Here is a 144179-nt window from a genome sequence, read left to right as displayed (position 1 = left end):
CGTGTTCAGGCAGTTGCCCTGAGTCAACATTGATTTGAAGGAAAAACACCACCATCACCACCAACAACAAACTGCTCAAGATGGGCTGCACCAAATACATACATATTGTACAGTAACATTTCCTGCAGAAATCTTGGGATACTTCAATCTGTAACTTCCTTTCTGGGACCTTTGCTTTAAATAAAGACTGGAATTCTTTGATCTCCCTTCCCCTTAAAGTACTTCTTATCAAAAGAAACAAATGTTGATCTTTTGGTTGGTGAGCTTCAATGAGGGAGATGCTCCAGCAAGAGAGAAAACATTTCTATGTTGGTCTGTTCCAAAGCGTGGTAATCTCCAGACTGGTGGACTCCCAAATCCAGCTTTCACAGGCAATGCAGCCACTGAAGATTTTGGCTGGGGATGTTTGGAATTGCAATCCAACACATTTGGAGAATGTTAGATTGATAAAGTCTGTTCTGTAGGTATTGTATGTTCGTGCTTCCCATTATACATTGACATTATACAGGCAGAAGATAACAATGTTTACTAGAATAAAGGGTTGTGAAATCAGATTCAGATATTTGCCACCTAAACGCAATTGCTAAAGGAAGCACAAACTCTTTGCTAAAGGTTGTCATCCTTTTACTGGATATCCTTTGGGGTATCTTGAGAGTGTTCTGTTATTATTCTGTTGTTATTATTTTCCCAGAGAATGTACAACAATTGGCTCCAGATTTTCAAACCCTTGACATACTGAACCAAATAAGTAGTCCTTGGTTAATAACCCACTAGTTCCATGATTGTTCAAAGTTACAGAAGTGACCCATGAATGATATGTATAATTGGTCCTCAAAGTTCTGGCCAGCCCAGCAATCCCCCCAAGTCATGTGATCATGATCTGGGAGCTTGGCAACTGGCTTATACTTAGGATAGATTCAATGTCACATGATCACCATCTGACCTTCTCTGTAGGCTTACCACAAGTCTGTGTGTCCTCCCATCCTCCATCTTTGACATTCTTGCACCAGGCTGCAGCACCCTCTGCCCTCTGAAGCACCCACCTCATGCTCAGCAGTGCGTGTGTTACATCGCAGCAGCCACTTGCTTACTCATCTGCTTGTAAGGGATTTGGGACTTTCTGATGGCTTCCCCATTAACTTCTTTAGTTGTGGAGCTGGCAGGAAGTCAGCAGCAGGTTCTTGCTTAATGACTCTCAATACTTAATGACAACAAAGGGGATTGCTGGAATTTCTGCCACTAAGTGATACATTCATGTGATGTTGTACTTTACAACCACATAACTTAGCAACAGAAATTCAAATTACTGTTGTTAACCAAGAACTATCCATATAGAGTATGTCACATGTATCTTTATTTTCTACTTTCTATCATTGAATGGTTATTTGCCCAAGACAGTGGTAAAGGTTCACTGCAAGATCATCTTGTGTCTCCCAATTTGCCTTGCGTATTGATTACCATATTTTTTGGAGTGTAAGATGCACCTTTTTCCCCTCAAAAAAGAGGTTGAAAATCTGGGTGCATCTTATACACTGAATACAGCATTTTTTGCCTCCTGAAACCCTGCCCCCTTCACCAAAATGGCCATGCATAGCCTTTACAAGCCTTGCACAGTGCTCCTGGGGGCTGGGGAGGGCAGAAATGAGCAAAAGATGGGGCATTTTTTTTTGCTCAATTTTGCCCCCCCGCCCCCAGGAGCACTCTGCAAGGCTCCTAAAGGCTATGCATGCCCTTTTTTGACACAAAAATGGGCCTGTTTTCGTGAAAAACGGGCCATTTTTTGCTCGTTTTGGGGGGGCCCTGTTAGTACCTCAGTCCGTCCCTGGAGGAAACGGCTTCTCCAGGGCGGCACCTGGGCACAACAATCAAGGGGGGTCACCCACGAAGCCAATCCTAGAAAGAACTTGAGGACACGAGATCTCTCTGGGTGAAATGACAACTTTATTATGTAGCAAAGCTGAATATATAAACTTTCATACGCAAATGAGGTTTGCAAACATTACAAATGTCATTGGTTACAAATTATGCATCTAGACCAATAACAGAATTAATAACTGTGTGCTTCCTAAGTTTCACGTGTGTGCCCTACTTAGCGTTTTCAAGCAAGTACAAAACAAGCAAATTCTACAGGTGTCAAGAACAGTTTGTGGTCGGCTATATCCGTCCTGTGTGACTAGATGTGCAGACTTTGCAAGTCCTATCTAGCTACCTGTACAGTGGAGGCATGCAAGGAAAGGCATTCTCAGAGAAATAGGATAGCGACATCTCCTCCTTTCTTTTTTATTATCTTTTTGTCAAAGAGACTCTTCCTCTTCATCTACCAGGGCTAATCACAGCATTCTACACATAAACCAATAAAAAATCACATCATGGCAAAGGGGGAATAGACAGTTACAGCACAGCATAGGGGGGAGAAAGGGCATGTGTGGGAGTTGCTGGCTCACATAGTTCATGTTACATGAGGCTGCATAATGAGTCCTGGCCGTTTAGGCCAGAAGGATGTTTCTGGTGCGATGTTTTTGCATCCCTGTGTATGTGTGTTTCAGACAGCAGAAACTGCCCTGCACACACACACCCGGAATGAATTCCAACACTGTTTTTGTTAAAAGGCAGCGTCTCCCTCTTCATCGCTGGGCATGCGGAAGGGATCTTTCCCCATGAAGGGGTTGACTGTTCATGTAACTCCATGTGGTTGACAATGTGAATATTCTTCTGTGGAACCAAGCTAGAGTATATTCTTACACATAGTGAATAAAGAGGGTACACATTGAATACAGCAACACAACAGTATCAGCAAAGCAACAAGGGTTATAACGGTCTTGGAAACATTTCCCAACCAGTTAAAATTTGGTAACCAAGAGGTCATCCAATCCCACCAGGAGTCCAAGGCTTTGTATGTTTGTCCAACTGTTTGAACGGTATCATGTAATTTGTCCACACTGGTTTCAATTTGTCCGGACTGGTTCAAATAATGACAACAGGTAGCATTCAACCAAACACATAGTAGGGGGATCTGCGGCGAAAGACAGGGCAGCCGGTCGGGGGAGTAGAGGGTGGAGGGTGCTCTGCTCTGTGTTCCAGGTCAGAGACAGAGACAGCCTCAAGCTGTGGTTCCTGTTGGTTTGTCATGGTCAGGCTGCTTCTGTGTTTGTGTAGGTGGTTGTATAGGTGGTTTTGGCAAATATGGTCTTACGTGCCGTCCTGGGATCCAAAGAACTTTGTCTTTTAATTGGATTGCAGCGTAGTTCCTTTCCCAGGTCAGCAGGTCCTCGCCACGTCAAGTCAGGCAAGCAGCGATAGTAGACAGGTGGACGGGAGGTGTCTGCAGTAAGTGGAGCTGCAAAATGACGAGTCGCTGCCGAGGATGGTGGGCTGCCGGTGTGTTGCACTGCTGGGAGGCCAGGGGGCATTTTCCCTATTGCCAATATATCTGTCCAGGGCATGTTTTAATGTCTGGTTGGCGCGCTCAGCCAACGCCTGACCCTGGCTGTTATAAGGAATGCCAAATTTCTCTTTTGGGCGTCCCAGCGATGCAAAGGTCCGAATCGAATGATTAATAACATGTTTGGTGGCTTCACCCCTTTGTGGGGATGCCATAATGTAGCCTGAACATGTATAACATGCATTTGCCAAATTTGGCAACACTCTGTCCCTCAGGGATTAACTCCCATAGGGAGAGGGTTTGCCTGCTGGCTACAGGTGGGGCATAGTTGAATAATTGCTGATGCCTCATTTGCAGTAATGCCAAATGGTTTTATGAGCGCTTTTTTATTCTGGTGAAAGTAAGAGTGGCTATCCCAAGGTGTGATAGCAGAACAAACATTGACATGGGGTGGGGGGGGGGCTGATGCCGCAGCGTCAGCAACATCATTGCCCTCCTGGAGAGGCCCAGGGAAAGGCTAATGACTTCAGATATGGGAGACATGGAAAAAATAACAGCGAGAGGAGACAAGACCTTGTAAAGTGAGAAACAGAGACAAAAGTTGTGAATCAACAGAAGAAGAGAGATAAGACTCACACAAAGAAGTTATAATCTGAGTCACATAAAGACTAGCAAGAATTAAGTTAAACGGTTGTTTGTCAAATAACTGAAAGGCCAAGAAGGAAGTGGCCAATTCATCTCTTTGAGCAGATTTTTGTGGCTCTGTGAGCTGGGTGTGCCATGTACCATCCTCCTGCCAGGCACATGCTCCCATCGGCAAAGACAGTTATAGCGTCTTTGATAGAAAAAAGCTGTTGAAGGAGGCTTCCACTGGAGTGGAAGGGCTTTTGTAATTAGGGCTGCAAAAAGGGTGGGTATCTGAGAAATAGTGGACAAGTGTCTGAGATTTTTCAGCACTCTAAAAGGGAGGGCTTCATAGACGGGAGCAGCGCCCGTTATGTCAACGGGAAAAGCAGAAAGAAGTTCCAGATCATCTGGGGTAAGAGAAGGATCGGCTCGGGCAGAAGCCAAACCACGGGCCACAGCACTGCCAGCCATAGTAGGGAGAGCGAGAGAGGATGCAAAATAAACGCCGGCAGGATCAGAAGAAGGAGGGGGAGATGATGTGAGCGAAATGTCGGAAACAGAAGGAGAGGGAGGGGGGGAAGCAGAGGGAGAGGAGACAGACGGGGCAAAATTTGAAGGGCGATCTAAATAAGGAGGCGGGGGAGCAAGATCAGGGGGTTCTATGGGAAAAACAGGAGAAGGATCAGAATAATGGAGTCTAAGAGCAGCAAGTATGACCTTCCAAGTCAGGAGCATCGGAGTAGGAGCACGAGGTTCCTGATGGAGATATGTGCCTATTTTCACCCATGGTCCAGGTTTAAGGGAGCCATGGTGAGGATAGGAGGGGCAGTTTTGCCAAATGTGTATTAACAGTTGGCGTAATTCAGATTTGGTAGGAAAGACAAATTTCTTTGTTAATTGACTTTTAGAAGCTCTGAGAATCTGGCCAAGTTCTTTTACATGAGCAATCTGCTCCTTAGACAGACCCGCCCCCATACTTACGAAAGATCAGTCGTTTCCACGAACGACGACGAGTGCGCGGGTAAGCGATGGGGTCTCAGGCACGCGGCGGCGAGGCTGCGTCGGTCCGGCGGAAAAAATCACGTCGGGGTCACCACTTGTTAGTGCCTCAGTCCGTTAGTGCCTTTTGACACAAAAATGGGCCTGTTTTCGTGAAAAACGGGCCATTTTTTGCTCGTTTTGGGGGGGCCCTGTTAGTGCCTCAGTCCGTCCCTGGAGGAAACGGCTTCTCCAGGGCGGCACCTGGGCACAACAATCAAGGGGGGTCACCCACGAAGCCAATCCTAGAAAGAACTTGAGGACACAAGATCTCTCTGGGTGAAATGACAACTTTATTATGTAGCAAAGCTGAATATATAAACTTTCATACGCAAATGAGGTTTGCAAACATTACAAATGTCATTGGTTACAAATTATGCATCTAGACCAATAACAGAATTAATAACTGCGTGCTTCCTAAGTTTCACGTGTGTGCCCTACTTAGCGTTTTCAAGCAAGTACAAAACAAGCAAATTCTACAGGTGTCAAGAACAGTTTGTGGTCGGCTATATCCGTCCTGTGTGACTAGATGTGCAGACTTTGCAAGTCCTATCTAGCTACCTGTACAGTGGAGGCATGCAAGGAAAGGCATTCTCAGAGAAATAGGATAGCGACAGGGCCCACTCCCCAGGAGCACTCTACAAGCCTCCTAAAGGCAGTTCAAGAAAAATGGACCCATTTTTAAGAAAAACGGGCTGTTTTTGGGAGGTCTGCAGAGTGCAAAAACTTTTTTTTAAAAAAATTGCCTCTTCAAAACCTTGGTGTGTCTTATACTCCGGTGCTTCTTATACTCCGAAAAATACGGTAGCTATCTCTATGTAGCTGAAAAACATAGAAACCAATTTGTCATTACAATCACAACCTACAGTTCTGACTATTGTTATTGCTATGAATTTCTTTCAAAACAGTCCCCGTCTTATTTTCTTTTGTTATTTCCTATCACCCAGGAGGGATCTAATGGGAAGAATCTGGACAGCATAATCATGCAAAGAAGGCAGGGATGCAGCAGTAGTTTAAGTACCGAGAGGTTGCACACTGCCTTTCTTCCATACAATTTAAGTGATGTGGAGAATAACATCTCAATCATTATGTGACTAAAACTGCTGCTTTTACCTAGCAAACTAACCAGAGCACCAAGTTATTGCCCTGGGCTCAGTCAAATGTAGCTGCTGCATTGAGGGAAATCAGTTTGGATCAGCAAAAAGTTATAATTTAGGATCAAACTTGCAGATCATATAAAGGCTGTATAGGCAGTGCTTGTTTTTCAAGCATCTGTTTACTATTATGATGGCGATGAAAAAATAACTTTATAATCAATCCTTGCATGAATGATCTTTGTGGATCTTTAAAGCAAAGGAAGGCTGAAGTAAGATCATAAACACAGTCATGGTTTCATTTACCAATTGGTTTGCTTAACTACCAGTCCCAATTGTGGTTACTAAATGAGGATTTTTGTCTTGTCTATTTCCAAACAGAAATCACAGTTGCAATCATGAGATTTTTTACTCAGTGACTGCTTCACTTAGTGGTGGACCAGTCCAATTAGGATTGTTAAGTGAGGACTGTGTATACTATAGTTTCATGATAACATTGGACTTCTTTACATACAATAGTGATTCTAACAGTCAATTATAATTTTATATTTACTTAGCAAAGATGATCAAATCTGATGAATTTGGTACTATGTTTACTTATCCTGGCCAAAAAAATGTATGAACATGAGCTTTAAGACTGAATGCTTGCATTTGGCAAATGAAAACAATGTTGATTATTTGCACAAGTTTAATGATTTTGTAATATGGTACAAAACACTCACTGCATACAGAAGAAAAATCGGAACATAAAAATGGCTTAGAAATGGCAGAAACACTTTGTAAGTGTTCATCAATTGGGACTCTGTTGATAATAATGATGGCATCCTGCCCATTTAATGGGGAGGGGGAGGTAAGGGCATGTTTTCAGTGTATATCATCACTACAGATACAAACAATATACAAAATGGTGCCACCACTCTTCAATTATACAACCACAGAGTTCAAAGTAATCACCAATGATACTTCAGGTACCTAATGTCTTCTAGAAATTTTCTTACACTCCTTGCAACCTAAGTCTAAATGGAAGAAACACAACACCCACAAAGACCACGTCAGAACATCTGCCACACATGGCCATTCTGGAAATGTGATAAATTTTAACTAAGGACTGAAACTGGCAAAAAGATAACTAGCAATTCTGAATGTTGACAGTGCTGTCACTTTTAATTTGTTAGTTCAGCTATATGTTTGTTCCTAAATTTTCATAGCCATTGGCTGGGAAGACAGAATTGATAAACGATATAATTATAAATATATATAGACTTTCTCTACTTGCACCTAACCACAACACATAGTGTTGGGCCTGGTAATATCTTCTCTTCTGTCTTCCTAAATGAAATCCAGTTTAAAGACCACATGCACCCCAAGTAAATGAACAGACAGACCTATGATGTTTGGCAAGTGGGGTGGGGGATGGGGATATTTTTCCATGACAGCCAGTGGTGAAATTCATTTTTTTTTTACTGCTGGTTCTGTGGGTGTGGCTTGGTGGGTGTGGCAGGGGAAGGATACTACAAAATCTCCATTCTCACTCCACTCTGGGGTTATCCAGAAGTGGCATTTGACAGTTCTCTGAATTACTCAAAATTTCCACTACCTGTTTTCCAGAACCTGTCAGAACCTGCTGAATTTCACCCCTGATTACAGCTGATTTCTTGTCCAAAGAAGCAGCTTCTGGAAACTCTTGGCCACAGCAAAGGAGGACCCTTGGAAGATTTTGTAGGGTTTTGCAAGGGGTATTGATAGGCACCAGTCAACAGGGGCAATGAAAGGATCTTTGCTGCAACTTGTGAGATATATATGCAGACCTCATTTTGCCTCAAGAGGCCTGAATTATAAGTACTATAGGTGGAATGTTGGTCCCAACCTCCTGATGTTCTAAAAGAGCCTCAAGACCTGGTTCTGCCAGATGGCTTGGGGACCCAATGGGAGAGCTTCATACTGGAGATGGTTGAGTAGTGAAAATTCAAAGCCACCTCCCGCCCTCCCCCATGCGTCTGCCTCCCCTTCCTTGCCATCTTGTCTCCTTGCTTTTATGTTAATCTTTTATAATGGATGATTTTAATTTTTTTTTTAAATGTTGTAAGCTGCCCAGAGTCATTGGATATGAAAAGGGTGGCAAATAATAAAATAAAAGAATGAATGAATGAATGGTTTGAGGAGAGAATTTCTACACAGTGACACAACTAGGAAGATGAGAATTTCCAGGACAGGACAGGTGAACTTCTTCAGAGTCAGAAAGAACACAATTATACAGGAAAACTCCCCGTTGGCAGAGTCAAAGACTGAAATCATTGGACTCAAAGAAGCAAAGGATTAAGAGGGTTTAAGCAGCAATCTCTCTCCAGAGGATGATCACAGCTGAGTACACTTTGTCCTGGAACATTATAGAATCATTTTAGTCCCATGGATGAAAAAACCCAAGAGCCACCATGAGAAAGAACAGTATGTGATGATGGCTGAGATGAGCCATGGCTGATCTGTGCAGATGTGTTGAATGAAAACTTACATATGAGCATTATGTATCATGCGTCAGGTGCAAAGAATCAGGAATAATTAAAATTACAACCATATAAAACACACAACCTGGAGATGAGATCTTCTTACACTATCAACCATTTCCAGCAGTGCGGACTCCCCTTGAGGTAAGTCAACAAGCAAAATCAGATCTTGATACCCTTCCAGAAGGAAGGAAGCCATTTTTACTTCCAATATCCCATAGGGCCAAGGCCTCAGTGGAAAAGACTCTTCTCCTTGACTCTGCCAGCTGGAATCCTTGGCCAATAGGGTTTACTTCAAGGTCCCTTCTGCTGGAGTGGAGTGGGTGGTAGTCTTATAGCGGTGAGATCAGGGGTGAAATGCTACCAGACCGGTTCGCCTGAACTGGTAGTAAAAAAAATCCTACCGGTTCAGGCGAACCAGTTTTTCCGTCAATCAGCTGTGCTGCACAATTTATATTAGCTAGAAAGCAGGATTTCCTAAATTGCGTGGCACAGCAGATTGCCCCTCCCCCCACTATTCGCTTACCTTTGCAGGGGCGGTCGGTAGCAGGCTCTGTCCACCCACTCGGACGTCATTTTGATGCTCTACACATACGCTAGCAATGTGTCTAGAGGTGATGCGTGTGACCGAAGCGAGGACGCTCACATTGCTATCGAACTAGTAGCAAAGGTAAGTGGATATCACCCCTGGGTGAGATGGTTCCTCAGGTGAAGGAATTCAGAACACAATAGTTGTTTACATCAGTCTTTCCAAAAGTTACACTGCAAGAAGTGAAAAATAATCCTGAAGGTAACACCAAGTTACATATATGGTTTCAGAAAGGATAATTTAGATTTTTGGAACGAAGAAATCACAACAGATTCCTGTGGTGTGCCAAGTCCTTGGAAAGCAAAGCATCCTCACTTCATCTTGTCCTTGGACCATGAATTAGACAGGCTTAATGTTCTTATGTGCTCTGATATCAAACTAGTGTTTCCCTTTATTCCAATATTATTCAAGGACAAACCTCAGGATTTAAAACTTCTGATAGGCATTATTACTATTGTCCTGTAGGGATTGCAGGTGACTGGGAAAGATGCAATCAAAGCGGGATAGGAATCGGCAATTGGGACAGCAAATGATATGCTATTATAGTGTTTTTACTAACTTCAAGGATGGGCCTACAGAAAAGTCTCTTGTCATCCATAGTTGAGTTTGTCCTTTATCTTGTTGGAAACCCAATTATAAGCTGAGGGGGAGAAGGCAGAACCACTGTGATTTTTAAATTTTACATCATTTTTTTCCTAAAGGCTCATGGAACCTTTGAGATGGAAGGACATTTCCTTCAGATAGTAAGCTCATGTACTATAGTTATGGATTAGGAAGAGAAAGTTTGATATTGGTTTTGGTTACTTTTTTGCTGACTGCTATAGTTCCAGATGGACTGTGCAATATTAACTTTCTAAAGAAAAAAACATTGCTGACAAACACTGTTATTCAGTCATTTAATCATGCCTAACTCTTTGTGATGCAATGGCAAGATTGCTTGCCCATAACTACTTGAGTTCTTGTAAGTTCAGTCTTGTGTCAGTGATAGTATCTATCCACCTTATCTTCATTGTCCTCCTTTTTTTACGCCTTTGATTTTTCCAAGTATCATGTTCTTCTCCAGTGACTCTTGCTTTTGCATTAGGTGTTCATGACATTTAATTTCATTTTCATCATTACTGTTATAGAAATATTTCTTCTTCTCCAGCATGACAAACCCAAGGCATCAATTTTTCTCTAGTCAGCCTTTCTGAAGTTCCAGCTTTTACAAACATGTTACAATTAAGGAAAACTATGGCTTTTATGAAAAATGCCCCTATTGTCAATGCGATGTCTTTCTGTTGACAAGCTTCAGCCAGAAAAAAAGAGATTCTTCACCTGGCACTCCTAGGAATTTCCTAAAATCATTCCACTAGATCAGGGATCGCTAACCTTTTTCTAAAGGTGTGCCAAAATTGTATGTGCATGTGCTATCATGTGTGCAAGCATTCCCCTGCACATGCATGCATAACCCTCACTACACATCCGTGCACAACTCCCCACGTGGGGGAGGGGAGTTTTTCCCCACCCCAGGACTCAGAGGCTTTCCTGAACCCTGGGCAGGGTGAAAATGACCTCCCCAGGGAGGGCCTGGGGAGACTGTTTTTGTCCTCCCCAGGCTTCAGGAAAGTCTCCGGAGCCTGGAGAAGACAAAAAACAGGCCAAACTAGTCAACTGGATGTTTGTTCCTGAATTTCCAGTTGACCCGTTGGGCCTGTTTTTCATCCTCCCCAGGCTCTGGAGGCTTTCCTGAAGCCTGGGGAGGGTGAAAAATGACCCAACAGCTCAACTGGAAGTTTGTTCCCGTACTTCTGGTTTGCCTGTTGGGCTGGTATTTGCCCTCCCCAGGCTTCAGGAAAGCCCCAGGGGCGTGAGGAGGGCGAAAAACAGGCCCAACGGGCCAACTGGAAGTTCAAACTTCCGATTGGCTCACTGGCCCATTTTTCGCCCTCCCCAAGTTCCAGACTGTTGTAGCCAGCAGGCAAACCCTCTCCCTATGGGGGTAAACCTGTTTCCATTGATACGTATTCAGGCTACATTATGGCATCCCCACAAAGGGGTGAAGCCACCAAACATGTTATTAATCATTGTATTCGGACCTTTGCATCGCTGGGACGCCCAAAAGAATTAAAAACAGACAATGGCCCCGCTTACACAGGTGCGGCCTTTGCTGACTTTTGTAACCAATGGGGCATTGTGCATAAATTTGGCATTCCTTATAACAGCCAGGGTCAGGCGTTGGCTGAGCGCGCCAACCAGACATTAAAACATGCCCTGGACAGATATATTGGCAATAGGGGAAAATGCCCCCTGGCCTCCCAGCAGTGCAACACACCGGCAGCCCACCATCCTCGGCAGCGACTCATCATTTTGCAGCTCCATCTACTGCAGATACCTCCCGTCCACCTGTCTACTAACGCTGCTTGCCTGACTTGACGTGGCGAGGACCTGCTGACCCGATTACCTGCGGAAGGGGCTACGCTGCAATCCAACTAAAAGACAAAGTTCTTTGGATCCCAGGATGGCACGTAAGACCATATTTGCCAAAACCACCTATACAACCACCTACACAAACACAGAAGCAGCCTGACCATGACCAACCAGCAGGAACCACAGCTTGAGGCTGTCTCTGTCTCTGACCTGGAGAACAGGGCAGAGCACCCTTCACCCTACACTCCCCCAACCGGCTGCCCCGTCTTTCGCCGCAGGTCCCCCTACTATGTGTTTGGTTGAATGCTACCTGTTGTCATTATTTGAACCAGTCTGGAGAAATTGAAACCAGTGTGGACAAATTACATGATACCGTTCAAACAGTTGGACAAACATACAAGGCCTTGGACTCCTGGTGGGATTGGATGACCTCTTGGTTACCAAATTTTAGCTGGTTGGGAAATACTGCCAAGACCATTATAACCCTTGTTGCTTTGCTGATACTGTTGTGCTGCTGTATTCAATGTGCACCCTCTTTATTAACTATGTAAGAATATACTCTCTAGCTTGGCTCCACAGAAGAATATTCACATTGTCAACCACATGGAGTTACATGAACAGTCAACCCCTTCATGGGGAAAGATCCCTTCCGCATGCCCAGCGATGAAGAGGGAGACGCTGCCTTTTAAAACAAAAACAGTGTTGGAAAACATTCCGGGTGTGTGTGTGCAGGGCAGTTTCTGCTGTCTGAAACACACATACACAGGGATGGAGACACATCGTACCAGAAACATTTTTCCGGCCTAAACGGTCAGGACTCATTATGCAGCCTCATGTAACATGAACTATGTGAGCCAGCTACTCCCACACATGCCCTTTCCCCTCCCAATGCCATGCAGCTTATAACTTTCTATTCCCCCTTTGCCCACCCTTTGCCATGATGTGATTTTTTTATTGGTTTATGTGTAGAATGCTGTGATCAGCCCTGGTAGATGAAGAGGGAAAGTCTTTTTGACAAAAAGAAAATAAAAAAGTAGGAGATGTTGTAATATAGTTCCTTGTGTAGGCGTGTGTCCTCCATGGCCTAATTCATACTAGGGCCTGCAGAGCCACGCTGAATCACACAGGAGAAAACAAACTCCTAGAACTCCATAACATCCTGATATCCTGATAGTGCAGAACATAACATCCTGATAGTCCATAACAAAACATCCTGACCAGGATCCTGACCAGGATATGACCATATATAGACAGAACTTCCCTGAGCAGTAGATTAGAAATTGTACTTTTACAGGCTGTTTTTAATCACATGCTATTGCTCCTCCTGCCTTTGTTCTATCCCAATAAAAGGGGCTCTCAGACTCTCATCTGGGTCGCTCCATCTCGAGAAAGTTCGTGTCCTGTCTTTTCTCAACATTGGCCTCATGGACGACCCACGGGAACATCACATTTGGTAGCAGAGGATGGTTACTTCACACCAGACGCTTTCCTGAAGCTGGGGAGGGTAAAAATGGCCTCCTCCAATCCTCCAGAAGTCAGAAAACCAGCTGGCCAGTGTGCGCATGTGCGCCAGAGCTGAGGGTTGCTATGCCAGGAAATATGGCTCCTTGTGCCACCTGTTGCACATGTGCCACAGTTTCACCATCATGGCACTAGAACATATTAGCAGTGGATATTAAATAGTATTCTAAAGTGGTCTTGTTAATTTGTTTTAGAATTAGTGCTAAGAAAGAGCTCCATTTACAGTTGTAAAATATAAAGCTGGAAGTATCATGGAATAGTAAAATTATACTAATAGGCACTTTGCAGATGTCTGCATCATACTTGGTAGGAAATCTACTAATGGAATAAAAATCCGGTCTGGTTTCAAGCCAGGAGAAAGAGGCTGGAAATAAAATGGAGGATGGCGAAGGAAAAGTCTATTTATTTGGATGCCAGAAACTTCAGTGACAACAGCATGTGTTTCTGGGGTGACTGACAAAACAGGGTTCAGACATGTGGGCCTTTATACATTCTTTGGGACTTTGTTATTGAGAGGTCTCTCCCTGTGTAAGAATGTGTCCTTTAATATTTTAACAGCTGTTGGCAGATTCCTATGGAGTCATGGCTGGCTCTACAGGCAAAAGGGGAAATGCAAAACCTAGGTCGTGATGGTGAATCTATGGCACGTGTGCCCAAAGTGGCACATGAATTCATGTTGCCCAGCAGGTGTGGCCTTACCTATTTGTCTTCCAGATTTCTGGCATGCATGTGCATGCGTGCAGCAGTGCCAAAAATGTGTGTGCATGTGCGCTGGCCAGCTAATTGTCAGGTGCACATGCATGCCAAAACCCGGAACTTCAGCTTTTCCAGAGCATGGTCCCTTTGCATGCGCGGTCGTGCCGAAAACCGGTCTGAGCATGTGCACCAGCCAGCTGGTTGATGGGCGCGCATGCGCACTAAAACACAGAAGTTAAGCTTTTCTGGAGCATGCATTTTGGTGCAACTATCACTGCCCTAGGTGTTTGTCTCAGCTAATCTTGTGAGTTTGTCTTGCCTAATTGTGTTAATTTGGAGTCTCTTTGCTTATGAATAGATTGGCCCAGTCTTTCTGAAGGGATACAAAATCTCTATTCCAAAAGACCAGCCTCTTCAAGCTTCTGCTTGAGGCTGTTTTCCTATGGCAAGAAGACTGCTTTCTGCCTTGATTTTTCTCCATTTCTTCTTTGGGAAAAAATATATTCTATCCTGCCTCTTTTTATTATTAAGAATAAAAAATATTTTAATCTGGGGAGAGCGGGGCTATTACATCTAATGCTGAGTTCACTAAACCATAATGTGGTTTTGATTTATTGTGTTAAGTGAACACTCATCTTGATTTGTAAATCAACCGACTATGCTTAAAAACATGCTTAGTCAAACCAAGGTTCAGCATACAAGGACCCAACTGTTGTGCTGGCAAGTTACACTAACGAACAGAACAGAATTTAAAAGGACTAGACTGCCAATGTGTGACTGTTCTTCCAAGGGGCTACCTTAATGAAGGCTATTTGTCTCACAAGATTTTGCACTTATCAAACTGCTGGAAGAAAAATTCGGTCCAGTTCTGAGCCGGGAGAAAGGCACTGGAAATAAAATGGAGGCCGACTGGCTGCAAGGAAAAGTTTACTTGGATTCCAGAAACTTCATTGACAGAAGCGTGTTTCTGGGGTGATTGATCTCTTGGTCAACCAAAGCATGGAACGGATGGTTTTATAGGTTTCTGAGATGCTGCAGGGGGTTGTGCAATGTAGTGAGCCTTGTGTCTTTTGCTGGTTTAATGATGATGAGTTAATCCTATTATGTCCTAGAGGTCATGTCCTGATCTTAAAATTTGGGGAGGGGGATATAAATTTTAATTCCATCAGCTGGAGCTGAAGGTGATTTGCTTGTGAATAGATTGGGCCAGATTTCTTAATGGGTACAAAAAAAAATCCATTTCTTAAAAGACTTCAGGCATCTGCTAAAGGCTGTTTTACTATGCAGGAAGACTGGGGCTGCTTTCTGCCTTTAAGAACACGTTTCTCCATTTCTCCTTTGGGAAAATATAATATTCTCCCTCTTTTCTTAATTTTCCCCAAAATATTTTGTTTTCTAGGATGGGGGGGCAGGAAGGGGGGGGCTTCCTACAAGTGACATGGAGCGTGTGAAAACCTTGAAAAATACATCGATATTTCTTTCCTATATGGCAACCTTCCCTCCCTCCCAAAAAAACTACAACTTCCTAGTTTATTCCGTTCCCTCGTACACCATCCGCGAAACGCGCGGATCCCTCAGGTTTCGCAAGAACAGCGAAGCCGGCTTGACCGCAGCTTCTTCCATCGCCGAGGGAGTTCCCCCTTTTTTCAGACGCGTGGTTAAAATGGCGCACACGACCGAAGGCATTCCGGTTTCTATCGCTTCAGTCCAATTCCAGGCGTGTTTACTCCGCAGGCAAATCCCACGGAGGTACCAGGAGCTGACTTCAAAGGAAGCGTGCAGAGGATTGCAGTCCCCGCTAGGCTTGGCGGAGGGGAGGGAAGGGTGGTGGCGGTGGAAGAAAAGAAAGGAAAAAACAGCAAACGTAGTTTGCGTAGTTAACCTCCTTCCCTCCCCCCGCCTCCCGCTCCGTCCCCGGCGAATAAAGATCGTGCGTTTGTTTTGTGTTTAAATATAGCCCCAACCCTTCCCTCAGCGCCTAACTCCAGAGAAGGACAGAAGAGGGCGGCCGCTGGCCCCGCCTTCAGCAGCCCCTCCTGCGGCTGCTTGGGAAGCGTGGGCGAGCGGCGCCTGGGTCTGCCGTCACCCCGTGTCCCAAGAAAGGGTGAGCGGCGGGTGGAGGCGCTCAGGCGAAAAAAAAAGGGAGGCGAAGGCAAAAAAAAAAAAGAGAGAGGGTACGGACATTAGGGATGCTGCAGGCGCGCTTAAATGTACCCCTATTTTTCAGGCTTTTCCCCCTTTTGCGGCGCCCCCAATTCATCCTTTCCCCGTTTTTTTTTCTCCACGCCAAGCTGCAGCTCTCTCGCAATGCCTCTGGCTCGCTGCTTCTCCGACGGCCGCCGCCTTGGAATTGTGTAGTAGCCCTGAATTAGCATGTCACGTGTACGGCATGTGGAAATGAATCACGGGCATGTGAGGAGCTGGGGCTGCGGGAGGGGGGGGAAGCGATGAGGAGGACGCCTGTGTTTGCATCCAAGGATCTCCTCTTCGCTCGCTGGTTGCGTAGGTGTCTCGCTCCCCCCCCCCCCCGCGGCTGCCTCCAGCGCGGCCCCTCCCCCTCCCGGCCTCCCATCTGGCCGCCTCCCCCCTCTGCTCGGTGCCAGCTCGAGCCAGCCTGCAGCGCGGGGCCCGGCAGAATTCCTCGCCCGCCCGCCCGCCGGCCGCGGCGGCAACAGCAGAAGCAGCAGAGAGGTGGGTCCTCCGCCGACTTCTCCGCTTCACTGCGGCGTTCCAGAAACCCGTCGCCTGAACCAACCCCCCCCCCCCAAAAAAAAACCTCCCACCCGCCCTGTTGAATAGGAAAGCCGGGTGTCTATGCAAAACGGTGCCCTTTGAGGTTTTCTTATTGGTGGGGAAAGGAGAAAATCCCAAATTTAGAAGCTTTTGGGAGGGGGGTTCTGATCCGTTGTGAATTGCGGAAACAAAAGAAACCCTGTTGGTTTAAAAGCCATCCTTTCAAAGCGAAAATAATACAATATTAGTTTTGTTTCTGAACCTTTTATCTCACCATAACCGGGTGCTAAATAAAGAAGAAGCTGAAAAATGCTGGGGAGTCTTGTGTGTAATTCCTGAAGGATTTTTCAGCTCTTCTATGTTATATATATTTATATGAAGGAATTACACACAGACACCCCAGTATTTTTCCGCCCTTCTCCATATGTATGTATGTATGTATGTATGTATGTATGTATACATACATACATACATACATACATACATACACACACAGATACATATACACATATAGATCCCCCCAAGAGAGAAGTGTCAAAACCAACAAACAAAATTCATACATTAACACTGGAGAAATTGGGGGGCTTGCTCAGACTATATTGTTCAGCCTTAAGCAAGATAGAGCTTTTAAGGGTCACCCAACCATCTAAAGTAAAAGTAGTGAGGAGAGGCTTTTGGGTCACTTCAGTGATGGCTGAGTGATGCTGTAAAATCACTGTGAGCAAATGGCCATAGCAGTAATGGTATTCTCTTCACTACCGGTTTGGTAGCGGGGGCATGCACATCTGAGCATGCACAGAAGCTGCGCATGGCAGAAGGTCCTTGATGACATCAGGATGGGAGGGTGGAGCCTCGCACTGCCGCCACTATCCATTCGCTCGAACCGGTGCGGACTGGCAGCATATTGCCTATGGGCCATAGGTTGTCTCTCCATAGAGCACCCAGAGGTTCAAATTCTGCATTCATTGAATGAGGAAGGGCGGGAAATAGGCAATGTAATGGTCTGCTGGCTGAGGAATTCTGCAATCAAAAGTTGTCAAGGTTTACAATACTGATTTCGGACAATAAATGAATGGGGCCACTGTTAAAACAAGAAGGATATAGCAGCATCCTGAGGAATGTCTGCAAAAAATGACAACCAAAAGGAAAAGAAATAGAGATGGGATTAGAATCACCTTCTAATATGGATGTAATGATTTAAAGCGTTTAAACTTTAAGTCTGCCCTCAGCCATGGAAGCTGACTTCGGGCCAGTCACTCTCTTTCAGGCCAATTTAACTCACTGGGTTATAGTGGAGACAATCAAAGGTTGTGCTACACTTATTTTGTCTGGCAGAGTGCTTCAGGAGGTGTCTGTCCAGTCTCTCCCCCTCCCCACCCACAGAGGAGAACTACCCTTGAAGAAATCCAGTTTGACACCCCTGACCTAGACATATCTAGAAAGGTCTTTTTGCTGCCATCTACTGGTAGTCTGGATTTTCAGGTACCACAGTTAATAGTACGCATTCATTTTGCCATCTTCTGTAGGAGGCTCATTAAGAAGGGTCTGCCCCATTGATGCTGTCTTACTAGTAACTTTTGCCTCCATATTGGATGTGGCCTTGATTTTGATGGATCACTGAAACCAGAGAGTGAAAGGATCTTCCATCTGATAATCTTCTTTTGGAAGCCTATGAAGATCATTACAGATTTTAAAACCTAGCAAATCAAAACAGTGCAAAGCCAGTATGGCTCTGTTCATTGTAAAGAACATCAATTTCCTATCCTTTTCTCTCCATATGAAAGATAGGGAGGCCTGGTTCTTCCAATAGAGACTTTTGGCAGTAGATGCTGATAGTAGGAACAAGCAATGGCAGCTTGTTGGTAACGGGGTAGTGCCAGCTGGAGTAATGGCAGCAGTTTTCTACATGGGCTGCATTTCTAAGGTTGCTCACAGATGCAATACAGGTTGCTCTCCAATGTCAGATCTGAAGTACATTTGGTTGCCAATTCAGTTGATCTTTATAGGGGGAATGAGCATTTGTGCATCATCTAGTCCGTGGTTCAGGCAGGAAAATACCTTGGGCTGTCCATGTATCCATGCTCTCTGGGTAACCTGTGCTGAGGACAAATCCCAGGCGCTGGGGGATCAGTCAACCAATATAGCTAACTAGTCTCATCTGGCAAGCAAACCGGTTCCACCACAAAACCGCGTTCGACTAAAGCACACTCGACGAAACCGCGTAGCTGACGTCATCACAGCGCGACGAAAAAAGCACGCTGCGAACGCTAAAGCTAAAATTAACCCCTAAACCTAACCCCCCTAAACCTAATCCTAAACCTAACGCTTAATCTAACCCTAAACCTAACCCTAACCCTAACGCTTAACCTAACCCTAACCCTTAACCTAACCCTAAACCTAACCCTTATCTTAACGTGAATCGGCTTGCTTTCAAAGTGCTATTTAAAGCACCCTTTTTTCTCCGCGGTCGCTGTTGTCGCCCTGCTGATGATGTCAGCGACGCAGTTTAATCGGGCGCGCTTTAGTGGAGCGCGGTTTTGTCGTGCCACGAGCAAACCAGCTAAGCAAAACACTGACTAAAAGCATAATGAAATAGCTGGTGAATGGAATAAACAGCACTGTTATTTGATATCCTGCAGTTAAATGTACCTACATCATTAGTCTTGGCTACAGGGCATCCATGGGTTTTATTTGGAAGTGGCAAGTTGCTGTGACCATCATGATCAATTGTTTAACTTGTAAATGGATTGATTTTTTTGATTAAGGACAGTCCTATATGGCTTGGTCTTGTCTTTGTTCCATGAATTCAGTCAGTCAGTCAGACACACACACATACACACACACACACACACACACACACATGTAGTTTATTCAACAAATAAAATTTAGGAAACAATGGCTTAGCGCAAAGTGTAAATCCAATATGTATGTAGTTATGGTGTTATTAAATGGAAAACTGGCATGAAATTGTAACAATAAACCATTCTTTCCCGATTTCTTCACTCTGATTTTGTAGCAGGTAGTTTTGTAAGTTTATTTTTAAAAAATTATTTTGCTATGTACTTGGTGACTTTTATGAATGAGTGGGTATTTAAGAAGTAAAGCAGTAGAAGGAGTTCCAAGGTTTGTCGCAAGCTGTTATGTCTGAAAGCTGGCATTTAAAGAAAGTCATTTTTAGCAGAAAGTCTAAGAAAGGCCTCAAACCCATAAGACCAGCTGCCAGTCAATGATAAGAAGTTGTGAACTAGAAGACTAATGACATTCTTGTCAGACACAAGAAATCAGGGCGCAAGGCGATTCAATGATTACAGGTTTATTGAATGCTAACAAGAATCTGAACTATTAAGGGCCAAAGCAAATTGGTGGTAGATAAGAGCCAATGGAATTCAAGGTGGGCTGGACTTAGATCTCTTGTGAGTATGAAAGAACTCCAAACTGATGACATGCTTGCCCCCTCCATTGAGCTCAGCCTGATTATCTCTTACAGTTCTTATATATTCATACATATACTACTGTCCATATGAGAAAACTATGTGGACTTCAGAGACCCATTTTCTATGCTCACTATGTTTATCCATATGTGCTCAATGAATTTTCATGGCTTTTATTACACAGGACAGAATTGAAATTTGTGCTGCAAAAAACTGGACCACTACTTGATGGTGGCAGATGGTCTATTTGGTAGCTGGGACACAAAATAGATGGGGCATATGCAGGTTGTATTTTTGTGTTTATCACCTTGATCTTTGCAGAGTGCAGTAAAGATTTTCTCTGACAAATGTACAGAGACATTTGTCCTTTGTTTATTAAAAAAAACCACAAAACTTGAATGACTCTGAAATAATGGTACTAACCTAAGCGTATATCTGGAAGGGATCTGCCTTTCCATTATATGTACCATGTATATAATGAGACCATAGGCAATTTGTAATTACTATTACAAACTGGGAAGAAGGCCCTTATTAAAGGGAGAATAAACCAGAACCTGATCTAGATATCCTAATGGACCACCATTTAAATATAAGCCATATGTTCGCTGCAACTGCCAGAAAAGCAGGTTAGTATCAGACAGATAGTATTGAGGTCACGTGAAGAGTTAGTACTCTATCTCTAGTTTATACTATATTGAAGAGACCATACTTGGAATACTGTGTCCAATTTTGGTTGCCACGATACAAAAAAGATGCTGAGACCCTAGAAAGAGTGCACAGAAGAGCAACAAAGATGATTCGGGGAGTGGAGGCTAAACCATATGAAGAACAGTTAAAGGAACTATTCTAATGAAGAGAAGGACCAGGGGTTTTCCAGTACTTGAAGGGCTGACCCAAAGAAGGGGCTGACTTAGTCTCCAAAGCACCTGAAGGCAAAAAATAATGGATGGAAGATCATTAAAACAAGATCTAACCTAGAACTAAGTAGAAATTTTCTGACAGTGCGAACAGTCAATTAATGGAATGACTTCCCTCCAGAGGTTGTGAGTGCTCCATCACTGGATGTTTTCAAGCAGAGTTTGGACAACAATTTGTATAGAATGGTATTATAGGGTCTTTTGCTCCCGCAGAAGGTTGGACTACAAGATCTCCAAATATTCTTCCAATCCTGTTATTCTATGTTATATGATCTCTCTTCAGAATATACAGTATCTTGTTCTGGGAGACTCATATAAATCATCATATTCCTAGGATGCAATGGAGATGGGGAAATAATGTGTTGAAGAATGTATAAATGAATTTTGGATCACTTTGTCCAATCAATCAACTCAAGATTTGGTTTAGCCCAAAATAGATCTAGTCTTGCAGAAGGTTAAATTATACCCAGCCACTGGTTTCATGCCAGTACTAAAAGCCGCTCAGTTTTCTTACTTAATCTAGGGGGGGGAAATCTGGAGAGGAAGAATGGATGAAAAAGTAAGCCTCTGCATTCCACAATCCATTGCCAAGCCCTGGCTGCACAGTACATAACATCCCAAACACTAACTGCTGTCTCCTTGAATAATTGTGAAAGGTCTGGTGATACATGCATTGTTTCCAAAGGCAAACGGTACTCTGGAGTATGCGGAGAGATTCATCACCATCTACTTGCAGTTTCTTAAACCAAAGGCACCTTTTCCAAAGATGATACAAAAGTGAGCCATGCAACTCCCAGGAAGGGATGCTGCTGCTTCAAAGAATTGTAGACAGACTTCATGCGTACAACTCTACATGCTCCAACACATTTTTGTTTTTTGTCTTTGAATCCACACCTAGGCATCCACAGGGAAGAGAAGAAAGAAGGGAAAGGATGACACATGCAATGATGGACAAATGTTATGACTTAGCTACTTACATTGCATCCTGATGTGGTGGCACATGTGCCATTATGTCTGCATTTGTTTTCTTACTCCTGTTAAAAGTCCTATCATTACATGGGCTTATAGAATACTTGGCTGTTCCTGGAGAAAATGGGTGGGGACTTTGTGTTCCAAAAGGATGACTTAGTGTGATTGTGCTTTGCCAATATCACTGCAGCATCACTAGTAGAGTAGGATTCTTGCTGATTGGGTGTTATGGGATCAGGGTCATAGAAAGGCATACTGATGAATGAAGAAGTGGATAAATAGCAGAGAAACACTTACTGAATACAATGTTTGAATAAACTTGGAATTATCCCTTGCTTTCACATTTTCTCTTTAATACCAGGTCATTGTGTTTCCTTCTGTTTCTTGCCCAGATTTTCTCTCTTCCCTGATTCTTTATCATTTCTCTTGCCAATGGCAAGAGACCTGCTGCTCCATTCTGTCTGTTTTCTTTTATCAGGCGTGGTTGATCCTCAACCCTCTTTTCTCTTCCCATATTGCACATTGGCAAACTGTGTCCCAAAAAGACTCCTCCACCCCTGGGCTCCCAATGCCATTTTCCTGCAGTGTTGATGAAAAGGTGCAGCTCCTTGCAGAGAGACAGAAAAGGAAGGAAGGGGGAAGTTAAAAATAGCTCAGCAAATGCTTTCTCATTGACACGGCTTGGCTAGAGCATGGGAAAACAAACAGAGGAAACTCCATCTAACAGGTTCACATCTAAATAACAGTTTGCACATTCCTCCTGTGAAATAATAACAGATTTTCCATGAAGGTTTAGATAATGCCTCGGAAGAGAGCGGGAACGAAAACAAATTATGTACACCTAGTGGATGTCAATATTTTGGTCCCTCTCAGTTCTCACATTGTAGTCATTAGGCACACACAGATTGCCTATATTTAGAAGAAGGTGTAACAGTGCTTCCTTCCATTAATAACAGCAGAGCACATTCAGTGAGGCAGTCCTCGCTGGAGCTATGGATGTTGCTGTAGTGACGTGTAGAAGCCTGAGAGATAAAAGACAAGGCTGGAGAGAGAACAAATATTTTGAAATCTGGATAGTAATTACCTTCAACTTTACAGTTTTGTACATTTAATTTATAGAGACTCGGGCTGCATTTGGAAAGGAACATCTTAATTTATTTGGAAGCAAGACCAGTTTGTTTCAAGGGAATTTATGGAAGCTTTTAAAATACATATCCTTAAGTATGCTTTGAGAAATAGGTGTGTAGCTATAGGTACTCGCACACCATGCTATTTTGATATATGCAACACTCCAGGTTGCTTTGATTTTTCATAAATATATTCAATTTGAGGGTGAGGGCAAGGGGAATTATGCCTAAAATGAAACACGGCACCCATAGGATGCACTTCTGAGGATGTCTGGTTTGTGAATTAAAATCTGTAGCAGCTACTTCATTGCAAATAAATCTTTCCTCTAGATGCCTTTGCATGCTGTAGTTTTTCTGCTGCAGGAATTCAAGATCAAGCTTCAGTATATTATTTGGGAGAATTAAGTTCTCTCTCCATGTGCATCCATTGCTTTACTTGGTGACATAGAGTACGTACGTGGGTGTATAAGTGTCACGAACTACCAGCTAGTGCCATTGATGCATTTGGTGATCAGAAACGTACAACTTTCTGTGTTGCCCATTTTGTGATTTTAGAGATATTTAGAAAGATATTAGAAATAGGTTCAGGGATGCTGAGGCTTTGAGAAACAATGTGGCAAACATGATTAAAGTTACTATGGCAGAATGCCTATCAATTTCGTGAACTCTGAAAATATGGGTATTTCTTTCCTCATCAACCCAACCATCATCCACTGTGTCATTGATATCAGGTTTAGGATAAGGTAAGTGTAACATGAAGGGAAATCTTGCATGTTGTAGCATAAATATAGGCATGCATAGGTATGCTGGAATACTATGCGAATCAGCAGTAATCATTTACCATAAGGTCAGTAATACAAACTGCTGACTCTGAAGCATTAAGTAGGGCAGAAGTCACAAACTGTTAACTCTCAGCACTAAGTAGGGCAGAGGTCACAACTTGTTAACTCTCAGCACTAAGTAGGGCAGAGGTTACCACCTGCTGACTCTGTAGTATTAAGTAGGGGTCAAAAGTTTGCATGCTAGTAAAAGATTTATTTGCTGACTATGGGCATTCTCTAGGTTCAGAGGTCTACATGCCAGTAAATGAGTTACCATATACCATGGACTTGTACAACCATGATTGGTCCACATAGACCTTGCAACTCCACCCTTTCTTCGTGTATGCTCAATAAAAGAGGCCTCCGGACTCTGTTCCGGGTCGTCTCATCCCAAAGGGAACTCGTGTCCGTGTCTTCCTTCATCATTGGCCTCATGGGCAACCTGCGGAGAAATCACACTTGCACTTTTTATTATTCACGAAAACACCTGTGGAAAAGACATATAATAGACTTATGAGTTCATTTTTGATCTTCACTTCAACTTAACCACACATTCTTATATTTAAAACAATCATGAAAAGCAGAAAAAAAGTGCATTTTCAAAGCATGCTGGTCTCCATAGTCATTTTGGCCATCAGGACTGAGCTTGGAAATATGAGTGCTATCTAATAGCCACTAGCAGCTAAGTTACTTTGTGTCATACTACAAGCTATGTCTTCTGTTCCTTTAAAACTAACCTATAGAGGTCCACTCATGTACAATGAGTGAGACATTTTTCTGAGTAATGTATGGATTTTAGATGTTTTGTCTTGTGCTTCTCTTAAACTGTTTTGTTACAAAATCCTTGATCTCAACTAAGTTAAATTAAAGCATTAAAAATGCCAAATTTGAAATACTGTATCCAGTTCTGGTTGCCATAGTACAAATGATAAAATACAATACAAATACATTGATACCCTGGAAAGAATGCAGAGAAGAGCAATAAAGATGGTAAGGGGTCCAGAGGCTAAATGATATGATGAACGGTTCCACCACAAATCCGCGAAGCCCTTATCCGCGGAGACATAAGCGCGAAGACTAATTCGCGCCGTTCTAAGCGCTAAGGAAAAACGCGACCCTACCGCGATGACATAATTGCGGAGGGCAAATCCGCGCATTCCCAAGCACTCAGTACCCTAAACCTAACCCTAACCCTAACCCTAAACCTCATGTTAAACCTAACCCTAAACCTAACCCTAAACCTAACCCTAAACCTAACCCTAAACCTAACCCTAAACCTAACCCTAACCCTAAAACAAAACCCTAAGCCTAATCCTAACCCTTACCTTAATTGAAATCGGCTTTCTGCCGTGGTGCCGTTTTAAAGCGCCCTTCTGTTGCCGCGCTGTTGTGGCGGTGATGACGCGCGGTGATGATGTCGCGGCTTTAGCGCCGCGATTTTATCACGCGATTTTGACGAGCGCGGTTTTGTCGTGCCACGATGATGAACAATTAAGGGAACTATTATGCCTACCCTGAGGAAGAGAAGGATTAGGGGTGACGGGATAGCTATTTTCTGGTACTTAAAGGTCTGTCATAGGGAGCAGGGGGTCCAGAGCATTAAGGGCAGGACAAGAAGCAATGCGTAGAAGCTTGTTAAAGGGAGATCCAATCTGGAACTAAGGAGAAATTTCCTGACAGAGAACAATTAATCAATGGAACAGCTTCCCTCCTGGAGTTGTGAGTGAACCATTACTGGTGGGCTTCAAGAAGTGTAGAGAGCCATTTGTTCAAGATGCACTAAAATCTCCTGCCTTGGGCAGGGTGGGACTAGAAGATTTTCAAGATCCCTTCTAGCCATATGATTCTATGATTCTAAAATGAGATCACATTTTTATGTAAAGATTGTATTGGGAAAAGTTGAATGTGATTTTAAAATTGGAGAAAGAACCCTCAATAACCAGTACTAGTTGATAACCCTCCTCTGAAATAGGACTGGAGAGCCAAGGAAACCAATGATTCATCAAAGAAATCAACCCAGAGCTATCACTTGAAGCACAAACGATAGGTTCAAATGATCATACTTTGGACACATTATCATTTTGTGAAATGACATTACGGCAATAACAATAAAAATGGATAATTGAAATCTAATAATGCAGTTGGATTTCCAAACAAAGTTTTTTTCCCCCATGTAAATGCCATTAGGAATGGCATTTACACCTCCAAGTCACAACCCAAATCCATTTAATGCCAGTGTAGTGGATAAAGAAGTTTGCATGCTGGTTGATGACTAGGATGCTATAGCTCTTAGAAAAAATCTTTTTCCAATGAAAGGACTCTTTTCTCTGTCAGTTGATTTCAATTTCTAAGAATAACAAAGATTTCCTAACTGATGGGGAGCACTGGAACTGATAGGGAAACATTGGCAGAATACTACCGGCAGATGTCTCGGGAACATGTTATTTCTTTTCAGTGTTGCTTTGCTCAGTCGAGTAGTTTTACCTTTGTTTACATTTTCTGTTCCTCTATTTCTTAGTTTGTGTGCTGTTAATGATACATAGCTCTTATATGTAGATCTATGCCTCTATATCTTGGCATACTATGTATGTATGTATGTATGTATGTATGTATGTATGTATGTATTACTTTCAAGTACTCACTTTATTTTGTTTCTTAAAATAAACATCCTTTACTTGTGATTAGTCCAGTGTCATATTTGTAATGGTGCCAATATTCCAACATCTCTTTAGAGTGACTCAAACTGGAGGTCCGTGGGCTGGATGCATCATATACAGGCCACGCCCATCCCAGCTCTGCAAAGGGGATGTAACGGCAACATGACACCACAAATTTGACACCTGTGCTTTAGGCTGACCGTCTTGGTTAACACAGAGAACACTGAAATCATGTATTTAAAAATGCAGTAATAAAAGTATCTTTTATTTTGTTCCATCGGATATCGGATAAATCATCTTCACACTCGTGAACAGGTGGTAGCAGCCAGACACAGGTGTCTTGTGGGAGTGTCTGTCCAAAAAGTCGAGATTACAATTGGAACCATGTAGTCAAAGCCTGTAATTTTTTTTTCATATATTGCATTCACATAAAAAGGAGGCTTTGATTGTGTGGTCACAGTAGCTATCTTGATTTGTTTTGTTGTTGTTTATCTAGTAGATTCCCTGGCTGCAGCTTATTTACTATCCTATATAAATTCCTTTCATTCTGGTAAATTATTACATTAGGATATCCCAGAATTCGAAAAGGAATCTGGCCGTTTTGTAGGAAGGATACCAAAAAAGGAGTAAACACTGACTTTTCTTGATGTGGAATTTCAAAGGCCTGGAACAGCTGCTGTCAGCAATGTTTCCTGCAAATATGATGAGCATCCTTTCTGTCTCATTTGAGATATTTATCAACATTTTGAATATTATTAAGCCCAGCACAGAACTCTCAATACCCCACAACAAATCTCCCCCTTCTCAATAGATTGATTAAAGACCAGGCGATGGTTATTGTTCTTAAACAAGAATCAACATCCATTTAATAGTGGGACCATCATTCCCACATTGTTCCTTTCCGCTAAGAAGGGGTGAATTCCGACAGTCACTACTGCCGGTTCGCTCGTGGGCACTTTGTGGGCATGCACAGTACAAAAAAAATTGTTATATGCATGTGCAGAAGCAAAAAACAAAATGAGGTACCTATGGAGTTACCTGGAGAACTAATTCAGGGGCGTGGCAGGCCTGGGGTGCTGCTGGTTTCAGCGACCCAGGCCGCCAAACCACTACCAGTTTGGCTGAACCAGTCTGAACCAGTAGGAACCCACCACTAGCTATGGTCAACTTTATAAAATTACTGAGTGTAACTCCACTTCACTCATAGTATTCCTTTGAACTAGTAAATTAGTCACTCTAAAAAAAAAAAAGCAGTAAAATAAGTTGGGCACAACCATTTTTAACAAATCCTAATTTGTTCCTTTCTAAATCCACCACAAATTGCAATATATTATTCTGTTTGTGTTTTATTTTTATTTTTTCTCTTGATGTTTTTAATGTTTTTATTTGTAATGCTGATCTATATCTGTAATTAACAATTCCTTTCTAATGCTTGCAGTCCCAATGCTTGATTACCTTTTCTGGAATTTTCCAGGTACCAATGTCAAGCCAATAAGTCTCTTTTATCTTGTTTATTCCTAGGTCATCCTGGGTTTCCCAACTTTCTCCCAGCTTTTAAAAATATTGAAACAACATTAGTTGTTCACCAATCTTTCCCTGTATTTCAAATATCGCATCCACGACTATTTTTAATAGCCTGGGATGGAATCTACCTTGCCCTGGAAATTTTAATTAATTCAAAACAGCTAGATGTTATGTCCCCTCTTTTCTACCTATTATGACCCGGATTTCTCTTCTGTTCCCCATGATGAGTCTTCCGACAAGTTGGGCTTTTTGTGAAAAGACAGGCAGAAAGTAAGAATTTGAAGCATTCAGCCTTGTCTCTGTTTCCTATCACTATCTTGCTACCTTCTACAACTAGCAGATTGAGCACTTCCTTGAATTTCTTTTTCTTCTACAAATATCCAAATAACCTTTTTGTTCCTGTTACATTTTGATATTCACTGCAAGCCTCTTTTCATTCTTAACTTTAGCCATCTTGACTCCCATCATGACAGATTTGGGCTAGTCCTTAATAGTCTGTTTTTGTTATATACTGTATCCTTCTTCCATTTTTTAAACGTCATTTTGTTTCCCAATTTATCAGAGAGTACTTTTTACAGGTAGCCTTTGAGTTATGGATCTGCGGTGATGTGACCAAAATTTGGGCAGTCTGGATGCACTTGCAATCAGTGATGATTCTACTCCCTCCATCTACCCATACCGTGTATCTCCCCATACCTCTGCGCATTAGCGCTCTTTGGTGGCAGTGGTGATGCAGAGGCTGAAGTAAAAACCTTGGGTCTTCAGCAGTCTCAACCAGTTGCTATCATCTTTGGGATTCTATTTCAGGCCCAGCACTGCTTCTTCTGAGGAATACTGTCAGGCTCTGCACCGTGACCAGCCACCCCAGTGCAAAGCCCCAGCCATCTCGCTGTCCTACACTCCACTCACCCTGCCATCTGACCACTGGCCTACCAGTCCTGTTGGCCCTATGATCTGTGCTGCCCTCTTTCATTTAACCATTAAAACAATTGTCTCAAAGATCCTTCTCTAAAAGACAATTGGATTATCTCAGGGTTTTTTTTCCTTGAAGAGAACTGAAGAAGCTTGGATGAGAAGCAAAATATTTTTTCAAGGAAAAAAAAATCAGGAAAACCCAGTTGCCTTTTGGAAAAGCATCTTTGAGACAACCATGTCCTGGATGATTGACAATCTCCATACACACCAAAGCAATTTGATACCTGGTCACAAAATAATCACTCCCATTTCAAATAATTTCTAAACAGGTAAAACGCAGATGAAGTAAACATGTAATACTGGGCAAAACTGGAAAAATATGAGGATGCAATTCCTGATAATTGAGGTATTTATTTTTCCTTAAGGCCAATAGCAGACATTTATGAGTTCTACAAATGCCCCTCCTGGCTGGTTGTTAACAGCAGGGAGGTGACACGGGGCTGGATCCAGGCGATTGTTGCCGCCTCCCTACGGGAGGGGGTCTTTCCCCCCGCTTTAAAGGCGGCGGTGGTGAGACCCCTCCTGAAGAAACCATCTTTGGATCCAGCCGTTCTAAACAACTATCGTCCAGTCTCCAACCTCCCCTTTGTGGGGAAGGTTGTTGAGAAGGTGGTGGCCTTTCAGCTCCAGCGGTCCTTGGAGGAAGCCAGTTATCTTGATCCATTCCAGTCAGGCTTCAGGCCTGGCTACAGCACAGAAACCGCTTTGGTCGCATTGACCAATGATCTCTGGAGAGCCAGGGATGGAGGCCATGCCTCCATCCTGGTACTCCTTGACCTCTCTGCGGCTTTCGATACCATCGACCATGGTATCCTTCTGCGACGACTGCGGGAGGTGGGGGTGGGAGGCACTGTCTTACGGTGGTTCTCCTCTTACCTCTCGGACAGGTCGCAGTCGGTGTTCGTCGGAGGGCAGAGATCGACCCCCAGGCCCCTAACATATGGGGTGCCGCAGGGTTCGGTCCTGTCCCCCCTTCTTTTTAATATCTACATGAAACCGCTGGGCGAGATCATTTGACGGCACGGGATAAAATACCACCAGTATGCGGACGATACGCAGTTGTATCTGTCCGCCCCGTGCTAACTCAATGAAGCGATGGATGTGATGAGCCAGGGCCTTGAAGCTGTTAGAGACTGGATGGGGGTTAACAAGCTTGTACTCAATCCAGATAAGACCGAGTGGCTGCTGTGCTTCCCTCCCACTAATTGGCCAAGTGTTCCATCTCTCAGGCTGGGGGGTCAAATACTACGCCCCTCAGATAGGGTCCGCAACTTGGGAGTCCTCCTGGACCCACAGCTGACCTTTGAACATCATTTGTCAGCTGTGACCAGGGGGGCATTTGCCCAGGTTCGCCTGGTGCACCAGTTGCGTCCCTACCTGAACCGGGAGGCTCTCACAACAGTCACTCGTGCCCTTGTGACCTCTAGGCTGGAATACTGCAATGTGCTCTACATGGGGCTGCCCTTGAAGAGTATTCGGCGACTTCAGCTGGTCCAGAATGCAGCCGCGCGAGCGATCGTGGGTGCACCTCATTTCACCCACGTAACACCTATCCTCCGCGAGCTGCACTGGCTGCCTGTTGATCTCCGGGTGTGCTTCAAGGTGCTAGTTGTCACCTACAAAGCCCTTCATGGTATTGGATCTGGGTACTTGAGAGACCGCCTACTGCCAATTACCTCCACTAGGCCAATAAGATCCCATAGATTAGGCCTCCTCCGAATTCCATCAGCCGGCCAATGTCGACTGGCAACTACCTGGAGGAGAGCCTTCTCGGTGGCTGCTCCGACCCTCTGGAACGAACTCCCCGTGGAGATTCGTACCCTCACCACCCTCCAGACCTTCCGAGTAGCCCTTAAATCCTGGCTGTCCCGACAGGCCTGGGGCTAAAGACTCCAACCCCACTCGAATAGTATGACTGTTGTGCTTTTTTAATGATGTATTGTCTTCATGTTTGTAACTTGTTTGTCCTTCCCTCCCCCTGAATTGTGAGCCGCCCTGAGTCCCCTCAGGGAAAAGGGCGGCATACAAATAAAGTAAATGAAATGAATGAAATGAAAAAAAATGAAATGTTCATGAGAGGCCCTTAGTTTTGACCATAAGTTGCTTTTCTATCTAGTATAATTAACTCAAATTTCTATTCCCATTTTATCATTTTCACAAAGATACAAAATGAGTCATGTTACTGGACACACAGGATTAATTGGCAGGTGTTGGTAGCATTGGTAAACATCATTGGCTACAATTTAATTAGGCTGCCGAGTGTACTCTGGGCTTTTTGTAAACTAGAGAATTGCAAGATTTTAGCATTAGGTTACCAGGTATCAAATTTTTCATATTCACAATTAACAAATGAAATCAAGAAGATGATCAGTGTTGGAAGTAATCAGTTATGGAGAATCTCTGATACTGTGGTCACAGCAGCAGTACCAGAATTATAGCTTAGGAAACTGGACTCCGAAGGTTCTTCGCTCAGGTATTGTATAGTCTTTTGCTGAGGGACTTCTGATAAACATGCTACAATATATCATTCCATAATATGATGATTTTTAAAAATGATACTTTGAATTGTGAATATCTAGGTCCGCAGTCCATCTTAGATTTGAATAGTCTGGGCTAGTGTTAGTCAATAATGATAATTATAATCTTAAACAAACCCCACAGGATGGAAAGAAGGTATCAGTCTTTTATAGTTGGAGAAGGAAATCTTTGGGAGTGGCATAGTTAGCCTGGCTAATGGATGAAACTACGTACAGTTTGGCTTCACGCATTGCCCTAAGCAACAGGTTTTTTAAAATCATGACTAAACTCCAGTGGCTTCCCATAAGTGCAAAATGGAAAAAATACAATCATACCTCATACAGTTGGCCTGAGATACAATTCAGAATGCCATCCCTCTGTGTTTCCTTTTGTAATGTCAGGCATACCAAGTATGTGGCGTAGGAAATGATGTTATTTCTGCTTGCCTTTCTGAGTGATGCTGTGAAAGACCTCTAGTCAGAACATAATCATAGCAAAATTATTTTCTGTGCTTTTTATTTTTTTAAAAATGTCATCATCAACTAGTGTTTTCTGGATTTGCTGAGATTACAACTGGAATTCTTAGCTGGCATCCTACCTGGAGTACTAGGTGCAGTAATGTATTAACCATTAAGCAGACTAAGCAAGTGCTTAGGGTACCAGACCCAAAGGGGGCACCACAAAGTTGAGAAAGAAAAAAAATACAATGAAGATTTGTACAGTATGTACAAAGGAGGGGCACCAAGATTTGTCAGTGCTTAGGGCACCAGTGAGCCTTAATTCACTACTGACTAGGTGATCCAATTCAAATTCATCTGGATGTCATTGCATTGGAAAAGGACTTCAGGAGACAGGCCATATTTAGTCAAATGGCGATTTATTTTTTGGAACCCAAAGATATTTGAAATTATCCCAGAGGGCTTCATGTAGAATCTTGTAGAAGGCAGTTTAAGTATTGTTCATGTTCTTCTATTCCTGTCCTGTTTTTTTCTATTCCATCACAAAGACAATTCTGGAAATCTGTACTGCAATTTTGTAGGAGGGAGCAACTAGTAGATAGATAGAGATGTGGTCTCTGTATTCAGTTCATAGCCTGCAGCTGTCCCATCTGCAAAGAGTTTTTCATCCTGTTATGTCTTCTTTGGAGAATAAAAAACTTTGAGAATATAAGCCTCCCTTGGCAGCATTTTTATCAGTTGCTTTGAAATTTTAAATGAAAGATGCCTATGTGTGTTCCGGCTGCCAGATAAAGGCGATAAGAAAAATAATTGCTACTGAGGATATCAATTTCAGAAAGGAAATCTCTGTCCTGTTTTGTAATTAATGGACTTATGTGTACCACCTGCAAAAAAGAATCAATAGGTGGACAAAGATTTTCTAACCCATCCATTAATGCTGTGTACAAATGTTTGTCTCCAATATCTACATGTAATGTGACAGCAGAATTAAATAAAGCTGCATGACCTCTAATGGAAAGAGTTATGAAGCTCATGGCAAGACAAATACTGTGAAGAGCCTGGCTTTCATGGGCATGAAGGAGTTAAATCCTGGCAGGGTTTTCATGTACGTCAGAGCAAGGTTTCTGCCTGTGCAGCACTTAGCCTGGATTGAAAATTTCTTGTTCCTTTTTTTTTGTTGTCGTTAAAATTTCTTTGCGGTTGGTAATTCTCCCTTTTTATATATATTACCCCCCAACCCACTCCCAATAAAATGCACTAGGGAGACAATCTTCTTTATCTTCCAGGGTCTATGTTAATTGAGTTTTTTAAATCAAAGCTTGAAAAATACCACTCTGGGGGTGGGGTGGGAGAGGAGGGAGTAACAATTTTTTAATTCAAAGGAGAAAAATAAATATGCTTTTAATGAACATATCATATAAATGTCTAGTTTCCTATGGATCCCAAACATTAATTTTACTTGATTTAATTAAGGAGTTGTAGAGTTGTAGAGTGGTGATGTTGTAAAAAAAGACTCAGATGTCATTAAGGATCAGACCTAAACATTCAATATGCATCTAATGATGTAAAAATATCTGCACGACAGTGTTTAGGAATAGATAATCTGGTACTTCAGACTCCAGTTCCCTTAGATCCTTCCATTAGCCATGAACGTAGATGGATGAAATCTGTTCAACGTTGAACAAAGCTAGGACAAAAATATTCATAGGGCAATTCTTTTCTGTTAATGTTTCCACTGCAAAATGGTATGATTCAGCGGATTTACATTCTTTCTACAACATGTCATTTATTAATATTGGAGTTTCTTCTGTGGCCGATTAAAAAAAAATCTCAAATTTTTGGTATCTCAAATTTCTTTGCAATCATTTGCTTTATTCTAGGACGGTGTATAAGAAATAATGAATTTAATATTCATTGGACTGTTCTTTCTTGTATTTATTAGTGTCTTCTTTTCAAATAGGATCAGATCAATCCTTTAAAAAAGGCTGACATTTTTTATTCTTAAAGCTATAGTTGATTTAATTTGTGGATCAGCTAATTGCACTAAAATTCTGAAATATATCTAAGAAAAGTCTATTTAAATTTACTAAGGAAAGGATTCATGAAATAGGGTACCAGAAAAGGTGGGCACATTGACATTATCCTTTATGTTTAGTTAAGCATTAAACTTGCCTACAGCTGTACAATATAGCAAGGAAGCTCACATCTAGAGGAACAAAAGGAATGACCAGTCAAATTAATGATCACTGGCCAGCTTCTAGTGGATCATGACATACTTGAGGCCTCACTAGTACATCTTGTGTACCTAAAGAAGATTCCATGAATATCACAAATTAATTACAGCCAACAACTTGTGTAAGATATTCTGGGTTTGCACTTAAGTTTGTAAATTCAGAATGCATTAGTGAAGCAGAGATGTGGAATGGACAACCTGTGATTCTAAGGCTGCAGGCAGTCCATGGCCTACTTTCAAAATCCTCTGAGGCTTAAGTTTAGATTTTTAATATGAGATACCTTTCCCATTTCCCATGCCTGCTGCAGTGTCAAAAAGACAAAGAGAAAAAGAGGTATTTGGCAGGAAGAAAACAGCTTTTTTCATCTACTTCAGCCCTGAGGAACTCGGCTCACCCCCGTTTAAAAATCAAAACAAAGAAATAATCACAAAATGGCGTACATACATGTATGAAAATGAAATAGATACCCTTTTCTGGTTTTCATTCAAGTAAGTAAAAGCATTCTCCTATATTTAGCTACTGGAGGTAAGGGAACTGCCCATCCTGTTTTATGCAGGAGTATCTATTTTTAGGGTCTTAGAAAAAGTGATGCTAAATATGGATTCAAGCTGCCACCTGGAGGATTCCAGATGTGTTGGCAGCTATTTTCATCACAATCTGTTGTTCAACAGTTTAACTGATAGAGGGAAGAGTAGTTGGGAGAGTGAGAATGCATTCAGGGTTTCTGAAAATCTTATTTACTAGAAACTGGTTTATGAAGATGTGTTTCTGTATTATTGCATTGTTAGGTTGATCTAATTTTTAGGAGCCTCTCATTACTCATGAAAGTGAATGTAAGAATGATTCTTTTCTGGAAAAATGATACTGGACTCTTACAATGTTTCTCTAATACATATTTCGTATTCCATATTCAAGTGCAATGATGGAGACAAAGAGAGCAGTTACTTTCATAGATAATTATTTGTTGCCCATCATATTCAAGTTTCCTTCCAAATTTCAGTTAAATCTTTGTTTCTTTTTCCTTGTGTTCAGTGTCTTTTATACACAACTGGCCTTGAAAAATGTTTGAAGATCTAAGTTTATATACAACCTGCAGTATCTGGATTGCTGTAAAGTGGTTAGCTCCATGTCACATGAAATATATATTTTTATGTTTTATGTTGCTATTTTGCATATAGATACCTCAATTTTTCATTGTTTTAAAGGGACATGTTGGTTAGAAAGACTTCAAGGAATAGCTGCAAATTAGCAATATAATTTTTCATGAAGACATTCAGAAATACAAATATATTATTGTACTGTATGTGTATGTATGTACACAAACAACCATAAAGCGTAATAACATTGATTTCTCCTCTACAAAATACAGTACATGTGCATATTCCTTTCATGTATGAAAATAAACCTATAACTCATCCCTTCATCTTTTGTTATATCTTGCATTAAGTCCAGTACTCTCCCCACATTTTATTTACAGTTCTTCTCATATTTTATTTAAAACCGAGTTATGTAATTTTCCTGCTCTAGATATTAAAGATGAAACATGAACATTTATACGCTGGATTAGGCAACACCAACATATTTTTACATTTTTCATATTTTAAAAGAGTTCTGAAGTATATAAATTGACAGTTAAGAATGTCAGTATTTTAAACTTGATTGCAACAACTGCTAAGGAAGACACAGTATCCCAGATATTGAGATATCTCAATTAATTTTTTAACAGGTTCTTATCAAACTGTATTTGAATCAGTGTCATTGAAAAATCTGGGACTGAGTAAAAAGCAAACACTGGATTCAAAGTAATCCAATTTAATTCATCTCGAATGAAAAGAGTACCAAATCTAGCTTCCAAATTTTACCAGTGCAATAGAATTTGGCTATAAGAGAAATACACAGGTTTTCCTTACAACTGTGTCTACAGAAAATTTTCCTATGAATTTGAATTAACCGATTTTAGTCAAGTTGTGCTAGAAATGAAAAAGCAATGGAACTGTTGATGGCGAGTTAACAGAATATGTGTTTAGGTTTAGGTTTTATTCAACTTGTATGCCGCCCTATTCCCGAGGGACTCATGTGCCTGGATTCACATATTGTGCTTAACTGTGGCTTAACCATGATTTAATATACAAATCACAACTGTCCAGAGTCATGCCTTGTGTTCAGCTAGAACTAAACAAATCATCTTAATGTGTTTAGTAACAAGACCCCTGACTCTCTTTTGTAGAGCAAATAAACTAATAGCAAAGCTGAAACTCTTACCAACTACTTTTCTCCTTAAAATAACTCTGCAGTTAGAATTTTTGTAAATAGGATTGTTATTGATACAGTTATGGAAAAGCTGTTATAGGTGTAAATTTGTGTTTTAAATGTTGGAAAATTTAATAAATACTATTTTTTAAAAAGAAATAACTCTGTAACTGCCTTATTTCAAATGCAATTTTATCATGTAATAAATCAAGGGGTGATTCTACATGTATAAGCAAAAATCTTATCTAATAAAGGTCATGGTATGTGGAATTTTGGGCTAAGGTACTAGTGTATCATGTAACACAAATATCATCATAAAAAAGAGAGGAATCAAAATTCTGTTTATTAATAATTGTTTATTTTTGCTTCACGTTTTGTGCCCTTGTTGATTCAACAATGAAATCTGCAATTTGGTCCTTTGTTGACCAAACTGGATGCTGATTAAGAAACAGACCACTTGTCCTATTTGCTAACATGCTCTCTCTCGCTTAAGTGTTTAGACATACAGAGAAAGAACATATGTGCATATGCCTTTAACATTTGCAGTTTACACTCAGTTGGGTAAAAGAATGAGTAAAGTCAGGCTAAAGGCTGCAAAGGGCTTCTAATATATAATGGATTAAAAGAAACCTTTGAAATTACATTTCTTTCTTGTTTTTCTTTTTTTCTTGTAAACCATAATATAAATGATTTCACACAATGTTGTTTTCACTACTCCCCCACCCCCTCCCCCACGTAAAAGCAACTGATAGAAGACTGCTTGTTCTTAAAATGTACTAAGATGATTTGCAATCTCCTGCGTTATCTCAGTAGCTTTCTCTGACTTGGTAATACTAAAGTATGGACTGGATGAAGAAGTAGAATATGAGCTCCTGATGGATGACAAGCTAATTATGCCTTCCTCTTACATATAGTGTCTGGTGCAATGAAGTGCTTTGCATTTTCATAGACGTGTTAAGACAAGAAGCAGGTAAAATTTTATACTGGCATCCAATCAAATATTGTGGAATATCTAATGATGTTTGGGACATAGGCACATGGAAGTTCTCGGGGCTCAAAATTTATTTATACAATTGTCTGGTATAATGTTTATTATAGTTTCTCCAAAGATATTCTTGCTTCTGAATAATACAACCAACCTCCAATTCTTACTAGAAATAGTATTTTCCAATTTCTATTAGCTCACTTCATTTCAAGTCTATTAATGAACAATGATTTTGTTTTCTTGGGAAAAAAAGGGAAGAAGATTGTAATATTTAAGGAGAATGTCTTTCATTTTTCATGAGTAAATGACACTGAATGGCACGAATTCGATTCTTTGCTGGTGCAAATTCAGGCTGAAGCTTCAGTGTAGATTCATACCATCGCATTGCCTTCTCAAACTCCTCCTGTAGGAATCCAAGATCCAAAATGATCAGCATTCAAAGTACCTTATACCTTACAATGGTATATATACCATACTTTGTTAAGTTATTAGGGATAGAGTGCTGAATCTTAACGTATCTTCAAGTATTGAAATATTTAACCCAGGCAAATGAACATTACAAACAAGATTTTCTTTTTAAAAATATTTCTCCCTGTCACTCGATGTCAAAAAGGCTCACCATCACTGCTGTAAAGGTTCAACTGCAAAATACAATATTGTTACTGAAACGTTTAGGCCAAACCTGTCCAATTGTTAATACTCATTACTTTATTAGAAACATATTCTGTCTTTCTTCCAACAGCCCAATATGGCTAATTACCCATATGTTATAACTTAGAGCTAGTGAACAAACTTATTTAGCTCTTGAGCGTAAATATTTGTTCTCCCTTTTCTTGGTCAAAACCCAAACTATATATACTTCCACTTTCTTAAACTTCCATTTTCTCAGTTAAATTAAACCCTATTATTATTATGCCCAAACTGGGAAGAAATATCTACTGACCCATACCTAGTTTTAGTAGGCATCCAAGAATGTGCACCTAAGAGGTTCTGCATTTGCACATTAGTGCTGCTGGAATATTCCACAGTTAAAGTACTTTTGATGGGAGTCCTATTGTCGCACATTTATACAGACAGATGTGGGTCCTTCTTCCTTCCCATTTCAAAATAACAATGACAAAATCAAGGGACTGAAAAACAATTACACAACTAAGATTGTGAGGTTATGTGAATTCACAGATGACCACCAGAAGAACTGCAGTTACAAATAGGTAGCTAATTCTTCATTTTGTTCTCTATGAATGAAGCCAATGATGCCAAGACTATTTTTCTTGCCTGCCTCTGGGAATCAATATTATGGCTTTATGAATGGAGAAGACTGTGTCCACTGAGGCAGCCCCTGCAAAGCTCAAGATGCCTCAGGGTACAAAGGTAGCACAACAGGAGTAGCTTTCAATACTCCTTTGGTCATGCATCTACAGCAATTTGTATCACAATCTGATGGGCTGAAACTGGGATGAACCTGGTTCAATCTGGATTGAAACCAGCATTCCTTTCCCATATTCCCTATGGCAAAGGAAGAGGCATATATCCTTTAGAAACAGTGCTGATTGATGAAGGCAGAAGATTATGTCTATCATTGCTCCAGGAATTATAGACAAGCCAGTGTTGCCAAGATTGTGGCTAAGAGGAGCATGATTATAAATGCCAGTAATATGATTCTTTATTCTAAGAGACTGCATAGCATATGGGGATTCCCTGCAAAGTTGAGAGTTTGTGTAACTCTATCACTGAGACTCAAGATGCTATAAAAAAGACTTGCTTCAGAATTTAGCTATTATTTACTCACCATTGCTACATAAACATTAGCCAAAGTGAAATGATTGACGACAAAATGTGGGGCGATTTCGACTGCCATTGTAGCCACAATGATAGCATCATTCCAAAGCTTTGCATTGTGGAAGATGTTTGCTAAACTTATGAGAGGCACATCCTGAAAAGTAGAACAAATCCAGTGAGAGGTAAATGTTTTTTTAAAAAAATCAAGTTATTTAAAATAAAACAAGTATTTAAATAATAAGCACAGTGTATTTATGTTCCTGATACACAGATTTTAATCAATAAGGGAGAAAAGTCAGCTGTTCCATGCAAAGGTTTTCCTGCCTTATTTAATCAACAAAGTGTCTACAGAAAAAAAATCTGCAATTAATATCAATCAATTAAATCAATGAAGATACAAGGATACATCTTTTTTTTAAAATGACACTTAAAAAATCAGTTCATTTCTCCATAATGGATAGATCTTAAACTTGTTCCATCTTGTTAGGGAAATAGAATTATAGTTTATTCAAAAATTGTTCTGTCTTTTCTATTGTAAACCTAAAACACAGACTAAGACTGGATATTCACTTGCAGAGTCTGCCCCTTCCCCACTGCAATGCATTCGGCTCCAATTTGTACTTTGAATTCCTATGGTTACTTTTTATTTGGTGCAGAAATAGAACAACCAGAAAACTACCCTGCTTTTGTGAATGAAGTATCTCTGCACTCCCATTCTCATTTATATATTTTATCAAAATACTGATAACAGACCATATAAAGTTGTCTATTTCATAAATAACTTATATGGGCATCATTCTGAAATTCTTAAAATCAGTGAAAGCACATATATTGCTAAACATAAAATGAAAAATGTAATCACAGACATATTGTCTCCAGTATTATTTATTACACCCACCTTCATGTAATATGGCGTGTGATGTAAGGCTTGCCGCAGGCAATCAATTGCTTTCTTCCCTTGACCTTTTACTCTCCAGTAAAGAGCTGCCATGCTGGAAAGGATCCAAGAAGTTTGATTCTGCCATAAAACACAAGAAAGAAGGAAACTGTCACCAGATGTTTGACTACATTTGTTTCACGCTTTCACTATTTTTCACTACTATTCCAGTCTTATTCAAATATCTAGAAATTCAGAACACTTCTCTCTTAGCAAGGTACACTTTGTATAGGGAGCCATACTGTCAGAGAATGTATGTCGATCTTTATTATGGTTACAAGTAATTTAATTTTAATTTCAAGATAAAAACTTTGATTTTTGCTTAACAGAGAAATACTGCCACTTTGTGGTGGCTAAAACCCAATTCATTAAGAATCTGTTTTTGAACTAGTGGGTATATTTGGAATGTTGACACTATAGTGACGCCACTCTCACAGAATGGTTCCTGAAGTACTAGAGCTTGTTCATCCAATCAATCAAAATACCGCTATGGTAAAATGCAAACTGGTGACGATAAAGTACTTCTCTCAAGAACTTCAATACAAAGCAAATCTGGAGTCTGAACCCAAATAGCAAGACATATTTTTCCGCACCAAACACAACAAAACACCATTTCACAAAAGGCAAGTAGCCGTCCTCAAAGAAATGAATATATTGAAAAACATCCAGCTACACCAAGGAGGAAGGTGAGACATGCATGCCGCTCACTGAAAAACCAAAGCATAAAACAGACAACAAACAATATCAATAAATCTGCATATTCCATAAACACAGACATAAACATAGATCACTGGAAAGACATCCCATCTATTGGTTGTCCCAATCTAGCCTATAGGATGTTCTGTACTTGTACTCTGCTTTTTACACATTTCATAACACAAATAATTCACCTGCAACTTTTACTTTCTAAAGTAAATTTTATTTGAAAAAATAGTGATTGTACTGGAAAAAGATGCTTTGCTTTGAAGAATAAGAATTGACATATTTTTTGAACTATAAGACGCTCTGGACTATAAACGTACCTAGCTTTTAGGGAGGAAAACATGAAAAAAAATCTACCTCTGCCTCCCAGCAATTAGCCTCCTTGCAGCAAACAGCCTGGTCAGTTTCAACATAGCCTGATTTAGCACAAGCAGCTGTTTGGCAATTGGTTCTACCTCCTGGAATACCACTGATCAGCTGCTCTAGGCTGTGAGGATTGCCCCCGCCCATCAGTGCCGCTGTCGCCACACAACTGCTGCCACCTATCACTGCCTTTTGCGTGCCGTTTTTGGCTTGTTCCAGTGGCAAGGATCGCCACTACCTATCCCTGCCGCCTGGAATGGGGCATGCGTAGGCCAAAAATGAGGTGCATGGAGATGATAGGTGGTGGTGCTGTTGATGGGCGGTGGTGATACCGACAGCCTGAAACAGCTGATCGCTGGTATTCTGGGAAGCTGATCCAACCGCCAATCACTACTTGTGCTAAATCAGGCTGTGCTGAAACTGACCAGGCTGTTTGCTGCAAGGAGGCAAAGACCGAAGGATGGGAGCCGGTGGGTGGGCAGGGCTTCAGCAACATTCGCTCTATAAAACGCATGGAGATTTCCACCCATCCAAGTGTTCTGGGAGCCTTTCTCCAATGGAGTATCTTGAAAGTAGTAAGATAATGATGGGCTGCAAGTCAGATAGGGAGCTTGGGATTGACACTAGTATATTGGTATTCTTTTCAGGACAAAGAACTGGTGGTCTCCCTAAAAAACTAAATGATTGTTTGAATTGCTTTGAGACTTTAACATATCCCAAACACGCTCTTATGCCTGTTTTCTATGCTGAGAGCTTTTTATTACTTTGGTGAAAGATTTATGATTGTAATAGAAGCTAGTTGTGTAATTGACAGCACAAAACAGACTGTTTGCTACCTCCAAATCAAAGGAGTTGACTCCTTTAACTTCAGTCACTGAAAATGAGAAATTACAAGTTGAAATTCAACTACTGAATATACAGCTTCTCACAGAATTTATGAGTGCCTCCAACACCATGCTATGATGCCCTGAAGACTTTCTCACAGACCAGGTTAAAGCTGGTGGTGTTACCACCTTATTCTTTGGCTGAGCTGTAAAATGAGCTACCGATCTGCAACTCCAATAGTACTGTTTAATTATGACAAATTTGTCAAGCATTTCAAGTTGATGTTTGAAGACCTAACAAAATCAGTTATAGCAAATGGGAGTATTAGAGAGCTAAATAAGGGAAGCTGGTCAATAGCGGATTATGTAAATGACACCAGGCTCATAGCACAAGACCTGGAATGGAATGAGGTAGCTCTGAAAGATTATTCCCAGAAAGGATTTGCAGATGGGATCCTGGATGAATTGACTTGAGTGGATAGCCTTTCCTCCTTGTACAACCTGATCTACTGATACCAGCATATTGATGGATACTTTAAAATTGAGACAGGTGTTGTCCAGATCTCATTTAGATACAATCTTTCTTTAAGACCCCAAATCAGGCACCTAGATTCTTATATCAAGTGCTGGCTAAGTATTTTACCTGGGATTGGGTTTAGCTGAGCAGTTGAGCACTGGATGCAAAATATCTCTTAGAACCAATGCAACAACAAGATCTCATTTAGTAGTGATGTAATGACTTGATTCTGAAACCATCAGTACTTTCATGGGCATTTCTGGAGGCTGATGGGATCCTGGAACACTGCATCCTGCTTTCTGTATTCTGAAAGCAATTGATGGTCAACACCTACTACTAGGACTAGCAGACTGGATGGTGCTGCTTAGCTCCATAAACATGATCTTCAAATCATTTAGCCAAAACGAATGGCATGCTTCAGTTCACACAGCACCGAGAGTCAATTTCTATTTAATTCTCCAGTGGTTTTAGCAACCAAAATAGAAATAAAAATATGATCAGATTTCCAGTTAAAAATACAGGCTTCAACGTTTTCAGATTGATATCAGGAGTTTGATCAGCTACAACATTATCCCTGTCCTATTCATTGGCTCCTGGGTCTAGATCTCAGTGAGGTAGATATACTCTCTTTCAGAATCTGAAGTTACAACTCTGCAATATTTTGTATACCCACAAAAAATATTCCAGATGGGAGTTCATTCATCCTTTCACTTCACTGACAGTCATTCCTATATTTGTCAAGAAACAAAATCAGGAGAACTGAGGCTCTCCAATGACTATAGTGCTCTCAGCCAGTTCACTATTTGAATTGGTATCCTCTACATCTCAGGGTTACTAGGACTTCTGAGCCAGGCTGTCAAGCAGGCTTGTGTTGCCTATAGTGTTTTTTTAAAATTCAATAAATTCACCATTGCTGCGGCCTTGAAAGTCAGGTTGGTAAATCCACCAATGCCTCCTGTTCTCACCAATGCCACTAGCTCCAGCACTGCTACTGGTTTGCTCACTACCAAACAGCTGATCACCAAACAGATCCAATTTTTCTTGGCAGCCCACAATTATTCTCAAATTATCAATGTAGTCCTTCACAAGTTGTACAGGCATGATCTAAGACCGTGATGGCGAACCTATGGCACATGTGCCACAAGTGGCATGCAGAGCCTTCTCTGTGGGCACACCAGCCGCAACCGCAGCCCAGCTCCACCGCATGTGCCTCCCACTGGGCAGCTGGTCTTTCAGTGTCTGCCATGCATGCATTGCATTTTGGGGCCTGTGCAGTGCTCCTACATCCTGTTTTGACTTCCAAGTTGATGCAGAAGGCCTTCCAGGTCCAAAACAGGTGATATTGCACTCTGAATGGTTTTGATCTTGCTTCCAGATGCTTTTTTTTCTTCTAATTAGCAAATAAGCAGGAAGATGGATCAGTTCTAATTTGATTGGTAGAAATCAGCCTTTCCCAAGTTTGTTCTCTTTACATGTGTAGACATTTTGGCTCTTATTTTGGCAATTTGGGGAACTGTAATTGGAACATACTTGGAATTTACTATTTTGAGGGATGGATAATGTTTAGATAATCCTACATATCACAACCACAGCTATCATTGAACTAAACTAGGAAATCCTAAACCTGTGTTAATTCAAATGCATGCAGCTACCTTTTCAAGTACTTTGGCTATTCGAGTACCAACTTGTTCTAAAGACTGTGGTGGATAGCGGTCCTTTCCAAGATTCTGCAGTACCTGTGAATCAAGAAAAAAATAAACATTCTGATATAATTTATATCAAATTGGCTTGACAGAAAGAGATACAATCTCTTTCCTTCTGAAAGGCTGAGTCCAGTATTTTTGCAGATTTCTATTCTGCAATTAATATACATAGTTAAATTAATACTTTCAAATCTGTGCATATAAAAATCTTTTAAGAATGCTTTAGTTCAATGATTAAGATTTACGAATCTGGAATCCTCAAATTATAAAACTTTTAAGAAATTCATGAGCAGACTGCATGATAAAATAAATTCACCATGGTGAGTTTTTCACAAATTAGATAATACATCTTTATCTAATGTTGGGTACCCATTTTTATAGATATGTTATTCACAAAATAATTGTATTCTTTCTTCACTTGCCCAGTATAATGTTGTTCTCTACAAACTAAATTCTCCAAAGTCATAGATTTCAGGCCTAAAAATAGGAAAGTTAAATAAATATTTTTTCCTTAAAATCTGAGGATGCAATCTGATTTTCCAAACATCACATGGGTACATGCTTGTGAGCAACTAGTGGCGCAGAATTGAGAAACTGTTAACCATAGTGAACATTTATCTAGAAAAAGACTTGTAGCTTTCTATCAGCCAAACTTCGTATGGATGTACTTTGAAATCAAGTAATACTGATTTCAAGTGAGTCTGATCTAAGCATGCGGTTTTTAGATCGACCCCAAGCCCATATGAGAGCACAACCCTACCTCTTTCAATTGACTCTCTCCCATATAATGAAGACTGGCTCGATTGGCAACACCATGGAGGTGATCCAATGTATGCATGCTGGCAGGCAGGTTGGCATTGCAGAGAGGCTCCATGGCGGGCTCTTGCAGGGGAGTGGCAAAATCAATGTGCTCTGTGATGCTACAAGAGACAGAGAATTGTTAAGATATTAAAGGAAACAAATATGTCTACATATCTAAATGAATATATGAAACCATTCGAACTGAGATTTATTTCAGCTGCTGTATACCTGACTCACATTTTGCAAAATATTTTCTAATGTTTCTATCATATTGGAATATTCCTTTACACAAAAAAGTGTACTGAACAGCATGTGATTAACTCAAGTACTGTGTTTTCTTACATTATTCTGAAATTATACTAGAAGAAGAAAACAATGAAAAGTTTTCCTAAAAGTGAACTGTTAAGGGGAAGGGAAACACTGCTATACATGAATTTGATTCTGTATAGTTTCCACTTCCTAAGCTAGCCTTGGGTTTTTTCTGGTAATCAAATTTCCCCTTCAAATACCAAGAACATTGAATGCTGTTTAGCTATGGCCAGATGCTTCCTCCACAAACGTCTAGCATATTTTAGTAGAAAGACATACCTGATTTAAAAACTGAATTCCACCAGAGGCAGCTTCCTAATATGGTTCTACAGATGCCATCTGGGGAATGCCATTTTTGCATTTACCCACCAAATTTAATGATAATATATATAAATGCTTACCTGTAGATAAAACAAATTAAGAAAGCAAACAATAAATGCTAGTTGAGCAGAACATTACTCTCTCTCCTACTAATAGATGTCAGTTAAAAGAAAAATCCACATATTTTTGACTCCGGGCAGCTCCCTATGACTGCTAAGTTATGGACTAACTCTGCATAAGGAAACATAAGCCAGTGCAGAGTCAAAGATGATAAATCTGTTCTAATCAGAAGTTAGTGGGCCTTCATATCCAATAACTTCTGTATTGTTAGGTTTGAGATTTAGCCTATTGGGACACATCTCCTGTTACCCCTGGAGCTGAAATATATAACTGAGTGGCATCAGCATACTGATAATATTTGGTTGCGTGCTTTACAGATGCCTCAGGGACTTCATATTAAAACAGGACTGTATCAAACCTGAGCTACTGGACAATGATGGTAATACTTAATCTTAGGCCAAAGTTAGAAGCCAATCACAGCCTAACACAGAAATCATGGTTAATTACAGCCCTAATGTTATTTTTTCTGGAAGTGCAGGGACAGGTTTTTTTTTTCCAGATCAACAAAGTGTTGATCCATTGGTTGTGACAGGAATGGACTAATTGACTTGTTGTCTGAGCCTGATATTCTGGGCTGAGAGAGAGATACACCTCAGAGTCAGGTTTAAAGCAGCATCAAACATAAACCCAAACTATATTTTCTTGGGTTGTCATAACTCATTCAAAATAGATGTGAAATTACAATTCCTTCTGCATCCCTTCTGCAACACCTTGCAAATTTTATAATCTCACTTGATATTTTTTGTCTCATTTGGAGAGATATTCCTGTAAATGTTCAGACTTTGTTTTGGACATAACTTGATTAAATTCTGCTCACCCTTAACTTCCATTCATTTCTGAAGCCATTAAGAAATAAGTCATGATATTCTGCAAGACAGTGCATAATGCTGGAGATGACATGTCTGACATTAAAACAAAGACACTCACAGAAGCTGAGACCTCTGTGGATTATTAGCTCCAATAATAACATTATCAAATAAGTGAAAGAATATAATACAGTCACAAAGTGGTGTACCAGCCCATTAAGATGAATATTTTAAGCTATACTTATCTGTCCCAGTTATGTACTGACCTAATTTTGTTTATAGCAAAAATACTCACTCTATATTTTTAGCAGAAACAGCTAGCCATGTGCTGGCTACAGTAGTAAGATCCATCCTGCGGAACTTAATACACTCATCAGGACTTGGCCAGCCCAAGCTGCGATAGTCTTTCTTTCTTCCTGCAAAGAAGCAAGATAATCTTTTGAAAAAAAGAAGAACTGTTTCCATTTTTAAAATTCTTTTTCTATATATATATATATAATGGGAAGTTCAATTATTTGAATAGTACAAATTACCTGATATCATATCAGGAGCAAAAGAATAGGTATTGACTGTGAACCAAACAAAGGGAAAAGCATTTTAAAAGGCTGTGTTTTATGCACGTGAAAGAAAGAAACATGTGCTTTGCTTTATACTAAAAGCAAACATCTTGTGTCTAAAAAATATGACTGAACATTCTGGGTAGGACTTGGTCCTGCCAAAATGGCACCAAAATAATTTGGTTCATCCATTCTATCAAACTGTTTTTTTTCCCCAATTAAGTGCACTATTATCTGTTAAACCTGAAGAACTTCAATTATAATTTCATTATGGCTAATTTAATGAACATTATTTTTATTTTGGCTATCGTAATATTCATACTCTAAGATGCACCTTTCCCCCCTGCAAAAAGAGGGTGAAAATCTGGGTGCATCTTATACACTGAATACAGCATTTTTGGCCTCCTTGAAACCTCACTCCCTTCGCAAAAATGAACATGCATAGGCTTTGGGAGGCCTGCAAAGTGCTCCTGGATGTTGGGGAGGATAAAAACGAGTGAAAAACGGGCTGTTTTTTGCCCACCCCAGCCCCCAGGAGCACTCTACAAGCCTCCCAAAGCCTATGCATGCCCTGTTTTTTGGAAAAAATGGGCCATTTTTGCCCCCCTCCTCAAGCTTCCAGGAGCACTTTGCAGGCCTCTCAAACTCTCTGCATGGCCCTTTTTTCACAAAAAATGAGGCATGCAGAGGATTTGGGAGGTCTGCAAAAACTTTTTTTTAAAAATTATCTCTTCAAAATCTTAGTGCATCTTATACTCTGAAAAATAAAGTATTTGGAAAATTTGCACCGCATTATAGAAAAATAAATACTGTTTATAACAAAATGCTACAGTTTCCTCCCAGGAGAGCATTTTGCTTTTTTTCTTTGTCAAAAAGCCCAAGTTTGCAAAGCTAGACACATATAGTTGGTAAGCCCTTTGCATGTTCTGGGACATATTTATGAATGAATATGCACAGGATTTTACTGCACAATGTGTACAGTATGCTTTTATTACAACCTATTTAATGTGTGTATCAAGTGTATCCTGATGTTCTGAAAAAGAATCGGTCTTGTTCTTAAAAAAAGAAAGCATATTACCAGGTGGCCCAGGGGAAGGTATTTTTGGCCCACTGATTTCCAATGCCATTTGGTAAAGGTTTTCATTTTCTCCAGCTACTCCTTCGTCTACATTTCTTCCAGCAGATTCTTGTGGGTCTATATTTTCTGGTTTGTGTTTCTTTACACGTTTGACTTGAAATGTGATCTGTCAAAAGTAAAAAAAATGGTGAAGGTAACAGAACTAAAAACACCAGGCATGCTGATAAGAATGAGCTGATTCCTTTCAGACTAAGTTGATTTTCAAGGACAACTACCAGACAGTTTCTTGATAATTTTGGTTACTCTAATTCTGCTCACATTTTAATACATCAAACATACAAACATAATCATATAACAATAATTTGCTTAGCTCAGAACTGAGTAACACATTCAGTAGGGAAGGTTCCTCAGAAAAGTTTGATAAAATGTACCTTCTTGTTGTTCATTTTTAGTATACATTTGAAGTGCCTTTATACATTCCAGAAAATTTCTCTGGTGACATATACCAATGGTACATCATTTTATAAATATTCTCTTTAAGATTATAATAATGCAAATTTTATTCCTTTAGCCAGATATTAAGAGTCCTTACCCATTCAGTTTCACCATCATCACCATCATCCTCTCCACAATCTCCCAAACAGGAGCTGGAAAGTCCATCTTGAGAACCTTTCTTGAGGACACGGATCCCTTGCAAGTCCATCCGATGGCCTTTTACTTCCAGTGCCCCTTCAAAAGCTTCAAGAGGCCAAGAGTTTTCAAACTCATCCACTAATGCTAGCATCTCCTCAGACATCTGAGCATCTCCCAAGTTTTCTATTTCTTCTGAGTCATTGTTTTCTGCAATAACAGTACCTATGACAGCAGAATCAACAAAACATATTCAAAAGTTTTGTTCAAAAGTTATTTTATGTTCAAGTGCTATGCTAAAGAAGTGTGACAATTCTGCTAGACTCACTCACTCAAAGCTCTACAGAACATTATCTTATCTTAAGCTATTTCTTATCTTAAGCTATTTCTCTCTGCTTTTTAGAACCAATTACATCCTCACAGAGAATACGCCAACATACATTCTAGTCAGTTCCAAATTCTTACTACATTGTTTATTTTTTAAAAAATACAAAGATATAATTTAAACAAATATTGCCTGTGGCAACGCCTCGAAAACATGGGTGAAAATGATCTATTTTCCTGGACTGTTAAGAACAATCTCTTTCCAATTCTCAAAACTTGTTTTGAAGCACTTTGCATAATACTGTTCTTCTGAGTATGTTTTTATATTCAACATTTCTAATGTACTGTCACCAACTTATTGGATGCTAAACTGGAATACAAGTGTGAGTGTGTATGCATGTGTATATGGAAGAGAGATAACTTTTATCAACATACCATCTGAAGAGGTCAGAAGGTAAAGTGTATTAAAATGTATTCAATCGCTTTTCAAGATCTTGCTCTCTTGTGCAGGGGTTTCCTAAAATATATCCATACTGAAATCACCCAAAAGGCAAAAATATATCTGAAGCAGCTATATACAGTATGTTTCCATTATTTGAAGAGAACAGCAATTCCAGAAACTAGAATATTTCAGTAAGATATAAAAGTGAATGGGATTACACACCAGAATTGTTCACAGTAGAGTTCCTGCTGGCATAAAAGGGAAAGGATTTGTATGGACCTGCCATCTTCACTGAGGCCAAAGACAACATTAAGGGCAGTGTGAATGGCTCAGTGTGAGCTGGCAGTTGCAGAAAGTGCACCTTGCTCATTTGTCTTGATTCGCTAATGGGGAAGGGAATGGCATAGGCAGTTTTAGGCTTCGGTAGTCAAGAAATGATTGTGCTAAAATGAATGTGCCTTGTTCACCTATCAGTTCTTCTACTACCCTTGCTTTTCAGTTAAAAACATTAATTCAGAAATACCTGTTTGATTTCATAATAAAACATAATAAAATATTACTCAGTTGCCTGTATAACTCTTTGGCTTTAGTTAAAACTAGTTAGAATGGAATATATTCCAAATCATGGCTATGCAGTACTTTAGATTAAATTTCCAAAAGGTGCTTCAGAACATGCTATCCTGGGAAGACAGACAGCTGCTTTATGATTTACATCTGTGCTCCAATGCACTATATAATCTACTAATTATATGTTGCAAAACTCAAAGATTATCCGGTACATAACCTTTTCTTAAAGTTCAGAATAACACGCATCCTACTGCTCTGCCATCACAGAATCCCCCTGCAGTCTGTTTTTAGATGAGACACTAGTTTAGTGGTTTGACCTACGATATGCAAATGTTTTAATGATAAAAAAATGTAAATAATTCAGTACAATTTGAAAAATGTTTTGTACTGTTCCTATTCATCCTAGTATGCAATCTAATTTTGACCTGAACTAAGTGTTGCAGAGTTACTCTGACAAATAGTCAGTGGTCTAGGTCTCTGTGAATTTAAACTTAAATGAACCTTTTAGGACCTGGATCACCTGGTCAAGTTATTTTATACCAGAAGCAGAAAGTTTAGCAGGATTTCTTATGACCACTAAATGTACAAATATTAAATGCATTTGATGTATTTTTAAGTCACTAAAACTCCACTGCCAGACATAGCTGCCTTTGCCTAAAGGTTATATTGGTTCTGATATTCACTTACTTTCTAAAGTCAAAGAGGATGAATCCCCTGCTGAACCAGGAACCTGATCTGTCAAATCATCTTCAGCAGCTGTTTTAAGAGTTTCTTCTATTAATATGATATCAGAATCCTGTGGGTTAAAGTACTTCTGCTTAGCATGGTTGTCATCTTGACTCTTCTCATGACAGTAACCTGTGAGATATGCACAGAAAAAGACAGATTATAGACAGGATTCCCTCAGGGCAAACCACTTGCTACATCTCTTGAATTATTGATATACAGAAGTAAAAGGCCTAAAGGGAAGAATAAATATATACAATGCTGTGAGATTAATGGATGCCAACCTACAACACTGTTTGGATAGATTCCTTGGTGGTTTAACATCTTTATCATGCTAAGAGCACAATGACAGCTTCCCATGTATTGACATGATACCACAGCATACCCAGGAAATCATACAGGGAAATGGCAAATATTTCTCCCTTCCTCCTTAATATTCATGGCTGAACTCCATTACAAGTCAAATAGCATTTCAGGAAGATGACATACCCATCTCTGGAAAAATGTAAAATCTGGAAAACTTGAGATACCATATATATTAGATAATACATTATGAAAAACTAAAATTAAAACAAGATCTAATATTTATACACTAAATTAAAATTCCACTTTAATATGCTGTTTACTATCTTTGCCTCCATTTAGTTATAGAACAAAAGGAGCATCTGATAGTTTATGCAAAGTTTAATTAAGGAATATGGTATAATCAAATCCAATCATTTTTACGCACAATGGGGGATAATGACAACATTTTAAAGATGCTGTGGCAGAAAAGACTATACTGGGTACCATCAGAATATATACAATATTTTGAGAGACAAGACCCATAATATGTCTCTCCTGACAATCTGACAGCACTTTTAAGCACTTACTTCAAGAGGCATTGTATTTGAGGCTCATATGAACATGTTTATGGAAAAGAATACTGGTAGGATGTAGCATAGGTACTGTCAGCTTTCTATGACAATGGGGATAAACAACCCTTAGCCGCATGTAGTTGCCAAATCTTCTCTTTTTTGGCAGTTACTAGAGATTCTAGAAATTGCAGAGCAACTTTTTATTTTTTGCATCCATATAAATCATGCTGCCTAATGTTGGATGGAACTCATGAATTAGAGGTATGATTTTCTGCCATTTCTTGGCAGATAAACAGTTAAAGACATGTGAGTTGTGGTGGTGCGGTGGTTAGAATGCAATATTGCAGACTAATTCTGCCGATTGCCAGCAGTTTAATTATCTCAGCCTTTCATCCTCCTGAGATCAGTAAAATAAGGATCCAGAATGTTGGGGGCATTATGTTAACTTTGTAAACTGCTTAGAGAGGGCTGTAAAGCACTGTGAAGCAGTATATAAGTCTAAGTGCTATTGCTATATGTCTTCTTTTACATATCACCACAATTAAATTAATAACAAATACCTCCTCTTCCCCCAATTCCAGCTCTGCCTGCTAAAATCCTTGCCTACTGACTGCCTTGTACAACAACTGCTCCCAGTTATAGCAGTGGTGGAAAAATAACTTTGTGACCAAAGCATGCATTTATGACATTTGCAGCATCTCATCACATTAAACAAGCAGAGTCTTGCTATGAAGCACTAAGTTCAGGGAATAATCCGATCTTTCTTTTTCTTGAGTAGCATGTCCATTTCATTGTAAAGAAACCATAGGATTTATTGTAGCTCTGTAGAGTGCTTAGCAAATCATAGTAGTTTTGTAAAAATGTAACACTAGGAATAAAAAAGATAATGTCAAAATATAGCATATTTGAACTGATTCTACGTTAATTCTTGTAGGGTTTTGTTAATAGACACTTGATAGTTTACAGTAAGAATGAGTGAATGAAACCAGTAAAAAGAATGAACTTGAGATGTACTGGTTGACAAGCTGTATAAATTATCACTTTGGAAACTATAATAAATCTCTTATAGTTCAATCTTCAACTAACAAACATGCTTATTTGAAGAGCCAACAGTTGATCCAGGCTAATTAGGAAATCAAAGGGAGTCGAAAGGAAGCTACATAATACAATGCTTTATGCAACAAATATTCTATCACTGAAGGTTATTTAAAATCCTTCCCTACATGGATTTTGTTATTTTATAAATCTTAGAATATTTGATAGTAATGGATAAATCTTCCATTTCAATTTGTTTTATAAGCCAAGCTCAGCTCTTCTCTATTCCACAGAAATTGCCACATTTATGCCAGTAAGCAGGCACACTAATAAACATTGATTCACAATGTTTTCAGCAGAAGGTTAAAGTACGCTCCACAACTTTACATCTGGTCTTCTGCTTAGATGGTGGGACTACTTCTTCCTCTACTTTACTCCTTCATCCCTATCCAATTTAGCTTTATCCACAATTTTAGCAGAACAATTGCACGTCTCATGATACTTTTTATTTATTTTTAGTTATAAAATATTTATTTTGAATTATATCAAAGCAATAGCAGGAGAATACACGAAAACTCAACATTTAGCAATAGCATAAAAGCAATTCCTAGTCATTGCATTTTATATTTTAGAAAATTACACACAATATGGCACAAATGGGGCATATGACCACAAACCTTTTCTCTGCTCCTCTAAGAATGTATTGGGATGAATAACAGTATCACAATCTCTTTAAAAACATCCTTTTGACCATTAGAAATGGTTAAGTTAGCAACCTAATTAGTTGCACCTATCTTTCTTCTTGCATTATTGGATAGAACAGGATTTTTCTTTTTGTGACGTGGACAGAGATCATAGTATGTTCTCAACATTATCTGAAAATGAGGCCCAACAAGGAAGATGGTTTTCTAAATTTAAATTATGAACATCATCAGCAGAAAGGCTATAAAATGCTAATTGCAAGGCTTCTCAGGTTATGTTGAAGCTATATATAGAACAGAATAATAAGTAGTATTGTGGCCTGAATTTCAATTAATACCTCCAAAATAACCCAATGTCCTTTAAAAGACAGAGGATAATAAATAGTGAATGGTGACAGCTTAAAGTTGGCAAACTTTTGTGTTCTAAACTGTCGTTTTAAAATCTTATTTCATATTATTTTTTTCTCATAATTTATTATTCTGCAAAAATCAGCTGTAGGAATAATTATTCACTCTGACTTCCTAAATAAATATAGGTAGTAAATTCTTTATACAAATGAATTCTGATTACTGATCATTAAAATAAGCAACAAAAGCAGAGGCCAATTTACTTTACTAATTTATAGTAAAAGTAAAGTTATTTTACTGTATAATGAAACAATTTTTTATAACAGGTTAGAATTTTTTAGTCATGCCTTTACTCCATCTAAAACCAATGTGACATAAGATAATAATTATTAACTTGTTCTGTTCATTTCAGTGTAATATAATTTTATCTGGAATGTAGAAATATAGTATCCTAATAAATCATATATGCTATTTTAAATACTGAAAAAGGAAAATAGAAATCATTATTAAGTTAACTATGGTCCTAAGATCATGATGGTGAACCTGCGTGAACCTGCGTGCCACAGGTGGAAGGCAGAGCCCTCTCTGCGGGCACATGAGCCATCGCCTAGCTCAGCTCCAATGTGCATGCATGCGTGCCTCCCTCTGGCCAGCTGGTTTTTGGGTCTCACATGAGGGGATTGCGTGCGCATGTGTGGGATCCAAGCGCATGCACAGAGGGGAACGCCGGGGGTTGCGCGCAAGGGCATTTCATTATGGGTGTGCGTGTGTGCTTTCAGCACATGATGACAAAAAGGTTAGACATCACTGTCCTAGGACATATATTGCTGCCACAATGAAACAAAGAGGGAAAAACACACTGTGTATATTTTAATTTTAAGCATTATTTTCCTTAAGGTATCATAATATTTATTCTGCAGTGTGAGATAATTTTTTAATACAGATAGTCCTTGACTTACAACCATTCATTCAGTTACTGTTCAACATTATGACAGGACTGAAGGGATGCCTGAGCCCAGCACAAAGTTACTGCCCCAGAGCATATGAAAAGCAACAGAGGAAACAACATATATTACATAAGCTTGATTATTTATCTACAGTTATAGATCAATTATAAATTGATCTGTAAGTTATAAATATACAGTTAGTTCTTGAATATTTATGAGGACAAAATTATTAATAAAAGTCAGAAGTATAATCCACATGAAAACCAATCAGTACAAAATTGGCAATGCATTTTGAAGCATTTATCTTAATACCTATCCTGCTGTTAAGAATCGTACAAATGAAAACAGCTTAAAAAAAAGAAAGCTATAGTTCTTATCACCCCAGGTTTTGTTTAAGTATGTAAAATATAATAATAGGCTATTGCTTCCAAAATATACAAGAAATCTAGCATAAAAAAGGCACATATCCTAATAGTTATGCAGATTTTAATTGCAGAGTTCTTTAGCCAAAACTGTCATTTCACTTTTAAATAGAGGAATCTGCATTTAGCAAACTGGAAATGGATGAAATATTAGGGTTTCAACTGTAAATACCCGTATGATGTATTGTAGTATTATGTGTATTTTCTGTTTTTAGTCCAAGAACTGGAAATATTTTGCTAACATTTACAGTAATAAGAAGAAAGGAAGTAGATACTTAATGGAGAATGGAAGTAGTATAGAAAAGTAGTAGAAAGAAATAAGCAACTGTATACGCAAAGAAGTTCTTGTCCTACTCCTTCAATTCTGAAACTTTTCAGTTTTAAACCCAGATTCTTAGGTAGTCAGATTTTAAATTCAGTACTTATCAAGAATATGACAACCAAATCCCAATGACACTGCAATTTGGTTTTAGGTCCTTGAAAAATGTAATTTTATAATAAGCTGGGGCTCGAGCATATTATTTAAAAAGAATTAATAATAATATGGTTTCACCATGCCTTTCACTCAAATTTGAATGGCTGTTTTGATTAAATGTTTGTGTGAGTGCATGCATTTTGGGGATTAGGGCATGACATAAAAATTATAAAGCAAAGTATTAAGGAACAAGTATGCACGGAGACACATTTATTTTAGATTTTTAGATTCACTATTTGGTTTAGAAACTAAAACTTCAAAATGTATTGCAGATGCCAAAGAACATGGTTTAATATATTATCTATATTTAATACATGACATCCTGTAGTCAACAAAAATAATACTGGATTTTCTCTTTGTTCCTCTACAGCAGTATACATGAATGCTGCATGAATGCTACATAAATTCTAGCATCTTTTAAATAAAAATGAAAACATTATTAACAGTCCTAAATAGAGGCAACGATCTGGAAAGAGTATCTAGGTAATATCTAGCACGATCTAATCAGAAAATGTGCAGAGATACTGAAATTGGAAATAGCCAAGGTGAAAAAAAAGAGAAACAATTATTCTTAATGAAACTTAAATGAAAAAAAAAATCTGCAGGAGCTATTGCTTTTTTTAATACTGTAATTCTCAACCATAGCAATTTTATGACGAGTGGATTTCAAAACCCAGAATTTCTCCTCTCCTCATTCTATCTGAGGAATTCTGGGAATTGAAGTCCACACATTTTTTTAAAGTAATCTTTATTGGTTATACAATTTTTTTTAAGAGTAAAACATACAAATACAAATACAAATTTAAACATAACCCCCACCCCCCACCCCGTCCCCGCGGTGACAGTCATTCACAGCCCAACTTTTTTTCCCCTTCCTCATTGTTTAATCTCTAAGCCGCATCTTCTCGTTACAAAATTCAGGGATCTATTACAATACCCATGTTCACTTTTAGTTCCCATTGTTAACAACTGCTATTTGACTTTCCCCGTTTTAAGTCCCTGCTGTTCTCCTTGTCACCCACATATACCATAGGTTCCAGCTAAGATAATGTTCCGTTTCTCCTTTGTTCCTCAGCCAACCCGTCATTCTGTCCATTTCTGCACATTCATAGATCTTTTTAATTATGGCATCTTCCGACGATATGGTAGTAGATTTCCAAAATTGTGCAAAGTTATTCTTGCAGCCACAATTATATGTGGGCTCAAATGCCATATTAATTTACTCATGTTTTCTGGTTTTATGCTTAATAAAAAATTCTCGGGTTTCCATTCCATGCTTGCCTCAGTAACCTCTTTAAGCCATTTTTGAATCCTTCTCCAGTATTTCGTGGCCTCAGTACACCACCACCAAATATGGTAGAATGTTCCATCCCTTCTTCCGCATTTCCAACACAGTGGAGATAACCCAGGAAACATTTCGTCTAACCTCATTGGGGGGAAGTGCCATCTAAAAACCATCTTGTATATGTTTTCTTTAAATGCTGTAGATATTGTAAGTTTAATAGTCTTTAATAGCCTCTAACGGTGCCAACCAGCACGGAACCCTAAGATAGTATTTTTTCCTCATCTTTTCCCAGGCCCCCATCAAAATCTTCTGAATATAATGTCCCATGAAGTACCTATGGGGGGGGGGTATCTCTTTCTTGCCAGAGGGAGGCATGCCATCCCTGGGGGAGGTCATGTCCCTCTATAGCCAATAGGCGCCTTCTACTCAACGTCACCCAATCCTTCATCCATTCATAATTGCTGCATTATAATATGCTTCCCAGTTGGGTACTCCAAAGCCTCCAAGTTCTTTACGTTTTTGCAACATTTGGGCTTTAATTCGTGCTTTCTTGCCTTGCCATATAAATCGAGCCACTATTGTCTCCAAAGATTTTAAATTTTTTTTGTCCAATTTAGTTGGTGCCGTTTGAAACAGAAACAAAAATTTCGGTAATACATGTGTCTTAACTGTCGCAATCCTGCCCATCAAAGACAGTTGTTTACCACTCCAATTAGTCATATCCTTAGATACCTGTTGTAGCAATTTCATATAGTTATCTACCTTGATAGAGGAACATCTCTCCATGAGCCAAATTCCAAAGTATTGGGAATACTTGGCCATGTTAATCCCTAACAGACTTTGTACTTCCCTTTTCTGGTTCAAAGTCATATTCTTAATTAACAGTTTTGTCTTCTCTTTATTTATACGTAGCCCTGCTATCCTACCGTACTCCTCTATTTTATGTAAAAGTTGTATCCCAGAAGCCATAGGATCCTCCAGAATAAAAACAAGGTCGTCGGCAAAAGCCTGGACCTTAAATTCCTGAGCTTTAGCTCGTAACCCTTTAATTTGTGTATCACTCCTCACTATTCTAAGAAGGGGTTCTAATGTGAGGATAAACAGTAGGGGGGATAACAGGCATCCTTGTCTTGTGCCTTTACCAATCTCAATATCGCCCGCCTCTTCTCCATTTACCAATAATGTTGCAGTTTGTCGTACATACATTGCGCCACTACGGCCGCTCCGAGGCAGTGGATTCCGGAGGCCACCTTGGTTTACCGAGGAACTCCGGGAGAGGAAGCGCCGGAAGAGACGCCTAGAGCACTTATGGAGGTCCAATAAATCCGAATCGAACCGAGCACTCTTAACATCTTGCATCAAGGAATACATCAGGGCAATTAGGACGGCGAAAAGATCTTATATTGCCACCTTGATTGCGTCCGCTGAGTCGCGCCCAGCCGCCCTGTTCAGGATAACCCGCTCCCTCCTAAATAGGAGAGATACGGGGGACCCCCTGCAGGGTAGGGCTGAGGACTACGTCCAGTTCTTAGCGGACAAAGTTGCTCGGTTTCGGTTGGACTTGGACTCCGATTCTGCAGATCCAGCCGAGGCACAAGGGGATAATCTGGTAGACCATCGCTGGGTTGAGTTTCAGGATGTTGCCCCTGGGGATGTGGACAAGGCCATGAGAGCTGTGAGTGCCTCCACATGTATATTGGACCCGTGCCCCTCCTGGCTGGTTGCTAACAGCAGGGAGGTGACACGGGGCTGGATCCAGGCGGTTGTTACCGCCTCCCTTTGGGAGGGGGTCTTTCCCCCCGCGCTTAAAGCGGCGGTGGTGAGACCCCTCCTGAAGAAACCATCCTTGGATCCAGCCGTTCTTAACAATTATCGTCCAGTCTCCAACCTCCCCTTTGTGGGGAAGGTTGTTGAGAAGGTGGTGGCCTTCCAGCTCCAGCGGTCCTTGGAGGAAGCTAGTTATCTTGACCCATTCCAGTCCGGCTTCAGGCCTGGCTACAGCACAGAAACCGCTTTGGTCGCATTGACCGATGACCTCTGGAGAGCCAGGGACGGAGGCCACGCCTCCATCCTGGTTCTCCTTGACCTTTCAGCGGCTTTCGATACCATCGACCATGGTATCCTTCTGCGACGACTGTGGGAGGTGGGGGTGGAAGGCACTGTTTTGCAGTGGTTCTCCTCTTACCTCTCGGACAGGTCGCAGTCGGTGTTAGTTGGAGGGCAGAGATCGACCCCTAGGCCCCTAACATATGGGGTGCCGCAGGGTTCGGTCTTGTCCCCCCTACTTTTCAACATTTACATGAAACCGCTGGGCGAGATCATTCGGCGGCACGGGATAAGATACCACCAGTATGCGGACGATACGCAGTTGTATCTGTCCGCCCCGTGCCAACTCAATGAAGCGGTGGACGTGATGAACCAGGGCCTTGAAGCTGTTAGGGACAGGATGAGGGCTAACAAGCTTGTGCTCAACCCAGATAAGACCGAGTGGCTGTTGTGTTTCCCTCCCACTAATTTGGCAAGTGTTCCATCTCTCAGGCTGGGGGGTCAAACACTACACCCCTCAGACTGGGTCTGCAACTTGGGAGTCCTCCTGGACCCACAGCTGACTTTTGAACACCATTTGTCAGCTGTGACCAGGGGGGCATTTGCCCAGGTTCGCCTGGTGCGCCAGTTGTGCCCCTACCTGAACCGGGAGGCTCTCACAACAGTCACTCGTGCCCTTGTGACCTCTAGGCTGGAGTACTGCAATGTGCTCTACATGGGGCTGCCCTTGAAGAGTATCCGGTGACTTCAGCTAGTCCAGAATGCGGCCTCGCGAGCGATTGTGGGTGCACCTCGGTTCACCCACATAACACCTATCCTCCGCGAGCTGCACTGGCTACCTGTCGATCTCCGGGTGCGCTTCAAGGTGCTACTTGTCACCCATAAAGCCCTTCATGGTAGTGGATCTGGGTACTTGAGAGACCGCCTACTGTCAATCACCTCCACGCGACCAATTAGATCACATAGATTAGGCCTCCTCCGGGTTCCATCTGCCGGTCAGTGTCGACTGGCAACCACGCGGAGGAGAGCCTTCTCGGTAGTAGCTCCGACCCTTTGGAACGATCTCCCCGTGGAGATTCGTACCCTCACCACCCTCCAGACCTTCCGCACAGCCCTTAAAATCTGGCTATCCCGTCAGGCCTGGGGCTAAAGACTGTAACCCACCCGAATGGTATGAATGTTGTGTTTTTTAATTATGTATTGTTCTCACGTGTTAAATGTCTGTTCCCCCCCCCCCTTGAGTTGTAAGCCGCACTGAGTCCCCCCAGGGAAAAGGGCGGCATATAAATAAACTTTCATAACTCATAACTCATAACATAAATTGCCCGAACTGCATTTAAGAAGTTTTCTCCAAACTTCTTTTTTCTAATTGTGACAACATAAACTTCCAATTTACCCAATCAAAAGCCTTTTGTGCGTCAAGAAACATAAAGGCCACTTGTTTATCCGACCGGGCTTCATAATATTCTAAGGCATCCAAAATAATTCTAACATTATCTTTCAAATGCCTTGACGGCAAGAAGCCGTTCTGATCAGGGTGTATAAATTTACTAAGGAAGAATTTAAGTCTATCTGCCAGTATAGCTGCAAAGATTTTATAATCCACATTCAAAAGTGAAATGGGCCTATAATTTTTGATTTGGGTACGGTCAGCTCCAGCTTTAGGCAAAAGGGTTATATAGGCTTCAGCCCACGATTTTGGTGCGATAGAATCCGTCAAGGCAGCATTAAATATTACTATCATCCCTTGTCCTAAGATTTCCAAAAAAGTTTTATAGATTTCAACTGGCAAACCATCCATGCCAGGAGTTTTGTTGTTTTCCATTTTTTTGACTGCCTTTTCTAATTCATCTATTGTTATCTTTTGGTTTAGTACCCCTTTCGCTTCATTTGAGATCTTGGGTAGATTTATCTCAAAATTCCTTAATTTGGTCCTCAGAAATTTCTTCTCTAATATATAGTTGCTGAAAAAAACCTTGAATAATTTCCTGTTTCTCCCCCTTGGTTTCTACTAATTCCCTTTTACTATTCTGCAGTTGAGCTATATGTCTGCTCTCTCTTTCTTTCTGAAGTCTATAAGAGAGCCAACGACCCGGTTTGTTAGCATGCTCAAAAAAGTTTTGCTTAATCCCACTAAGTTTCTGAGCAACATCCTCCTGGTCTAGAAGAGATATCCCATGCTTAATTCTAGCCATTTCTTCTTTTTTCCTATCATCTAGTGGATCCTGTTGCAAGGCTTTTTCTACCACCTCTAATTTGGCTACCCATTTTGCCCTCTCTTCTAATTTTTTCCTCTGTGTGCCTATTGTATATTTAATAGCTAGGCCTCTCATATAAGCCTTGGCCGTATCCCAAAGTATTTGTGGGGTTACTCCCTTCCTATTTTCTTCAAACCCACCCCCCCCATTTCCCTTTTAAACATTTGTTGAAATTCTTGTTCTTTCACTATCTCTGTATTCATCATCCACCTTCTCTTCCTCCCCTGTCTTACTCCTTTCCACACCAATAAGAGCGGATTATGATCAGCCCAGGTATTAACCTCGATTGCTGCTTCCTTAATCAAATCCCCGATTTCTGGGGTCAGCCAGGCCATGTCGATCCTAGAACAAGATTGATGTCTATGTGAAAAGAAAGTAAATTGTTGTTTCTGTGGGTGGAGATCACGCCATACATCCTTTAATTCATATTCCTCCCTCATGTCTTCAAAAGTTTTGGGCAGAGCTCTCCTCCTTTCTCTTAAGTCCATACATTTTGAAGTTGCTAAGGTTGAGAAACATTGGGCAAACATAGTGACCAAACATAACTATATAAACTATGGGGAAAATGAGCTGTTAGGATATTAATTTGGGAATATTTTCAATAATAGCTTACCACTGCAGGTGGAAGACGTGATGTTGTACAGAAATGGATAGAACTGCAAACAACGGATCAGCTTCAGGTTCCTCTCACACTCAAGACATTTGGTGGCAATATCTAGAGCATTTCTGAAAACCTGTAAAGCCCCACTGACATTCTTCAGAGCCAAGTAGGCATTTCCTAGGCTCAAAAGAGTCAGAGGCTAAAAGGAGAAAAACAAACTTTTCTCAATATAGACACGTGGGAGAAAAGGCCAGAATTGCACTTGCATATGCTAATTATGTAGCTTTAACTTTTCCAAGAAATTCAGGAAAAAAAACCCTAATCTTTTAAAAACTCTTCTACTGCTAAGTGATAAAAATAACTGGAATTTTTACAGTAATTACTTTCTTGGGCATTCTTTTTTTTAACAAAATAGTTTAGGCTATATACATTCTTGTATTAACACAATTTTAATTTCAAATGAAGACTAAAATTATTGAGTGGCAAACTAATAGGATGACAAGAAAAGAAAGAGATTCTCTGTACTACAGTGAGGTTATCCATCTAGTTGTTATTAAATATATTTCTTGGATCCTAAGTACAGCTCATAAACCATCTTTAATTCTAATCCTTCCAGGGAATCTGAAACCTTCTGGACAAGGAAAAAAGCCAAAATTAGAAAACAGCTACTTTCATGTTATGTATTTAAACTTTATTTTTCATAGTTTTCCTGGTTTACACTAGATAAGTAACAGTCCTGCAAACATTCATTTCCTAGTTCAAAATACAGGAAGTCCTCAAGGTACAACCCTAATGAAGCCTGCCCATAAGTCAAAAAATTCATCAAATGAATCAATTTTAAAATCAAATTCGTTAATTGATTCAAATCGGTCATTAAATGAACCAAGAGCTGACTATTTCCCACAATTTGCTGATTGATCACTGCCACCCTTTACTGCATGGACAGGCTTTCCCTGCTGTTGCTGGCTGCCCATCAACTGTTTCTGGTGCTGCCGTTAGCTCAGGAACTAAGTTGCCTCCAAGGCAATTCCCAGAGCTCTCCACTTACAATTGCTTTTTAAAAAAGAAATCACTAGCTGCTAGTCAGCTCAAATGTCTCCAGGTAGCTGCATGGGGTGTGGGGTGGGGAATTTACAGAACTCTTGGCTTGAATCACATTAAAAAAAAACTTGACCCTGCTAAACTCAAAAAAACAAAAACAAACTCAGTGCTGGCTGCAAAATCACCAGATCTTGTTTGGCCATATTACCAGGGGAAAAAAAAACCCTGCTGGCTTCAGGAAATTGCATATTGTAACCCCGAATGGCAAAGAGGAGTCACAGAATTAAAAATGGCTGCCCCTGCAAGTCACATGGCTACAGAGGCCTCTTTTTGAATTTCTAATATAAATACTCTTTCTGGATAAATTTGTTCTTGTGAAAATTAGCTAAATAAATGATCGTAAGGGGGGAGGGGGAGGGGAGAAATAGCTGTAGTGCAAAAACCTGCTTTTCAAAGTTTGAATAAAAGGAGTACTTCCATATTTCCATTTGAAACTCTTATGAAAGAGCAAAAGTGGAGACAGGAAATTTTGCTTTTCTCCTCTGAGAAAAATCACTTACCTCAGAATCATTGATGGCTAAAGCTTTGTGGAGAAGCTTGCTGGCATCTAGGTGAAAGCCATAATGAATGAGAAGGTTTGCTAGGTTGACTAAAGGAATATCTTGAAATTCATGAGGGGTCAAGTTAAATGCTTTTTGTAAACAGGTAAAGGCAAAGGTGCCATTTCCAAGTGCACGCCAATAAAGGCTAGCCTCATTGAGTACCAGCCATAAGGGTTCCCTTGCCTAAAAGTCAATGGAAAAAGAAAAGAAAAAAAGAAAAAGAGTAAACATCATCCTTATTAATTTCACTGTTAGTTGTAGTATTTACCATTTGTCAATCTAGCTGCACATACACATCTAAAGCATTTCCATTAATTAAAAAAAGTCATGCTTACAAAAACAAGTTGTATATACAATTAAAATTCCTTTATTGAAAAGAATGGGGCTTTTCCTTGCTTTCCAGAGTGAGACTAAAGCAATAGGTTTGGGATTTTCCTTACACTAAAAGTAGCATTTATAAATATAACATGAAAAATGGCAAAACATAAGATAAAAACTAGGAAGAGAGATATGTTTAATTCTACAATACTGAACTAGAAACAAGCTGGATTTTAACAAAACTTATTTGTAAAACAGGTCAAATCTAGAATTGAGTGGAACAGTATGACTTGCATTTCTCAGATGAGAGTAACCCTTTTTTCCACATTCAGTTTCTTTTCTTTGCATTCTTGAAAAACGCTTTTAGTGAAGTGAGAAAACAAAAATAACCTTTTCTCCTATCATCTATAATGGTAGTGATGGGACTCCACAGCTACATGTAGCGCCTGAATATCTTGATTCCAGCTTCTACAATCGGCCTAAGGTTGCTATTAAATTGTCATTTTAATATCATATTAGTTACAATTAATTTTAATGGTAAATTAAGTATGATAACATTTAAATCTTGTCTTTGGTTCACCGACAAAACCGCGAAGCCCTTTTCCGCGCCGACATAACCGCGGAGGGCAAATCCGTGCCTTCCGAAGCGCTCAGCGCTTAACTTAAATCGGCTTTCTGTCGCCGCACTGTTCTAAAGCGCCCTTCTGTCGCCGCGGTGATGACGGCGCAGTTTTAGCGACACGGTTTTGTCAGCGCGCTTTTGTCGGGTCACGCTTGCCTTTGCCAGCCCAATATTTTGAGCAAGGATTTCTATCATGCCAATTAAAGGCTAAACATGGTCATAACCCAAAATCGTTGTATAATTTAAGAATCCAGAAGTAATCGTGGCAGTGATTTTGCAAATTATTTACACCAACTTCTTGCTCAGTGGAGGAACCCACTAGTACATCATCCCTGACTTCTGGTTTGAAAGTACAATGGCAATCTCCCTCAGTTTTGATTGACTTATATGAATTTTAAAAAATCCTGTTCTACTATGAAGCAGTGCATGCAAATCCAATTAATTATCAGTCATTTTGAATACCCTGTTAAGTAAAAAAGGCAGAGTATAAATTGAATAGCTTATTAAATCCAGGTTTAACTTTAATACCCCTTAAGTCAGTATTTTTTAATCAAATAACTCACATTACAATGATAAAAGTATCTATGTACATATATTCCTTTAGGATTTATTATTTTATAATTTTTAAGAGTCAAGATTAGAGTTCATAAAATGGAATAGCATATAAATAAAAAAAACCATTCTGCTATGCCTTACTTATTCTAATACCTTATATGGTGAGGCATAGTCATTCCTCAACTGTTTAATATTATTTTACCTTTAATCACACTGCATATAACTGTATGGTATTTTATAAGTATTTATAAAGCCTCAACAAACTCCAAGAAGTTTTCGAATATATCACCAGATATGTGGATGAAGCTTAACCTGTTGACACAATACAGCTGCAATTTCAAAACATATTTGATGAAATTTTCATCAAAGGCTTTTCAGCAAATTTGGCAGTTATGGAATAACAGGACTGTTATTTTATGAATTATTAACTGGTTAAAAGTGGAAATCTGGAACAGTGCTCTTTAGAATCTATGCTTGGATTATGCTTTTTAACTTGTTCATAAATTATGGTAATGTAGTAATCACTAATAGACAAATAAGTTTGGAAATGATAGCAGAGTATTCAGAGTATGAAAACCTGAGGTGATTGTGATTCAGAATCCCCCTTTTAAACTGGATATTAATTAAACAATAAATAAGGTTCAATTTAAAGAAATGTAAACATATCCATATTAGTGCAAAATTTGCTCTGATGGACAAAGTTCTTTAATCTCACATACATACTGTACATATAGAGGGGATTTCAGATGTTTGTACCTAACTAGGATAAAAAAAAGATAATAAATACATCAATGAAGACAATAGTTCAGTATGCAGTGGGTGTATATTCCATGCAGGGGACAGAAACAAACTAAAATAAAACTGCATAAAATTAACACAAATCTATTATATATCAGAATCTGGAGCATTGTATACATTATGGCCCTTACTTGAAACACATTTAAAAACAGAGCTGGAAAAGCCCAGAAGGCAAGGAAAATGATAAGACTGAAGTATATTAAACAGAAGTACTTTTTGTGGGCTTGAAGTTCAGAACATAAAAGTAGTATTAATTGCTTGGCATAAACATTCTTGCAATTATTACTAAGTCAGTAATCAATATTCTGTACTGTTTTTACAAGGAACTTTACATAACAATAAATCACACCATCAAAAAACAAACCCAAAGGCTTTCTTATAAAGAATGGAACTCACCTTTAAAATGGCATGATAGATGAGTGATCCTATTTGTTGCTGTGTAACTGACTGATTGTTGACATGAGAATATAAGATCTGCATGAAAAATTGTTTTAAACAGAAAATATAAAAAGCTTTTATTGAAGAAAAAAAATAAGATTTTGTATAAAAGACAGGACTATTTGAAAATCTTAAATGCTGTGGTGTCAGCTCTCTGGAACATTATTTCTCCAGAGATTATATTGATCTTGCCTCTGTCAGCCTTTCACGTGGACTTAAATAGCTTTGTCACTGATCCTGAGGTCTGGCAGAGACTAGTCAATGGTTATACAGATCTCTTGTTTTATATTGTTTGTTTTTCGCCTTAGCTATATTTTACATGTGGTTGTAAAAACATCAATTAAAATGGGGTACAAATCAAATATTGCACAATATATATTTTCCCTTTTCTCATGCCCAATGCAACATTTATTCCATGCCTTATTCTCCCCCAAAACTTTAGTTACATCTATTTCTCACGGTGAATAGACAGGCAGAAGATGAAATTATAATTATTATATAATGTAAAGTATTTTAATATTAGGAGACTACCATCACTGATTGGTGGGTGATGGCAACATAGCATTAAAGTTGAGTAAAGGTGTTTAATTGTTCCCAATCAATCTCTTAACCATAAGCAAAGTTTAAAAAATTATACTTTATAGTACTCTGTTTCCCTGAAAATAAGATCTCCCTGGATAATAAGCTCATTCAGGCTTTTTAGCGCATGCGCTAAAATAAGCCCTCTCCTGAAAATATTGCAACACAGCAGCAGCCATGAGGTGACCATGCTCACCGCCTCCTGCACCTCAAAAATAATAACACCTCCCCACAAATAAGGCCAAGAACTTATTTTGGGGGTGAAAAGAAAATAAGACCCTGTCTTGTTTTCGGGGAAACACAGTAATACAAAGTGTGCATTACCTTTGGTTCATAGTTTATTATGATCTTTTTAAATATGGGATATGTTTCAATAGTTGCATGTATCATGCATACAAAACCATCTTGAAAACAACAGGGAAATTGCAATGCGGATTATTATCATCAACTAAAACACAAATCTTATAATAGTTTCCTTTTTTAAAATATTCATCTGTTTCTAAATTTGAATTTTATATGGGGAACATTTACTGTGGGGAGTATCTATTTATAAAACATAGACAATGTGCATGCTAACAAACTAGCACATGTTTACAAGAATAAACTTACTTGCTTTGCATAATCATCTGGCATCTTTTCTGTTAAATCTAGATGGCTGTTTAGTTCTTTGATCCAGAAATACACAGAGTCACTGTTAGGAATATCAGTAATGGAAGAACAATCTGGCTCATTAAATTCTGTCTGTGTGAGATCTTCTCCTGGATTGCCAAGTAATGAATGAATTCTAATAATGAAAACACAGTAGAATAACCATATGATTCAGATTGCAGAGTAATAATCCCAGACAGCAAAGCTAAATCCATGTGGGGAAACTAGTAAAGGCAGAACTTTTAATTACAAATAGTCAAGAGAGCAGTTTGACCTGTCCCATGAGGTCACATAATTAATGGCAAATTGAAAATGATCATAAAATCTGCGTAATTATTAAGACGGCGTTTCATAATTGATGAAGATTCATAATTTCACAACTGTTTATTTTATAGTGCAGTTTGTGCTTTATTACATTAAGATGTTTTAAACTATGCAATATAAACTGCTTCAAGTACAACAAAGAAGTAGATAAAATGCATTATTTTTACCTTTGATCCCTGTTTTCTGGGTGCAGGATATAAGTTGGTAATTCCTCTGGGGAAGGGATAGCTGGATAAGATTTTACACAATCTGATCTTTTAGGCCACATAATATTCTGCTTATCCTAATCAAAGGAAAAAAAAATAACATTATTTTGTTAATCATCATCATTTATTTGATGTTAGGTAATTTTTTTTAGAATATGATACAATAAAACAGGGAGCAAAATTTTCTACTTAAATGTCATTTACCCTATAATCATCAGCTTCCAAACCCCATAATGAGAATACAGAATGAACCCAAGGGGAGGACTCCAAGGAATGGCTGAAGTCACTGCTGTTGACTTGAAGTTCAGAATTCACAGATGCCATTGTAGCAATTGAAGAATCACCACCAAACTGCAAACAGCAATACAGGAATGAGAATGAAGGATAGAACTTAAAACCTCAAAGACATTAAAAAAAACTTTCTTACAAAAATAATTTAATTAGACCCAATTTTACTTGGAAATTTGGGAACATTCACAAAACATCTAAACTAAATAATACATATGATTTTTGGGGTTGCTCTTGAATTGCTTAAGATGCAAAGAAATTCCTTACTACATATATCACAATTTTTACATTTCCTGAAAATGTTGAATGTAACAGAAATTGAAAGCAATACTTTTTTAAAAAAATATTATGCATATTCAAGCAAACAAGGGAACATATGTCTGGTAGAAGGTTGTGGATCTAGGAGCAGATAACCTTCTCCAACACTTCTTTCTTCAGGCACATAATTTGCTTCTGAAGCCCTAAGGAGGAGAGGCAGATAAGTGCTAACATAGAAATGTTAAAGTGCTAAAAAAGAAATTCTTCTAGGCAATTGATAGCATTAAAGAATAGGGAATTTATTTATTAATTACTTACTTAAAAGAACTATAGGGCATCACAATAAAATCTGAGTGATAAACAATTCCTCAATCCATAATTTGGAGTTGAAATAATCAAATTTAACATTAAATAGGACATTGATATGTACAAGAGAATGATGATTTTTAACTGTAAGAACAGTTTTATTAAAAGTGATTTTTTCTTAATTGTTTTAAAGCAATATTCAATAAATATTAATAGTATTCAATTTCTGTATTTAAAAAATGGAATGGTAGGAAGGAGTGGTGAATAGATGGAAATTTATGGAAGGGCTCGGATTGAGAATTATATCTATAAAATTAAGACGCAAGGGATGTGCTGTATTTTACTTTTCTTTTCCAGAACTAAAAATATTGTCGTGGGGAAAAAAAGAGAAAGAAGGAGTGTTATATATGTTTGCAATCTTGGGTTACTTATAAGGTAATAAACATGGGGGAGAGATAAAAATCTAACAAAATAAAATAAAATAGGTAAAGTGATTTTAGCTTGGCATCTGTTCCTTACTTAAGCTTCAAGAAAGGTAGTATTATGGAAAGAAAAATGCCTACTTCACGTCATGGTACTGAGGAATCTCCATTTTTCCATGAGTTAAAGGCACGTGGCAATATATTTTTTATGGAAAGAGGAAGTTTATGTCAGAAGACTCTGAAAAAGCCATTCGTTCCAAAAGGAATGTCAGCATGCTTTATTTGGACATAAAGAATTGAGAACTAGAAAGGATTATTTTTCTAACAGAAATTAAGATCACATTAAATGATACTCTGGTATAATTCCATCAGATTCAAATGTACATTTGCAGTGCTCAGGAATCTAATAGAGGATGGAACTGAGAGTCCAAATAGAGTTTTAGGGAGCAGGTTAGACATTGTTTAAAAGCCTAGCTACTGGTAACTTCATGGAAACAGATTAACACACCTCCCCCTTTTTAAGGCATCTCATGATCACTTTTGTTCACCTTTACAAATCATGGGTCACAAATACAAATTCAGTGTAGACAAACCTCAACATATTCAACATTTTCAAACATGTCACCACGGTGATAACGGACTGGTTGGTCCCACTGGCAATGCAAGCTGTGCTGCTGATTGCCTAAACGACAAATCTGATGGTTTCCTGCAAGATAAACATGCATAGATGGACAGATAGAATATTTAGAAATATTTGTTTGACAACAGCTATAATGAGCTACAGGACAAAAACCTGCAATATAGTTCAGGTTTTTCTGGAACTCTTTAAATAATTCAGAGAGCTCCCATTTTGCAAGTTTATAGATTTAGAGAGATGTGCACACCTCTGTCTTTTGTACAATGTACAAAATGAATGTATTTCAGAAGGAAATCACAGTTTAGGGACTGTTGCTATTCCCTTGACCTTGCAAGGTAGCTGTCAACTGTCCCTTTGGCATATGCAGCAAAAGAAACTCCTGGGATATTATTTTACTAAGAGTACAACTTTACTGATTTCCTCATGTGGGCCACTCATTGTCCACTGTCGACCAATCCAACACATTCTTTTTATTTTGAGAAAACAGTCTGCGCCTTCGAAAGGTTCCCATCGTATGGCCTTGAAATATCAGGATCTTCTCAGGCCGTAAACAGCTCACAAAGATTCCTCATCTCCCAATACATTCCAAGCATTCTCCTCCTCCCTCCCTTTGTTTCTGTTGTCAAGCTGCCAGTAGAGGTGTATTACGAGTCAGCCTTGACGGTGGCTTTCTGGGAAGAATACAAGTCCTTAATGCTTGAAATGAGATTCTGAAAGCCTTCACATTTCTATAAATGTTTATCGATAAAGAAATGCTGACTTTGATAAAATAAACCTGAACTTAACAATAACCAATTTTTAAAATCATGCTAACATTTATCTGAAAAGTACTCTGCTTAGTGTCTATTTGAACATAGAAACCTTGGTTTTCTGAAGCAGAATGGAATTCTTTAGACAATAGATATGGATGCCTATTTGGCTTGCATGTTTCTTTAAGAACATTTGTTATATAAACAGATACCTAATTGTGCCTCTTTTGCCATCTGTGTTTCATGGATAATATTTCTCAGGATCTGCTCTTCCTGAATTAGTTTGTGCTTTTCTAAGATTTCCTGCTGTCTCAAGTAATGGTCATGTTGCTTCTGATATTCCTTCAATTCATTTAATGTTCGCTGAAGTGATCTTGAAAAACATCAGAGAAAATTCCATTCAGCTTGCTTTAAATTTAAATGAACTTTAGTACTAATTTTGATGTATTGTTTTAGACTGTTGTTACTAGACCCAATTGTACACTAGTTTCCCATTTTTTATTAATTTTATTATTATTACCTCAAAAAATAACAATGTTAAAAGGAAAGGAAACCAAAAATGAATTTTAAATTATTTTTTAAAAAATAAGGTTATACATTATTTTAATCATATTTTAAATCACAATATATAACTGATACAAGAATAGTTAAATATGATGTAAGTGCAGAAACCCATTAGTTTTCCTCTGATGACTATAGAATGAAGAAAGGCCTACCTATGCTGAGCTTCAAGTTTCTGCTCAAGCTTTTGCTGGCATAGGACAGCATGCTTCCTTTTAATTGCTTGCTCAAACCCTGGCTTGGCCTGTAAAGCATGATCATAACATAAAACTGAGTGGTTGTATTCCCCAAGCATCTGAAAAAAGATTGAGAAGGAAAAAGATTTGTCAGCTGAAATAAAAGTTATAATAGACAGATCAGTTATGGAACTTCAACGATTATCTTAATTAGCAATTTCATCATATGACTGTATTGGAGATACAGTGATGATTACTGTGTTATTAGTTCAGTGAATTTCCTGTTCCCCTTCCCTAATAGGATATAAATGATCTACTAGCTTAAGTCAGAACAATTTGCAATAGAGTAAAATAATGCAATATCATTATTCAAGAGAGAACTGAAATTAAGGTCTTATTTACTGCATATATGTTTCCTAAAGTATAATAGCTGGTGAAGACATCACTGTAATCCAGAGCAGCATGGACTACAATAGCTGCATCAGCTGAGAAATGCGCTCTGTGTAATACATTCGCCAGATTAATCAATGCAACATCTTTATTATGCCTGAAAGAGAAAAGAAACAAATAATAATTATAATTATTGGTTTTTGATTTTTCTAAATAGCTAACAGATTTCTAATATATAAAACAGAAGTAAGAAGTAGTCTTAAACTATGGAGAAATGCATTTCATTCAAATTGATAACGTTAACTATACACAGGCTTGATAAACTGGTGGCCCAACCCAATATGAAGGATTTATTTCAAATTGTAAATTGTATCTAGTTTGCTATCCAAAGAGTAACTTTAAACACATGGATTGAAGAGCAGGTATTTTGTAGATAGGACTACTAGTTTAACCTAATGCTAAGAAGGCAACAATATAGCTAACATTTCCAATTAATAGTAGAATGAAAATTTGAATGAATCTTTGTATGTTTGTATCTATCTATCTATCTATCTATCTATCTATCTATCTATCTATCTATCTATCTATCTATCTGAGTTATAATAACTTTAATAAAAAAATTATCCTACAGACAGAGTAAAGTAAGTTATAATTACATTTATTTACATTCTAGCCTAGGAAACATTTTAAAGTTAGGAGTGTACTTTCAGCTGCTTTGAAAGACATTATTTTGAGTAATCAGAGATAGCATCTTGTGAAATTTATATTTAATAATTTGGTTCAAAATAACTGATAGCATTACTGTACATTAGAAGTAGCTAATAAGAAATGATTGCGCCAATGTATTACATAGATGAAGTAATACTACTTAAATGTATTAAATGTTGCATTTATTCATTGATCAATTTATATTACACATTTCCTCCAGGATCTTGGTATTTGTTTCCTCTAACTGAAACTGAACAAGGGCAAACAGCAATAGTATATATAATCAGCCCATTAACCCTGAAATTCTCAGTTTCCCCATTCATATTGTATTTCAAAAATGAAATCATTAATTTAATAATATAATAATGATAAGTTAGTGCATGAGAGCCCATATAACTGTGTTTCCTATCAATCCTGTGTGACATGAAAACCACAATCAATTCACTTAATTTGCATATTATATGTTCATTATGTTCCTAGTAAAGTCTATCTATCACTTCCCCATATGTATCTTACCTTGTAGAAAAATGAAGAGCTCGCATTGCACATTCTACTACTTGATACGGGTCATTCTTTATTCTCCAATAGAAGGAAGCCATATTGTATAACACCCAAGATGATGAATTCTGTAAAAGGAATAATAAACGTGGAAAGAAATGATGTTCTTTTATCTAAATATGGCTCCAAGATGATTTTAAACATCACTCCGTGTTTATGATCTTTGTGTATATAACTATAACTTTGTTGGAGTTATTTTTTCCCCAGATACTTTTTAGATATCATACTGTTGTATGTATTGCATCAGGCCTTTAAAAGAGAGTAAGGAAATTTTTGGAAGCTGCACTTTGTGAGGAGAATGACAACTGAAAACTGGAGGGAATTATATCATATACACAAATACATGTTAGGCTTTGTGGGAGGACTTATTTTATAACTGGGATATGCCTTGTTATAACAGTAATTCCATTCTCTTCATAAATTTCCCATCTCAAAATGATGAGAAACTGTACTGTCAGTTTTCAGCAGTCATGGTCAAAAGGGACATTTAGGGTCACAGAAAGATGACTCAGGCCTCAGGCTGCCCAGGCTTGAAAAGCTGCATCTAGATGATGCTGATCAAAGTAGTGACTACATTAATACCTTCAAGAGACCTTCATATATGCAATGTCCTATCTCTTCTATACTTCTTCCTAATCGTCTTGATAGGTAATTCAATACAGGATCTTCTTTAGGTAACAAGGGTGCAGAAAGATTAACTCTTTCTTGAATACCCTAGATGAAAAGAAAAATATTAGCATTTGAATTCTTAAAATGGCTTGACTTTTTGAAAAAAAACAATCCCCCCAGATTCTATGTTCCCTTAAACCTAATTAGACTTTATGGCATAACTGAAAAGGAAGGTAAGATAAAAGAATCCCTGTGGATTTTAAAGTTGCTGCCAACTTTAGAGGATGGTGCTCATCTCCATTTCAAGGCCATTGAGCCAACGCTGTCTGAAGACATTTCCATGGTCTTGTGGCCAGCATGACATCACAGAGCGCTGTCACCTTCCCACTGTACAGGTACCCTTCCTAAGTCCCGCCAGGAATAGGGCGGCATATAAATAAAATGAAACTCGAAATGAAACTCGAAACTATTTATTTACTTCCATATTTTCAAACTGCTAGGTTGTTAGGAGCTGGGGCGAGGACCGGAGCTTACCCTGTCATGTAGCACTTCAGTCTTGAACCCAGGCTACTGGCTTTCCAGTCGACAAACCCAGCCTCTTAACCACTGAGCCATCATACTGCGCTTTGGCATAACTGTGCTTATATAATATTTCTCAAGTATAATAGGTTTCATTTTGATGTGTGCAATTCTCATTAATAAAGTAAGAAGTATCTAGTTGATATCAAGATAATATAGGTGAACATTTATATATATATATATATAAAACCCAATAAACCAAGCAATACCATTCAATAGAAATTGGTTATTATTTTACCATATTTACTTCACCTGCCTGTACTCCAACAAAAAATATAGTTGTCAGCCTCTGCTTTGCTGCTGCTTCAGCTGCCATTGAAACGGGGAGGGGGGGCATGGTATTTGGGAGGGGAATCATGATGTGCTGGAGGAAGATTCTAGACGTTGACCTGACCATCTTACTGCGCATGTGGAGGAAGGGAGTTTCCCGCCAAGGTTAACTGTCCAGCATTCCATCCTGGTGATGTCTTTTGAAGTTATCTCCCACCTGACAGTTGGGTGCATTATAATTGGACTATGGACTGGGGTGCCAAGGGGAGGGGATTGAATTATACATGATATTATTCGCTTTCGTGCCTAATTAACCAGATTCAGCTTAGCTTTGCAACTGTTCGTTTATAATTAGTAAAAGTACACTTGATTTCAAACAAATGGAGTTGAGTGGTTTCTTTCGTCATTACTAAATGAAGTTACTGATGACTGCGCCCAGGTGCTGTGTACAGGTGGATGGCCGGGACTGGCTCCATGTTGACAGAGAAACCATGTTCCTGGAGCATCTGTACAGTCAGTGAGACATCGCGGTGAGCCTGCTCGATGGTGAGAGAATGAATAATTATATTGTCCAAATAACATTCCAGACGGACCGGATGGCTGTGTAGATGGGCCGCTAACACTGCCAGTATCTTGGTGAACGTTCTGGGTGCTAGGGATGATAGCCTGAAGGGAAGCGCCCTGTATTGGTAATGCTTCCCTTCCGAACAGAACCTCAGGAACCGCCTGTGGGCCGCATGGATGGGGACATGCAGGTAGGCCTCTCTGAGATCTATTGAGGTCAATAGGTCCCCCTCCCTCACACAGTCCAGAATGGAGTGGAGTGACTGCATCTTTAACCTCTTGTAAGCCAGATGCTGATTCAGGCTTTTGAGGTCCAAGATGGCCCTCCAGCCACCTGAGCTCTTGGGCACAAGGAAGAGGATGGAGTAGAACCCCCTCCCCTCCTGACCCCCTGGGGACCGGTTCTATCGCCTCTATCTGAAGGAGGTGGCGAATTTCTGCCCTCATGCGATCCCTCTTCTCTGGGTTTCTGGGAGTGGGGCAACGAAGAAACTTCCTCTAGGGGAAGGTTAGAATGTCCAGGACAAGGCCCCTCTGAATGGTGTTGAGGACCCACTTGTCCGATGTTATCTCCTCCCACCTGTCAGCATACAGCCGCAGCCGACGGGAGGACCCCTGTGACCATCACTTTCCCTTACGAAAGGGGCGGGAGCTACCACTATTGTTTCCGCCTCCTCGGAATGGCCTCCGAAAGGAAGACTGGGATTGGTTAGCACGAGATCCGAAGGGGGATCTGTCCTGGTGTCTATCCCCCCTTGTCTGAAAGGTTCTCTGGTAGGAGGAAGGGTGAGAAGATTGCCCTGAGTCTTGATTCCTGTAAGGTCTCTTACGAAAGGACTCCGCCCCCTTACGTTTGCCCCTCTTAAGAGTTGCAAGAAAAGAGCATCTCCGAACAAAAGGCCTCCCTTAAAGGGGGCCGACGCCAGCTTCCATTTGGCTTTCATTTCGGCTTGCCAATGCCTAAGCCATAGGAGACGGCGGGAAGTAATATTGGAGGCGAGGGCCCTGGACGAAAATTTCGCAGCTGTCAAGGTGGCATCCGCCGAATACTCGACAGCAGTAATAATTTTAGTCAGCTCATGGCACCATCTAGACTTCCTGGGGGGCGGCTTAGATCTGAGCTGCCGCAGCCAAAATAAGGTAGCCCTGATAAAGAATGAAGCAGAGGTGGATGCCTTAATGGCCCAGGCAGACGCCATGTGTGTTTTCTGGCACGCCTTCTCCGACCTCTTATCCTCTGCCTTCAGTCCTTCTAGGAGCTCAGCCAGCAGGTTTGAGTTGGAAGTTAGGGACACAACCGGGGCATCTATTTCAGGAAATTTCAGGATGTCTTCCATCTTCCCCTCCAGGGCATACAGTGCCCTGTCACCCCCACTGGGGTTGGTCAGCGTGCCTGGCTGTAGCCACTGGCGCTGCACTGCATCCATAAAGAGGTCAGGTACAGGGATGACCTCAGGTGCTGATACTGTCTCTTTGAACAGCCCATGCTTGTGATCCTTGGACGTAGAAGCCTCAGCAGCCTCAGGCTTGGAAGAGGGGCCTAGCTCCGTAGCCGTCATCGCTTTGTGCAGGATGGATTTAAATAAAGATGGCTTGAACAGGCCAGTGAAGGCCGGTTTGTCAGGGGTAATGTCCTCATCTTCAGATAGAACGAAAACTTCCCCTTCCTCCTGCTCAGAACTGGAATTTTCAGAATGAGATGGGCTGGATGAGCCAGAAGAGGATGCAGGTTCTTTAGAGGTGGAGGCCTTGGGTTGGCGTTTTTTCGTGGGGGCCTTGGACTTGCGAGAGCCCCTGTGCTTAATCCCTTTGGCTATCCCCTGGGAAATGGCCAAGGAGATCACCTCCCTCATCTCATCCGAGAGAGCAGGACCATTACCCTTCTTCAGTTTTTGCTTGCTAGGCCTGCGGTGGCCAGCCCTGCCTGAGCTGGATTCACCCTTCTCACACGGGGAATCCTGGATGGAATTACGTTCCTCCCCAATGGAAGAGCTAGGGGAGTCAGGGTACCCCCAAGAAGCCTCTGGAGAGGAATCCCTGGACCTATAGTCATCCTCAGACAGGAATTCACTGTCCCCAGGGGAGTGGGCCTCTCGCCCGGGGAAGCTAAGTCCCTGCTGCGATGGTTAGGGCTAGGTTCTGCAGCCTGATGGGGCCTAGATACCTCCCTGGGATCCACTGTGGCTCTTGCAGTCCCTGGGGAAGACCTGTCACTAGAGCCCTTGTGCCCTTTGCCTTTTTTAGCTGAGGGATCCAGCTTGCTGCGCTTGCTGGAGGGCCCTGCCTGCTCCCCTAAGGCCTCCCTGCATTCCTCTGCCATGCTCAGAGCACCCACGGGGCCTGGAAGCTAGCTGGAGCTGGGATGGGCACGCGCTGGCCAAAACAGCTCAAATGACGCTTGCAGACTCTTCAGGAGGGAAGGGCTGTCTGTTGGTCGGATTCCTTCCTCCCACCACCCTCGGATCCCCGAGACTTATCTTCTTTGGAGGGGGAGACTAGCCGGCTCCCTGGACTAGTCCCCAGCCTCCCTGCGGCGTTCTGCAGTCGCTGAGGGCCGGATGGATCTCCGCTGAGGCTGCCTGGTGTCTTCGCTCTTCCACGAGCAAGGCTGCCGAAGATCTTTGCTCTCCTCACGAGCTGAGCGTCCTCCTCGCCTCGGCCTCGCTCCGGAGCACTCAAAATGGCGGTGGGTGCGCGCGCAGCCACCTCCCGCCCTTTTTCGTCGTCTCAGCCAGAAAAGCGTGCGAAAGGTTCAACCATCGCCGCTGTTGCCGGGCAGAGTGGGAAACCGCCCTAGCCAGCGGCGAAGAGGCCTGCCGGCTCCTTGTACAGCGGTTGGGGGGTTGAGACCCTGGGCTTTGGTTGGGATGGCCTCCCACCACCCCCGCCGCTCGCCAGCAGCCGCTGGACGAGCGGTTCGCAATTCCCTGGAGCGCTTGCGACCAGCAGCTGCAGGGGAAGCCCAGGCGCCCTCTCAGCGCGATTCAAACCTCCACAGAATTCAAGCAGACAGTTCTTCCAAACTGTGGGAAAACTTCCAGCCTATCTGACCTCGGACTGGAGCACTCCCAAAACAGTCCCAACGGGTGGACTAAGTTTTCAAACTGAGCATGCAGAGGCAAAGGGAGGCGTGGTCAACAGAAAAACATCACTCAGTCCAAGGGCAGATAGGCTGTGTTAACCCACGCTTGGACTCTCCGAGCAGTGCACTGGAGAATCTAGCAGGGAATGTCTCAAAGGGTGATCATGTGGCACTACAACAAGTCATAACAGTGAACTAGCTGCCAAGAGTTCTGATCGCGATCATGTGATCACAGGGATGCTGTGATGGTTGGTATCCGAGGACCAGTTGTAACCATCTTTTGTTTAGAGCTGTCATAACTTCAGTTGCCGAAGGAATGTTCCCAGTTCGAGGTCTACCTATAGCTGCTTTAAATGATCATTTGTAACACTTCTCAAAAACACCATGAAAAGTACCCACATGCAACTATTAGTGCTACAACTTGAAAAACAATACATGGCTTTATTGAAGAACTTTAGAAGCATTTTAAATATATTTACCATTGGTTTAAGATGTTGGAGCTTTGGAGCTTTTTATGTTGCTGCTTAAAAAGAGTTTATGGGGTAATTATTTTTATTATGCTTGAAAATTAGTAGCCTTGGTATGGGTGAATCTATCTGAAATGTAATTTACAAATCTTTGAAATGATAGGTGCAATGCATATCTACTCAGAAGTAAGATCCAGTGACCGCAACTAGTTTAAGTTAACATAATATGACAGTCACAACAACTAGAAAATCTATAGTTGTCCACATCAAATTAGGATTTCTTTGCCAAAGTGGTTTTCTATACAGATCCTAAAATGTTCATACTCTCACACACAGGCACTTTTGCATGCACTTTGCCAGAATTTTGTTATTAAACTGAAATAATAGCAGAAATGAAGTACAAGGCATACAAAAGGCATGGAAAAGAATAGCCCTGTCTTGATGTGCTAAATACCCAATGATATTAGGCAACTGAGTTCATTTACATAGAATCATGGTTCCAAGGAAATCATGTTTCAAACTAGAAAATCCTTAGAATTTAGGCTTATTATTCTACATGAATGCATTGCTCCTTCAATAATTCAGAAGGCTATAAAGTTAACTGTTTATACACAGGAGTGTTTATAAGCATACAAAAACCAAGATGAGATTGAAAATAAAACACAATAGAAAAAATAGGTATAGTTGTTTAAAAAATTAAAGAGAATTAAAGATCTGCGGCATCAAAACAGCTGTGATTTCCGAATTCCCTTTTACTGTGCTAATAACACCACTGTAAAGTTTTTAGTCTGCAGTATTTCAAATACTAATAAAACCAATTACTTACTCGTAAATGCTGAAATGCATGAATGCTGTATGGTAGATCTAAAATTTTAGTACATTCCGGTTCTTCTAGGTCTAGAGGTAAAGGAGACTTTGTGTCTACATAATCTTCAGGACTAAAGCATAAGAATAAATAAATAAATAAATAAATAAATAAATAAATAAATAAATAAATAAATAAATAACAGAGTTTTGGTGCAATGAAATAAATTACAAAATACTAATTAGGAAAAGCAATGTAGGAATACTGCCAAAGATAATTACTAAAACATATTTTTTCTATATCACTTCATTGTTCATTCTTCCAAGACAGCTGTAATTAACATAACTAATTATCCAAGCAGCTTGTTACCATCTAGGAATTGTTATATCCCCTTCCCTTCTAAAATTACAGTTTTTCTATTTATTTTTTTTGGATACAATTAGCTCTCTTAGTACCTGATGTCTTTGCTCTCTAAGGTGATATATGTGCCATCATAAAGATCCAAATCCCCCAAAGGCACCTTTGCTTTAATACAATCAGGATCTTCTTTATTATGCCTTTGTTCCAATCCTGTATCTCTGTCTTCATTCTCCTCAATATGGATCTTCTGAGCTACTAATTGTTTCTATAAAAAAAACAAAAAATCCAAAATAAAATAAAATGCATTGTTTAAAATACAAATATCACCAAAATACATACTCATTTATGTTTCTATGAAAGTGACACGGCAATTATCTCTTGTTCCTTAACCTCATGCACAGAGATATTACTAGTAGCTAATGATCTGAAACTTATCTGCCTGTTTTTTGAGATTGGGAACAGTTAGGATTACAAGAGTTAAAATGGAAGTATAAAGTCTTAGGCTCACTTTATTATTTTTTTTAAAGAAAAAGTTGCCAAAGATAATTCTGCTAAATTAAAATATTTTTCACCTAAACCATACATCAAAAGCCAGCAATTGAATTGGCTTATTGTTTTTCAAATGTAACTTTCTGCTTATTTGATACATGGGCACAAGGAAGAATCTTAACTGTAAAGGTCAACAACCACCCACCCCTAACTTATTATACAACTATAGTCCAAAGCGTTCAGTTAAACTCTCAAAAAGGACATGCATAGTAACATAGTAGTAACATAGTAGTCGTAAATGTACACTACTAAAAATGTAGAACTGAGGCTAAAACTTCCAGACTCAATATTTTTAAGACTACAAATTCATATTGACAAAGAAAATTATTGTTTCCTACTTTTGTTTGCCAAAAAGTCGATTTTGGTAATAAAATCATTACACCAATCTCACCTCCAGCTCTTTGAGGTAGTTAACAGTTGTTTCTTGTCTCATCAATATTACTAAATCATGAGGATGTTTCAGATTCATTGGTGAGTCAACCTGCAAAACAATCAAAAATAACCATTGTTATTTCTTCCTTCAAGCTGACTTTCTTGCATCCTTCTGAATAAACTACTCTAGCCTACTAAATCACACTGTAGTATCTTCAGAACTACATGGACCTGTATCAAATACTACTTATTTTTTGGATTTGGACTACATCTTTGTTATTTAAGCTTAAGTTTAAATTTAAGGATGGTTCCTATTTGGCTGAAAAAGATATGGTATGTTCAGTTTTGACACAGTTTACATTCCTAGTTAGAAAATTGGTATTAACCACAGTTCCGGATCTAACAAAGAATTGTAATTTAAGATACATAGGGTTAAGGTTCTGAAACTAGGAAACACATATTGCTATTTCTTGTATTTGCCATTGTTACAAACTAGAAAAAAATAACAAATGAACAAATTTATGAACAAATAAAATGCAAAATGGTAACTATATCATGCTGTTGTCTATACAATAGAAAAGAAAAACTAAAATTCATATTAACAGATCTTTAGAGAATATTATGGAAAGAGAGAAAACAATTTCAAATAATGTAAACTATGTTATGATCAATTTTTTCTTAATTGTCCTGTTATTCAAAAGCAGAGAAAAAATTATACTGCATAATAGAGAAAACTATTAAATGGCCATTAATAACAAAAGAAAAATACAAACAAGTGAGAAGCTCATCTAAAAGATTTAAAATACTTTTAAAGCTAGATAACACTAGTTTTTCATCCCCCCTCCTCCCTCTCTTTGCAGTGATACTTCAGGTACCACATTCAATACTTATTTATACTTCAATAATCAAATGGAATCTATCTGTCACAAAAATGTGTATGTTTCTGGTCAATGACTAGAACAAAAGTATTTGTTAAGAAATGAAACTGAACTAGCCCAGTTGGCTCTGAAGAGACAGTTTCAAATGTCAGCAGAAAGGCTGAATTCTCATCTGAATGCACTAGATAGAAAAAAAAGTCATTTTTTTTTAATTTTAAGAGATGAAACAGGTGACTTAAAATTCTTCAGAGTTTCTGGCTCCCATTTATTGGCTAATATCATTCCCAAAGCCCAAACTTTGGGTCTACCCAGTCCAGAGGTGTCTGGGAAGCTGCAAAAAATGGAGCTCCTTGGCTGCAGATTGTGAACTTTTATTATAAATACTCAGAAGTAAGTTCAGTTTTGGTCACCACGATGTAGAAAAGATGTGGAGACTCTAGAAAGAGTGCAAAGAAGAGCAACAAAGATGATTAGGTGACTGGAGACTAAAACATATGAAGAACGGTTGCAGGAACTGGGTATGTCTAGTTTAATGAAAAGAAGGACTAGGGGAGATATGATAGCAGTGTTCCAATATCTCAGGGGATGCCACAAAGAAGAGGGAGTCAAACTATTCTCTAAGGCACCTGAGGGTAGAACAAGAAGCAATGGGTGGAAACTAATCAAGGAGAGAAGCAACTTAGAACTGAGGAGAAATTTCCTGACAGTGAGAACAATTAATCAGTGGAACAGAAGTTGCCTCCAGAAGTTGTGAATGCCCCAACACTGGAAGTCTTTAAGATGATGTTGGATAGCCATTTGTCTGAAACAGTATAGGGTTTCCTGCCTAGGCAGGGCATTGGACTAGAAGATCTCCAAGGTCCCTTCCAACTCTACTATTGTTTTGTATTGTATTGTAAGTTCCATTAAAAATAAAAAAGAAACACTACGATGGATTCAAAAGCTTTAATTGTGCGAGAAATTAAATGTTCAGAAAAAAATAATTAATGGGTACACTTGACAGAAAAAAGTCTAGTTTCAGAGGCATCTAATTTCTGATTTTTTAATACCACTAGAAATTCTGCAAGTTCTGCATTTACAATTATGATACAGCATTTTGGCCAATCTATTAACACTTCAGAGACAGAACAATGTTTTTACACAACAGGATGGAAAACTGAAGAGGTTTTTCTAAAAAGCAGTAATTAAGTTAGTCCTAAAGTGACTTATATACATGAAGGAAAAATTACATGAATAGATTAAAAGCCAATAAACAGGTGAGTGTAGAAGTGGAATGAAACCTAAAAGTAACCTAAAAGGAAGCAAGAAAAATAAAATGAAAAAAAAAAAACAGAATTAATTTGAAGTCAAAAGACTGATGAGAACATGGTTTGGGAACAAACAAACAACCCACATGGGTTAAACTTAAGTCAAGGGGATACAACTTCAGCTGCAGTGCCTTCCTATTGCTTTTTTAACAAGTGAGCTGACCAAGGTCCTGAAGAAACATTGTAAAGATCTTTTGGTGATGCATATTTAGAAGGGAAAGCATTTCATGAATATAAACTGTGAAGTTCATATGAAGAAACACAATCCACTACTTTAACATTATAGATAGTATAGCTGAGAGAGAAAAGTATGAGAAAATAATAGTTCAGCTATAGAACAAGGAACTGAAGATTTCCACAAAGAATTAGGGAGGGAAATTAGACTGTGCTTCAAGTAGTTATCAGCACATTTTCAGCTAACCCAACAGTCACTCTCAAATCTATATATTTGTAGCATTAAAGAGGCATAAATTTAATTTAATATAACTTTTTTTCTAGATTTTCTTTTGTATTAAACATTTTACTGAGCTTTCAGAATTTTATCTGTATCTTCCTTACTTTCAACCCAAATTACATATTATAAATACTAGCTAATAACCTGGCGTTCTTCGGGTATTTATTTATAGGGGGGAAATGTCAGGACCAAATGTAATTTGTAATGTTGGATTTTTCCCCTCACCAGAGGGAGCTCCCTTGTGGAGTAATGTGAAGCCGTTACCATGGCAAGTCCACTATACTGTAGAAGCCATTTTACGGCAGTACTGTAGAAGCCATTTGAAGGAACAACAGGCTGTGTGTGTGAACACAGAGTCTGAGGAGCGTTAGGGGTGTCTTACTCCCACAGTATTTGTTTCCAGAGAGTAAGTCATCATGTACCAACTTTGGTTGAAATTGCTTGAGGCGTTCCAGAGTTATGCTGGAATGAACACGAACACACAGACAGACACACTAATTTATATATACCGTTATTTCCCGAAAATAAGACAGGGTCTTATTTTATTTTGACCTCCCAAATGAGCACTTGGCCTTATTTTTGGGGAGGTCTTATTATTTTTGAGGTGCAGGAGGCAGCGAGTGTGGTCACCTCATGGCTGCTGCTGTGTTGCAATATTTTCAGGGAGGGCTTATTTTAGCGGATGTGCTATTTAACTTTCCCCGTTTTAAGTCCCTGCTGTTCTCCTTGTCGCCCACATATACCATAGGTTCCATCTAAGATAATGTTCCATTTCTCCTTTGTCCCTCAGCCAACCCGTCATTCTGTCCATTTCTGCACATTCATAGATCTTTTTAATTATGGCATCTTCCGGCGGTATGGTAATAGATTTCCAAAATTGTGCATAGGTTATTCTTGCAGCCAAAATTATATGTAGGCTCAAATATCATATAGATTTACTCATGTTTTCTGGTTTTATGCTTAGTAAAAAATTCTTGGGTTTCCATTCCATGCTTGCCCCAGTAACCTCTTTTAGCCATTTTTGAATCCTTCTCCAGTATTTTGTGGCCTCAGTACAAGACCACCAAATATGGTAGAATGTGCCATCCCTTCTTCCACATTTCCAACACAGTGGAGATAACCCAGGAAACATTTTGGCTAACCTCGTTGGGGGGGAGGTTCCGTCTATAAGCCATCTTGTATATGTTTTCTTTAAATGCTGTAGATATTGTAAGTTTAATAGTCTTACTCCATAGATCCCACCATTTGCCCATTTCAATCTCATAACCAAAGTTTCTCTCCCATGTTATTAGAAGGCTTTTATCCATCTCTTCTTTAGCATCTTGACAGGTCAAAAACTGATAAATCTTCGATAACATTTTCTTATCTCCACCAAACAAAATCTTATCTAGCCCCTGAGGGTTTGGGTAGATCCCAAACCATACCCTATCGCTTTTAAACCTGTTTCTAACCTGTAAATATTCCCACCATTCCAGATTCCTGCCCTGCTGCTCTAATTCCATCTTAGTTTTCATGTTGCCATCTTCTGTCATAATGTCTTTATATGTTATGTTTCTTGTCCAATTAAATACACTGGGATGCGTTAAGGCCTCTAACGGTGCCAACCAGCACGGAACCCTAAGATAGTATTTTTTCCTCATCTTTTCCCAGGCCCCCCATCAAAATCTTCTGAATATAATGTCCCATGAAGTACCTATGGCGGGTATCTCTTTCTTGCCAGAGGGAGGCGTGCCATCCCTGGGGGAGGTCGTGTCCCTCTACAGCCAATAGGCGCCTTCTACTCAACGTCACCCAATCCTTCACCCATGTCATAATTGCTGCATTCTAATATGCTTCCCAGTTGAGTACTCCGAAGCCTCCCAGTTCTTTACGTTTTTGCAACATTTGGGCTTTAATTCGTGCTTTCTTGCCTTGCCATATAAATCGAGCCACTATTGTCTCCAAGGATTTAATTTTTTTTTTGTCCAATTTAGTTGGTGCCGTTTGAAACAAAAACAAAAATTTCAGTAATACATGTGTCTTAACTGTCACAATCCTTCCCATCAAAGATAGTTGTTTACCACTCCAACTAGTCATGTCCTTAGATACCTGTTGTAGTAATTTCATATAGTTATCTACTTTGATAGAGGAACATCTCTCCATGAGCCAAATTCCCAAGTATTGTATTTTATGGGCCATGTTAATCCCTAGCAGGCTTTGTATTTCCCTTTTCTGGTTCAAAGTCATATTCTTAATTAACAGCTTTGTCTTCTCTTTATTTATACGTAGTCCCGCTATCATACCGTACTCCTCTATTTTATGTAGAAGTTGTATCCCAGAAGCCATAGGATCCTCCAGAATAGAAACAAGGTCATCGGCAAAAGCCTGGACCTTAAATTCCTGAGCTTTAGCTCGTAACCCTTTAATTTGTATATCACTCCTCACTATTCTAAGAAGGGGTTCTAATGTGAGGATAAACAGTAGGGGGGATAATGGGCATCCTTGTCTTGTGCCTTTACCAATCTCAATATCGCCCGCCTCTTCTCCATTTACCAAGTGCAGGATCAAGTTAGTCTCTACCGCTGTAAAGTCAGTACTTATACCTAGCAAAAATAATTGAGGAGTAAACTTTATCCTTCTTTTAAAGATATTTTGCATAATCCACCATATTTTTATCCAGAATGCCTTAACCTTTTGGCAAGTCCACCTTATATGGAAATAGGTAGCATCGAGAGAACCACATCTCCAACATTTGGGTTGTAAATTCGGATACATAGAAGCCAGCTTTTTAGGATCTAAATGCCATCTATAGAACATCTTGTAAAAATTTTCTCTCAGGTTTTGAGCTTGTGTAAATTTCACATTTCTTACCCAAATTTTTTTCCATGTATCCAACATTATTGGTTCTTCAATATTTTGAGCCCACTTTACCATACAATCTTTAACTAACTCTGTTTCTGAATCTATCTGTATTAATACATTATATATCCTCTTTATGTGCATTAAACTTTGATCTCTTATTTGTTTAAATAAGTTGTCCTCAATTTGGACAAAACCAATTTTTTGATCTATTTTCCACCTGGCCTGTAATTGCCCATACTGGAACCATGTTTGAACTGCTTTCTCCTCTTTTAATACCTCTAAGGATTTTAATTGTAGTGCCCCTCCTTCCAAAATAAGAAGCTGTCTATAAGTAATTCTATCCTGTTTTTGTGCTATATTTATATTTTCAATTGCATGTCTAGGAATTGCCCACATAGGTATCTTATCATTTAATTTATGTTGATATTTTTTCCAAACCCGCAGTAAAGCATTTCTTAAAATATGATTTTTAAAGTTTTTGTCCAGTTTTTTGTTAAATAACAAGTAAGCATGCCAACTATACACCAGATCATATCCCTCAAGGTTCAGTATCCTATCATTAGTTAAATTGATCCAATTACTAATTACAGACATCACTGCATCATAATATAGTTTTAAATTGGGTAGTTTCAAGCCTCCCCTCTCGCGTATATCTTGCATTATTTTCAGCTTTACTCTCGGCTTCTTTCCTGCCCATACAAATTTATTGATACCCTTCTGCCATTCTAAAAGATTTGCATCTTTTTAAAGTATAGGTAACATTTGGAAAAGAAATAAAAATTTTGGTAAGATATTCATTTTGACTGCCGCGATTCTTCCCAGCAAAGATAAGTGTAACTTCTCCCATTTTTTCATCTCTATCTGTATACTGTGCCAGAGTGGTTCATAATTATACTTGTATAATTTCCCATTTGAGATTGAAATATTAACTCCAAGGTATTTAACCTTTTTGACTACCTCACATCCTAACATTCCTCCTAATTGTCCTTTTGTTTAGTATTCATATTTATGGCTAATATTTTCGTTTTCCCTAGGTTTATTTTAAAACCAGACACTTGACCATATTGATTAATCGTATTCATTAAAACCATACTGGATTCCTGCGGTTGTTCCAATATTATGACCAAATCATCTCCAAAGGCCCACACTCTGTATTCTTGCTGCCTAACCTTAATTCCTTTTAGGCCCTCCAAGCCCCGTATTTTATTCAATAATACTTCCAAAGTTATAATAAACAATAGTGGGGACAAAGGACAGCCCTGTCTTGTACCCTTTCCAATTTGAAAGGATTCTGTTAAACTTCCATTGACTATAATTTGAGCTGTTTGCTGTTGATATATTGCTTTGATTGCTTGTAAAAAACTATCTCCTATCTGCATTTTTTGCAATATCTTCAGCAAAAATTGCCAATTAACTCGATCAAAGGCTTTCTCAGGATCCAGAAATATGAACGCAGCAGGGATTTGATTGTTCTTTCCCAAGTATTCTAATGCATTAATAATTAATCTAACATTACTTTTCATCTGTCTCCCTTGTATAAAACCTGTTTGATCAGTGTGTATCAATTGTTGGATAACCAGCATTAACCTATTTGCTAGTATTTTAGTAAAAAATTTGTAGTCTACATTAAGTAATGAAATAGGTCTGTAGTTTTTTGGTTGAGTAGTATCTTGATCTTCTTTGGGTATCAAAGATATAAAGGCTGTCTTCCATGAAGGAGGTACCTTACCTTCCACTTGAATCTTATTAAATAATTCTCTGAGAGGTTCTACCATTTCCAACTGTAAGTTTTTATAGTAAGCTGCTGTCAAGCCATCTGTGCCTGGTGCCTTCCCTGACTTCAACTGTTTAATTACCTGTAAAATTTCCCCCGAAGTTATTGGTTGATTCACTTTTTGCCTGTGTTCTTCTGTAACTAAGGGTATTTTTTCTTTATCTAAGTATTTGTCTATATCTAAACCATTAATTTTATCCCCCTTGTACAACTCTGTAAAAAATTCCCGAAATGCCTTTTGAATCTCATCCTGTTGAAATACCTCCTTCCCTTTGTAGGTCAATTTAGATATATTTCGAATTTTCTTTTTTTTCCTAATCTGATAAGCTAACCACCTGCCGGGTTTATTTGCATTACAGAAAGTATTGTGTTTTGCGTATAACAAACTGGTGGCTACCTGGTCAGAGATCAACATATAAAATTGGGATTTTAATATGGTAATTGCTTCCTTGACTTTTGTATCGGCTGGATTCATTGTTAACTCCAGCTTTTTCCTCTTAATTTCCTCCTCCAACTCTGTTCGTTTTACCCCTTGTTTATGTCTATGTGATTTATTTATATTTATCAATACTCCTCTCATATACGCTTTGCTTGCATCCCATACAAATTCCATAGATGTATCCTTATTCATGTTAAAAACAAAGTATTCAGTTAGCAATTTTTTACAATCATTGATATACTTTTCATGTCTAAATAAGTTTTCATTCAATCTCCAAGACCTTCTTGCCTGTACCACCCCTCCCAATTCCATCCAGACTGGGTTATGATCCGAAAGGACCCTAGCTGCAATCTTTGTCTTCTTCACCCTAGAAAGCAAATCATTAGTAGTTAATATGAAATCAATCCTAGAGAAGGATTGATGCCTATCAGAAAAAAAGGTAAAATCATATTCCTCTGCATTTCTTTCTCGCCAGATATCTCTCAGTTCAAAGTCATCCATCATATTTGGGTAGCTTTGCTCGCATCTTGATGTTTGGACGAGAAATCTTCTTGTCTCTCTTGGTATCTATAACGCCATTCCAGTCACCCAGTAGTATACAAGACCTATAATCCCACTGTACTAATTTAGCATGAAGATTTCTATAAAATCCATCTTGCTGTTGATTAGGAGCATAAATTCCCAGAAGCAATGTCTTTTTCCCTTCTAGGATTAGATCTAACGCGATGTATCTTCCATTGGGATCTGCTTCAATTAATTCAACTTTCATATCTTTTCTTAGGTATACAACTATACCATTTTTCTTTTCCATAGCAGAAGTTACAAAATGTTGACCAAGTTTTGGGTTGATCAGGTATTTTTGATCAGTTGATTTAATATGAGTTTCTTGCAAACAAATTATGTCATTCTTAAACTGTTTAAGATAGTGAAATATTTTCTTTCTCTTCTGTGGAGAATTTAGTCCATTGACATTCCATGTTAAAATCTTAGTTGTCATCTTTGGTTACCTGAAGCTTTTTTAGAGCCTCCTGCATGGCCTGTTTAACCTTTGGCCTAGCTCCTCCCACGGCTTCTGGACTTGTTACTATAACTCCTTGATCGATGGCCGGTGATTGTTGAGGCTGTTGCCTTTTAGCTTGTTTTTCCATTCGTCTAGTAGTCATATGGCTAGGTCTTTGTCCCATGACACCTTGCACTTCTAGGGGGGAGATATGGTACATCTTATCTGGTAGTTGTGTGGTTTGCTGTCTGTGTTGTCCTTCTTGTGGTCTTTCTCCAGGTCCAGATGGTGCATGGTGTCCAGCCTTCAAAATACTGTAATAAAAATCTCGTGCTTTCCATACGGAGTTGAGACGATATCTTTGCCTGTCAAATGTAAGTATAATACCAAATGGTGCGTCCCATCTGTACTGTATCTGACAGTTTCTCTTCCACTAAAAAAGCATAGTCTCTCCTGGCTCTTAGCATTTGAGGTGGTACCTCTTTCAAAACAGTCAAATCCTGACCCCCGATTTGGAGCTTAGTGTTATAAGACTCTTGTAATATCGTGTTTCTTAGCTCTCTTGTAGTGAAATATATAACTATATCTCGAGGAAGCTGCTTCTGCTTTGCCACCCAAGAGTTAACGCGATAAGCTTTATCGATTTGCCAGTCAAACTTAGACCCCGGTCTTCCCAGCAGACAATCAAAAGCTTCTGAAAGAATCTGTTTCAGGTTCTCCTGTTTATCCTCACGCAGCCCCCTTACTCTTAATGCCAGCTCTATTTGTCTGTACTGTATCATAATAATTTCTTTTTCAGCATTTTCAACTTTTTGTTCGACCACCTCTGTTTTCGATGTCAAGTTGGTATTAGCTTCGTTAAGATCCTCTAGACTATCTTCAATGCCCGAAACATGTTCTGTCAGCACAGTTACAAGCTCCAGCATATCATCTTTAATTTTACCAACCCTGGCATCAATTTTATCATACAAGTCCTGCTTAAGTTCTTTTATCTCCTCTTTTATCTCCTCTTTAAAATCTTTAAGTTTATCTTCAACTTTGATAGTCAAGCTGTTAAAAGTTTCCAAGAAGAATTCTTTCGTTAGAAAGTCTCCAGTAGGGGGCATAGAGGGTGGAGGCTGCGACTTTGTACCAGGTATTGGCGATGTGCTTCTGGGGGCTGGAGGGGGTTTCAGATTAGGATTTAGTTTTGAGGCCATTCCAAGTTTTATCTTCAAGCAATTAATCAAACTCCACTGGCCCGCTATGGAGCTATGGAAAGAGGTATTAAATCACCCCTTTATTAACTCCGCAGGACTTTGCAAAAGGTTTCAGAAAAAAAGCATTGTAACGAAACAGCTCAGCATATTTATCGCCATTTTAACCATCTCTGTATTAGAAATATATATTAGCAAGATTGATAAAAGAGAGTCTTGTAAAAGTGAAACTAATTAGTAAAAATCTGCTGGCCGGCTATGAGGCAAAGTGAGTCACTCCCTTCCTTTGAAGCTTTATAGCTGTTCTTTACAAGAAGATTAAGAAGGTAAACATTGTTACGGAGAATTCATTGTCGCCATTTTAAAAGCTTTTTTAAATAGCCAAATTAATGAAGGAAGATCTTGTAAAAATGAAGCTAGGATTTAAAGAAACAAATGAAGTTCTCGCATACGAGCTCTGCTTGTATTAAAATCAAATAGATCAAATGTTGTTCTAAGTGGGAGGATTCTTACTTCGTGCTGCAAAAAGCAGCTGGAGATTCCGGCACGGAGACGGTTCTGCCTTTGGCTGGCCCCCTCTCTTTGCAGAGATAAAAGCTGCAAAGATCAAAAGGGCACTTTGCCCAGCTGGACCGTTCTCCTTCCCTTCTTGCCTGAAGGATAAGGTACCTGTCAGATGTCTGATAGAAGATCATCTAAACAGATAACGCGACCAGGAACTCGGGAGCAGCTGTTAAGCTGCTTCCATCAGCAAGTCCCGCCCAGGACGTCGATCAAAAGCCTTTTGTACATCGAGAAACATAAAGACCATTTGTTTATCCGGCCAAGCTTCATAATATTCTAAGGCATCCAAAATAATTCTAACATTATCTTTCAAATGCCTTGATGGCAGGAAGCCGTTCTGATCAGGGTGTATAAATTTACTAAGGAAGAATTTAAGCCTATCCGCCAGTATAGCTACAAAGATTTTATAATCCACATTCAAAAGTGAAATGGGCCTATAGTTTTTAATTTGGGTACGGTCAGCTCCAGCTTTAGGCAAAAGGGTTATATAGGCCTCAGCCCACGATTTTGGTGTGATAGAATCCGTCAAGACAGCATTAAATATTACTATCATCTCTTGTCCTAAGATTTCCAAAAAAGTTTTATAGATTTCAACTGGCAAACCATCCATGTCAGGAGTTTTGTTGTTTTCCATTTTTTGACTGCCTTTTCTAATTCATCTATTGTTATCTTTTGGTTTAGTACCCCTTTCACTTCATTTGAGATCTTGGGTAGATTTGCATTATCTAAAAATTCCTTAATTTGGTCCTCAGAAGTTTCTTCTCTACTATATAGTTGCTGAAAAAAACCTTGAATAATTTCCTGTTTCTCCTCCTTGGTTTCTACTAATTCCCCTTTACTATTCTGCAGTTGAGCTATACGTCTGCTCTCTCTTTCTTTCCGAAGTCTATAAGAGAACCAACGACCCGGTTTGTTAGCATGCTCAAAAAAGTTTTGCTTAATCCCCCTAAGTTTCCGAGCAACATCCTCCTGGTCTAGAAGAGATATCCCGTGCTTAATTCTAGCCATTTCTTCTTTTTTCTTATCATCTAGTGGGTCCGGTTGCAAGGCTTTTTCCACCACCTCCAATTTGGCTACCCATTTTGCCCTCTCTTCTAATTTTTTCCTCTGTGTGCCTATTGTATATTTAATAGCTAGGCCTCTCATATAAGCCTTGGCTGTATTCCCAAAGTATTTGTGGGGTTACTCCCTTCCTATTTTCTTCAAAAAAACCCATCCCATTTCCCTTTTAAACATTTGTTGAAATTCTTGTTCTTTCACTATCTCTGTATTCATCATCCACCTTCTCTTCCTCCCGTCTTACTCCTTTCCACACCAATAAGAGTGGATTATGATCAGCCCAGTTATTAACCTCGATTGCTGCTTCCTTAATCAAATCCCCGATTTCTGGTGACAACCAAGCCATGTCGATCCTAGAACAAGATTGATGTCTATGTGAATAGAAAGTAAATTGTTGTTTCTGTGGGTGGAGTTCACGCCATACATCCTTTAATTCATATTCCTCCCTCATGTCTTCAAAAGTTTTGGGGAGAGCTCTCCTCCTCTCTTAATTCCCCCCCCCCCTTTGGATGTTTCCTGGGTTATAGTCCATTGTCCTATCTGCCACAGCGTTATAATCACACACCACACATATGATCATAACCTAACTCTGCAATTTTTTGATGCAACTTTCTAAAAAAGGTACTTTGTCGTTCGGTGCATATATGACCAGCAAAATTTTATATCGACCAAATTTCAATTCAACCATTAAAAGTCTCCCCTCCCCATCAGTATACACCAATTTAGAATTGATATGCTCTTTAACATACAGCACAATGCCCCTTTTCTTTTCATCTGCTAAACTTGTATGCATTATACCCAGCCGGGGGTAATACAACACATTTTGCTGGTGATTCACTATAAGTACTTCTTGCAGGCATGTCAGATCACAATTCTTTTTCCGTCAAGCATTCAATATTTCAATTCTCTTTCTTAGTGAATTCAAACCATTTATGTTTAAAGAAATTAAGCGGAGTTCATCCGCCATGTTTATTTGTGTAAGGCTTTGGATTTTGTTGTCTGCCTCGTCTGCGGTCTCTCATCTCTGTTTTGATTATCATTTCCCCCTTTCTCGTCTCCCGGGACACTATTCTTTCGCTCCTCTCCTCGGCTCTTGTTATCCAATTCTCCATCGTTACTCTGAGTGCCCCTCTTCAACTGACTTTCCATAAAGTCTTGTGCATCTTGCAATGATTCAATCCGAAACCTCTGGCCTTGCCAGAGGAAGGACAACCCTTCTGGGAAAAGCCACCTATACATCACCTGACGTTTCCTCAGTTGTGTTGTTAGGTCCTGATATTTCTGCCTCCTTTCTCTCACTCTTCTTGGTATCTGTTTTAGTACTGTCATCATCTCCCCCGCGTATATGGTGTTCTGGTCACGTGCCTTCTGGTAAATTTCTTCTCTCAGAGATCGTTTACTAAACCTCACGTGCACTTCACGTGGCAGTTTCTGTCTCCTAGTATAGGAAGCATAGACCCTATACACATCATCAATATCACTCTGTATCAACAGCTTATCTTTCTGGGCGATCCCTGCAATCATCTCAACCATAATTTCCTTCAGTTCCTCCCCTCTTTCCTCTGGAATATTTTGAAATCTGAGAAAGAAGGCTGACCTTTCTAATTCCAACATAGCAATCTCATCTTCCAACCTTCTATTGATATGAAGCTGCCTCATCTCCCATCTCGCCATGTTCTCTTCACTTTCCTTCATTTTTACTCCTAAATCTTGAATTTGACCCTCCTGTTTCTCCATTTTTGCCCAGATCTCCTTTTGCTGTGAATACAGCTGTTTCATTTCTCTCCTCATGTCTTCCATTTCATTTTTAATGTCGGCCAGGGATTTTTCGGTGACCTCTTGATTCCTAGCCATATTATTTTGTATTGATAGCAAAGTTGTCTATATATTTTGCAATGTGGGTGCCTTCTCTACCCCAGCCATATTGTCTGAAGTTCTGTGTAGTGTTGGAGGGGTTGTAGAGGGGGACGACAGAGTAGGTAGTGCCGAGGTCCCCCCCCCTTTGCCCAGCTCATATCAATTAGGTTAAGAATCTTATCCCACTGTTTCATAAGATGTCTGCTACCAGTTTAAGCAATGTTCCAACTTATTTTGCTGCTATCTATAAGGAAAAATATATATGAATATAGTCCCATACAGAGATCTAGAAAAAATACAAGAGGAGGCTCATATCGGGAAAAAAAAAAGAAAGAAGGAGGGGGGGCAAATACACCAACACAAAATAAAAAGGAATCAAACCTCAAAGAGAAGAGAACACAAAGAAAGGGAAGTTCAGCTTGAAATATTCCCCTTTCAAGTGTCCAACTCCAGCTCCAAAAAAAGAGAAAACAATGCGCACAGTGGATATAATATTGACTGTCTCAAATGGAGTCTTAAGTCTCGTATAGCAGCACAAAAGTACTCCAAAAATCTTGGGAGCAGGCAGGGCAAATCCACATATATCTATCAGCTGTGCCTCAGGGTAGAACTTCACTCTCCCTCCTCTGTTTCCACCACCTGGGCCGCCTTCGGCAACTCTTTATGATCCTTCTTCAATTGTTAATTTATTTGCTCCTGTTTGTCGAAATCGCTCTGCTTACTACTTCCACTAAAAGTCCCATCAAAGAGGGAAAAAAAACTGCCAGAGATGCAGTAACCAAATAGTAAATCCAACTTACTCTTCAAGAAAATTTAGTGCATCCAGATTCATGCCAAAAATCCTACGCCAAATAAAAGTGCTGTGTCATGGGTTTGGGGCTGCTGTGCATCCCTCTTCAGACGTCTGGGATCAGGGCTAAGCCTCTGCTTTGCCGAGATCGCACCTCCCCCCGCCTGCAGAGAAGCACCCCCGTCTTCGCTGAGTCCCTCCGAGACCAGCAAACGGCCGCTCTTTATGCCACTAGACCCCTGGTTTGTCGGCTAGGCTTCAAAGCAATCTCCAAGCCTGCCGCCATAGCCAATGATGTCACCGGAAGTCCCCGCAATATTACTTTTAAGACATTTAGAATCCAGATAAAAACAGAATCATTAGCAACCAAAACCATAGCAGTGACATCAGTAGCTTGTTCTTAGGTAACTTTCAAAGCAAGGTAAGATGGGGGAATTCAACTAATTTTTCACTAAAATTGAAATATTATTATTGCATTATAATTTACACAAACTACATGAAACTAGATTCATTTCCCTATCCCTGCATAGTAGAAATCCAATCATCTCCACTTTATATTTAAACACAACAGACATAACTCATTATTGTGTTCCTAAGCAACATTTAAAAAATGACTGTACTCAATCTATAAAATCCACCTTGTGAGTGAACTGCCAAAAACTCATGATTATAGTCAGAAGGCCTAAATCTTAACATGTTCTGGGTAAAGATGCATGCGTACATGATGTAATAAAAAATAAATTTGATATTCTTGTTGGATCTTCAACCATTTCAATTAAACTTTGAATGAAGTTTATAGTCCCCTTTTTGCATGATGATGAAGAAACAAGTAGTTGCACAGCTTTAAAGGTTGTTCATTTTCTTATTGCAAGTTCTGTAGCTATTCCTATATAATATTAAGCTTATGGTCTATTCTGTGCTTAATTGGAAGAAAAATCTAAGTCAAGGTGTGTATAATTTAATACATATTACTTGTATATTCAAAATACCACAGCAAGGCCAATTCAGCCATATTTCTAACTGAATATTAAAACATTATGACTTAAATTAAACTGCACCATACCAAATGGAGCACAAAATCTTTTCTTCCCTAAATAAAACTGTTTATAGGATTAAGATTATTATAGTGTGATAACTATTGTAAAGTAGCCCCCTTTTAAAACTATGTTGTATACATGTTAAAGAAAAACCCTGGACATCAGTATAAATTTGAATTATTAACAGGTAATTTCCCTCATCCTGATTCTGGAAAAGACCATCAAAAGACATAAATATAAATCTAAGTACTAAGACACAATTTAGGTATTTTTGCTAATTTTACGTTTAAAGAAATTTTAACAGGTTTTCAGAAAATATCTAATCTTAATTAAAACTATAAATTGCGGAATGCCTAGCATATCTCTAAGGATACATTTTAAGGGTAATCCTTATCTTAACTTTATCAATATTCTAAAACATATATTAATCCAGTCAAGTGTTGCTTTCCCAACATGTCATTCAAACTATAGTTCAATTTAAATATTATTATATACTTTATTCATTAAACATGAAACTCAGCCAACTGAACATTCAAAAATGCATTACAAATACCAGTGACTGGTGCTAATGGTTGATATGGTTTGCTGCCAGCATTCTAGGAATCAACCAAGTACTTTCTTAAAATATAAGATGTTCTGAGTAGCACAGTTTTTTGCAGTTCCGCTGGTGTTATTGCAGGAAGCTGCAATTTGTTGATGTATCTTGTAAAATTCTTGGACATGGTGCCAAGTGCCCTGATGACAATGGGTATCACTGTTACATACTTCATCCATAGCCATGTAGTTTTGATGGCCAGGTCGCGATATTTCATTATTTTTTCTAGTTCTTTTTCTTCAACTCTGGCATCTCCAGGAACAGCGATATCAATAAACTGTACACTTTGGCCCTCTACAACCATGATATCTGGCGTGCTGTGCTCCAAATGACAATCCGTTTGTATTTGAAAGTCCCACAAGATCTTCACCTTCTCATTTTTGATAACTTTTTCCACTTTATGCTCCCATGACTTTCTGGATACAGGTAAATCATATTTTTTTACATAATAACCAGTGAATTAATTTAGCAACTCAGTCGTGTCTAGTTTTGTACTCAGTTTGTGCGATTTTGTGCATTCACATATTAAATGTGAAAGTTTCGACTTTGTTATTGCAAAGTCAAAGTCGAATATTATTATTATATTATATAATTTATTCATTAAACATGAAACTCAGCCAACTGAACATTCAAAAATGCATTATTATTATTGCTTGTTTAATCTTTGGTGAGATTCACAGCCTTTGGGGCCAGTTGGTAGCTCAACAGCTCGAGTCCTAACCAAGGACCTAGCAACTGTTAAGGTAACATCGAAGGATATAAGCTGTTCCAAGTAGGGTGGTTTTTTGTAGAATCAGAATGTTCAAGTCTGATAAATTTAAAATTTCCAAATAGCGAGGTATCCCTTTGGGTATTGCTCCAAGGGCTCCAATTACAATTGGGACAACACACGATTTCTTTTTCCACAGTCACTCAACTTCAATTTGCAAGTCCTGGTACTTTGTGATTTTTTCTTGCTGTTTATCTTCAATTTGTGCATCTCCAGGTATTGCAATGTCAATGAACCATACTTTTTTCTTTTCAACTATTGTTATGTCAGGTGTGTTGTGGGCCAAGTGCCTGTCAGTCTGGATTCTGAAGTCCCACAAGATCTTGACTTTCTCATTCTCTAAAACCTTCTCAACCTGATGGTCCCAGTGATTTTTGCTGTACTCAAATCCAAACTTTTGGCACAATTTCCAGTGAATGGTCTTAGCAACACATGGTGTTGTAGGTAGTCAGTTTGTGAAATTTTGCTGCATCTACTGATCAAGTGGTCGACTGTCTCATCTTTCTCATTACAGAGGTGACATTTGTTGTTGGTGGTAACATGTTGAATGTTTGCCTTCATGTAGTTTGTGGCTAAGGCTTGTTCTTGAGCTGCAAAATAAAGCCTTCTGTTTCTTTTTTCAGTGCTCCTGATCTTAACCAGTTCCAAGTTAGCTTTTGGTCAGCTTTGCCTTCAATACTTTTCAAGTATTGGCTATGCATAGCTTTGTTTTTCCAATTTTCAGCTCGCTTCTCAATTACTTCTTTCTTATATTCAGCTTTTGACTTAGTTGTCTTTAAAAGGACTCCTTTATTTACTTCCTTAATCATTGGTTCTTCACTTTTCTGGATGTAATCATTCAAGCTGTGTTTTTCTTCTTCCACAGTCTGTTTTACTTGTAGGAGTCCTCGATCACCCTCTGCTCTTGGTAGATATAATCTGTCAACATCACTTTTAGGGTGCAAAGCATGATTCATTGTCATAAGCTTCCTTGTTTTTCTGTCCAAATTGTCCAACTCCATCTGGGTCCAGTCAACTATTCCTGCAGAGTATCGAATCACAGGTATAGCCCAGGTATTTATGGCTTTTATGATGTTTCCTCCATTCAATTTGAACTTTAATATCTTGCGAATTTGTCAAATGTACTTGGCTGAAGTTAATTCCTTGACTTTATTATGCATTAACTCAGAGGCCTCTAAAATCCCCAAGTACTTGTAGCCTTCTTCTGGTTTTACTGCCTTTAACATTTCTTCATTCTCAAGTTCTATTCCATCATCTTCTATGACCTTGCCTGCTTTGGTTTCCCTAGTCCAGATTTTTCGCTTTTTCTTCCAGTAGCTTGTCAGTTCCATGCCCTGGTTGCCTAGGAGCTGAGCCCTGTAGCTCATTTTGCGCAGAATGCCCAGGAGCCATAGCATCCAATGGAACCCTTGTTAATCCGGGTGACGGTTCAGCCGACACAAATTTCATTTTTTTTGTATTCACCATATTTGAATGGGTTGTTGTTGTTGTTATTATTATTATTATTATTTGCTTTCCTGACAGTATCATCCTACTTTCAGCATGTTGTTATGAAACCAGGAATCGGTCAGCTCTTTTCCCACCTTAGGCATGGAAGCCTAAGACTGGGTCACCTCACTGGCTTGTTCTTGTGGGAATATAACAGGACAAAGCACCGCTAATGTTGTCACCTTGAGCTATTCATACAAAGTGAACGCAGGATAAAACTAATCTTAGAAAAATATGTATCATCCAGTCATATTTTTGAATTGCCTAATTCAGGTCTTCAAATACCAGAAAACTAACATCTACTCACCTGGTCTATTTGACCAATCCCATATTCATAGACAAGTAAAAGTAGGAATGCATTTCCCATATCTCATATCATCTCCAATTAGTTTTAGAGAAACTAATAGATATGTTCCTTTGAAATTTGCAATAAACTATATTAGCTGTCCTTCTTGGAAAAGCTAAAGCAGACTGACAGTCAGATGAACTCTCCTCAACTCCACCAAGCCTCTGGTCCTAATACTTCCTGGTCAAGTACCAAACAAAACTCCATCCCTATGGACTGGCCTTAAGACCCTGAGACCAACAGAGTCTGCCAACACTATACTTATTGTGGAGGAGACTGATGATTATGTTTTTCCTTACCAGGATTCTTAAAAGAACTGAAATTTCTCAAGAGCTACAATTTAAAATTGCTAAACAGCATTATAATGTCAGTCCAGGAAAACTCATCCCAATGTGGGTATCCACTTTGGGCCCTTTTTATTATCTTTGGCCTAGATCCAGGTTGACAGACAACTTTTTGAATATTCTCATCTTCATATAAGTTTCCAAATTGGATTCTCCCGTTTTTACCTCAATTCTACTGAAGTGTCTTTCTCTCTCTTTTTTAATGGGTTGCAGTTTGAATAAATTATTTTTCAAGTTAAAATAGAATTTGTTGCAGATTTGCATTTTCTAAAAAAATGGTTGAATACTTTTATCCTATGTGTTTTAAAATGTCAGCAAAAATTCTTTTTACTGGAAGGTAACAAATTTAGAAACATAAGTACAATGATTGGAGTTACTGATAAGCAAGTAGGAAAGTTGTGACCAGAATATAAACTTCTCGCTTTCTATATTCAACCATGAATTTTAAAAGTAACTAAACTTTCCAAGTTGACACATGTACCTATTAAGTATAAAATAATGGATTTCATCTATCACAGTTTTTGAGTTTCAGAATTAATGAGCAATCATGGCATTTGCTGAGAATTTTGGAAATTAGTCCATTAATCAACAGAAAGATTATATTGAGAAAAGTTGCAGTGTAAAGGAAACATTTTTTTTAAAACAAAAAGGAACCGCAACAACCAAAGATTTGTCAAGTCTAAAAAAAAAAAAGAAAACATAAAAGGAACAACAGAAGAAAAACACCTAGATCAGATACATAAAAAATCTCTAATAATTTTATACAATAAGCTATTTGCTGAAAGAAAATGGCTGCCAGGGAAAAGTCTGTTCATTTACAAACTAAATGCAACAATGGGAAAAACTGTTCCCTATGACCTTGCCTGGCTTTGATAAAACTAAACAGGATGACCTGTTACTATTTGGGTGGAAGATCATAAGAAAATATTAAGAATTAAAAAAAAATTCTATAAAAATATAATATCATTTGTTGTTGTTAGTCGTTAAGTTGTATCCGACCCATCATGACCTTGTGGACAATGTTCCTCCAGATCTTTCTGTCCTCTACCATCCCCCAGAGCCCATTTAAGCTCACACCGACTGCTTCGGTGACTCCATCCAGCCACCTCATTCTCTGTCATCCCCTTTTTCTTTTGCCCTCAATATTTCAATTCAATTCAATTCAATTTATTAGATTTATAGGCCGCCCAATCCCAGAGGACTCCGGGCGGCTAGCATTTCCCAGCATTAGGCTCTTCTTCAGTGAGTCCTTCCTTCCAATTAGGTGGTCAAAGTATTTGAGTTTCATCTTCAGGATCTGAGCTTTTAAAGAGCACTCAGGGTTGATCTTCTCCAGGACAGACCGGTTTGATCGCCTTGCAGTTCAAGGGACTCGCAGGAGTTTTCTCCAGCACCATAGTTCAAAGGCCTCAATTCTTTGGCACTCAGCATTCCTTATGGTCCAACTTTCACAGCCATACATTGCAACTGGAAAAACCATAGCATTGACTATACACACTTTTGTTGGAATGGTGATGCCTCTGCATTTTAGTATGCTGTCTAGATTTGCCATAGCTTTCCTCCCTAGGGGCAAGTGTCTTTTAATTTCTTGGCTGTAGTCCCCATCTGCAGTGATCTTGGAGCCCAGGAAAATAAAATCTATCACTACCTCCATTTCTTCCCCATTTATTTGCCAGGAATTGAGAGGGCGGATGACATGACCTTAAGTTTTATTAATGTTAAGTGTTAAGCCCTCTCCTCTTTCACCCATATCAAGAGGCTCTTTAGTTCCACTTCACTTTCTGCCATTAGAGTGGTATCATCTGATATCTGAGGTTGTTGATATTTCTCCTGGCAATCTTAATTCCAACTTGTGGTTCATCTAGCCCTGCCTTTCTAATGATGTGCTCTGCATATAAGGCAGGGTGACAGTATACAGCCTTGTTAAACTCCTTTCTCAATTTTGAACCAATCAGTGGCTCCACATCTAGTTCTCACTATTGCTTCTTGATCCGCATATAGGTTTCTCAAGAGACAAATAAGATTGTATGGTACTCCTCTCTCTTTAAGGACTTGCCACAATTTGTTGTGATCCATACAATCAAAGGCTTTAGCATAATCAATGAAGCAGATGTTTTTCTGGAACTCCCTAGCTTTCTCCATGATCCAGGGTATGTTGACAATTTGACCTCGTTTCTCTGCCTCTTCAAAATCTTGCCTGTACGTCTGGTAGTTCTCGGTCTACATTCTACTGGAGCCTAGCTTGCAGGATTTTGAGCATATCTTTGCAAGCATGTGAAATGAGTGCAATGATGCGGTGGTCTGAACATTCTTTGGCATTGCCTTTCTTTGGAATTGGAATGTAAACTAACCTTTTCCAATCCTGTGGCCATTGTTGAGTTTTCCAAATTTGCAGGCAAATTGAGTGTAGCACTTTTACTGTACCGCCTTTCAAGATTTTGAGTAGCTCAGCTGGAATACTCTCACCTCCACTAGCTTTGTTGTTGCTCAGACTTCCTAAGGCCCATTTGACATTCCAGGATGTCTGGCTAGAGGTCAGAGACCACCGTATTGTGGTTATCAGGGACATTAAGCTTGTTCCTGTATAGTTCTCCTGTGTAATTTTGCCACCTCTTCTTAATCTTTTCTGCTTCTGTTAGATCCCTGCCATTTTGGTCCTTTATCATGCCCATCTTTGCATGAAATGTTCCCTTCGTAGCTCCAATTTTCTTGAAGAGATTAATAGCATTATATGATTGAAAAGAAAATATACATATAGTCACTAGGAGTTGAGTTCAACATTGAATGTAAATGCATTACAAACAAAACAAACAAAACAATGAAATACTACCACCCATCAATGTTACTGCCTTCTAATGCCTATAGGGGTATTGCTGGAAATAAATAAGGGGAATCCTTTGCAGCACAATTATAAATTTTATTTAAAATTAAATTCATCTGAATAGGAACGGGTGATAAACCCCCCAAATGTCCACAAATCCATTAATGCTCATACACACCACAATGCAAAACCTAGATATGAGCACTTCTTCATTGGACAATAATGGTCCCTTCTGCTGGCAAACACTCAACATGTGAAGAATGGAGAAAAAGCTGTAATGACATTAGTTTTATATTATATATCTAATTATCTGCATCAATGAAATAGAGTTATCCATGTGTATCAGCATTTATATATCATCTAGTAATTGCTTAATGAAATGTAATTTTAAAAATTTCAGAAGAGGCAGATTTCTCCATAATAATTGATCAGTATGTTTCATTGTAAAAAAAAAAGTCTAAAATAATATTCAGTGATCTGGACTAAAATACTGTGTCCCTTGTGTTCTTTCCAGGACAAACTGATTAATTAAGGCAACATTTTTTTAAAAAATATATTTTTTCTTAAGGTGTGGGCTACCTAATATGAAATATGAATTAGCTCATCAGCTGTAGCTCTATTAATTCAACAGCTAATGTATATCTAATATACAAACTGAAACATTTTTTGTTGGTTCTTTTGTATTATTGAATCTGAGCAAAGACAAAAAACAGATGGTGGAGAGAGAAAATAGAAACATGGGAGAAAAAGAAAATATAGAATTCTCTTCAAGGCTTCCTATATTAAATAATTTCACAAATTTTCATAGACATTGGTCATAGGATTGACTCATTACAAGACTATTCTAAATACAGTTCTCAATTTCTTTTAAAAAGCCCTACAGTACATGTGCAGTATGACAAAAAGATACAAGGACATTAGGGAATAAAGAATATATGTTATAGATCATTTTTGTTAAGGACCAAATGCCATTTGATGGTTATTATCTGCACTATTATTGACTGAATTTATTTTAAAAATGACAAAGCAATCTGGTTTGCTGCATTCATAACAGTAAACACCAAAGAGCACTGTTCTGTCACTATGTGACAAAATGGGACTTTGTACTCTTGAAACCCTGTTAAGAATCTCCATCTTTTGCTGAATTTTACTGGCACTAAATAGCAAATGGAATGAAAGGGCTAAAGGTAAAGTTGACAATGCTGTCCACTGAATCATCTGAATGAAATAGTCAAAAATCTGAGAAAATACAGTGTTCAATCTAATTAGTGTATCAGAATTTATTCTTGAACCTAGAAGATTTTTTAAAAAAACAATGAATTAGAATGGCTTTTGCAAAGAGATGTCATACTTGTATTAGATTACATAGGCATCTGGTTCATTGCAATGAGAACAGAAAGCAGCATTTGAAACTTTATTCACCACCAACAGCTTCTCATTGCCATATATAGGCAGGAAAATGAGAGATGTAAACTTTATGTGGAGAGTGTAGCCTTTCTCATGGACAATTTGTCATTAAAATGGAGAACAGTTGAGAATCAGAGTTCCCTTTTTGTGTAAAACTCATGTTTTGATTAAGGCTTTCAAATAAAACTGTTAAGCAAAGTAATAAATAATAAAAATGCATAATAAGAGCCAAGCAGTAAAATTTCCAGAGATGCAACTGCAATCTAGTATTACTAGATGGTTTTCCCCCCTTTCAATGTTAGCTTTCAATTACAATTAGCCAGTCTAATTCAGCAAAGAAAGACTGAAAAACTCTGCAAACATGTTCTTAGGTGACTTGAAAGAGCAATAAAATGGCAGTTGTGGGTACCAAGTACATATGAGAGAGTACCAAAGAAAAATACTTCGATTTAGCCATTTTTTCCTTTTGAAAGCATTGCCTCAAGATGGAATAACGGGAAAACAATTGGGGCAAATCAAATCATTAGAAGTAGACAACGCCACACATAAAAGCAGCAAATTATTAAGGGTCCAGAGTTTTCTAATACGGAAAAATTAATATTCTAGCTTTTTGCATTTACCAAAAAAAAGGGGGGGGGAAGAGTTCTGTGTTTTCACTCCCTCTGTTCCAATAAGAGCCACCCGTCTCTCAATGGCCAAACAAAACCTTCACGCGTACGGGGCAGCTTATTCTCGAACAATCACACGCAAGAGACGATGCGCGTTGATTTCATCGCCCCTCCCTTGTGAATTCACACTGGCCCGTGTGGGGAAACGGCGGACGCCTTGCCTTGGTGGATCCAGACAAACTGTTCAGAGAAAAGCTGGGCAAGCCTTCTTTCTTTCGAGTACTTAAAAAAAAAAAAACAGGGAGAGAGAGAGAAAATAAACCCTCCAGGGTATTTGGAATCGCAAAGGGAAAAAAACTTTCGGCTCGGAACTCTCTCCTCAGCTTCAGCTGTCCTTCTCAAGGAGCAAGCCCTTACCTACCGACCTACCTACCTGGCAACTCTCGAGTGGAAGCTGACCCGGCTAGGCTTTTCCTAGCTAGGAGACCGCGCAGTCCTCGGCTCTTCCCACCGGCCCGAGAAAAACGGGAGGAGGAAGGGAGAAATGTTTTCACGGGGAGCTTCTTCGCGTCGACCTGAACCCCCACCCCCCACCTTCTCTCTTACCTGCTGTTGGATCTTGCCGTCTTCGGTGACTACCCAGTGCGTGGTGGCAGCGCCTGGATGAGACGCCAAGCCCAGCAGCAAAAAGAGGCCGAAGAACGAGCGCAGGGAGGCGCACGCCAGCCTTCGGCCACTCCATCCGGACGCTCCTGCTGAAACCGCCATCTTCCACAACCTTAGCCTTGCCCGCCTTGCCCGGAACCGGAAGCGCTCAATTCGCCATTTTGGAGAAGATAATGCGTCTAGCTCTATCGCTCTGTCTTACATCATCATAAGAAGAAAGAGAGGGTTATTTTTTTTAAAGGAAGAGTTCGAACGACGCGAAATTGGGTGGGTGGATATGTGGTGGATATGTCTGCGTGCTGTTTGACGCGGGAATGAAAAAAATGCGGAGCGAGTGCTCTGTTTAACTTGTAGAATGGCGGTAGGAAGGCGACTCTTGACTTTTTGTAATTATCTCTACAGGAGTACCGGAGGCGGGAGGAAGAATGTGGCAGAAGAGGGCGTGGCCTCCAAGGGAGAAGGCGCGGCCTGTTGCTTGTTTTCGTCGCCCGTCCTGCGGTTCCACGTGCAGCTCTGAGGCAGCAGCCAATCCGGAGCTCCGTGGCGCCGTCAGCCGAACGAGGTTCCACGCCCCTTTTGTTGGCGGAGGGAAGGGGAAGTTACTCCGGTGTTGCACCTGCCGTGCAGAGCTTGAAAACGCGCAGTCACTCTTGGCTCAGCCAAAGAAGTTGGCCTTCGGACTGCGAGTGATGATTGGGCAGCTGGTTGAACAAAAGCGCCGTTTTGGAAACAAAAGGATTGTTTTGGAAACGGAAATCCTGCCCAATTCCTCTTTTAAATTCCCCTCCCCCCGGAGGAATGTTTCTTTCTTGGAGACTGAGCCGTATGAAGAACGACTGCAGGTTTTGGGATTGGATAGTCTAAAGAAAAGAAGAATTAGGAGTGACATGATAGCAGCATTCTAGTGTTTGAGGAGCTGCCACAAAGAAGAGGGGGGTCAAATTATTCTCCAAAGCACCGGAGGGTAAAACAAGAATCAATGGCTGGAAACTAATCAAAGCGAGAAGCAACCTGGAATTGAGGAGAAAAATCATTAACAGTAAGGACAATTATTGCGGGACATGGTGGCTCAGTGGCTAAGATACTGAGCTTGTCGATCAGAAAGGTTCTAATCCAGTGGTAGTCAACCTGGTCCCTACCGCCCACTAGTGGGCGTTCCAGCTTTCATGGTGGGCGGTAGGGGTTTGCTGTAACTCTGCTTTATAAATTTTATAAAGTAGTTACTTCCCTACTTTATAAATCACCATTACTGTGGAACCGGTGGGTGGTTAGAAAATTTTACTACTAACAGATACAAAAGTGCTTCATTACGGAAGGTGTTTAAGAGACTGGACAGTCACTTATCTGAGATAGTATATGACAGTTCTGCTTGAGCAGGAGGCTGGACTAAAAGACCTTCAAAGTCCCTTTAGCACTATTCTAATTCCTTTTGACCAGATTTACGATAAATAGTGGTTGACTACAGGAACCAAATACAAAGTCCAGCTGAGGAGATAATGGTCCAGTCCATGATATATGAGCACATATTAACTAGCTTGTCAAGAGGTAGATTGTGTGAAGAAAATAATTAGTTGCTTCTGCTTGTCAGTTACAAATTATGAATGTTTCAAGAATTAACTTTGTTTTGACTGTTATCTGCAGTTCAGCGGTTCTAATCTCACCGGCTCAAGGTTGACTCAGCCTTCCATCCTTCCGAGGTGGGTGAAATGAGGACCCAGACTATGGGGGTGAATATGCTGACTCTGTAAACCGCTTAGAGAGGGCTGAAAGCCCTATGAAGCGGTATATAAGTCTAACTGCTATTGCTATTGCTATTTTAAGAATTCAATAACAAAAGCCGAAACACCCAGGTATGCTTGTTTCTGAATAACTTGTATTTTTACATAGCCACATATCTATAAGAATCTTAAACACTGCTAACATTTATACTATTCTGAAAATGCAGAGATCAAGGGCTTCATAATTTGTTCTGCACGTTTTATCAGTATCATTAAAAAATAAACAGCCACAAATCACTAACAAAATTACAAAATGGATTTATTGCAAAATAATAAAGGAAATTTTACAAATAAAAAGTGGTTAAAGGGTGTCTCCAAAATAATTCACTGCATTTATAACACAAAATGAGAGCTATTTCTAATTGACAATTTGCACATTATTTCCGAGAACTATATTGTCAACCTATTACTCAACAGAGCCCCCTCCCAAAACTCTATGTAGTAAAAGTAGTTAAACTTCCATAAAAGCTGGGTTTCTAAAAACTGACAGTCCAAATAACAAATAGAATGAATTAATAGAAAATGCTTCAAAATCTAATCCACTATTTGTGGTTTGAATTGGTCAATTTTTAGTATAATAGCTTAATGGGAGACACAAATTACCCCTCCAAATTAGAATCCTTTTTTTCAATGCAACTTGGAAACTTTAAAATCACTTTCTTTATAACATGAGTACAACAAATGTAGAGCAGACCCTTAACTTGAATCATTTTGCTCAACATCTCTATATCTGAAAAGAATGAGAGAAATCTGTAGTTACCAAGAAATGCATCTCTGTCCATTTTATAAACTAATTTTAGCTAATACACATTACAAGTTGTCAGAAATGTCTATGTACAAATAATTTGACTCTGTTATGCCTTCCAAAATGGTAAAAAAGGCTTGGGTCTAAGATAAAAAGAAATTTGCAGTTCTTTAAATCCAACTCTAGCTGGATTGATTTCAATGTTTTTACTCCTTTCTGACATTTATACTGTCATCTGCACCTTACAATGTTCAGTCCAAAAAGAAAACTGGGAAAAATTCTCAAAGTTAAATGTCAAACACTGAAGCAATTGCATCTGATACAGTACAATGTTTTAAATAAAGGTTTGAAAATGTCTACCATAAGGAGCTTTTTATTTTGGAAGAATTACCAAGATATTTGTGTGTTGTTGTTTTTTAAAAAAAAAACAAAGTACAATTAAGCTGTTGTAATTTTACTTATTTTAAAACACTCATTTAACTGTCTTGAAAAGAAACAGCTGCTCAAGGCCAAAAAAGCATCTTAATTTAACAGGGATCAGGTTACTAATTAGCCACCCTAATATTTGCTACAGGATTCAACTTCTCTGGATTGAATTTTATTTTTCACTGGATTTTTTGTGCGCGCCTAGACACATTTGTACAGAACTTTTAAAAATCAATTTGCAACACATACACTGTATAACCATATATGGAGAAGAGCAAGATAATGTTAAAATTAACACATTTCTCCAGAAATGATTGGATTGGTTTAAGATAACATGTTATCTTGTTGAACGCTTTAAAAATCGAAGAATTCAGTCAATGAACCATGCCTTTGGCGGTTTATAGTACTTCTCTTTTGCAATATAATTCTTTCCTATGTGGAAATATGATTCAGTTTGAAGAGAAGTTCCTACTCATTTCAATTAGAATATTTCCATCCATTATCTAGTATTTTATTATTATACAGTCCACTTTGTATTATAAGCCACATTTCTAGATGAATGTAACATCTGTACGGAAGCAGCTTCAGCTTGAACACCCATGCTTTTTCCTGAATAAATCTTGAAGACGCTTTAAAAACAAACACAAACTCAAAATACCAGCTGTTAAACATCCAAAAATACAGTTGTTGTTTCACTGAATCTATTGTCCATTAGAAAAGTAGATCATACATACAAAGGTGTAAGAACATTTAAACCAGTCTTTTGCAGAAGGCAAGTCTTTTAGACAACGTAGCCCCCTACAGACAATCCTTCAAACTTTAAAGATGCTTTAGCCATACAATAATGGCTTTGGAAATGCTTTCAGTAGATTCTTCCACGACTGCGATTACCACGTCCACCCCATCCTCTTCCTCGTCCACTACGGAAACCACCTCTCTGCTCTGAAATCAAAGAAAATAAAAGATTACGTCCCAGTGCATTTAAACTGTTTGACATAGAACAGTGTAATTTCCCATTTCTGGAAGTTAACTAATGATCATAACTGTTCTTATACCATTGTTTGAAATTAAAATAACAGTAGTATTTTAAAAATGGTTTTCTAAATAGTTAACCCCCCCTTCTGCTAAATATGAGTTTGTGTTTATTTTTAAATGTAGTTGTTTAATAGGAAGTGCAACGCTGACAGTTAACCAGACCAAGAATACCAGATAACCAAAATAAAAAGAGGAAAAAAGAAGAGCAAAGACAAAAGTGCAGAAACCAAAGAAAAGAGAAAAAAGGATTATAAGTTCGTTCCTTCTGATTTTCTTTTATAGCATTACATTGTACGGGATAAGATAAATTCTTATTATTATCATATTGTTTATATTTTCTCTATAATCTATTTTTAGTCTAATCAAAATAATTTCATAAGATCGTAAGTAGCCCTGGAGAGGTCCATTTTAACTGCAAACAGTCACTAAGCAACTGGTTGTAAGCTGAGGACTATCTATATCAATATTTTCCTAAATTACATAATACAGATATATAGGTAGTATTATTTTGTCTTAGACTTTTAACATTTAAAATGAAATATTGGAATGCCTTCAAGAGCTAAGAAGACACATACATAATCCTAAAAAGGATACAAAGGGAAAAAGACATTGTTCTCAAATTAGACAGAATTGTAATAGTATTAAGCTTGTAATACTCACCATATGAAAAATTACCCAGGTTACTACTATATTTCCCACTGGGTGGATTGTAAATCTGTCTAGCATCTCTTTTGGGGCCAGCTTGGGACTTTTTTGCTGGTAAGTCTGAAGATGTATCTTCACTGGCTCGTTTTTGCCTTTAAAAAAAAGTCAGGGCCAATATAATTAGAAGACAAGTAAAAATTGAAAGATTCTTAATGTTCAATTTTGGAATATGTCAATGACAGTGAAAAAGTTTTTTTTTGTTCTATCATATTTGATTCTTTGTCACTGCCTGGACAAGTCCTTGAAGTTTTCTTGGCAAGGTTGTTCCATAAGTGGTTTGCCATTGCCTCCTTCCTAGGGCTGAGAGAAAGGGGCTACATTACCAGTTTTCTTTGGAAAGAAAATTATTTTAGAAGATGTAAAATCAATACAGTAGCATGTTTACTTTAAAATAAAAGGCAGTTCTGGTGTAATTAATGTTTCTTCTATATTGCAAAATCGTTGAATTTGAATGGCATTATTTTTCTTTTTTAAAAATAAACCTGGGAATAGAATAGATTCTCTTTGGGAGACAAACTGTTTCCACAGAAACCCTTGAAAAATGGACCAAAATCTGAAGGCATGATTTTTCCGGGATCTTTTTAAATTTTAAGTATAGGAATAGGTAATTTGCTTCCTACAGATTTCCATATCCCATAGTTCCCAATCTCCTAAAAAGTCTGAACACTTTTGTTCCTACCCAGCAACATCACAAAAACAGAGAACACCTCCCGATGCCTTCTGATTGGGTTTCAATGTTGCATTTACAAGTTGCCACCCATATGTTACATCAACACACCTTGCAGAAAAATTAGTTCGTTTCATCATATTTTGGCACCTTTTCTCTGCTCATAAAAAGCATAATGAAAGACAGTAAGATTCTTTGGACTGCAAAGAAAAGATTAGAACATTCACTGTTATCTTACCCAACTTCAGACTTCTGTACAGGTTTCCAGGAGAGTGTAACTGTACTCTTATATGAAGGAGGAATGTGGAAAAGATCCTAGAGGCAAAATGAGAAGTCTGTTTTGAATTTTCTGAAGGTCTCATATATTTCAGAATGATGAAAATTTCTCAATCTCAAAAAATGTAACAACCTCATTTTCTCCTTATGTTGTTTTCAAAGACATAAATATTATACTTGACACAAGCTTTGCATATTGCTCAAATAGAATAATGACAGACTTGTCAATATTTTTGTCCCACAATTTAACACTTACCTTAATTAAAACGTTGATGTTGTTTGTTATTTTTAGTGCAACCACTTTAATTTTATTCTGCAAAAAAAAAAAACGGACTATTTATTAAATCATACACCTATATGATTTAAACACTGAAATATCCTCTGCCATTTTCCCCAGTCCAATTTTTGGCATTGAAGGTACTAATTATTTCTCAATAGGAATAATATACTTTATTCTAGTTGGAAGCTTTCACATTCACAGAAGCCTTGAAAACCATGTTAATAATCTGCAACTAATATGTAATTATGATATGGCTATCTAACAGCTACAAAAATTATTGAGTTAAGAAACTTGCTATTTACAACCTTTATAGTAGTTCTTGAAATTGATTGAATTTCTTGAAATGATAAAACTAAGTGAACAACCCACTGCTGTACTCTGGAAGATTCTCCACAGATGCTACGATGGTAAAATCAACAAAATTGTCTCCTTCCCTCCTCCAAGAGTACCTAGCTTTGATTATCCTGTTTTGTTCAATTCACATTCAGTTGTGCATTTATTTATTTAATTTATATGCCATCCATATTGCTGTCCCGAGTGACTCTTTTATCAGTGAAAGACAGGCTTCTGATCTGCATCAATGTTCTTGGCCAGACTTTATAATATATCTTATTATACAGAAGATTCTCTAACGAGCAGAGACTTTTGGAGTACTTTTGGAAACAGAGAAAAATTCACATACTAGTGTTATGAACCAAGTCACTGTTATTAGGTGTACAAATCATATCTTTTATATTGTTATGAGCTTACAAATTGCAATTGCTGAACCAGATACTCAAGAACTTGAGAGTAACACAAGTGTTTGTCAGGTTTTACAATGACATGAAAACCGAACCTTTAACTAAAGTCATTTAAGGTCAAAGTTTTCAAAGACTTACCTCTTCTGTCTTCAGTGCTTCTCCTGTTTTGCCTTGGAGCGCCAAACGAAGTTGTCGGATATAAACCTGAAGTCCTCTAGCAAAATACTGTAATCTAGAAGAAAGAAGCATTTAATATAAAACTGTGCAGGACTATATGGTGAAACCAACAGCCTTCTTAATCTTAGGAAAGAATAACAAACTTGACCACCTAAAAAGAAACCTATATTGCCCGTCAGAAAAACTTCTGAACACTGAATTTGTAGTAGTAGGAAACATGTACAAAGATATAAATGCATGCAACATTTTAAACAATGAAGTTTTATTATAATCCAATGCTGTTTAATAATAAAATTGGCTAATTAAAAGTAGAAGTTTTATGAATAATAGTGCAGCCATTTATTATTTTACCCTGGAAATATCTTAGCACTGATTCTGAAATTCTAACGTTTTGCTGCATATTGGATGGACAATCAAGAATGGCTGCAATTATCATGGGAACTTGGATAAAGTATTTTTATTAGTCTCTGTCTTTGTCTAATACAATTCTGGATGAATACTGGAAAGGAACAGTTGAAACTAGCCATTAGGTTCCTTTGATTATGGCTTAGCAGTAAATCACAAATCTCTACATGTTATTAGTTTACCACCTGGCAAAAGTCTCAGTCTACTCAGCTATTTTGCACTCTTGACTCACCTAAATTAGAATATTTATTGAAAACAAGAATAAATCAAATGAAACAATTGACTACTAATTTACTAACAGTATGAATGTGCAAGTGCCTTTTATATCCTTGATGAGGCAAATCCATAGATTTTTCTTTTTTCTTTCCCCATAAATTATATTATTACATTCACAACTCAAACTATTTAATTTGGAATGTAAAAAGTCACTAAGACAGCAATAGTATTCAAAAGGTAATGTGGCAATAATAGCATTCCAGAAAAAGTAGTGTCACTGAGAAACCTACAAAAACTTTTTCTAACAGCAACTTTGACATCGCATCTTCACCTGCTGGCTACAATTTCTTTATGTGGAGACAAAGGCCAAGACTTTATGCCAAAAAGTCCACTATATGACCACTTGATTAATTTTGCCTGCTGTTAATAAGAGCAGCATTAGATTTAGGAATTAGGTTTAGGAAGACATTCCTCATGCATTATTACAGAACACTTAAACTGCAGTACAATTTTGACTAAAAATGTTGTGGGACATGAACATACAGACAATACTTTGTAGTAAATCTATTGGATATTGCTTTGAGTTTGCTAAGTATTTAGGTGCTAAATAGAACAAGTGTATTTTTTTTCGTGATCCGACAAATGCACGCATGACAAAAGCGCGCCGACAAAACCGCAGCGCAAAAATCTCGATGTCATCAACGCGCCGACAACAGCGCACCGACAGAAGCACGATTTAAGTTAAGGTAAGGGTCAGGTTTAGAGTGCGCTTCTGTTGGCGCGCTGTTGTCGGCGCGCTTCAGCGCTCATTCGTCGGCGCGGTTTAGAACTTGCGGTTTTGTCACCGCGGTTTTGTCAGGCGCGCTTTTGTTGGTGAACCTATTTTTTCACATCAATAAATTGTATTTCATTTGTATTATTTAGAACCCAAATATTTAGCGGTAGCTGTGCTGTTTAGAAAGCCAAACCTAGAATGTGTGATAATTAATTCTGAGATAAATGAAATCAATACTTACAGTGGAGAAAAGGGTTATGGAATAATTTTAACCACTATCACATTATTTTTTTTCTCAGAATTCAATAGCATTTCTTTACAGGTAAAACCACAAGATTGATTCTTCAGAAGACACAATTAAACCAATTACATCTAAAATTGTAATTTGTAGTTCTACAATAAGTACTGTACTTATTGTAGCACAGAAAACGTTTCTCTTTTTACCTTTCCCTTTCAATTACTTTGACCATTCCTTTATGAATACAGATAATTTGTTTGCAGCACAGAAAAATATTTCATATTTCTAACCTGGACATATTATTTTCACTCTAATAAAGCCTGCATAGTACTACCTGATTTTAAAGTCTTTCACTTTATCTGTGTTCAACTTTGCTGTTAGGAAATCTGTAAGTTTCCGTCCTAGTTGATGAAAGCTATATAACAAGCATTCCACATAGCTAAATTGTAGCTTAGGCTCTTCATTGCCTGCATTCTCCCCATTCTCTGCTTCTTCTGGAGGAAGTGGCATGTATTCCTGAGAAATAGAAATACAAGTTATATACTATTTATTTTCAGCTAATAGTTCTCATGTATTTCAAATTTGAAATTATGTACAATGAGCTATTTCCAACATTATCTGACATTTTCATTTATAAATTGAACTTTCTATTGTTTTATTCCATTCTCCCACTCAAGAGCAGAAAACTAACTTCACTAAGCAGATTTTTGGGTACATAAATGCATGAAGGGTTTAATCCTACTGGGAGAATAGAACTGGTCAAAGAACAACAGTCTGGATTCCATTTGAATGTTCCTTTAAATAAGTATCTACAAATAAGATTGCTATGGTAATAAAGAATTTCATTCCATCATCTTTGTTCAATAACTGGCAGCATTTTTCCCAGTAGTTTATTAGTCTTCCATACTTGTCTGATTAAGTATCAGGTTTTTCAATTCTTTTATATTTCATATGCAGTTTTCTACTTTCCAATTTCTGAAAATTGCTTTAATTTTCACTTCTTTTCTATAACTATGAATATGACACTTAAAATTCTGACTCTGTAGTAGAAGTGACTAATGGAATCAATACTTTGGTCCCCATCTATTACCACAGTACATGGACCGCTACCCTTTAACATAAAAGTAAGTCCTACAAACTGCCAATCATTTATCTTTTCGATGCGGCATTATTCAGATAACTGACATTCAAAAATGTTTAGCATTTCTACATATGCTTTATATAAATGCATTATGCATTTATAAGTTATAAATTTATACATACCCAAATTTTATACACACACACACAACACACGCACCTTATCTATAACTAATCCACTAAAATAGTTAGCTATTATGACACACAGTTTAAAATTGATTGTCCAGTTAGCACCTTAAGAACTGTTTTAATTCCTGAAATGTTTATATAACAATCAGAATGTCTATGGAGAGTCTCAGTCATCCAGGTCATGGTTGTTCCAAAAGTGCTTTTTTCAAGAGGCAACTGGACTTTCTGGTTTTTCTTTGAAGACATTGCGCTTGTCATCCAAGAAGCTTCTTTAGCTCTGACTAGATGGTGGGGAATGGAAGGATTTATACTCCTTGTAGACAGCAGGACATTTGCATTCTTTTAGGGGGAGCGTTAAAGTCACTTGGAGGTTTATCTGTGTCATCAGGGTCACCTGAGTGGTGCAAATCGGTGTGGAGCTTTCTTGGAACTGTTGAAAGGACTGTGTTGTAGACTGGAGATATATGTCGTATCCCTCCCCCTCTGTTGAGAGAGGGCTGCTCAATTTTGACATAGATGCCCTCTTTAACCCTTCTTTCAAACTAGCATCCTCTCTGTCCAAAATAAGAGGGGTTAAAGAGGCTATCCATGTCAAAATTGAACAGCCCTCTCTCAACAGAGGGAGGGGGGGGAGATACGGCATTATCTATCTCCAATCTAAAAAAAACCCTAGAAAGTCCAGTTGCCTCTTGAAAAAAGCACCTTTGGAATAATGATCAGAAATGTAAGTTTAATTTTGAACATTTACAATATCTCTAAGATTATGAATACACTTACCAGTAATTTATCAAAAAGTTTCTTTAGATTTGATTCCAATTTTTCCATGTCCCCACAAAAGGAACTCATCTCAGCAAGTAATTTTAGTACCTGAAAAAGATAAATTCTATCTTTAGAAAATGAAGTAAAAATGAAGATTTATAACTTTGTACGATGACAATGTTAAGGAGGAGTAGACCTGAAAAACAAATCTTGTTCACTTGATTATGACATAAGTGAAACTGATAAAACACTGATTTGTAAAAAAAAAAAAAAGCCTGCATACTGAATGCAGTATACCCTAGATTATTCTAGACTGAAAAACTTAGAAAGAAGTAACTTGCTTTTTATTTTTGCACTGCAATGTACAGAATGAAATGGAATTTTATAATTATTGGAAAAATTTTGAAAATAAAACTTTAAAGGCATTTGTTACTATTTATTTCATATATACATTGAATAACTGTAATTCTAGTCATGTCAGATATATTCAGATTAGCTTACCTCTAATTGGATATCAAGGCCTTCAACTGGAGTGGTCAGAGAACTCAAATTTGGGAGCACATGCTCACAGAGGTAAGTCACAAATCTTGTAGAGTGAACATTTTTCTGTGGCAAATCAGAACAGCAATTATTACTGCAAGATAATTAGCACTGGGAAAAATGTATCAATATGGTTGTTACAATTCTCTATTACCAGGTAAGCCTGGCCTTATTTTTTCAGATAATGAATTAACTTCAACATTTGGGAAATTCATTTTCACAAAGTGCTGTTTATGCACAGTTGTAACACTATTGAACTTAACCATCCCTCTAGGCAAAAATTACCCACAAGTAAACTACTTATTCATACTCAAGCAAATTAGTATTTTGGAGGGGGCAAAGTGCTGACTGACATTTAATTCATTCTCATCTGTAAAACTAAATAACATCTATAACAAAGTTCAAACTTTGATAAAGTAAAAAAAAAATAGCGGTGTAAGGAAAAAAAGGATATTTTGAAGTTGAAAGCTGAACCTTAAAGAAAAGAATGTATCAATTCTCTTTTACCTGTTGTATGCTACATGCATAAAACCATAAAGAAGTTTATTGAAACTATTTTTACTGAAAATACTGAAGAATAAATCATTTTAGTTCAGGCACAATTAATAAAATGCATCTTAAATACTGTACGTAAGAGGAAGCAATATGGGTAAGTACATTCCAAAAGTGAGTAACATACAAATATTTAGTATTAAAAGACTTTTCAGAAACACTATCAATATGACTCTCCCTCTGGAAAATATTTATAAGAATAGATATATTACAGTATTACACAGTTAGCTTTTTCGATGGGAGTGCATTTATCGGTAATCCTCGCATCCTGTGGGGATACTTATGAGCCGGATTCCAAATTCTGATGGCCATTCTGTTCCATGCGCAAAACTGAATTTTGGGCACCTGCTAACCAGGTCACATTTACCTGCAGTGTCCGATTTTAACATTATTAATCTGGGAGAATTGCTACTATGTTATAGAATTACTGTTCTGTAGCCACAAGAGTAGAAAGTAATTACTGTCTTGGACATCCCAGAGGTTGTTATTTGTTTTTTTAATCTTAATCTACTTTGAATCTTTTATTCTTGTTTACAGATTATATTTTTCACTTTTCACTTGGTATTTTTTCACTTAGTAAAGAAGGTCTACTACTTTGTGACCCATGTATCCTTTTACATCTTTCAGTGACAAATCCTTATTTAATGCACTGTGATTGAATGTTTGTTTTTCTACTGTCAGCCCCTTTGGATTAGTGGTGGGGAGTAAGAGTTCAAAATCAAGATAAAAATGATTTTCAAAGAAATGTATACATAGTTGTGGCCTGCCTCATAGAATGCAAGTAGTCCCCACTTAACAACATTTTTTATTTCTCTAAGATATGTGGTCACAAAGCATGACATGATGTGGCCACACCAAATTAAAAGTTATTGTTGCTGCCGTTAAACGTAGTTATTATCCACATTACATGATTGACATTTGTGTCCTCCTGCTGCCTTTCCCATTGACTATGCTTATTGGAAGCTGGCAATGAAGGTTCCAAATGCCATCAAGTGACTTTGGAAGGCTATGATTGTTGTAATTGCAAGCCAGTTGCTAAGGACCCAAATGGTGACCACTTCCCAGTGTGGCAGTCACAGTGTTGAGGAATGGTCATGAATAACTTTGAAGAGCCGGTGAACGAATGATTATTAAAGTGAGGATTACCTGCATTCACTCCAACCATGCTAGTTAGGTTTTTTTAAGACTTGGCATGAAAGACACAACATTCCTTAACACGAATACTTACAGAAAACAGTGGAACTGCTTGGCGAGTGCACTGTAAGAGTCTGTCCACACAATCAGGGTCCGATGGATTGAAGGTTTGTTCAAGGTCAGCCTGTTCAGCCACTAGTTCAACTAATTGTTGCCTCCCACTTACTGTCTGAAGGCTTTTTAAGCCAGATAGTATCTTCATGAATAAGACAAACTCTTCCCCTGTCACGTCCTCGAGCACCTGAAGAAATGCAAGAAAACAGGAAATAAAGGATAGCACTTGAAAGGGAAACATTTGCATATTCCTTTTCTTTACCCAATAAGTGATCCTGTAATTACTTGCAATGTACACAGTATTTAAATAGCTGTTCATTTAGCCTAATAGTACTCTTACATAATGTTAATTTCTTCCAAGTCCATTCAATAACTAAGCAAAGATTTGAATTTTAATTATATTCTTGTTATATCATACTAAATGACTTATTACAGTAGTTACAGGTAATAGCAGTATCATTAGAACATGAGAAAGCAATTTGCAAAAGACACTGCGAACAAGCAAAGTTCTTACCTTTAGGCAGGTAATTCTATTGTTGTACTGTTTAACAGTAGTATTAAATTATGGTAATAGTATTTTTATTAGGATTGACTAAAACAACTTTGTCATCCAATGAAAAGCTAATTATCAAGAGAATCAACTAGACTCAAAATTGCATGGAATCAAACTGAGAAAAATGTGTTAATATTACAAAGAACTGTTAATCTCACATGAATTATTGGGTACAGGATCCTATGAGATCTTAAGCCTCTCACAAAAGTAACAGACAAATTCAAAGAATTCTTTTTCAAAATAGATGTTAAGCAAAACAGAAAAAAAATATTGACACAATGTCTCAATGTGAAATCTGCAATATTGTTAAGATGGGAACTAATGCTATACAACTATACCAACTAGAATGTGCCAATGTTTTTCAATTCTAAATTTTAAGATCTTGTAATAGGTCATTTTCATCTTATTGAAAGTGTTCTGACCTCAGAATGGTCTTGTTTTGACTCTGAATGCTCTTGCTACAGTAAAAACAAGGTCTGGGCTGGGCTAATGAAATTGAAATATTTTGCACATCATCAGAAACAATGGGTATTTAATACATACACACACAAACACACACACACACACACACAGTCATGCAATTCCGTCTTTGGAACAAGTTATAATTATACCAATAAGAAAAACTTGTCAGGTCTTATTTTGATACAGTTTGAAATTAGTTTTAGATAACATAGCATATATATCATCTTTGATGTGGTAAAATAATCAACATAAGCTTAATTAAGTTATATTATGCCGTTCTGCAACAATGGAATTTCATATGGAAACTGCAAGGTAAGCAGAGCAGAGTAAAGGGGGGGGGATGGGAGTTGGAGTCTGCCATCAATCCAGCAAATACCACATGTGGAAGGTCCCTATTTGGTCCCCAGGCCAATTGGCAGTCTTCAGGCTCTTTTGGAAGAATAGGAAGGTGCTGAGTATGGGATTCTGGAAGTTGGAAGTCCACAAGTTCTAAAGGGGCCATAGTTCCCCACCTCTGCCTCATAGGGTAAGATCTTCCAAAGGGCGGGTGCTGCAGCCAACAAGGCACCGCTTCTGGATCCTGATAGTCAAGAGTTCTTTGACTGATGGGATCCAAAGTAGGACCTTTCTGTTGGCACAAGGCCTACCTTGTCGTAGCAGGATTTGGTTCATCATGTAACCTAGACGTTTGCCATTAAGAACTTAAAAGGTCATAACAAAAGAAATGTAATCAGAAGCAGACCAATAGTGAAATTCATGGAGCAGAAGTGTAATGTGGACCAAAGACTGCTCTCGCTGCCCCATTTTGCATCAGCTGAAGCTTCTGAATAGATTTCAAGGGTAGCCCCATGTAAAGCACATTGCAATAGTCTAGATGAGAGATGACCAGGCCTTGAGTAACTGAGCATAGGGAGTCATGATCCAGGAAAGAAAACATCTCTTTACCAATGCCAAAATATTATTATTAACACCAACTGGTTTTTGAGAATGGCTAGAGTTAATTTAATTGTTTTCTACTCAAAATGCAGTACAACAGTTCATGCTGTTTATTATAAAATCTTTGCAATCATTTAACAAGATTAATATATCCACCTTCTTTGATTCTGTAAGTATTAGCTCCTCAACTTCTTTTGTGAGCACCTCTTCAGGCAGTGCTTTGAGTTTTGTGGAGAGGAATTTAATGGCTCTTTCTCGCACAATATCCTCTCCCTGAAGAATCTGACTGAACAAACCACCGAGTGTTCCTAAAACAATGATAAGACATTAATTTGTTTGTTTATAACTGAAAGGAACTGATCTTTTCATTAAAACATTTAAAGCTACATCCAACAATATCAAAGGGCACTTGCTTATGTAAGGAATTCTCTCCTTGCAAGTTTCCCCCTTTTTAACTACTTTCCCGGCCCCGTCGCTTTTATTCTAAATCTGCTCAGCAGATTCTGCAAAGGGGAATAAGGGAGAAATAGAATAATTTTGTTGGCTTTTCTTGTAAACACCCGAGTCACCTTTGGTTGAAGTGGATCACCATACAAAAATTTTAAATAAATAAATATTGCTGAGACATACCAATTATAAGTTTATAAGTTTAATAACATTTATATGCCGCCCAATCCCGTAGGACTCCGGGCGGCTAACAATACAAATAAATCAAAAGGAAGAGAAGGAAAGAAAAGATAGATTCAAAAACACACCATGCACTCCATTCCAAGTGGGGCTGGGCCATATTTTGGGGTCAACAGCCCCAGGCCTGCCGGAACAGCCAGGTTTTAGTGGCTTTACGGAAGGCCGAGAGAGTGGGAAGGGTCCGGATCTCTGAGGGGAGATCATTCCACAAGGCCTGGGCAGCTACAGAAAAAGACCTTCCCCAAGTAGTCGCCAACCGGCATTGCCCAGTCGACGGTACCCGAAGGAGGCCCAATCTGTGAGATCTTATAGGTCGTTGGGAGGTATGTGGCAGGAGGCGGTCCCATAGGTATCCAGGTCCTAAGCCACATAGGGCTTTAAAGCTAACGACCAGCACCTTGAAGCACGTTCGGAGACCGATGGGAAGCCAGTGCAGCTTGCGGAGGATAGGTGTAACATGGGTGTACCTAGGTACACCCGATATCGCTCGCACGGCTGCATTCTGGACCAATTGTAGTCTCCAAACACTCTTCAGGGGCAGCCCCAAGTAAAGCGCATTACAGTAATCAAGCCTAGAGGTGACGAGAGCATGAGTGACCATTTGAAGTGCCTCCCGGTCCAGGTAGGGCCGCAACTGGTGCACCAGGCGAATCTGGGCAAAAGCCCCCCTGGCCACAGCCGACAGATGGTATTCTAATGTCAGCTGAGGATCCAGGAGGACACCCAAGTTGCGGACCCTCTCTGAAGGTCGAAGGGTTTTGCTCCCGAGGCTAAGAGATGGAATATCTGGTCCGTTCTTGGGGAGCAACATCAACAGCCACTCGGTCTTGTCTGGATTGAGTGCCAGCTTGTTTACTCCCATCCAGACCCTAACAGCCTCCAGGCACTGGCACATCATTTCTACCGCTTCGCTGAGTTGGCACGGGTCGGACAGATGCAACTGAGTATCGTCCGCATATTGGTGATATTTGATCCTGTGCCGACGAATGATCTCACCAAGTGGCTTCATGTAGATGTTAAATAGGACGGGGGACAGGACCGAGCCCTGAGGCACCCCATATTTTAGGGGCCTAGGGGTCGACCTCTGTCCTCCAACCAACACCAACTGCGACCTATCTGAGAGGTAAGAGAACCACTGTAACACGGTGCCTCCCACTCCCACCTCTCCCAGTCGTCGCAGAAGGATACCATGGTTGATGGTATCAAAGGCCGCTGAGAGGTCAAGCACCACCAGGATAGAGGAATGTCCTCTATTCCTGGCCCGCCAGAGATAGTGCAATTCATTATTTATACTTACCTTATATGTAAATTGAAATAATATAGAAAATATAGCTTTAAGATTTTTATAACTTTCTAACTGATCTGTATTATATTTCTAAATAACTATCACAGTGCAAGCATTGAACTCTTTTCCTTGCATGCAATTTTGTTATTGTTGCCATAACATCTTTTGTTCTGATTATTATTCTATTTTATGTGACAAAGTACACTCAATCCTTTCTTTTATTTCAAAATATTAAAAAAGATAACATAAAATATTTTAGTATCAAACGCATCCTTTACCTTTAGCATCCATCTTAAATATACTAAGCAAAGCATTGTTAACCAGGTTGAATTCTGCAGAATCATCTAAAAATAAAGAAAACAAAGGATCAGCAATTCTTTTAAGCTAAATAGTGCCAAATACTGGAAATTCAGGAAATAAAGAATTTCACACAATAAACTGTTCCAGGCAAAACCCTTACAAAGAAACCAAGACAGTGAAAATACAAAATTCAGAAAAAAATGATTCTGGCTAAATGTTTACAATAAACTTGCATGTACAGATATATACCAAGTATATAAATATATGACCGCAATAAGAACAAAAGAAAAAGGTTCATTTTGCACCAGACACAAATATAAAAATTAACTTAGGCATCATTATTTAAAAAGTAAGCAGATATCAATGGCGGTTTTTAGCTTTTACACTTCCAAAGCAGTATCTAAAGCACAATTTCCTAACTCCTTACATACTATCAAGTTGATGTTGACTTTTAGTGACCACAGAATTATATACAATAGGTAATAACTAAGAAAGAATTTGAAGCTGCAAAGTGTCTTCTATCAAAATGTTTCTTCTCCATTATGTAGTGTTACCAGTGCTAATAAAGACTCAAAATTAGCATCTATCTCTTAGATCACAACATCCATTTCTCATACCACATTTTCAATGGGAAAATATAATACTCAGGAATAATGTGAAAAATAACAAGAATAAAGGGGAAAAATCTTCAAAAATATACTAATACAACTTCTGATAAGAAAACAGTAAGAAAGCTGAAGCAAGAAAGCTATAGTAATGAATATTTCACCATGCCTTTTACTAAGACTAATACAATAATCTTTCTCACCTGTTTGCAGAAGCTGGGTAAGTATGTCTGCTACCCTAGGGAGGTTATCACCCATAGCAAACTGAGGTAATTCTTTAATTGCCTGGCGTCGTATCTATAAACAAAAAAAGACACACATGGAACAACTGGATAATATATGTTCAATTACAGAAGATTCAGCATCAGTATCATCTCACTATAAAATCCAGCATGAACAATAGTTAGGATTCTAATGAATCAAAACTAGCATATTATAGTATTTATGACATAATTCAGCAACTGTTGTATATATTTTAATTGTGCAAAACAGCAGAAATAATAGCACATGGAATGGACTATTATTAACAATTAACATAATTTAAAAAGATTTTGCAACTGCTTGCACAGAATGGCCAAAATAGGCACATAAAATGTATTGCTAATGTGATTTTAAGGTACTGTATCAATTCACATTCCAATAGCATTTTCCCTTTTGTAAAGAAAAAGGCACTTACCGAAACATCTTCATCTTCACAAAGATCCAACTGAGCATTTATAGCAGAATCTGCCAATTCGGGAAAATGTTTGAAGAACTTTGGAATAAACTGTGCTGCTAATCTCTTCTCCTTAGCACCCCCTTTGACACCATCCAAGATAACTTGATAAGCATCTTTGTGCTAGAAAAGAAGAGAGAATTCTAAGAATGCAAAGCTTAAGCAAGCAATGAAAAATTAAAATTACATTTGACTGAAAAAATTCTCATCAGATTATTAACAATTCAGATTATCCCACCATTTCTGACTCTACATTTACTATAGCAGAGACATATTACTTTGAAAGTATCACATTTTGTAATGGTTGAGTGCTCTTCTGCTACACATGGTTTTTGATAGTGTACTCAAAAGGTGTAATATGCTAGCTCCCATTCCTGCTAGCATATTAAAGTGTTAGCCTATGAAATAATGAATATACGTATGGAAGCAATTTACTGCAATCTTTCTACAAGCACTGTTTTTATCATCCTCCATATGTACCAAGCAACCAGAAAATGTTTGTTGCCTTTCTACAGTTAAGAATGGCCTTTCTTTGGAAGTTCATGAGGCTAAGCATCTTTTATAGCTGATAGGTGTTGCAATTCTTAATGTATTTTAGCTTTTGAACACTAAGCTTTATCTGTTAAAGGACTGAAAGTATTTTAACACTAGGGCTGTACAGTAATCAAAATGTAATTCAGCATAGACATGGACATTAATACTGCACTGGCAAATTCTTAAAGAACTTTCATCTTCTTCTTGGATCCTGTTGCTTTAATTAAGGCGATAGCAGCAGTTGTGATATGTATGTGCCTAACCATATTTTCTCTACTTAGTGGATTCTATGCTTTTAAAAAAAATCTATTATACTGTATTCATCTGAAAGGCCAATGACCCTGAATGTAAGAATATTTCTATTCCAAAAGGGAAGATTACACAAACATATAGTTACTATATTTTCAGAAAATCTAGAGAGGCCAATTCATTTTAAATGTGTAGGGTGGGGTGGGGATCTAGTCTTCTTACCATATAAATGCACTACTTGTACAGTTTTCCTTTCTAATATGCTGACTATTTCAGTACAAGGCTGAAATGAAATACAGAAAAATGGGACTTCTGTTGTATCTTATAACGCATATCTAATATAGAAAATGTTATGTAATATACACTACATAATGAGTGTGCCTGTAACTCCTCAAATTGTTAGATGCAATATTAGATGCAGTGACACCATTTTTTGCTGCAATGCTTCTCTAGAAATTGTAAATTAAAGATTTCACCCTGCAAAAAGGATAACTGAGATAAAAAATACACTTGATATTTTATATAATAATGGTATAAGAACCAGCCAGACAGAAAAGGAGCCTTGAATATTTCTTGAGGCAGATTTTTTTTAATATGATACCTTATCATATTCCAATGTATTTTAAGAAAATGTTTCAAAGGAAAAGAATGAGCACTTTCATTTTTTTGTTTTAAAAATTGACATTTTACATTATCCACTACAACAGAAAAAGCACTCAACTCTCTAACCTGTCTTAATTAACATACAGAAAGGTAAATATTGAAATTTTATGTGTTTCCTGGTATGATTTGATTGCTTATTAGTAACCTATGACTATCACTGTGTTGTATCTTCTGATTCTTGAGGAATATACACTATATTGCCAAAACTATTCGCTCACCCATCCACATAATCAGAAGCAGTTGTGAGCGAATACTTTCGGCAATATAGTGTATTTTATTTTTTCTTAATGTACACTGAGAGCATATGCACCAGAGACAAATTCCTTGTGTGTCCAATAAAGAATTCTATTCTATTTTATTACACAGGTGACCATTTCATAGGAAAAAGCATATATCCTCAATGAAATGATCCATGCTGCAGCACTTATAAAAGATCAAAACAAACCACAGCCTAAAGAAAGTCCCACAGAACTGTTAAAAGTCAATTTTAGAGTCAATTTTCACAGGATCCCGTCTACAAAACCTTCCTGTTGGCAGACTGAAGTAAGAGCATCCCAGAAGCCTGTTCGTTTCGTTTTACCTCAGGGGAGTCGGGGGAAGAGTACATCTTAAAGACAGAGACACCCCACTCCTCAAATTTCTCATCGGGACAGAGGGAAGGAGAAGATGTTAGGGTCCGCCAATCATTGTTTATGTAAAACTGGGCAGCTTCTGCTTGTTTATTTTTTAAGCTGAATCCTATCCTACCATGACTAGGTGGCTCAGTGGCTAAGACTGCTAAGTGAGCTTCTTGATCAGAAAGGTCGGCAGTTCGCCGGTTCCAATCCCTAGTACAGGTCGTCCTCCGTAAGCAGGGGGTTAGACTAGATGGTCTCCAAGGTCCCTTCCAACTCTTACTGTTTACTATCCATTCGGCACAGCGCGCGGGAGAAACAAAAGCAGCAATCTCTACCGGCTTCCCACCCCTGGGAATAAGTCTCCATAGGCTCTCGCCTTCGTCAACTGGCAATGAAAGCTGGACTGGGATAAACAAAACGAACACGGAGGACGGACGGATCCCCGGGCCTTTCGGCGACATTGGTCGGCCTACCGGGTCCTTCGCGCCGCGATGGCCGCTTCCAAACCCACGCTGAAAGGAGAGGCGGGGGGTGGGCTTCCCTTTCCTTATCTTCCCCGCTAGGCCAGAGCCCGAAGCTCCAAGCAACCCCCTCCCCCACCCAAACAAAACCCCAGTGGCGTCCCACCTCCGGAGCGGTGTCCTTAGCGTCGGCTAGGATGCCGTAATTACGGTAGAGCTCCTCCACGGTGGGCATCGTGCCTCCTCGGCGTCTGCTCCGCCGGCTGGCCGCCCTCCTTACCCCCGACGCCCTTTGCTGCAGCGGCGAACACAACCACCCTCCCTCCTCCTCCACACCGCAAACCCGAGCCAGCGATACCGCCAAGCCAGGCCACGCACAGCTACGCAACATCCGGTGGCCAAGGCTTCTCGCTTCCCGAACGACAGCGGCCCCTGTCGTGGAGGAGGTGACAATGCAGCCGTACCGCTGGTGGGGTGGGATGGGGTGCGGCGGGGCGGGGCGGCTGCGCGAGTGACGTCACCAAGGGGCGGAGTGACGTCACCAAGGGGCACGTGATTCCGCTTTAGCCACATGGAACAACGCGAGTGATCGCTGATGGTTGAGTTTGCGGACGACGCGCTATTCGTTGCCCGACTCCAATCAGAGCCCTAAAACTCGCTTTAAAAGCTGTAAGCCGAGCTGTTGTTCATTTTATACGTGTCGTAATTTTGATATTTTTTTTCTTTTACCCTTTAGAGTTTATGAAGGTAGAGATCGCTCTGCATTATTTCCGTCTGATGGAAGACTACCAAGAAGGCTAACACGGGAAGTCAAGAAAACTCCCAAGTCCTTCTCTCTGGATGTTTTTGATAGGATTGTTATGATGTCTTTCTACAAATTTCGCTATTTATGCTAAGGTACTGAGGTGTTTGTTTATTTATAATACGGGGATTAAATTCCCGGTTTGCATTTTGGGTGAATTGTTTCTTTTGCTCTTTTATCTCTTTTTTAATGGTCTATTTTTAAACGGACCCTGCCATATAACATTTGGAAGAAGTTCCCTTTGCTCTGGTTACCCCAATCATCTTAGTGTTTCAATACACTTTCTGTATCAGGGGTTGTATTGGTCTTCTCCTGCAAAAAACTTTAGCATACGTTTTATTGTTGTACACATATTGTTATTTATATTATTTACTTGTGTTTGTGTGCTTTGTTAGCTATGCTGATGGTCAGAAAACATACAGCACTCACATAGTGGTGTTTGCAATATACATTGTGTCAGAGTAAGGACAATGCAAAAATGCTGTGCTATGTATTTCCCTAAGATGTCTGATACAAAGGCTAGGGGTGACATGATACCAGTATTCCTGTATTTTGAGGGGCTGCTACAAAAAAAGGGGATCAACTTATTTTCCAAAGCACTAGAAGGCAAGACAAGAAACAATGATTGGAAACTAATCAACAAGAGAAGCCACTTGAAATTAAGGAGAAACTTTCTAACACTGAGAGCAATTAATCAACGGAACAGCTTGCCTTCAGAAGTTGTAGGTGCTTCATCACTTGAGGTTTTTAAGAAGAGACTGGACAGCTACCTGTTTGAAAGGGTATAGGGTCACCTACTTGAACCAGGATTGGAATAGAACAGTTGTCCCCAACCTTTCCAGCTTGGCAGTCCAACCTGGTGTGGGTGGAGGCATGTGAGTGGCAGGTGCCCGCACATGCGCACCGCTTCATTTGTATGAATGCCTGGCATGCACACCCTACACTTGAGCAAATGGAGCTTTCCGCATGAATGGAGGGCGCTTGTGCTCTTGCATGAAGCTCCATTCAGTCAAGCAAAGGGCGCTTGCGTACAAAGCTTCATTGAGCTTCACACAAATGCCATCTGCTCATGCAGGTGGGGCTTCACGTGTGCATGCTTTGCCCATCTCTTTAGTGGCCCAGTTTTGAGTGGGCCACGGCCTGGGGGTTGGGGACCCCTGGACTAGAAGACCTCCAAGATCCCTTTCAGCTCTACTTTGATTGATATATGCAGTTTCACCCATGTGTTATTTTCCTGTAGCAAATCACAGGTCAACATGACCACGCATGGGTGTGCATGCTGTTACACAAATCTTGAAGTGCTCTCTCCAAAACCACAACCGATGAGCAATTAATGGGGAAAGAGAATTAAATCCATTTTTAAAAATCTAAAAGAGGTAAAGAAAAATTATATTTCATTGGCCATGGAAAGGGCATTGTCTACGAACAGACTACAGTTGTGATATCTAAGGGCATCAAATATATAGGTGATTCTTCCTTTAGCACCTTTCAAATCTGTGTGCCACCTGAAAATATCCATTTCTTTTTGGATTCTTTTAGTTCAAACAAAAAGGATGAGACTATGCAGAAAACAAGACGGCAACCTCTAGCATAATTCCAGGACTGCTCCTGAATCCAGAGGATGTTTACATGATAAAAACAATGGCAGCTCTGAAAAAAAAAACCAGGGGTATACAGCAGTGGTAGAAAGCATTCACAACATCCTTGTGAAACAAGCTAGGGAGAAAGAATGATTGGCCTCCATAGTTGTAGATAACTTGACGTGGTGGCACAGTGGTTAGAGTGCAGGCTACTTCTGCTGATCACTGGTGGCTAGCAGTTTGGCAGTGCAGGTCTCACCAGGCTCAAAGTTGACTCAGCCTTCCATCCTTCTGAGGTGGGTAAAATGAGGATCCAGATTGCTGGGGACAGAATGCTGACTGTAAACCGCTTAGAGAGGGTTGTAAAGCACTGAAGCAGTATATAAGTCTAAGCGCTATTGCTGTTGAATCTCCCTTCTGCCAATCCAACACCTTAAACCAGTGTTTTTCAAACTTGTCAATTTGAAGATATGTGGATTTCAATCTCCAAAATTCCTCAACCAGCATTGCTATCTTAAATGATATTGAAGGTCTAGAGCAGGGTTGTCAAAACTTGCAGTCCACGGGCTGGATGCGTCACACACCGGCCATGGCCACCTCCGGTTAAGTGAAGGGGGAAAAAGTTGCAATATGTCATGTGAGGACAATGTTTCATAGCAAGTTTGACACTCCTGGTCTAGAGGGAATAAGAGGAATCAACCTCAATAGTTTGCCTTCTTGTGGAACATTCAACATTCCAAACATTTAGAAGCTCTGCTTAAACTCTCCTAGTGGAAATCACCAGATTGCAGCAAAGAGATAATGTTTTTATCTAGTAATCACCTAGATTGCTCCAGGCTGGATCTGGCAGCTCTGACCCCAAAGGCTTTGAAAAACAAAATAAGGCATCTGGGTAATTCAGAGCTATAATGAGGCAGTTATATCCCTGGTTATGACATAAGCTGACTTTAAGATTTTCTTATCAATAAACAAAACATTTACCAGCCACATTTAATTTCCACAAGATGGCAGTAGGAATCCATGACAGCCTGCAATTTATGTCATATGAAAAGAAAGGCACTAATAGGAGCAAAACATTTCAATTCCATGGCTGGTGAAAGTGCTTATAATACTGGATTCCCAGGGTATTTTTGAACTGTTTGGCTTGAACCATTCATAATGAAATTTCAAAGTTGTACAGATACATATGCTGCATCTGTTTCTCTCTAATCAGAGGAAAGTCCTTTATTGAACCATCTTACTTCTTATGCGGGGTTTTATCTAAATTAGTGACTTAAATGGATCCCTCAGGCACTTCTCTAGTAATTTCCTTTTGCATGTTATAAAAAAATTACACTCTATTGTTGCCTATTATAGCAATAGCAATAGCAGTTAGACTTATATACCGCTTCATAGGGCTTTCAGCCCTCTCTAAGCAGTTTACAGAGTCAGCATATTGCCCCCCAACAACAATCCGGGTCCTCATTTTACCCACCTCGGAAGGATGGAAGGCTGAGTCAACCCTGAGCCGGTGAGATTTGAACAGCCGAACTGCAGAACTACAGTCAGCTGAAGTAGCCTGCAGTGCTGCATTTAACCACTGCGCCACCTCGGCTATTATAAACGACTGCCTTGCTTCCTTTTACTTTTCTCTGCTTCATAAAGGACCTGGGCATTTCATTCACAACTGGAGATGAGCCTGAATTATGTGGCTAAAATGAAAGAGGAAATGGGCCGCCATGACGGATTCTTTGTGCCCGAAATCCGTGATCATGTAATTGATTCTATCCCCATTAAGTCTGATGATTTCTTCCAGCGCATTAGTTAAGATCTCTGCCATCTCCTCACTGCTGATCTGCAGGATCTTCTAGCATCAGCTAGCCATTGTTGAGGCAATATAAAGCCTGCCCTCATTTTTCAGCATAATGGTTGGAAAGTTCTTCTAGATCAGGGCTGTCAAACCCGCGGCCTGTGGGCTGGGTGTGTCATGCACTGGCCACACCTGTATCCCATGTAGCAAAGGGTGAAAAAAAAGTCATGTTACGTCACGTAACGCTACCATCACATTGCAAGTTTGATACCCCTGTTCTAGATATAAGAAATTAATCTTCAATCTCAAACTGTCTACTGTGGACCTCAACCCATTTTTAAGAGGGCCATAAAGCACCCCAGTGTGCCTACCATCCCTGTCTTACTGTCCCCATTTATCTGTATTTACTTCCTTTGTTCATGTTTATGTTCATAGCTACACTTGGTATCTTGTACATGTTTGACAAATAAATAAATAAAAAATAAATAAATGCCAGTGGGAATTCTGGTATGACTGACATTTTATAAGTGGGGAAATCATGGTTTAGTTCTCTTGATCTACTGAATGAATGCATTACGGGAGTAGTTTACACACCACACAAACAAGGAAACCACATTGTTAATATGAAATCCATGTCCTCTCTGGTATGAGACTGCTGATCTTATGCCTTTTATCCAATAATAGGTTCCCTCTCATGGTTGCTTAAAAATCCAACATTTTCCAAATGGATTTAGTATTTTTGAACATTTTGGTTCATTCTATTAAAGACATTATATGGCAGAGGAAAGAGGTTTATTAGGTTTAGATTTTTCAGAATGGTTGCATAAAGGGAACCAGTTTGATGTAGTGGTTAAGGTACCAACTACAAATAGGGAGAATGTAGTGCCACCATAGGCACACCTTGCTTCCAATTGTTAAAAATACCTCCAAGCCAACCATCAGTGTCCAATATGCCTTTCCAAGTTTGTACAGGAACATGTGCAGTTTGTATCATAGTTCGAGTTATTTTTTCTATCACAATTCCAGAATCATCAATTTGTATACAACAATTACTAAGATTAAATTTACCACACACTCCGCCCTCGGCAGCGAGCAAATAGTCTAAGGCTAAACGATTTTGCATAATATAAGTTCTTGACAATACACTTTCTTTTGCAAGCTTGGTTAATGCCAATGCAGTTTCATTTGTAATTATTTCTAATACAGCTTGTAATCTAATAATGCGATTTATCATGTATATTGGCGTTCTATATCCCCACGACCCGTCTTGTGCCCACGTCGCAGGATCATAATATGCAATAATTCTCTCAGGGGGCCACTCATCATCCTTCCAGTTACCTATTTTTATCCCTTTAGAAAGATCTATTGTACGTTTACGTCTTTCAAGAGTATCATATACAGGGACTCCCAATTTCTGTTTTTTCTCTATAGGCATTAGGAAGAATGAAGGTTGAATTGCCCCCAAGATGCATGACCCATACCACCCTGCGGGTAACATATTATAGGCAAAATTACCACATATCCAATATAACCCATCAGGTGAATTCCACACAATAGTATCATTTTCAGGGTCTGAAAGTCCTTTTAACTTAGTTACTTCCAGCAATGAGTTTTCAGGTTGGGTCATATTAGTTTGTGAAACCCAAGTGTTATTTTCCCACTCATTAGAACATTTTAAAAATCCCATAGGTTTATTTCTGTGTTTTTGATTATTTTTATTTCTAGTATAACATATGTGACCTATTATATGGGAGGTAACTTGCCAGGTTTCATTGAAGTTGTTATTAAAGGTGAAGTTCCCTTTCCATTGAGCTATTTCAGTATAATTTGCTTCTTGTACATGCCATGGCCAGCGATCTCCCATAGTGGTTCCTCCACATACAAAACAATCTTTTAACATAAGTTCTGTAGCAACTTCTTGAGCCAAATTAATAAACATGTTTTTTGCTTTTGGAGGTGTGGGTAGATCGTTAAGTTTAGCAATTTCCTGCTCATAACTCCAAAAAAACTTTACAGGTTGATTTGTTAATTTTGTTGCTTCAGTCTTTACAATAATGTATCCATAAGGATCCTTTCCTGCTTTATCTATACCAATACCATAATGATAGTATCGGGTGCCTAAAGTACCTGCTACCTGCGCAGAAAGGCAGAGTGGTGTGCAGTGATGGGATTGACAATCAGTAGTGACTGGAGTAATAGAAAGATCAAAATTATTAGGTCCATAGCCACTTGTATACCAATATACACTCGGTTGGGTATAGCCTCCATGTGCTGAAAGTGTCGAGCGAGTGAATAAATATCTATGGTTTTGGATATATGATTGTTCCCATGACTGTCCTCCACAGGTTACCCCTGCGGATCCTGTTCCTTGCCCTATAGCAATTGCTAAACATGTATCAAAACAAACAGTGACAGGTGCCATTCCCTTTGAAACATTATGGGCTATGTACCCTGATAATCTTTGTGCTGTAAGAAATTGATGTTTTAAACTAGATCCTCCTTTATAGCCATAAACATAGATGCTACTTGTTATAGGTCCTACCGCTTTTGGTTCATAACATTGTATCCCATTTGGTGTATAGCATTGATTGTATTGTGTATTATTATGTGTGCATGGTGGTATTAAAGTTCCATTGCATTCAGGTTTCATAGTATAATATATTAAGGTCATAGGAATTTTTGTGCCTTGTTTGGTTTTTTGTAAACAGGCTGTGCAAATGTCCTCTTTTATCTCTCTTTTTGTAAGGTGGCGAAAGCTGCCTCCTCCTATCTCTTGTTGATAACTCAATAATGTTAAAAACCACTCACTAACTGGGGGAAACTTTATACTTGCCCTTGAAGTTACTTCTGCTTTTATCATTTTATTAGGTAACCCTTTTTGGTATTGTATGCATTGATACCAACCTATAGAATTCTCTGTAATTTTTACTTTAATGTGTGATAAACAGCCGTTCTCTTTCGGGTGTGAAATACCTCTCACATTTTGGATTGCCTTTTTGAATTTTGCAGGCAAAAATTGCCATGTAATTAAACACGCTGCAGCTGGATTTTTCAAATAACAAGTTAAGGTAACTTGCGTATTGGCTTCTCCATATGTATTGTGAGGGTAGATGCATATCCCTTGAGAATTGCAGTTTTCCCCATTGGAGTATGGAATGATCGCTCTTTTTGAGCGGTTGTGTGTGAAAGGAATTTCTTGAATATCCTCCACTATTCCCTTCTTATTTTTGCGTTCATATTCACATGCCCCCCATACAATTAAAAGCACAATTCCCATCCCCAACATCATTAGCAAAAGGTGCAACAGAAAATGCTTACAAGACATCGGAAGAGCCCAAAGATCCCAAAATCCCATTTCCTGTCCATGTAACGGTCCTCTGAAAAATGGGTATCGGGGCTGACGTACTCTGGGAACATATGACCGGCCAATGACCTGTTCCGGACGGATTTTCATCTTGAGTACTAAATTTCAAAAGAGGGGTCAAGAGATCCTTGGTGATAATGGTTATAAAAAGGATTGTCAATAGCTTGTTGTACTGTTGGTGTGATACGGAGTTCAGTGTGAGAAGGATTGGTATAGGAAAAATATTCCTCAAGATACTGTTCAATTATCACAATGTCACACGGGATCCTGTAATGAGTGAAAAGTTCACAGGAACAGTGGGAGCAGCAGCAATTCTAGTCGTCTGTTGTTTGAAACAAAAGGGATAGGCTTGCTTCGGGATCCTTTTTATCATCTGTTTTTACCGGTCTCTCATGAAACGGTCGTACGCATCTTCCAGGAACCCACAACACTGTCCGGGAGTTGCACAGCAGCGTATCCACGTCCCCAGGTAACGAGCTCCACTGGGCCCTTCCACTGAGGGTCTGGTAATTGTCTGTAATAAACAAGAGGGCGGGGAGAAACTACGCTATGCTGAAAATGTCTTTCCCCAGCTGTGGAAGCTATGGGTGAGCCTGTAAGATTTAAAAAATTCTGTGTGTATAAGGCTTTACTCAAACGGTTTTGGATTTCAGGCAGCCCTATCTTAAAGGGGCCTTGCTGCTTATCAAGCATCATTTTTAGTGTTAAATTTGCTCTTTCTACAATTCCTTGTCCTTGGGAATTGTATGGGATGCCAAATTTATGGACAATTTTCCATTGATCACAAAAGGTAGCGAATGCAGCGCTACTATATGCGGGTCCATTATCTGTTTTAATCTCCAGGGGGCTTCCTAAAACTGAAAAAGAGCGCATACAATGGTTGATCACTTGTTTGGTTGTCTCCCCCCGTTGTGGGCTTGCAAAAATAAAACCTGAAAAGGTATCCACTGTGACATGAATATATTTCCAGGGTGCAAAAGAAGAATATTGAGTGACATCCATTTGCCATATCTCACAACGCTTAATTCCTCGGGGGTTAACTCCCATAGGAATTGCGTTACCTTGCCTGCTACAGGTTGAGCACTGCTGAATAATCGCTACAGCCTCTGTTTTTGAAATTCCAAACATCTTCATTAAGGCTTTTGCATTTTGATGAAAATACTCATGGCTTTCCCATGGAGTTGCAAATCCAATAAAACTTTCCCTAGCGGCTTTGTCTGCATAATCATTTCCCTCTGTTAGCATACCAGGAAGTGACTGGTGACTCCTAATATGAGCCACAAAATATTGAAATTTTCTATCCACAATTAATTGCTGTAACTGTAAAAACATATCTAACAATTGCTTATCTAGGGCTGGTGAAAGAGAGGCATCAAACAAATTATTAATCACTTGGTAAACATACAATGAATCCACAATTAAATTAAATGTTTCATCTTTTAATTTCTCAAAAGCTAATATGGAGGCAGCCAACTCAGAACGCTGAGCTGAACTCTGAGGGTGTGTGTGGTAAGTCACCCACTGTCCTGAGATTTGATACACACATGCACCCCTGTTCTTAGTTCCGTCAGCGAAAACTGTAACTGCATTTTTAATTGGCAGTTTACTTTGTAAGGAAGTCAATTGTAAATGTTGTAGATTCAGTAACAAAAACCTATAATCTGTGGGATAGTGGTATTTAATTGTCCCCAAATAGTCACTTAAGGCCAATTGAAGTGCATCTGATATTTGAAAATATTTTTCCCACCAAGGTAGTGGATATGGAACGTAAATAGTTTCTGGATCCGTTCCCAGTACAGCTCGAGCTCTCTCTCTTAACTTTATAATTATCTGGGATAACAATAGAGGTTTTGTTGAAACTGTTCTCCCCGGGCTGTTTGCTAAGTGTATCCATTCAATCACTAACACTTTGTTCTGTTGTGTTTGCAACAAACACCCTGTGGGCAAGTTTTTGGTATTGAAAATAGCAGCTGAAATAGGAACGTGTGAAATCATCCTGTCTACCCAGGTCTTTGTTAGGGCAGCTTCAATGACCTGAATACACAGTTTTTCTTTGTCCCCTATGGTTAGTATAGCAGCAGGCTCCTTTCCTCCTGCCAGCAATGCAAATAAAGGTTGTAATTGACTCGTAGTTAATCCCATGTAAGGGCGTGCCCAGTTAATTGAACCCAAATATTGTTGTAACTGCACCAAACTACATTTATCCATTTCAGGTAGTTTTGGAATTACTGGTGAGGCATGAGATGTCATGATTTTATGCCCCAAATATAAATATGGTGGCATGGTTTGAATCTTTTCTGAAGCAATTTTAAATCCTTTATCATTAAATCCTTGTATGATCTCTTTTATAACTTGTGAATGTGCATCCTGTGTATTCTTTTCTATTGCTAGCAAGATATCATCCATGTAGTGGTAAAATAGGATACCTCTATACTTGGCTCTAAAATGTTTTAAAATATTATTAATGTAATATTGACAAAGCGTTGGGCTATTTAGCATTCCCTGGGGTAAAACTTTCCACTGATACCTTACTGTTGGCTCACTATAGTTTAGTACAGGAATTGTAAATGCAAATAATACTCTGTCCTTTTTATGCAAAGGTATTGAGAAGAAGGCATCTTTTAAATCAATGACTGTTAATTCATAATTCTGAGGAATGATGTTAGGATTTGGTAGACCGCATTGCAAGGGTCCCATGGGCTGAATTACTTCATTTATCTTTCTTAAATCTTGAAGCATTCTCCACTTTCCTGATTTTTTCTTAATTAAAAATACAGGAGTATTATAAGGGCTATTTGACAATTCTATTTTTTTATCTAATAACAACTGTTGCACAATTTCTTTTAAGGCTTCTAATTTAACAATAGGGAGGGGCCACTGATCAATCCAAATTGGATCATTGTTTTTTAATGTAAGCTTCATTAAAGGGTCCATTTCATTTATTCTTAATACAAAACATTCATTACCATCAGTTCAAAAAAGCTATACGTAAGCCAATGAGCTCTATTTTCTTACTGTCCCTGTCCCTCTAGGTCTGAAAGCAGTTACACACACACACTTCTCTCTCTCCCCCCTTCTCCTGTTTCCTTCCAAGGAGTGACTCAGGGGGAAAGGAAGGGGGGGGGGAAATGGCTGGGTGCTAACCTCTCACAATCTCTCCTTTGTTCTCACTCTGCCTTCTCTCAACAAGCTTGGAAATGATAACACACAAGCATACACGCATATACCATTAAACAACTTTGCAACTTACTGTTTCTTTATATAAAAGAAATCAAAGTACGTGCATACCAACTTTTACCATATTAACACTGCAATCAAACTGCTTGTGTAAATTAACTTCACATGCAAAATCCTTTGTCATGCATTCTTCAAACAGCGAGGAATTTCAGAGAGCAGTTTAAATCCTAACTACTCTTCTCACCCTCACGGCTTCAAGCCAAAGCCCATTTACAAACTTCAAACATCAATTTAATTCAATTCTCCTCTTTCTCTTTACCTCTGTCCACTTTCTTTTATCACTCTTTCTCTCATTCCAAAGTTAAGGTTGCCCCAAACTGAGACAACAAATCTCTCCCCCACAAGTTAACATGCAATTTTAAAACAACCGGTCGGATACGTGCCTTAATCACAGAACCTGGGATGGACACCTAAGAATTTTTTTAACAGACATTACATCAAAGTAATCAAGTCCAATTACCTAGGTCTTCCCATTCAGTCAGGCTTTACCTCATTACTTACTAAATTTCTTACTTTTGCTCGAAGTTATGCCCATTCTATCTCCTTAAACACATCATTTGCATCTGGGTGGGGCTCAAGCTCTACTTTTCTTTTAAAAAACAACTATTACAGCTGCAACAATTTTCATCTGATGGTGGCCAGAAAGTCAGCAAATTTGTTATAAAATTGAACACTTTAAAATCCCTGTCTTTTGGATTGAAGACATCTTATCTACAATTACCTTGAGGGTGCACAAAAACTTAGGCACACATTCATGCACTCACAAAAACATTTTTTCTCCATTCCAATTCAGATCTGACACGGGCTTTTGTAATTAGAGCTGCAAAAGATGCAGGTTTCTGAGAAATGAAACATCTGTGAAAAAGTTTCAGGTGCTCAGGCAGAAGAATGTGCTTAAAGCAACAAAAGAAAAATTAGATGAGTCAGTAAGAAAGGAGTAACAAGAACTCCTTGAGACAAGAAATCAGATGAGGAAAGACTAGGAGAGACATCGTAAGAGGGACATCGTGGGGGGTAATGGAAGAAAGGTAGCCGGGATCACCGGAAGAAAATAGGAAAAGCCTGGCAGATTCACTTGCCAAGAGATTGAAATGAGAAGGAAAATAAAAGGCAGCCTTTTGTGTGGGGCTGGCCGAATGCCCCAAAATTAATCTCCCGACTGTGAAACAGACAGAAGCGTAACGTTGAGAAGCTTCAAAGGCATACATACAAGGGAAAAGAAAGCCTTGGATTCAGAGTGAGAATTTAGCAAAGAGGTTTTCAAATATAGCAGGGGGGTGTCTGGTCCCCCCATCACGGCTTGTTCATGAGTTTTTAAACATTCCGTGACGATCTGCCAAGTGGAAAGTATTTTAGCTGCTGAGTACCATTCATTTGGCAATAAAACATAATTTTCAGACAAACTCTGCAATAAACCTTGCACATATGGAGACAATAATCCATAGGTTGTTATGGCTGATTTTAAATCTTTTAAAATATTATGTGACAAGGGGGTGAACACAGGATTTTGTCCTGCAAAATCAACAGGAAAGGTGGCTAACATTTTCAAGTCGTCCAACTTCACATCGTCCCCACTTCTCTTTTTTTGCATTCCTGCAGTGAGGGGACCGAGTGAGTACTCAGTACTTTTTAAAACTGGATAAATATTAGATTTTTCTTCCTGAGGAGCCTGTTGTTTGATCTCTGTTTCCTTAATTTCCTCTGCAATTTCTGTTGTTACCTTTTCATATTTAGGAGGGATATCAGATTTTTCTGGGGTGTTAGATTTTTCTTCTTGAGGAGTTTGCTTTAAAATCTCCTCTTTGCTTTCCCTTTTCTCTCCCCCTATAGCCTTTGTTGTTATTTCCTCATACTTGGGAGGGGCAGTGGGGTTTAAAGATGCTAATTCATCTGCCTGCTTTTTGGAAAGCGTGAATGTGTCTCCGTGATGAAGACAGAGAGCGGTTAAAACAGCCTTCCAGCTGATTAATATGGGTGTTGGTGCTCTGGGCTCCTCGTGTAAATAGGAGCCTATTTTCATCCATGTGTCTATTTTAAGAGATCCAAATGTTGGATAACACGGACAGTATTGCCAAATGTATCTCATTAATTCTTTAGTGTCTTTCTTTGTGGGAATTTCAGTTTTATCCTTTAATATAATTTTATGAGCTCCAATTATCTGTCCAATTTCCTTAAGGTGAGCCTTCTGCTCTCTGGACAGGGGTCCTGTTCCCTTAAGGTGGGCCTTCTGCCCCTTAGACAAATCTGCCCCCATACTTACGGAAAGCGCGCTGGGTAAGAGATGGGGATATTGGGCACGCTGAAAGTCCGTCCGACCTGTCCGGGCCTCCCTGCGTCGCACCTCGACTGATTCCTGGCGTTGTGAAATGGATCACGTCGGGGGTCACCACTTGTGAGAATGGGCTTGCATTGATGATACAAGCATTCTCACAATCCGATGGACCATTCCACGAATTTCTAATTCCTAGGCTGCTTTGGCAATGAGACACACACGCACACTGCAGACTGGGTGAAAATGGTGGTTTCTGGCTAAACCAGAACACTTTTTATTAGGAAAGTTCAAAGAAAGCTAGTCAGCAGTTAGTACAAACAAAGGATCTCACAGTATGTTACAAATCACTTCTTGATTACACATCCTGGCAGAAAAGGCAGGGAGGAGGGACAAAAGGTACTCTTTGATAAGGGGAAATGAGGAGGTATGGAATTGTAAATCACATAGAGTGCTACATTTCAGCCTAGGCATATGGAGTCTTGTTACATGAGGTGGCTTTTAATTATCAGGCAAAAGGATGTTTAAACTTTGCAAGGCTAATTCATCTCTGTGTTGCTTATATCTCAGATAATAGAGGCCTCTCATCTCTGTGTGTATCTGTGTATTGCTATTCACATAGACACTCGAAATGAATTCGGCTTCCTTATCTAAAAGCTTTCCCAGGACTGTTTTTTTCCATATGGCTCTTGGCAAATGTTCACTGGGATTCTTTGATCCAGATAGATATTCTATCCTATCCTATTGATCCCAGCTAATTTCACCCAGCCAATTATGGGGTAGATTCCCACAGGTGACGTTGGGCCAGTCACACTCTTTTAACCCTAGGAAGCAGGCAAATCCCTTTCAAAAAGCTTGCCAAGAAAGCTGTAGGTACTAGTTTCCAGAAGTCAAAACCATAAAGTGTGAACACACAGAGGTTGTATAAATAGTTCTATATTCATTGCAATTAGTAGGTCTAAGGAGAGGAAATAGTTGCCACCCCCCCCCCCCCCCAGCACTTTTCCTATTGTCATTAGCTTCTTGATCGTTTTGGTAACCACGCCAGGATGTTTGCATTAGGAGCTACAGAAGGCATGTAAGAAATATTGGCACAAACAGAAACACTGATTGGCCTGGAATTTTGTGCAACAAACTTGTTTGGATCAGACCCTTTGTATTGCTCTTGCTGTCAGAAAAGAGATCAATCTTACCAACAAAGGAGAATGTAGCTTGGGGTTGAAATGACAGGTGAAATCAACTTATCTTGGCTACCAGTTCGCAAATGTGAGAGCATGTGTAAAGTGTCAAAAACAGCATGTGATGACTTCTGGTCGGATGGGCGGAACCTACCACTGCCATTGCTACCGGTTTGCCCGAACAAGATAGAACCGGCTGATTGTGCCACTGGTTGAAATGAGGGGTCCTTGGTGCTCTCTAAACTTGGTTGTTTTCTTTCAGAGGTTTCTTTACCCAGTTACCTCTCTCTGTCACCTTGGAGTCACTTTCAGCTCTATTTCAGATGTTCTCTCTGAAGCAGATTTAAGGACACATTGAATAAAGGGGCAGTTGGCAGAAATGGTCTCATTCCTTTATTCAAACAGAACAAAAGAATTGCCTGACCCAAGTATCCTGCTAATGAACTACTTTGTCTTTTAAAAAGAGCATAATGAGGAAAATTGCTTAGACTCCACATGGTGGAGACTTCATCTGAAATATTACTTCATATTTGAAATGATTGGATTATTGATCAATATTTTTCATTCAAAGCAAACAAATATTTTATATATAATGACAAAAGTTATTCTAGTATTTCATGTTTTTCCACATTCATCAGGTTACCTGAGCTATTGCTGTTGGTGGACAATGCAATGGTGAAACACTGACATGGATGGTAGTGAGAAGAAAGTGCATGTTTGTGTGGGGAAGGGAATAGTCAAACAAAGATTCTGCACCAGCCTTCTTTTAAAAGCCCTGGTGGCTGATTCTGTGGAAAGCCTTCACCAGATTCAGTCCTGTGATCAGCCAGGCTGATCGAATTGATTCCAAAGCCAATCCGTGATGGGGTTGAAATTGATTAAGGATTGAACGTGGCAGAAGTATAGAGTAAGTGTGTCTCACAAGAGAACACCCGTCTATTTGAAAGCATTCCAAAAGTTTTTTTTTTACTTTTTTAATATTAATGTCACTTTGCTATTTTGCATGCTTTGCGATGTATATAAGAATTGGTAGAGCTTCACTGGTGTCACTCAATAATGTATGGATGTATCTGAATTAATCCTACACTCTGCCTAGTTCCAGAATTATATTCCAACATTAGTACAGAACACCAATGTGAAAATTTATAAATTTGATTGCCTAAATATTGCATTTGTGTCAGGCCTGGAAGCCATCTTTTGCATTGGGCCTTCAGGACTGTCACATTTCATGCTGCGAGAAAATGAGAGGGAGATTATATGGAGTATAGGAAATATATATAGTCATAATAACTTTCCTTTCTCAGAGAGTCAAGGACATCTTGCTCTGCACCTGGAGAGGTGTGACTGGGAGGCATCCCCAGTTGGGACACTGCTTGATTGGGGCATGTGACGGACATGTTGGTGCTGGCAGGGTCTTGGACTTCCATTTGGGTGAGGAAAACCTGGAAGCTTTCAGATGACATCTCTAATAAAATGGAACTTTGAAGAACTTCAAGCCGCGGAGTCTTCTTTCATTAATGTTACTTCGACCCTGACAATTTGTTTATTTCGGTAATCAAGACACAGATTGAATTAGAAATTTATATTCTAATAAAGTGCTCTATGAAGCTGGGGCCCATCCACTGATTGGATGTCATGAACAGATTTGTGCATGCCAGCTGGGTACACATCTCAGTATTTCTTTTAAAAACTTCATTTTGTATTTCTATCTGGCTGAATGCTGTGGAAGAGCACTGAGGAAATATTACTGTGATACAGGGCTTCTGGTAGGGCACAAATCCAAACAACCACTAGAGGATAGCAAATAGATATAGAAACCTCTATTTCTTCCTTCTAGTGATCATCCAGATTTTTTTGGTAGTGCAGAAATGGTAGGCTTGTATTTTTAACCAATGCTTCGGAACACATATTTACATAATAAATGTGTTAAATGACTCCAATAATTCTATAATTGTGGTCAGTCACAAGATTGTAGAGCTTATAAGATATGCTCTAGCTATGTCAAGTTGCCTCATTGTAAACAATAATTTTGTTCCTTTTCTCTCTAGTACTTCAAATAACTGCTGTTAACTTTCTCTGTAGATGTGCTATTCATACTATGAATGACCAAATTCAGAGTGAAGGCACAATATAAACTCATATCTCAGCTTGTAATATTTTGCTTATGTTTACCTATCTTCTTGATTAATGCAACCAATTATTGATCGCTCATCCATTGAATGAATCCCTTCATTGGGTTTTTCTCTAAGAAGATTCAAAATTTTATTCTTAAAAAACTAGAGCTATTTATTTATCAATTTATTCTGGATTTCTGTTAACAGTCATCATCTTGTGCGTGCTTCAGAGTAGTAATTTATATTGGGTTTAATAAAGTTTATTTCCAAGACAGTGCATTTATCCATTTCTGTAATACAACATTGGAATTTAAACTGGATTAATGCCATTGCGACTTAAAGAAAATATAATCTTAAATCAAGGAATTTAGATTAGCTAGTTTGGGTGTTGGGCTCTCAAAACTATTTGGTTAAAATAGGACTCTTTACTGATATGTTGTTCCCTCTTTGCCCAGCAGATGACATTCAATACACATACTCACAAAATACTGGTTTTTTTTTCTCCAAAGAGATTGATGCATATCTATAGCATGAAAAAAAAAGATTATCCAAACTTGGAATGAATAAGAAGCTAAGGCTATCTTGTAATGCAGTACCAATAATCCCTAAATATCAGAGACATTATTAGAAACAATATTTGACTTCATATTTAACCCAAATATAGTATGGTGGACTGTTCCCCTTCAAAGAAATCAGAAAGAATAACAATTTAAAAACCTGCTGTCTTTCTAACCTGATGCTGTCTAGATTTGACAAACCTCAAGTCTCATGATACCCAATTAACAGAACAAACTCAGATGCTTCTCGGAGTTGTATGGTCCAACATACAGTATCTAGAGTAAAAAACTGAAGAAGGTTTAGGGTGGCAGTTATGCTCATCAAATAATCTTTACAATTATTAATATGGTTCTCTTTTATGTTACGGCTCTCTTTTGTTCTTCATACCAATAATGCAGCATTTTTTCTGCTCAAGAGTTTTCCTGATATTTCTGTTACTAGAGGTATATCAATTCTCTTCCTGTACTCTGACTTATTTTTCCTCCTCTGTCATTCTAACAATTGATTGAATTCCCTCTGTGATAATTAATCTCCTAGGTAGTGGCCGCCTCTAGCAATTCTAATTAAGTGCCCAATCAAGGAGCCAACAGATCTTTATTTACAGAGATGAATGAGTTGGTAAAAGGGATATATCTGTAATATGAAAAATCTGATTCAAATTGCTAGGGGGATATAAAGGAGAGGTGATAGTTCCTGGGGATAACACCTGCATGGCTAACATAAAACCTATGAAAAGTCTAATTATAATTATAATTGATCCTTGGCAGGGGAGAAAGACTTATGGCAGAAAAAGGAATAAATGGGAAACCATAAGAAACTATTCAGAATATCAACAAATCTGCACTGATGAATTGTATGGGTTGTTTTACACAACTTTATAACATTAGATTGTACAATTTAGTACAATTAGCTAATTGCTACAGGTTATTTGAGGGTATTCCTATGTGTTAGCTTTCCTTCTTTTTTTCTTTGCATTATAATATGACAGTTTTTACAAAACCAGTTAGCTTTATAATATGTTTTTTTTAAGTGGGTAGATTTTGACAATCTGTTGTTTTTTTCTGGGTAGGCAGCTCCACAACAATGTTCTGTGTGAAAGGAATGACAGAATCTTAGAATAAGTTTTGATTCTGTGATGGCAAATTATTGTTTTTGTATGCTTTATTTTGTTAAATGTAATGTGCTACCCTTAGTGTAAAATTGTACAATACTTTTTATTGACTTTATAATCCTAAATATAGTCCCTAGTGGCATTTACAACTTTTCCTTAAGAACAAAGCATGCATTGTTTCGTTTCTAATTTATATTTGTTCATAACTATAGGTAGTTCTTGACTTACAACCTGTGGCCGTTCAAAGTTACAATGTCATTGAAAA

At 39.0% G+C, this 144179-nt stretch overlaps 2 protein-coding genes across 2 annotated transcripts; both read right to left on the bottom strand.

Moving 5' to 3' along the window:
- Positions 1-36806: 36806 nt before the first annotated feature.
- On the bottom strand, positions 36807-105169 carry TTC17 (tetratricopeptide repeat domain 17). The gene is made up of 26 exons (XM_032226180.1): positions 104958-105169; positions 80797-80886; positions 79952-80121; positions 79518-79629; positions 73703-73834; positions 73079-73188; positions 71867-72011; positions 71444-71583; positions 70940-71100; positions 69935-70047; positions 68272-68418; positions 68029-68144; positions 67499-67673; positions 66269-66346; positions 63538-63762; positions 61949-62135; positions 50923-51093; positions 48865-49127; positions 48273-48438; positions 47171-47206; positions 46933-47053; positions 45041-45200; positions 44230-44313; positions 40133-40252; positions 39245-39388; positions 36807-37858 (listed from the first exon to the last, which is right to left on the bottom strand). Exons 1-26 carry the CDS (start codon positions 105117-105119, stop codon positions 37727-37729), a joined length of 3660 nt encoding a protein of 1219 aa, XP_032082071.1. The 5' UTR covers positions 105120-105169; the 3' UTR covers positions 36807-37726.
- A 1868-nt stretch (positions 105170-107037) lies between these two features.
- Positions 107038-126297, bottom strand: API5 (apoptosis inhibitor 5). The gene is made up of 14 exons (XM_032226166.1): positions 126079-126297; positions 123350-123511; positions 122877-122970; positions 122047-122112; positions 119953-120104; positions 117826-118032; positions 116007-116111; positions 115524-115613; positions 113815-113996; positions 111808-111901; positions 110906-110962; positions 110612-110688; positions 109662-109798; positions 107038-108908 (listed from the first exon to the last, which is right to left on the bottom strand). The coding sequence occupies exons 1-14, from the start codon at positions 126145-126147 to the stop codon at positions 108829-108831; spliced, it is 1572 nt and encodes a 523-aa protein (XP_032082057.1). The 5' UTR covers positions 126148-126297; the 3' UTR covers positions 107038-108828.
- Positions 126298-144179: the final 17882 nt, after the last annotated feature.

The sequence above is a fragment of the Thamnophis elegans genome, chromosome 1 (genome assembly GCF_009769535.1).
Source record: "Thamnophis elegans isolate rThaEle1 chromosome 1, rThaEle1.pri, whole genome shotgun sequence".
Classification (NCBI taxonomy): Eukaryota; Metazoa; Chordata; class Lepidosauria; order Squamata; family Colubridae; genus Thamnophis; species Thamnophis elegans.
This window is presented reverse-complemented; position numbering and strand designations above follow the sequence as displayed.

Excerpts from the sequence above, each read along its gene's own strand:
- TTC17 (XM_032226180.1), bottom strand. The coding sequence starts at position 105,119 with ATGGCGGTTTCAGCAGGAGCGTCCGGATGGAGTGGCCGAAGGCTGGCG. Across the intron at positions 49,128-50,922 it reads ATCCTCTTTGACTTTAGAAA|GTACTGTTATTGCAGAAAAC; the intron begins GTAAGTGAATAT and ends CTGCTGTCATAG. Across the intron at positions 39,389-40,132 it reads ACACGCCATATTACATGAAG|GATGTGCCTCTCATAAGTTT; the intron begins GTGGGTGTAATA and ends TCTACTTTTCAG.
- API5 (XM_032226166.1), bottom strand. The coding sequence starts at position 126,147 with ATGCCCACCGTGGAGGAGCTCTACCGTAATTACGGCATCCTAGCCGAC. Across the intron at positions 116,112-117,825 it reads AAGCAGTTCCACTGTTTTCT|AAAAATGTTCACTCTACAAG; the intron begins GTAAGTATTCGT and ends GATTTGCCACAG. Across the intron at positions 109,799-110,611 it reads GTACAGAAGTCTGAAGTTGG|GCAAAAACGAGCCAGTGAAG; the intron begins GTAAGATAACAG and ends TTTTTTTTAAAG.